The following is a 134,898-nucleotide window of genomic DNA, read 5'->3' as shown; positions in this document are numbered from 1 at the left end:
ATTTTTCAGGAGGGCTGCAATATAAGCCCTACCCCGAAAATAAGCCCTAGTAAATGCTTGTATAATATTATTATACTCTCTATTATAGTAGTATACAGTACAATGTGTTTCTGTAATATAATTGGGGGCAAATACGTTTGGTACAGCACGCTCGGTGCTCAGCTGACCTCCTGCTGCTCTCCTCCTCTTCTCCCAGATGTCAGTGGGGGATCTCGCCCTTCCTGCAGTGCTTAGAGCGGGGAAGAGAGCTCAGACGGGTTACGGAAGCGCTTTAATGAAGGTATTTGGCACAAGTATATTACAGAAACACACACATTGTACAATATATACTAATGTAATTAGTGGATTATAAGATTTTATGAGCATTTTAACTTGGTTCACACTGGGGATTCCTGACAGGCAGGGAGGGAGAGGGGGAGAGAAGACAGCACATTACATGGTAAGAACTACCCTGCCCTACTGTGATTTTGGTTGCCAAAATTAATATAAGACCCAGGCTTATTTTCAGGGGGAAACGTGGTATGCACAGCTTCACCAGTTTCTGTGTACGCCAGTTTTAGTAAATCTCCCCCAATGCTACAAATACAGACCTTGTGTATGAAATCTTGAGGAAAGGGGCTGTGTCCCTGCATCTCTTAATGACCATAAATCTTCCGAATTCTAATTTATACTAGAAATATGACAGACAGATTCCCGTTACTGTGGCAGCAAAACTAGGTTCAGCAATATCAGGTTAGGGAATTTGCTTAAAAGCAATGTAAGGAAAACAAACCAACACATAAAATATGATTTTTTTTTTAATTGATACCCATCTAAAAAGTGTGAAAAAAAAACCACACAATATAGTCCAACAATGGGACCCCACTGCAGTGGAAATATTAAAATCTTGGATGTATTAAACCAATAATAGTCATATACTACATTAGAAATATTGTAGTATATTTTATAGCAGAACAAAGCATATTAACTTATAGCATTTGATGAAGTTTCAATTGATAACAGTCGGAATAAGTGGGGCCTCACTGTAGGTTTATATTGGATATTTTTTTTAAATGTGTATTAACCACTTCAGCCCCGGACCATTTGGGTGGTCAAAGACCAGGCAACTTTTTGCGATTCGGCACGGCGTCGCTTTAACTGACAATTGCGCGGTTGTGCGACGTGGCTCCCAAACAAAATTGGCGTCCTTTTTTCCCCCACAAATAGAGATTTCTTATGGTGGCATTTTATCACCTCTGCGGTTTTAATTTTTTGCGCTATAAACAAAAAGAGCGACAATTTTGAAAAAAATTCAATATCTTTTTGCTATAATAAATATCCCCAAAAAATATATATACATTTTTCCCCTTAGTTTAGGCCGATATTTATTCTTCTACATATTTTTGGTAAAAAATTAAATTGCAATAAGCGTTTATTGATTGGTTTGCGCAAAAGTTATAGCATCTACAAAATAGGGCAGGGATATGCAATTAGTGGACCTCCAGCTGTTGCCAAACTATCATGCCTCTGGGTGTCCTGCTTGTAGCTGTCAGAGTCTTGCTATGCCTCATGGGACTTGTAGTTCTGCAACAGCTGGAGGTCCGCTAATTGCAAATCCCTGAAATAGGGGATAGTTTTATGTCATTTTTATTATTAATTTTATTTTTTACTAGTAATGGCGGCAATCAGCGATTATCGTGACTGCGAAATCATGGCGGACACATCGGACACTTTTGGGACCATTGTCATTTTTACAGCGATCAGTGCTATAAAAATGCACTGGTTACTGTGAAAATGACACTGGCAGTGAAGGGGTTAACCACTAGGTGGCGATGTAGGGGTTAAGTGTTCCCTGTTGAGTGTTTCTTACTGTGGGGGGGGGGGGGGGGATGGGTTGTGTGTAACATGACACTGATCTAAGCTCCGAGTACACAGAGCGGAGATCAGTGTCATTGTTTACACAAGCATCTCCTCGCTCTATACCTCCGTGAGACGATCGCGGGGATCCCCGCGGCGATCGAGTCCATGGTACGACTCACGGGGAAGGCAGGCATTTAAAAGGGCCACGTACAGGTACGTGATTATGCCTGTCCGTGCCATTCTGCCAACGTATATCTACATGAGCCGGACCTTAAAGTGGAGGTTCACCCTAAAAACAATTGTTTTACATTAGAGCCAGCATAGTAAGGACATTTCATTTTGGCAGGTTTTTTTTTTTTCTCTCTGTACTTACCTTTATATCCTGATTTTGTCCAGGGCTTCCGCGTTCTGATGACTCCGGGACTGGGCGTTCCTATCCCAGCCTCAGGGTTCCGATGACTGCGGGACTGGGCGTTCCTATCCTTCCGTTCGATGATTGATGGCTTGTGAAACAGGTGACCTGTCGCACAACGCACATCACCAGATTTCCGGAAATAGCCGAGCTGCGAGTCGGCACTATACGGCGTCTGCGCCCGCCGTGTAGAGCTGACTGCGCAGGTGCCGTATAATGCCGACTCGCAGGTCGGGTATTTCCAGACATCTGGTGACGTGCGTTGTGCGACAGGTCACCTGTTTCACAAGCAGTCAATCATCGAACCGAAGGATAGGAACGCCCAGTCCCGCAGTCATCGGAACCCGGAAGCCCTGGACAACATCAGGATATAAAAGGTATCTACAGAGAAAAAAAAAATGACCTGCCGAAATGTAATGTCCTTAGTATGCTGGCTCTGCTAGATGCAATTTTAAATATTTTTTTTTGGGTGAACCCCCGCTTTAAGAGGTTAACCGGTTAACGCCCGCCCACTGTATATATACGTCCTGTTTTTAAAGATGGATATCTCGGTAACGGCAGCAGCTGCTGCCACAACCGAGGTATCCATCTCTTCAGTGGGCGGGCGTGTAAACAATAACGGCGGTCTCCGCGGTGGATTCGCTGCGAGATCGCCGTTATCGGTGGCGGGAGAGGGCCGCCGCTCTTCCGTGCCCTCCGCCGCTTACCGGAGCAGTCGGTAGCGGCGGGGGAGATCGGGTGCTGCTGCCTAGTGTGTGAGGACTCGAGTGAGGGCAAGATGGCCCCCACCCGTCCTCATAGCATTGCTGGGCGGAAGTGACGTCAAAACGTCAGTCCCGCCCAGCGTCTTAAAGAGACAATTTTTTTGTTGTCATTTTTTTAAATGACAAAATTTCCATTTTTTTTTATTATTTTTTTGCATTGAAGTCTAAATATGAGATCTGAGGTCTTTTTGACCCCAAATCTCATATTTAAGAGGACCTGTCATGCTTTTTTCTATTACAAGGGATGTTTACATTCCTTATAATAGGAATAAAAGTGATACATTTTTTATTTTTTTTATTTCAGTGTACAAAATTATAAAATCAAAAATAAGAAAACAAAAAAAAAATTTTTTTAAAGCGCCCCGTCCCGACGAGCTCGCGCGCAGAAGCGAACGCATACGCGAGTAGCGCCCGCATATGAAAACGGTGTTCAAACCACACAAGCGAGGTATCGCCGCGATCGTTAGAGCGAGAGCAATAATTCTAGCCCTAGAGCTACTCTGTAGCTCAAAAAATGCAACCTATAGATTTTTTTAAACGTCGCCTATCGAGATTTTTAAGGGTAAAAGTTTGACGCCATGCCACGAGCGGGTGCAATTTTAAAACGTGACATGTTGGGTATCATTTTACTTGGCGTAACATTATCTTTCACAATATATAAAAAAATTGGGCCAAATTTATTGTTGTCTTATTTTTTCCAAAAAAAGTGTGCTTGTAAGACCGCTGCGCAAATACGGTATGACAAAAAGTATTGCGATGACCGTCATTTTATTCTCTAGGGTGTTTATTATATATATATATATATATATATATATATATATATATATATATATATATATATAATGTTTGGGGGTTTTAAGCAATTTTCTAGCAAAAAAAAACAAAAAACGATTTTAGTCTTGTAAACACCGAATCTGAAAAACAGGCTTGGGGCTTAAGTGGTTAATAAAAATAAAAAAAAATCATATTTTTATGTGATCATTTTTTCCTTGTATTGTTTATAAACAAATTCACTTCTCTGCTGATATTATAGGTTTTTGCATTGGAAAAAAAACACACTGTTTTGGCATAGTGAGCTGTTCCTTTATCTATATTACTATAGGTAACAAAGTATGTACAGTACTTCCCTTCAGATTATGGGTGTGAACAATGTATAGTGACACATAATGAAAACCAACATATTATAAACACAGAAAAATACATTAAGAAAGTAAACTACTACGAGACATTTACACGATAGCATGCAAGCTTGAAATAAAGAAAAGCTACAAGATTGCGTATTGTAAATTGTTTATTCAAGGAGTCGGCACACAAAGTCCACATAATTGCAAAAAAGGACACAATTTCAGTTTCCTAGAAGGACTGACTCTTTCCAAATAAATAATGAAGACAACGTTAAATAGAACAATATTTGGCCAGTATATCCTTAGTAAAGAAAGTGGGCCCCATTAATCAAAACCGGAGCAGAAGGTAGAGGTGTAATCCACCCCAACCAATCACATTACAGCGGTCACGTTTATAGCAGCTAAGAGGATGGCACAGAATTCCAGGAAGGTAGTTATGGCTTTTCCGTTTGCTTGAATATTACACTTTCTATGAAATATATTAAACTGCATACAGCAAATATATTACCTTTAATAGGATCTTGTCAGGATAAAAATGTGAAGCTGCCACTTCTCACTTGGATTTTAAAAAGGTGCGGCTTCCAGGGCTGTTATTCTTTTCTTTCCTGCTTGGAAAGTCACTGGCAAGTCTGTACATATGAGGCATGCTGAAAAAACATGAAATGCACACGATTGTTCCAGGTTAGTGACTAAAGCTGGCAATACACCAGATTTTTAATTGACCATTCTTACCAAAATGTTGTGTTTGATGACTGGCTAAATGTTGATCAAAAGAACTTCAAATTTTCATTTGATTTCAACAATCGATTTTGGAATGAATGTACTATATATAAGTCTGTTTGTCCGAAAACAATCTTCCATCCTGCGCTTTCGAATATTCTTGTCATTGTGGTTGAAAAAAAAGGCAATTTGACCCCACTAGCCATAAGTGCTGGTTCACACTACCGCGACTTGTGTCGCCCGACATGAGAAAATTACATTAAAGTGAATGAGAGCCGTCTTAACCACTTAAGGACCGCCTCCTGCACATATACGTCGGCAGAATGGCACAAGCACTTACCTGTACGTCCTCTTAAAGTGCCCAGCCATGGGCGGGCGCCCACGACCCGGTCTGAAGCTCCGTGACCGCGGGACCCGATTGCCGCTGGAGTCCCGCGATCGGTCCCCGGAGCTGAAGAACGAGGAGAGCTGTGTGTAAACACAGATTCCCCGTTCTTCACTGTGGCGCTGTCATTGATCGTATGTTCCCTGATATAGGGGAGCACGATCAATGACGTCACACGTCCAGCCCCACCCCCCTACAGTTAGAAACACGTATGAGGTCACACTTAACCCCATCAGCGCCCCCTAGTGGTTACCTCCCAAACTGCAATTGCCATTATCACAGTAAAGTGGTTGTAAACCCCACTTTTTGACTTTTACCTACAGGTAAGCCTATAATAAGGCTTACCTGTAGGTATAAAGAATATCTCCTAAACCTGTACGGTTTAGGAGGTATTCCCCCCGCAATGCGCCACTGATTGCAGCGGCGCATGCAGCCGCCGGACCTTGCCGAATTGAAGTCTCCCGCGCGCATGCCAATCACAGCGCTGGAGCGGCGATACCCGGAAGACACGCCGGAGCAAGATGACATCTCGCTCGGCGTGGACCAGGTAAGTTCTCTTCACCTCGTTTTAAGGTAAGTATTTCATAATGAGCTAGTATGCTGTGCATACTAGCTCATTATGGCTTTTCCTTTACAGGTGTAAAAAAAAAAAAAGAAAAAAATAATTTTTTACAGGGTATACAACCGCTTAAACAATGCATTTTTTGCTGTGAAAATGACAAATTGTCCCAAAAACGTGTCAAAATTGTCCGATGTGTCCGCCATAATATCGCAGTCACGGAAAAAAATCGCTAATCGCCGCCATTAGTAGTAAAAGAAAAAAAATATTAAAAAAATTGCAATAAAACTATCCCCTATTTTGTAAACACTATAAATGTTGCGCAAACCAATCGATAGACGCTTATTGCGATTTTTTTATTACCAAAAATAGGTAGAAGAATACGTATCGGCCTAAACTGAGGAAAAAAAACGTTTTTATATATTTTTGGGGGATATTATAGCAAAAAAGGAAAAAATATTGCATTTTTTTCAAAATTGTCGCTCTATTTAGGTTTAAAGCGCAAAAAATAAAAACCGCATAGGTGATCAAATACCACCAAAAGAAAGCTCTATTTGTGGGAAAAAAAGGACGCCAATTTTGTTTGGGAGCCACGTCGCACGACCGCGCAATTGTCAGTTAAAGCGACGCAGTGCCGAATCGCAAAAACAGGCCGGGTCCTTTACCTGCATTTTGGTCCAGGTCTTAAGTGGTTAATGCACACTACTGAAGTCGCTCTGACTTCAGAAAAGGTTCCTGTACTACTTCAATCCGACTTCTAGGCGACTTGTACCCATTGATTTCAATGGAAGTCGCCTCCAAAGTCAGATCACTGTCTTAACTGAAGCAACTTTACAGGAAGAGAAAATGGTTTTCTCAGGCAAACCCCTCCCTCACACAGAACTGATTATTGTTTGACTGGCCACTGGCAATGTTGCACGTCCTGGGGGCGACTTGAAGTTGCCTCGCAAAGTCATGCCGACTTTCATGTCGCTGTAGTGTGAACCGGCACTTAGAATATCAAATAAACTTTCTTAAAATTAAAAAAACTTTTGAATAAAATTCTACTAGTATATAGACAGCCTTAAAAGTGGTCCTAAAGGCAGGACGAGTACTCAGAATGGTCAGGGGTGGGTAGTGGGGTCCCCCAGGGTTCTGTGCTGGGACCAATCCTATTTAATTTGTTCATAAATGACCTGGAGGATGGGGTAAACAGCTTAATCTCTGTATTTGCAGACAATACTAAGCTAAGCAGGGCAATAACTTCTCTGCAGGATGTGGAAACCTTGCAAAAAGATCTGAACAAATTAATGGGGTGGGCAGCTAAAACTACATGGCAAATGAGGTTGAATGTAGAAAAATGTAAAAAAATAAAAAATGCATTTGGGTGGCTAGATGACAGGCTCAGCAATGGCATGCAATGCCAAGCTGCTGCTAACAAAGCAAACAGAATATTGGCATGCATTAAAAAGGGGATTAACTCCAGAGATAAAGCAATAATTCTCCCGCTCTACAAGACTCTGGTCCGGCCTCATCTGGAGTATGCTGTCCAGTTCTGGGCACCAGTCCTCAGGAAGGATGTACTGGAAATAGAGAGAGTACAAAGAAGGGCAACAACGATAATAAAGGGTCTGGAGGATATTAGTTATGAGGAAAGGTTGTGAGCACTGAACTTATTCTCTCTGGAGAAGAGACACTTGAGATCGGGTTATGATTTCAATTTACAAATACCACACTGGTGACCCCACAATAGGGATAAAACTTTTTTGCGGAAGGGAGTTTAACAAGACGCATGGCAACTCAATACAGTATTTATCGGCATATACCACACACTTTTTTTCCCTGAAAATCAGGGCAAAATCGTGGGTGCGCGATATACGCTGATACCCGCGCTGTGTTTGAACCACTCCGCCGACATATACCGAGCGCAGTACACTCGGGTATAGTCGGGCAGGCTCGGCTCCTCTCGCGGCCACGTCCTGTGCGTCCTTTACGCGAGAGGAGCCGAGCCTGCCCGAGTGTACGGCGCTCGGTATACGTCGGCGGAGTGGTTCAAACACAGCACGGGAAGGACACCACGATGGCCGCAGAAGGACGCCGGACCAGATGAGGCCGCCGATGGACAACGGGCTAAACACAGATGAGGGCCATCCAAACCAAGTATTTTTTTTTCCAGGAATTTTCCTTCAAGTTCGGGGGTTTTGCGCTATACGCCAGGGCGTGTTACGTAGAGGGTTGTTTACTGCAGCAAGGATGTGGAATTCCCTTCCACAGGCAGTGGTCTAAGCGGGGAGCATTGATAGTTTCAAGAAACTATTAGAGAATCACCTGAACGACCACAACATACAGGGATATACAAGGTAATACTGACATAAAATCACACACATAGGATGGACTTTTTTTTCATGACCACACCTACTATGCAACTATGACATTTTTTACCTTAATGCATTCCCTGCATTCAGGTAAAAAATGTCCCAGTAGTTGTATTGCCCCCTCACCTCCCTATATGCTAAGGCCCTTTCACACAGGCTTTCCAATCAGGTCCACCTGTCAGTTTTTTAGGTGGACCCGATTGGAGCCTCCAGTCACACCTATGGGGCAGCAGTGACATGTCCGCTGACTGCTATCCGATCTGATCCTCTCCGTGAAATCCAGAGCAGATGAAGACCCCATTTTCCATCTGTCTGGCAAATTGGATGAAAACAGACCGGCAATCCTTTTTCATCCGATCTCCACATTTAGGAGAGTGGGACCCTGACAGGTCTCTCTCAGCACAGTGAGAGGAGAGCGACCTCTCATTCGTCTGCTCAGCAGATTGATCCCCTGCTGAGCAAAGCAGAGTCCGCATAGCGGACCCTCAAGCTTGCCATACATTATAACATTTTCTTGTTCAATTTCCTTTAGATTTTCCTTCAACTACATAGTACAAGGGCCTGCCTAATTTCATACAAATTGAAAGTGTTTAGGATTGACCTCATATTATATGGTTTTCGTAAATCTAAAAATGTACGGCCTATCTTGGTCCAGCGTAGTGTCCATCTGCAGCAGTGCTGGTCTGTGTTCCTCTCCTCACAGGACACAGAAGAAGCAGCGGGAGCCATCAATCAAATCCTGTGAAGAGGGAGCAGGGCGGAGCCATGCTGTGGGAGTCTATGGTTGCACACAGATCGGCGTGAGAGCGAGCCCGCTGGTGTGCCCCATAGCAAGCGGCTTGATATGGGTGCACACTCAAAGAGTAGGAGCTGAGAGTCCCAGCGGGAAACCCCAGAAGAGGAGGAGTTTTGGGAGCAGGGAAATACAAGATGTTTTTTTTTTTTATTTAAAATTTAAAATAATAAATACCTTTACAGCATCTTTATGTATTAAAGCAATGAACAAGACAGCCTGGAAACATGCACCTTCAAAAACAAGTCAGAAATGATAGCTTCAATATTTCTATCTTGACAGATTCTCTATAAAGAAAAAACACTAAGCGTGGGAAATATGTGATTCCACAATTTAAAGCATCTTCCTTATACCAGCGTCTTATGCTGAATTAAAATACGTGACTTACTTCATAGAAAGGAAGTGATCACATTTCCTAAAACCGTTTTAACAATTAGACTCAAATGCCACCACCCAAAGTTATGTGTTGCAACTTGAGAAAACTTGTGCAATCTTACAAAGTAATTACTTCAATGGTGGCAAAATGGCTAAATACAGGAGGTGCCCAAGTGCATCTGATGACATCCCCATGGGGTACACAGAATATTCAGTATATACAATGCTACAGAAGATTGACACTGCGGATACAAGAGACTGCAGGAGTTCAATGCCATTACAACTCCTTTACAAAGACGTTCACTACTGGCTGCTGGGGACAAAAGGCCTCACAATAATGGATGGCTGCAAGTTGGAAACAAGAACATAAACACACACATACAGAACAAAGCCTGCTCAGTTTATTCTCTCAGTCCACCCTAAATTAAAATTTTGGTGGGCGCTGATGTTCCAAGTTACCCACTTGAGTTATGTTTCTGACTCCCAGATCTCCTTGTAGAATTTTCGCTATACAGTGGAGTCTGCAAATTATTTGTGTGCATTGGTAACAGGTGCTGTTCTTCTCATTTCTTTTTCTGTAAATTTATTCACTGAGCAAACTGACACTTTGTGCTATGAAATCTCAGGCCTCTTGCTGTACATTTTGCAATACAAGAAATACAGTATGGAAACTGTCAGCACCAAAAGGGTGCTGCTGGGAACTCAATGTATTTTGCACATCGCTATAACATTTAACCCACAGTATACCGACAGACAGTAAAAAATGTGTGAGATATACATACAAAATACATTACTGAGCACACGGTGTACAAAGTTCACTAGCATTCTGAATCTGTAAGGTTTCTTATTCATCCAAGTCATGGTATCGCTAGTAGTTAGGATGGGAGGTGTGGAAATTGTGAAACCATCGTGTCCTGGTTACCCAATAACATGTGGGCTGCTGTCAAGTCTGCACATGTGTCAGTCCTTCGATTTACATGGCTGAAGGTGTGACTTTTCAAACTGTTGGGGTAGAGATGTTAAAACAACATTATATGCGAGAGACAGATGGTGTTCAAGGCCCCTCAAAAACTTCTTGGAAAGTCAACATCTGCCTTGACACTTTACACCATGGGTCTTCAAACTACGTCCCTCCAGTTGTTCAGGAACTACAATTCCCATCATGCCTAGTGATGTCTGTGAATGTCAGAGTTTTACAATGCCTCATGGCAGCCCTCAAAATTTCCACTCGCCTGCTTGCATTTTGCGAGTGGATTTTGAGGGCTGGCGAGTGTGGGCTGCCTGGGAGCAGGGGGCGGCGAGGAAGGAGTGATCTTAGGGGAAGAGAGAAGAGTTGCCGCCGCCTGGTTGTTCAGAGCATGGGGAACATTGCAGCTTTCAATTCAATAGCTGTGTTCCCTGCCGCTCGCCATCATATACAGCCCCTCCCCCTTGTCCGGGCACTTTGATAGACAGATCACCCATCCCAGGATTGGACGGGTGATCTATCTATCAAAGTTTCCCGGACAAGGGGGGAGGGGCTGTATATGACGGCTAGCGGCAGGGAACACAGCTATTGAATTGAAAGCTTTTATGTTCACCGCGCTCTGAACAACCAGGCGGCGGCTCCTCCTCTCCTCGCCTCTCCTCTCTTACCCAGCACAGGTAGGCTGCACTGGGGACACAGGGCTGCACATGTAGACATGGGCAGGCTGCATTTTTTGGGCATGGATAAAGTTGTTGTTAATATTTATTCTTATAACTTAATTCTGCATAAAACATTTAAGTGTCATTTCATGAGATAATTTATGAGGGCGTGTCTAGGGGCGGGACATGGTAGGGGTTGGGTGGGGCAACTGGTGGCGGGTAACCCTTGAGGCCTTGCTAGTAGCTCAGGACTTAAAATGTTGAGCCCTGCCTCATGGGATGTGTAGTTGTGCAACAGTTGGAGGGCCGTAGTTTGAGGATCGCTGCTTTACACAGTGATTCAATTACGATGACTGTGCGATGTGTGTGGATATAAATACTGGGGTACGTCGCTGACACTCATTAGAACAGAAAAAATGGCTTGAATAATTTGGGACACATCTTCAGCATTACAGAAGTCATCCAGTTGAAGGTGAATAACCACTACCAGCCATTCGTATACATACACTACAAAATTATAAATAAGTCTTACTTTGTAGAAGAATGCTGAATCCTCGTTACCCAGACTCACTCCTCTAACCAGTCATTGTGACTACACTACTGTAAAATGATCACTACATGATGCTGGATTCAATTTGCAAACATTATATTTCATTTGGATCATTTCTGCCATGCATTGTATCGATCAAATAGACATTGCTTATTGTTTTCAGCCCTTGGCAATAAAGAAACAGAGTAACAGCAAAATAGAAGTACTCTACCACTGAATATAATAGTCCCAGTACCAAAATGGGTCTGCTGGCCTAAAGTGCCCTCAAGTTTTTTAAGCCACACCCATTTTTGTCAATTCCCTTTAAACAAAAAAATGTATACATAAATAACAAAATGTTCACATAAAATATAAAAACATAACAGGTCCGAAGTTAATACATTTTAATATCCATGTTAAAATTGCTGACTTACACACAATGTAAGCACTGCGCAATCGTTTGTAGTTTTAAAGTAAACCTACCAGGAAATGATGTAGGCCGCCATTGCAGACCTTCGCTTTTGAGAATGCTGGAATTGTGATGTCAAAGTTTTAGTGTTTTCTGGGTCATCACTGATCTGGGACAAGTATAGAGCGAAGGAATTCTGCACTAGTTTACTGTATATGTTCTATTGCATGGTTGCTCAACCTATGGCCCTCCAGCTGTTGTGGAACTCCAAGTCCTATCATGCCTCAGCCTTTTGGAGTCATGCGTGTAATGTCGCATACACACGACCGGTTTTCACGACGAGAAAAATGCAATTTTTTAAATTGGTCGTTATAAACGGTCGTGTGTAGGCTACAGAGCATTTTTCTCGATGTGAAAAATGGCCATTAAAAATTTAGAACCTGCTCTATTTTTTCCTTGTTGTTTTTCCCTCGCCCTAAAAAATGGTTGTGTGTAGGCTTTAAAGAGGGGGGAAAAAACGCACTTGCTCAGAAGCAAGTTAGGAGAAGGGAAATTTGCCTAATCAGCCCAAAGAGTGGCACCATTCGAATGGAACTTCCCTTTTAAAGTGCCGTCGTACGTCACCACGATTTGCTCGAGCATTTTTTATCACGATCGTGTGTGTATGCATCGTGTGTATGCAAGGCAGGCTTGGGAGGAATCACGTCAAGATAAACTGTGTTTTTTTTCCATGACATGAAAAACAGTCGTGTGTACGTGGCAGAATAGTCAGCCTTGCAATGGGATTGGCTTGTAACGGTCAGCCTTGCATTGGCCTCATGGGACTTGTAGTTCTGCAACAAGCGGAGGGCTACAGGTTGAGCACCCATGTTCTATTGTATGACTTAAAATGAATAAAGTCAGATACAGTTAGGGTCCTTTCACACGTGTGGACCGTTCGTCTGTTTTTTCATACGTCCGTTTACGGACTGCAATGCTTTCCAATGGGATAGCGTACCTTAGCGGATGAGCATCCGCTAACGTCCGTTAACATCCGTCTCCGTTAAGCTCCGTTTTTTGGAACGAAAGAAAAAACCCTATTTTTCTTCCGTCAAAAAAACGGAACGGACGAAAAACGGATGTTAGCAGACGATCCGTTTAACATCCGATCCGCTAACATCCGTTTTTCATCAAAATATGTAATAAAAATAAAGTTCTAACAAAAAAAACAAAAAAAAAAAACGGATGAAAAAAACGGATGACAACTGGATGAAAAACGGATCAACTGATGATAAAAACTGATCTAAAAAAAACAGTCCGCACGTGTGAAAGGACCCTTAAGCAACCAGCATTTTCAGAAGGAGGTCAGTATTGGCTGCCCCATACATTTTTTTTTTTAACCTCCTTCCCAAAAGACGATAAAGACTGAACAGCTTGCACAACCTGGCTCTTTGAACTTCTGTAGATAGCTCTTGAAAGCCAAGTCGAAGGCAACACTGCTTTTTGTAACGGCAGCGCTTTAAAAAAATAAAAAAAAGTTGACACTTACAAGGATTTCCTCCTACAGTTTCTGCAGAAGAACGTCAAACACTCCAGATAAACATTTAAGCAAAGTGGACGCTGTAGATTTTGGTGTATATATTATATATCTATCTGACAAGAGCAGCTGATGTCTGGCGTTGGAGGACAAACATCTCACAATTATAAACTGCCATACAATTTGTCAAACACAGTTGTACATCACACCAATATTTTGGGGTTGGATCCCCTCCCTTGTTTTTCCAGCAAATCTTCCTGCTTGAGCTTTGGCTTTTCTGTCCTTGTATGCCACACCCAGACCTGCGTGGGAGAGGAGAGGAGAGCCATATGTCAGTAAAATGATAAAAGGAGTAAGACAGGTGCTCGGCACATCACAAGGGGTGTTGTCTGATGCACGCCACTATACCACGCCTACAGGAACAGATGGATTTATTGTTCTATTCAATTCCTATTCATTTCCTTATTGATTGCTGGCATGTTTTCACTTTTTTAACTATGCAGCTCGATTTCACTTTTCAACATGAACAAACTAGTGATGAAGAGGAAACTATTTGAATGCTCTAAAAAATGTACTTGTGGAAAATAAAAAAACACATTCTAGCTAAAGTGGTGTTTAAAGGTGTGCTACCAATATTTATAGAAGCCTTATGTACACACTCTCGTTTTACGGCATTAAAAAAAAAAAAAAACTTTTTTCAGCATGTCCAAAAAAAATTTTTTTTCCAACTTCATCATTAAAAATGATGTTGCCCAAACACCATTGTTTTTGAAAAATGATGAACAAAGCACGGTGATGTACAACACGTACGACGGCACTCTAAAGGTGAAGTTCTATTCGCCTTTGGGCTGCTTTTAGCCGATTACGTGTTAGTAAAAGACGATTCGCGCTTTTTTGTCTGTTACAGCGTGATGAATGTGCTTACTCCATTATGAACGGTAGTTTTACCTGAACGAGCGCTCCCGTCTCATAACTCGCTTCTGGGCATGCGCAGGTTAAAACGTCGTTTTAGCCCACACACGATAATTTTTTACAACCCGAAAAACGACATTTTAAAAAAAACGACATTAAAAAATGCAGCATGTTTCAGAAGTCGAAAAATGACGTTTTTAAAAATGTCATTTTTTTTCATGCTGAAAAACGACCGTGTGTACGCGGCATTACCCATCGGGAATCATCACTGCATTGATAAAATGAGATGTACCAGTGAACTTTTTACCAGTTCATTAAACTGGTCTTCCCAAACTGCTGAATGTGAACCAGGACAATGCATTGTGAATGCCGACTCGTACTTGCTCATCTCTGCCCTCTTCTTTTTTCAAACTGAAGGTTGGAAAAGGTGTTCATATCAAACTCACTTTGGAAATTTGATATTAACCATATAGGGCTGGATTCACAAAGAGTTACGCCGGCGTATCAGTAGATACGCCGACGTAACTCGCAATCTAAGCCCGTCGTAAGTTTAAGTGTATGCTCAAACTGAGATACACTTAAACCTAGCTAAGATACGACGGCCTGCGCCGTCGTATCTTAGGGTGCAATTTTTCCGCTGGCCGCTAGGTGGCGCTTTAGTGAAAAACGTCAATCACATCGGGTCGCCAATCATTTACATAAAACACGCCCCCCTCATCCTCATTTGAATTAGGCGCGCTTACGCCAGCCCCATTTATGCTACGCCGCCATAAATTAGGAGGCAAGTGCTTTGTGAATACAGCACTTGCCTCTCTGACGTAAGGCGGCGTAGCGTAAATACGATACGCTACCGTAAAAATGCACGGATCTACGTGAATCCAGCCCATAGTGTTTACCCAATTCTGACACTTCGCTCCTACATGTAAAAATCATCATTTTTTTTTTTGCAAGAAAAATACATATAACCCCGAAAAACTATTTATATATGTTTTTTTAGCAGAGATCCTAGAGAATACAATGGAGGTCATTGCAACTTTTTATCTTGCACGGTATTTGCGCAGCAATTTTTCAAACGCGTTCTTTGTGAAAACAGTTTCATGCTTTTTAAAAAAAAAAAAAACACAGTAAAGTTAGCCCAATTTTTTTGCTTAATGTGAAAGATAAAATTATGCTGAGTAAATAGATACCCAACATGTCATGCTTTAAAATTGTACACGCTCGTGGAATGGCGCCAAACTTCGGTACTTAAAATGTACTGGGTACATGTTACAGAGGAGGTCTAGGGCTAGAATTATTGCTCTTGCTCTAACGTTTGCAGCGATTCCTCACATGTGTGGTTTGAACACCGTTTTCATATGTGGGCGGGACTTACATATGCGTTCGAGCATACGGGACAGGGGCACTTAATTTTTTTTTATTTTGACACTTAAAAAAACAAAACATCTCTTGTAATAGGAATATGGCATGACAGGACCTCTTTACAGTGATATATGGGGTCAAAAAGACCCCACATCAACCCACTGCTTCACAGCCGAAGCGGCGCCGTTTTTTTTTTGAATGCAGAGGCCGGGCGTGACGTCATAACATCACGTCCGGCCTCTGACGATCATAGACACTCCGGCGACCATCCGGTCCACTATAAATGATCACAACCCGGGGGCCGGTGGATCGTATCTTCGACTCACCGATTGCAGCGGTGAGTCGGGAGAAGCACCAGAGGGGGCGGGGGGAGTCCCTTTTCGGCGCCTGTAAAAAGATCAAGCAGTGGAACAGCCGCTATGATCATTCTTATGGCGAAGGGAATCGCCGGCTGAAAACGGCAATATCTGAATGATGCCTGTAGCTGCACCCATCATTCAGATATACAACCACAAAGCCCAGGACGTCATATGGCGTTCCATATGATGTCCTGGGCTTTGTGGTTGTATATCTGTGTAAAATGACACTGGCAGTGAAGGGGTTAACCAGTAGGTGGTGCTGTAGGGGTTAAGTGTTTCCTAGGGAGTGCTTCTTACAGTAGGGGGGATGGGCTGTGTGCGACACGTCACTGATCTCCGCTCCAGTTACACTGAGTGGAGATCAGAGTCATTGTCACTAGGCAGAGCGGGGAGATGCTCGTTTACATAAGCATCTCCCCGCTCTCTCGGTGAGACGATTGCGGGTATCCCTGCGGCGATCGAGTCGGCGGGACCCGCGTTTGGGCTCACGGAGATCGACCACACGGCGGCACCTTAAGGGGGATGTACCTGTACGCCCTTATGCCTGTCCGTGCCATTCTGTTGACGTAAATAGGCGTGCACTGGTCCTTAAACGGTTAAAAATAAAATATATATATTTCTTGTTCTACTGTGAAAAAGGAACAAAGCTTTCACCATGTGTGACAAGCGATGGCCAAAATTTGGAAAGGACAAGAGGCGTTTATATTAAATAAAGATTAAAAAAAAGACAAATGACATTAAATTCCCTATATTTTCTATCTGTAGCACAATGCCTCGAACATAGTTAGGCATTCTTGTTTTATTTAGGTTATTCATTTTCTTACTTCCTCTAATATTAGCTATGTGGAAGTTTAGAATAATCTTGTGCTCATCTACCACAGGTAGAGTATAATTCAATTTAGAAAGTTCCCGAGAAGTTATTAAAGTGGAACTTCACCCTTTTGCATTTCAGATTTTGTTATACAAGAGCTGGGTTGTCTTAGCATTCATCTGTATCACTAGTAAAGGAAACCCGAGTCGTGATGATCCATTGCTCATGGAACGTGCAAAGCTCTGGTTTCTACAACCGCAGTTAGAATGTGTTCAAAGCTGTAAATTTTCAGAGTTGGAAATCAGGGCTACTATGGCATACGGTCATTTTGAACTTTATTGCAAAGAAACCAAAGAAATAAATACAGCCACTGTCCTCATCACTAAATCGAAGGATTAAGGGCCAGATTCACGTAGAATCGCGGCGGCGTAACGTATCGTAGATACGTTACACCGCCGCAATTTTTCATCGCAAGTGCCTGATTCACCAAGCACTTGCGATGAAAACCTACGCCGGCGGCCTCCGGCGCAAGGCGGGCCAATTCAAATGGGCGTGTGCCATTTAAATTAGGCGCGCTCCCGCGACGGACCTACCGCGCAGGCTCCGTTTCCGAACTCCCGCCGTGCTTTGCGCGAAGTGACGTAATTTTTTTGAACGGCGACGCGCGTAGCGTAATTCCGTATTCCCGGACGGCTTACGCAAACGTTATTTTTTAAATTTCGACGCGGGAACGACGGCCATACTTTACACAGCAATACGATTGCTGTGTAAAGTTAAGGCACCAAAAAAAACTTTGCGACGGGAAACTAGACTAGCGGCGACGTAACGAACGCGAAAAACCGTCGGGGATCGCCGTAACTCCTAATTTGCATACCGGACGCTGGTTTACGACGCGAACTCCCCCCAGCGGCGGCCACGGTACTGCATCTTAAGATCCGACAGTGTAAAACAATTACACCTGTCGGATCTTAGGGATATCTATGCGTAACTGATTCTATGAATCAGTCGCATAGATAGAAACAGAGATACGACGACGTATCAGGAGATACGCCGTCGTATCTCATTTGTGAATCTGGCCCTAAATGTCCGAAACGCGTAGGAAGTTTCTACAGCAAGTTACATGTCTTTTCAATAAAAGGAATACTTTTTTTTGGATGACATCCCTTTCCTTACCCAAAATAAATTGACCCGTTTCACTTTCATGTAGGGGTGCAACGGATCAAAAAACTCACGGATCGGATCGATCCTCGGATCAGGAGTCACGGATCGGATCATTTTCGGAGTAGCAAAAAAAAAAGACAAATCTTGTTACACCCACCAGAGTTTTAGATTTCACAGTTCTTCTCAACACAAAACGGAGCTTATGTGCTTAAATACAGTGTTTGGAAATCCGACGGACTGTTTATTGCTAATGTGACAGAACACCTCTGATTTTCACATTTAAACAGTCCGTCAGATTTACAAATACTGTATTTAAGCGTATAAGCTCTGTTTTGTGTTGAAATAACTGCATCTCGCAATACTTATATGTGCAGCCAAGTGGAAGTCGCAGCCCCATGTACGAAAGTGGTGTCATCAGTTCCCTACTGTGACCTGAACTATGCCAATCATCAGATCCCTTTAGTGTCATTGATCGGCGGGCTGAGTGTCTAGTGAAAATCCCCCCTACGTGCTCAGTCCATACAGATCCCCCCGATCGCCTCCTCTCTCTTCTCTGGCAAGCAGCAGGACGCCCGGTGCGGCGGCGGCAGCGGCTCCCCGTGTGGATTCCTCAAGGTGCAGCATGGAGCTCATCGCTGGGCTGTTAGGAGTCAATGACATATTGAGCTCAAGTGCCCACAAACTTCCGAGGAGCAGCCTGCATCCCCCGCGCCGGGTGGACCTCGATGGCTTCGATAGCTAGGCCGAAGCCGCGGCCTTTCCTATGGACCGGGAGGCCCGTGGATCGCCGTGTGTCCCGACCTGAAGGTGCTGATCTGTACGGATCAGTTGCACCCCTAGTGACAATACTTGATGTGTTCCCACTGTCATATGGCATTCTTGTGCCACAGTGCCTACACACCGTCACGGTTTTATCCACTAACCTCTTTCCTTCATCATTATATTTGACAGGGAAGCCAAAATGCTCCCATACAGGGGATTTAAATGACGCGGGGCATTCAAGCTCCTCCGTTCGCCATGACCACGCTGTGTGTGGACTGAACATGTGCAAATTATTATTATTATTTTTTTTAGAAAACAATCCTCGGATCACGTGTGTGCGGTTCGGATCAATCTTTTTCGGTTCGGATCACGGATCAATGACGATCCGTTGCACCCCTACTTTCATGTTTAGAGGCATGTAAAAGCCAGCTGCAGCAGCACCCACATTGATAAGGGCAAGGACTGATTTTTTTTTTTTTTAAAAGGTTTTATCTTCATAATAGTTTCCCTGGTCTTTGCCATAGTAGGTGAGGCAGGAGGTATATTTAGTGCTAAATAATTTTTATATATTCGCAGGTAATAGATGGCCCCTTGCCCCTTTGATCTGGTAAGCAGAGAGTTGTGCATTTGCAACCTCCTCTATTAGATGTATATTAGGGAAGTCCCGATACCACTTTTTTAAGTACCGATCCTTTTTTTCAAGTGCTCACCGATACTTTTTATAAATTTCTCAAAGCACAATACAGATTAGGTAGCACTGATCTGCAGCTCAGAAAGATGGCTGGCTGGCACTGGCAGTTGGCACCGACGGCTGGCACTGGCAGGTGGCATTTATGGGCACTGATGGGCAGGCACTAAAATGCCATTAGGGAAGGCTGCCTGCAACTCCTTGCACTCGGCCGCATAACAGCAGCAGCGGCCATCTTCTTACACCCAGCCCAAACTATATGGGGTGGGTGTAACAAGATGTCCACTGCTGGCATACTGTGGCTGAGTGCAGGGTGTACCAAGATGGGCGTCTCTGATGGCAACACGGAGCGTCACTTCCGCAACCGAATATGATGGCTCCGGTCGCCCTGAACTCTTCACTCCCTGCTAGCTCGACGCACCGCCCGCTACTCCGCCAGGAATCGGAAGCATTTGTGCGAGTACAAGTACTTGCGCAAATGTTCGAATTGGTCCCGATACTAGTATAGGTATCGGGACAACCCTAATGTAAATATACAGGTAATTACACTTAGATGATTTAATTATTAAATAATAATAAAAAAAAATAAAAAAAAAAAATCGCAAGAGGTGTGAGTTGCAAACTGCTACACTCAAGCGGCCAGTGCTAGCTGGAGACACTATAAGTTGCCTTGCACTGCACTTGGTACCTTGTACTGTGTACTGAATATAATCAATAATCTCACCAGGAACATTCTATTGTTTTTATCTCTGCTCTCCCAACCTGCATTCAAACCTAAAGCGGTGTGTGTTTATAAGACTTCCTGCAGGATTTCTTTTCACAGGCACCCTTACAGAGAGTCCACCTGGGAGAGGAATGACAGTCATAATATACAAGCTTACAGATTATACTGCTTAGTGGGATGATGGGGTCCTAATGTGCAGCATTACAAACTCACACCTTAATGGGGTGATAAAGCCTATATATGCTGCCACGTTTTTCTTTTTTGCTCTTATCACCTTCAGAACTGCAATCTCAAACTAGATGCTTACAAAATTCAGCTCAACTCAGGCTGGGTTCACACGCGTCTGGCTGTGGTTTGCAGTCCGGTGCGGTTTTGTTCGCCGGCTCCGGCGCAAATTTCTACTTGATTTTGCACGAAACCGGACCCATTTTCCTTTTGCTAAAAGTAATGTACAAGGCTGACAAACCATTTATGCAGGCTTTGCAGCTACACATGGGCCATAGAGGATCTGTTTTATCAGAGATGCGAGTCACATGAGTACTGGGATTCCCTCCTGGTGTTATGTACGCCTAGATGTGGGGGGGGGGGGGTTGGGATCTAATAAAACTGGAGAGCGCAAAATCTGGTGCAGCTCTGTAAAGAAATCAATCAGCATCCAGGTTTTATTGTCAAAGCTTAAAGCGGGGGTTCACCCGTACATAAAAAACTTTTTCCCCTTAGATTAATGCTCGTTTTGTCTAGGGGAATCGGCTAGTTGTTTTAAAATATGAGCATTACTTACCGTTTACGAGATGCATCTTCTCCGTCGCTTCCGGGTATGGGCTGCGGGACTGGGCGTTCCTATTTTGATTGACAGTCTTCCGAGATGCTTCCGACGGTCGCATCCATCGCGTCACGATTTTCCGAAAGAAGCCGAACGTCGGTGTGCAGGCGCAGTATAGAGCCGCACCGACGTTCCGCTTCTTTCGGCTAATAGTGACGCGATGGATGCGACCGTCGGAAGCCTCTCGGAAGACTGTCAATCAAGAAGGAACGCCGCTCCCGAAGACCTATACCCGGAAGCGACGGAGAAGATGCATCTCGAAAACGGTAAGTACTGCTCATATTTTAAAACAAATAGCCGATTCCCCTAGACAAAACGAGCAGGAATCTAAGGGGGTTTTTTGAAAATGTTTTCTTATGGGTGAACTCACGCTTTAAAAAGGTAGAACTATAGGCAAAGCTTTTTTTTTACATTTTGGATAGAGCAAGGGAGGGTTATAACCCCGGTCAGATTTTTTTTGCCATCTTTGTTGTATTAGGAAGATTTCCCTTCAGCTCCTGTCCCATAGCCAAACAGGAAGTGAGAGGAAATCCCTACAAATTAGGGAATTCCTTGGGGACCCCCAGGTCTAGTGTCCCCATTGGAAGAATTTCCCTCCACTACTTTTCTGGGGACAACCCAAAATTTGGGGTTTTCTTTTACTTTCGACGATAATAGCAAACAGGACAAATATAGAGGGGGACACAGACACCAATAAAAACCTGACAGATGTTCTAATCCCTCTTCACTAAAAACAAAAAAGTTTTGCCTTTGGTTATACTTTAACCTCCCTGGCGGTATGATTCTTTCAGAAAAAAGGTGCTGAAAGCGGTACCATTATTTGCAAGGAAATTTGGCGTTTTATACTGTAGGCCTGTAATTCTTAGGAATAACTCACTTAAATCTGACCAAACAAGAGTCTAATAGGCATCCCGGGTATGAAATTTTTTTAAAAACAAAAATTATAAATTATAATATAATAAATAATTATAACAAATAATAATATAATTCAAATAAAAATTATTCAATAATGTAATCAACTCAAAATCACTGAAATTTGCTCAGTTGCAGAATTGTCGCTATTTTTTTATGACGAATTTCCCCACAAATCGCTATCGCACAATTCTGCAAGTGATTATAATTTATTATCGCTGTTTTCTAGCTGATCTAAAACCATTTTTGACATAAAGGGACACTTTTGGTTGCTATGGACAATCTACAGTTTCCAGGCAGAAAGAACAGTTTTTATTATATAAAAGTACATGTAGGGCACTGGGCAGACCACTAGGGACAAGGGGGGGGTGTATTTTTTACATACAGTACTGTAATCTATAAGATTACAGTATACTGTATGTAATGTGTTCGTTTACGTTTTTGAATTTGGCGCCGTTCTCCGCTCCCGTGCGTCGTAACGTCGCAGGGAACGGAGATCGGCGGCACAGGAGGACGCTGTGTGAATCGAGCGAGGTCCCGCTCGCTCACACAGTGCGGTGGCATCGCTGGATCCAGGAGAAGGTAAGTAACTTTGTCTGCTGCTGCAACGAGGCAAGCCCGAGTCTGACTCGGGGTTACCCAGGGGCGGACTGACAACTCATGGGGCCCCTGGGCAATAGAAGATTATGGGGCCCCTGGGCTTACAGATGGCCACCACGCCAGTAGGCAGTGCAGAGGCGGGGCAGCTAAAATCTTGGGATTTTCACATCAAAAGCATATCGATTTCGGACATATTAGGGACAGATGTAAAAAAAACATAGATTTTTACATACTGTCCCTGGTTTTACTGAGCCTGGCAACCCTGATGGGGCCCCCTAGTGGCATGGGGCCCTCGGGCAGTGCCCGAGTGACTCAATGGTCAGTCCGCCCCTGGGGTTACCGCTTTTGGTATGAAAATCTCACCCCGAGTCAGACTCGGAATACCGCTAGGAGGGTTAAAGAATAGGTCAACCTCAAATTTCATATTCCTGATATGTGCCTGCTGTACCATATGCTTGTATGAAAAAGTATCATGTTCTCTTTGTATTGCTTCCTTTCTGTTAAATCCCTTTTGTTCCTACCAGTCACTCTGATTTCCTATTATAAATGGACCACACTAGGCAGGAGAGCACAACATAGTCAGTTTTCTAGTGATGCTGAGAACTCAGCCTGCTCTCCTCCAACGATCACACTTGTGCTGACACAAAACCCTCCCCTAAACAGCCATTCAGTAGGAAAACCAGTGTGCTGCCGTTTCTCCTCTCCCAGCTCTCTAAGATACTTATGCAGCGAAGGTGTGATCACTTATTAAGAAAGGGGGGAAGGTGGTACACAAATATTTTGCATTTCATTTCTATTTGTAACTGTATGCATTGTTTTACAAGGTGAGGGCTTACATATACTTTAATTGAATATGCTATAGTTAGAAGCTGGATTGGCTACCATGCACAAATGCAGATTCTGAGTGCTCCAGGTTTAGTAAATGGCCCCCCACTGTTTACTTCTAGAGTAGATGAGAAGCAGTACGTATTTTCATGAAGCCCAAACCATGCTCCCAATTTGGTATTTTACTCCCGATTGACCAATACAGGCATGCAAAATGCTTCTACCATTTCCTTTTGACATCTATATTAGAAGGAGAGAAGGTTCACTGTCTGACCCCAGTTGGCAATACATATCCATCTAGCAAATAAGCATTTGTTCTTGGGCAGTATACAAATAGGGGAGGGGGCAATTTATTTTTTTCTTGCACAAGGGGTTCTTGGCGACTATCCGCCCTTGATATTGTAAATGGGATAATAAGTGGTAGCAAGGGTAAAGCTTTAGCTCTAGTTACAAAATTACCGTATTTATCGGCGTAGAAGACGCACCCCATCTTTAAGAGGGAAGTTTCAGGAAAAAAAAAAAAAACTTTCCACAGCCCCCTGCGTATAACACGCGAGCACAGTTTACCCTCTATTTTCAGGGTAAAAAAGTGAGTGTTATACGCCAATAAATACAGTAAGTGTAGACAGTAGGGGAAAACCACAGAAGAGGCACCACAGCTAGGCTGCCTCCTGGCTGCAAGTGGGAGCAGTAACTAGGGTTGTCTCGATACCGATACTAGTATCGGGACCGATACCAAGCATTTGCGCGAGTACTGGTACTTGCGCAAATGCTGTCGATGCTTCACCTGATACCTGGGATTGGAGAGAGAGGCGGGAACAACAGGAAGTCAGCGGGCGCGCAGGGGAAATCCCTCACTGTTTAGAGATGGCTGTGGTGTGCACTCCTCTTGCACCCGGCATATTCTCTTCCCCGCCCGACAAATGCATTCTAGTACCGGCCCCATCGTGACATTATTCAGCGGTTCGGGAGGAGAGGAAGAAAGTGCTGCCAGTGAATAGTGTGAATGTGAGTAATAATGTGTCTCTGTGAACAGATCGGCAGGGTAACTGTCTGCATAGCCCAAGAGCGGCTCTGCCCCCCCCCCTTCTCAACTCTCACACTCCCCCCCCCCCCCCCCCTTGCAGTGGCCCCTGGGTCACGCTGGTAAGACATGAATGATGTCTTAAAGAGGGCAGGGCCCTTTGTTATAATGGGGGCCTCTCTGATCTCTGGAAGTCTCTAAGGAAGGGGGGCTTTGAGCTAATGGGGGTCTCTAAGAGGGGGTACTGACTGCTGACTGCCATTAGATCAGCAGCATCCCCCTTGGAGACCCCCCCATTTGCTCACAGCCCACCTTATATCAATGCCCCCCCTTATCAGTGCCACACATCAGTGCAGCCCTATAAGTGCCACTTCATCTGTGCCCATCATTGCCGCCTATCTGTGCCCATCATTTTCGCCCATCAGTGTAGCCTTATAAGTGGCACTTCATCTGTGCTCACCATGACCACCTGTGCCCATCATTGCCACATATCTGTGCCACCTATCAGTGCGTGCCACCTATCAGTCCCAGCCATCAGTGCCACCTATCAGTGCCATCTTTCAGTGCCAGCTATCAGCGCGTGCCACCTATCAGTGCTAATCAGTGCTACCTATCGGTGCCCATCCATCAGTCAGTGCCATATTTTAGTGCCCATCAGCCAATGCCATCTATCAGTGCGTCACATGACATTAAAAAAAGTACCGGTATTGGCGAGTACTTGAAAAAAAAAAAAAAAAGTATCGGTACTTGTACTCGGTCTTAAAAAAGTGGTATCGGGACAACCCTAATAACAATTGGTAGGAATTGGGAGTGTAAATCATCATCTTTGAACATAAAAACACAGAATTTGACAAAGGGTAAGGGAAGTGCCCAGATTTTCAAAAGGTATCGGGCTGAACCAACACATGATAGCAGCGTTTCCATTTGGATCCATCTGGCTGCTGTAGGATATGAAGGATAATAGCAAGTAGGCATAACCTTACTGTTAATGCACCAATATTCATAATTGTAAAACATCTGGTTCACACTGGTGCAATGTAAGACATTGCACGCGATTCGCACCGCACTGTTGTGCAGATCACATGTGATGTCTGTGCGATCCGAATTCAGCCATACAGATTATGTGGCTGAATTTGCATCGCATTCGCACCAAAATGGTGCAGGAACCTTTTTTTGGTCCGCACTGGAATCGGATCGCATGAGTGCTCACACCTATGAGATCTGATTCCTGCACCATTTGGCAGTTAGCACTGCGATCTTATCTGGGGGTGTCATTAGGAGTGCAATGGATTAAAAAAACTCACGGATTGGATGGATCCTCAGATCAGAGTCATGGATCGGATAATTTTTCAGATCAGCAAAAAAAAAAAAAAGACAAATCTTGTTACACCCACCGGAGTTTTAGATTTCACAGATTTTCAACACAACGGAGCTTATGTGCTTAAATACAGTATATGAAAATCTGACGGACTGTTAAATTTTAAAAGCCGAAGCAAACCTGCTGACCTTGCATGCTTGCTAATGGGACAGAAAACCTCTGATTTTCACATTTAACTGAAAAGGTGTTCTGTCACATTAGCAAGCATGCAAGGTTTGCTGCTGCTTTTAAAAATTAACATGTAAACAGTCCGCTGGATTTCCAAATACCGTATTTAAGCATATAAGCTCCGTTTTGAGTTGAAAAAAACGGTGACATCTAAAACTCTGTTGGGTGTAACAAGATGTCCGCTTGCCCCCTTTGCACTATCATTACTGTGTAGGAGTGTGGGGTGGAGCAAGATGGCGGCGACAAAACATCACTACAGCTGGCGCCGCCGGGTGTACCAAGATGGCCGCCGCTACGGAGCCAGGCCAAAGCCGCGGCCTTTCTTATGGCCGAGGCTACGGAGTTCTTCCGCGGATCGCATGGTGTGCTGATCCGAACAGGGTGACCCGTTTGGATCAAGGATCGGTGACGATCCGCTGCACCACTAGGCGTCATTAACTTTGTATTGACACCCGCAGCAGTTGGCATAGGGCAGTGTGAACCCCTGGCAGGTGACATGCGATGCATGAACCGGCACTGGAATTGTGCTGGTCCCTGCATCGCATATATGTGAACTGGGACTTAGCAAGATGAACAATCCACACTACCTGCTATTTAATACTGTTAATTATTGTAGCTTGTATTATGTGTTTATGCTGGGGGCGTGCACACAAACCTTAGTGCAATTTTCCGCTCGTGGCTCCAGTTCGCTCACGGTCACAAGTTGTCCCAGTAAACTGCTCTCCAGAAAACCTCTCTCGGCATCAGGGTCAAATTTTGCTTTCGGATAGGTTAGGAGTAACGACAGGGACACTGAAAATCCTGCCATGTCCATAGGGAAAGGCCTGTGTGTCTTCCAGGCGGTGTGGAAGCCAACAACTTTACCATGATCAACAAGTGGTGCTTCATATTTCAGACCTCCAACCAGCCCAACAGGCCAGACAGACACTTTCTGGGTATGACGCATCTAAAATAAAATAGTATAGAATTTATCATCATGAGTTAACCATATATAGCAAGTTTTGAAATAACCAAATCTAGGTATGTATGTATGTATGTATGTATGTATGTATGTATGTATGTATGTATGTATGTATGTATGTATGTATGTATGTATGTATGTATGTATGTATGTATGTATATATATATATATATATATATATATATATATATATATATATATATATATATATATATATATATATATATATATATATATACACACACACACACACACACACACACACACACACACACACACACACACACACACACACACACCCCTAATCAATTAAGCCTTTTTCTCACAATGGCAGAGAAGCTGTCACGCAATACTGTAACTGTCACATTTTTTTTATCTCCACTAAATTCAGGAATACCTCTCACCTTGTGGAGATTTCCTCTCACACCCTGTTATATCCTAAAGACAGAAATTGAAATTTACCCAATGGACACAGGTTAAAAAAAAAAAAAAAAAAAGAAGGTTCTAAGCCTTCCACAATGCAAAACTATAATTGTTTTGGCTTAGTTCTAAATTAAAGATACTCTCCAGTCTGCCAGCCACCCCACAACCACTCTCCTAATTGCTGGCATAGACTACATAAATGCCCTTTTCAAGCACCTAAACCCGTGGTCACATGTTCTGGTCTCTAACCCTTCCCTCTTCTGCGTAAAGGAGGCAGTGTCCTTCTGCAGGTGTCAATGCCAATTCCTCAGTGACATGGACACTTCAGATTGGCTGTTCAGTGGTGGGGTTCTCTGAGACTCCAGAAGAGGAGTCTCAGCAGTGAGTCGGCAAGAAAGGACCGACCGATGCAGGCACATTAGCTTTGCTGGATTACCGGTCCGAAAGGGTACCATCGAAGGACACTGACTTAGTTTAGTAAAAATTACTTTCATCAGTTACTCTTAAGCGATTCTAAAAGTTTGTTTTTTTTTTCTTATAATAAACGTGTCATACTTACCTGCTCTTTGCAGTGGTTTTGCACAGAGCAGCACCAATCCTCTTCTCATGCCCCCCCCCCCCCCCCGTCTCCTCCCTCTTCACCAGTGCCCCCAATAGCAAGCTGCTTGCCATGGGGGCAATGGTGCATGCTCACTCCCGAGCCCCGCTCTATGCATCCATAAGACACAGCCGTGGCTCAGCCCCACCCCCCATTGGCTCACTAGCTGTGATTGACAGCAGTGGGAGCCAATGGCTCCAGCTGCTGTGACTCAGCCAATGAGGAAGGAGGGAGGGGGAGAGACCCTGCATTTGTTTTTTTCTTGCATATCTTGGAGACTGCTTCTGCTTCCCTGAATCAATAGACTATTTATAGCCTGCATAGCAGCCCACTGGCCACTTGGACTTTAGTACTATAGGATCTGTTTCAGTACCAGCACCATATGTATATTTATTTTAATGAGAAAGAGAGACCCGGGAACAGCCGAGGCTCCCTTGTGCATAGCTGGATCGAGAGGGGGCTCAGGTGAGTATAAGGGAGGGGCTGTGGGGGAGCAGCACAAAGAAGGTTGGGAAAAAAAAAAAACACACACACACACACACACACACACACACTTTTAGCCTTTACAACCACTAACAAAAAAATTTAAAATAAATTGTAACCAACATCAAAGATAAAGGAAGCATGTAGTGTTTGTTTACTAGAGGAAATACAATACCATTTGGCTCTCCTTATGGTCCACTGCTGATTTGAGAACTAGTTACCCACAGCTAACCTATTCCTGGCTGTCATGACGATCCTATGGCTTCACAACAAACTAGGGAACTACAAACGTATACAACACCCCCTTTCACACTAAGGTGTTTATCCAAAAAAACAGCCCACCAGTGCCAGAAAACTGGTGCTAAAACGCCGCTAAGGCACGGCAAAAACGACCAGCGCTTTAGCGGCACGCCAGTGTGAAACGTGTCTAAATATTTAGTATACTACTATATTTCAGTCATGACCGGTTAACTTCAAAAATCAGTTTTTGCCGACCTCCAGGATCAGTAAAACATGGTTACACTTCTCACCTCCTGAAAGATTTTCACACTGTATGTGTTGTCATCATCTGCAAAGTATACAACTCCGCGGTCTCCAGGGGACCGATGTTGATGAAGCCAGCGTAACGCTTCATTTCGCTGCTCCACCCCACGTGGTTTGAGCCAGTTTGGATCGGAGTCTTTCAGTTTCATTGCTGGTGGAGTCTGAACATTCAAGTGTGTGTGAGGCAAGTCACTCTGTGCCAGGAGCTCAGCCACTGCCGCCGTACGTTCCACAGAGTCCTCCACTAGAATCCAGTGCAGGGCAGGTACTAGAAGTAATGTCTGAGATAGACGGATAAGCTCAGCTCGCTGATGGGACCTGAGAACAAGGCAAGACAGAAGATGCAACATTTTTCTATGTGAGCATGTACATAAAATTATGAGAAACAGAGAAAAAAAAAAAAAGAAAAGCACAAAAAGCCAGGACATTACCAGTACATCTCTTTATATGGTTATGTATAGGGTTGTCCTGATACCACTTTTTTAGGACTGAGTACAAGTACCGATACTTTTTTTCAAGTACTCGCCGATACCGAATACCGATACTTTTTTTTAAATGTGTCCCCAAATGCAGCCATGTCCCCCCACAAATGCAGCCATGTCCCCCCCATATCCAGCCATGTCCCCCCCCCATATGCATCCATGTCCCCCCCCCCATATCCAGCCATGTCCCCCCCCCCATATGCAGCCATGTCCCCCCCCCCCCCATATGCAGCCATGTCCCCCCCCCCATATCCAGCCATGTCCCCCCCCCATATCCAGCCATGTCTCCCCCCCCCCCCCCATCCAGCCATGTCTCCCCCCCCCCATCCAGCCATGTCTCCCCCCCTCCCATCCAGCCATGTCTCCCCCCCTCCCATCCAGCCATGTCTCCCCCCCTCCCATCCAGCCATGTCTTCCCCCCCCTCCCATCCAGCCATGTCTCCCCCCCCCCCCATCCAGCCATGTCTCTCCCCCCCCCATCCAGCCATGTCTCTCCCCCCCGCCATGTCTCCCCCCCCCCCATCCAGCCATGTCTCCCCCCCCCCCCCATGTCTTCTCCCCCCCCCATCCAGCCATGTCTCCCCCCCCCCATCCAGCCATGTCTGTACTCCCGCAAATACTCGGAATCGGTCCCGATACCGATACTAGTATCGGTACTGGGACAACCCTAGTTATGTAGATTGCAGCGATTTTCAATACTCATTTTTGCCCTAAAATGTGTCAGGGTAGAAAGAGATGCTATAGAGCAGTGGTTCTTAACCTTTCTAGTGCCGTGACACCTTGATACCATTTCCCAAGTTGTGGGGACCCCCAACAGTAAAATTATTTTTGTAGTGCGAGTTGTCAGCACTCAAGGCAAGACTTGTCATTTGTAAATGTAGAAGTAGTGCTGCGCTGTGCATAAATAGGTGATAAAGTGCAAATGTGCTCACGTGACAGGTACACTTGAAAGGCAATAAGTGAATGGTCGAAATAGCAACAATAAAATATAAATATTTAGCTGCGACAGTATAAAATGATGGACTAATAAAAATGTCCAAATACTGTGAGTAAGTGTACCACAAAAATAGATGTGAGAATAAAACTCATAAAATCCTTAAAATGGCATCATCATGTGACATATGCTACCATGCCCTGCGCACATTTATACAGTAATCAGTGCAGTTTTATAGCACTAATCGCTGTATAATTGTGAATGGTCCCAAAAAAGTGTCAAGAGTGTCTGCCGCAATGTCACAATAATAATAATAATAAAAAAAATAAAAAAAAATCGCAGCCATTACTAATAAAAAAAATCTAAATGCCATAAAACTATCCTCTATTTTGTAAACACTATAACTTTTGCGCAAACCAATCAAATACACTTATTGCGATTTTTTTTACCAAAAACATGTAGAAGAATACGTATCGGCCTAAACTGAGGAACAAAAATGTTTTTTCTAAAAATAAATAAATTGCGATATGCATTAAAGCGGGGGTTCACATTCAGCCGAGTTGTCAGAATGTTTTTTTATTTTTTTTATTTCATTGCCGTACAGATCGTACTTTCACCGCGGCTTCCGGGTATGGAATCTGTGGGACTGGGCGTTCCTAATTGATTGACATCCTTCCGACCGGTGCATACAGCGCGTCACGAGTTGCCGAAAGAAACCAGCGTCGGTGCGCAGGCGCCATATAGAGCCGGCTCGCGGTCTGGCTTCTTGCAGCAACTTGTGACAAGCTGTATGCGCCGGTCGGAAGGATGTCAATCAATTAGGAACGCCCAGTCCTGCAGATTACATACCCGGAAGCGGCGGTGAAAATACGGTATGTACGGCAAAGACATAAAAAAAAATAAAAAAAAACAGCCGATTGTCATTCTGACAACTCGGCTGAATGTAATGTTAAAAAAATTGTTTTGGGTGAACCTCCGCTTTAAATCAAAAAGTAAAAGCTAGTGTTTTTTTTTTCAAAATTGTCGCTCTTCTTTTGTTTATAGCGCAAAAAATAAAAGCCGCAGAGGTGATCAAATACCAAAACGAAAGCTTCATTTGTGGGGGGAAAAAAAAACAAAGATTTCATTTGGGTACAGTGTTGCATGACCGCGCAATTGTCATTCAAAGAACGACAGCGCTGAAAACTAAATTGGTCTGGGCAGGAAGGGGGTTAAAATGCCCGGTATTGAAGTGGTTAAATAACAAAACGAGCCTTTACAACCCCTTTAACTCATGCATTGTGTTGGCCCCGTCCCACTGTGTGGCAAAATACATATATTTTTCAGAGTTCTTTTTTTCTTTTAAGTGTTGTATCCAAACAAAAGAAGAAGGTGGGCCCTCAGGAATTAAGGATTTGATATGATTTACTACTTACCTTGCATAAGTTGGAGTTACTACATATATAATAGGCAAGTTCTCTTTGCCACGGTGGTGTGACCGTTCCTTTCTTAAGACATCATTAGCAGGGTGTGTACAATCACATTGCTGGCCTGCAGACAATGATAGAGAACATACAAGGTCATTCCAGACCACCACATTCTAAACTGAAACAACCAGTTCACTATATGCAACATACTGACAACTTAGCCACTTGTTGTTTATACCCATAGTAGAGTCCAGAAACCAAAGTGCACATTTTGCTGGCTTTACTCTAAAACACACTGGCCCGTATTCTCGTACGAGTTACTCCGGCGTATCTCCAGATACGCCGTCGTAACTCTGAGTCGGAGCCGTCGTATATTGGCGCCTGATTCAAAGAATCAGATACGCCAAAATTTCACTAAGATACGACCAGCGTAAGTCTCTTACGCCATCGTATCTTAACTGCATATTTACGCTGGCCGCTAGGGGCGTGTACGCTGATTTACGCCTATAAATATGTAAATCAGCTAGATACGCCAATTCACGAACGTACGCCCGGCCGATGCAGTACAGATACGCCGTTTACGTTAGGCTTTTCCCGGCGTAAAGTTACCCCTGCTATATGAGGCGTAGATGAGGCGTACCAATGTTAAGTATGGACGTCGGAACATTTTTCACGTTTTACGTCGTTTGCGTAAGTCGTTAGCGAATAGGGCTGGGCGTCATTTACGTTCACGTCGAAAGCATTGGCTTCTTGCGGGTTAATTTGGAAAATGCGCACTGGGATATGCGCCGTTCGTAAAAAGCGTCATTTACGTGGGGTCACATAAAATTAACATAACACACGCCCACATCTTCAACATTTGAATTAGGCGGGCTTACGCCGGCCTATTTACGCTACGCCGCAACTTTGGTTTGAAAACACGGCACTTGCCTGTCAAAGTTGCGGAGGCGTAACGTAAATGGGATACGTTGCGCCCGCACAAAGATGTGCGCTTCTACGTGAAGCCGAGCCACTGACACCAACAAAAGAAATATTGTTTAATTCCACCAAACAAACACACCCGGATCTTACATACGCATAGCCATGTCAATTACAAAAAAAAAAAACACAACAACACAACACACCACATCCGAGGATTAATAAACTTTCAATATTCAGCAACTGAATGAGATATTTATTGTCTAAGCTGTCCCTACAAAGTCATGAAATCATAAAGAATATTAACATGAAATTACATGGGTGTTGCTACACTTAGGTACGGTACTATGTAAATAAGTATTACAGTGTTGGTCATGTTTATAAGCAAGAAGTGCCTTGTACACTATTTTTTATTTATATGCTTTTGGATTTTAGATTCAATTTAAGGCCACTTTCACACTGAGGCGCTTATAAACTGCCAGAAAACACTGAGCGCTTTTGAAGAGCTTTCCATTCATTTCAATGGAGAGGGGAGTTTTTCACAGCCTCAGTGTGAAAGCATTAATTGATTTTAATGGAAATAGGTTTTCGTGAGCTTTTTAGGCGCGGTTTTGAAAAGCGTCTAAGTGTGAAAGTGGTTTAATATATGAGAAAAGAAAGCATCCCCACAGGGACTGGTACTGTGGATGCCAATATAATAAAAAGGGTGCCACATCCCTAAATTATAGACAAAATTGAACCAATAGACTTTATAGGCACCACAGCATACAAAGTCAACTAAAACGTATGTATTTTTGTTTATACAAAAAAGTAGGATTAAACAGGACAAAAAGAGTGAAGTTAAAAATTCCTAGCATCGAAGGCTAGTACAACTACCACATAGACATCCCCATTCATAAGCTGAACTGCGACTTTACAAAAGGTTTATACCGATGGTCATCAATATTGGGATAGGCCTGGTATAGGTTGAGGTGAAGGGTAGAATAACTTGGAGCTCTACATGTTTCGCACTGGCCTGCTTCATCAGGAGCTTGTGTTAAATACTGTAGTCAATAGTAATCAACTATCAAGAGATATCCGGGTATTTAAAAAAAAAAAAACATAGAATACACTGTGTACCAGTAGGAGTTCAATAGTGAAGAAATACACAAATGTGAGCAAAACACTAGTGAAACAGCACAATGGTAACCAATATGAAAATGTGTAGGGAGGAGTAGCTAGGTGAGTCTCAGAGGATGAACTGGGGCCCCCAAATACAAATGCATAATAACCTCCGCCCTCATAGATCACATGTGGGCTGCCATATAATAGGGCCCATAGACACCAGGTCGGCAATACACATGGCAAGCTCTCCAGTGTCTGTGCATCGGTACAGCCAGGCTTTACTACAAGCTCCTGAAGAAGTGCGCCAGCGTGAAACATGTAGAGTTTCAAATTATTTTACCCTTCACATCAACCTATACCAGGCCTATCTCAATATTGATGACCACATCAGTAAAAACTCATGAAACAAGAAAAGCTGCTCCAGGTGAGTAAGTCTCTGGTTAATACACACACACACACACACACACACACACAGTCGGATGCTATCCCAGCTCGCATGCTGTGTAACGTGAAGAAATAATTACAGACGGCTGCACTTCCAAAAATCCTTTTACTGAAGCCTCATGGTTGACAGATGGAGCAGGGGACAAAGAGGTAGACACGTTTTGCGCAAATGTCTCATTACCATCAGTACAAACTTTTTGTCCAGTCACAGTTCCGCCTATGAATGGTTATGGTGATGTCCATGTGGTAGTTGTACTAGCCCTCGATGCTAGGAATTTTTAACTTCACTTTGTTTGTCCTTTTGATCCTTACTTTTTTGTATAAAACAATAAAAATAATACATACTTTTAGATGAGTTTGTGTGCTGTGGTGCCTATAAAAAGTAAATTTTGAGTCTATTGGTTAAATTTTGTCAATTTAATATATGGTAGAATCCAGTGAGGCGGTCTATTTGGGAACAATGTTTTTATAAATAGGCATAAGACCACTCTGTCCAAAGACACAGAATAACTTACTTCTACAACCTACTGCATTGTAACTCACCGAGTTGTAGCAGAGCATACATAAGACCAGCACTGGACACCACAAAATACACAAGAAAAATATTCCTGAGTTTCAGTCTCATGTTGACGAGAGAACAGCTGGGGCACCTAGCAATGAGAAAGAACATGACAATACAGCTAGCAAAACCTTCAATTAGCTATATATTTACTTGGATATAAATTATAATCAAATTAGCTGTACAGGAGCAATATATTAAACATTAAATTATATTGATCTAACATATACTTACTTGCACTTGCCTCCAGATCAGACCAGCACACATCCAGCCATGCCGCAGGGTGCTAGGTAATCACCCTAGCCACTGAAGGACCAGTGCTGCTTATCACTGAGCGTTAAAGGATAAGTTCACCTTTCAGAACATGTTACATTCGTATTTAGGGTGTAACATGTTCAGCAACCTCCCCCCTTCCCTGTGATAGTGGGCAGGGGATCCTCTCCCTGCACCCACCGTTGTAGGCAGAAACCAACAGCAATATGTAAATGAGAAAACTATGAATCGACTCCAGTAGATGAACTTGAAGATTGAATGGGTAGCATTCAAACTCCCCCCAACTTGCAAGTTGATAGCTTGTAAAGAGGAATGGACTGAAAGCTGGAGAGAAAGATTGCAGGAGCCTGAAATGGCACACCCTTGTTTAAAACAAAGAATAAATAAAAAAATAATCTAAAAAATAAATCTACATTTATTATTTTTTGCAAAAGATGTACTTAAAGGGGTTGTAAAGGTACAATTTTTTCCCTAAATAGCTTCCTTTTCCTTGGTGCAGTCCTCCTTCACTTACCTCATCCTTCCATTTTGCTTTTAAATGTCCTTATTTCTTCTGAGAAATCCTCACTTCCTGTTCTTCTGTCTGTAACTCCACACAGTAATGTGAGGCTTTCTCCCTGGTGTGGAGTGTCGTGCTCGCCCCCTCCCTCGGACTACAGGAGAGTCAGGACGCCCATTAACACAGCTCCTTTATCTGAAACGTAGAGAGAGTCCTGACTCTCCTGTAGTCCAAGGGAGGGGGCGAGCGCGACACTCCACACCAGGGAGAAAGCCGTGCATTACTGTGTGGAGTTACAGACAGAAGAACAGGAAGTGAGGATTTCTCAGAAGAAATAAGGACATTTAAAAGCAAAATGGAAGGATGAGGTAAGTGAAGGAGGACTGCACTAAGGAAAAGGAAGCTATTTAAAGCGGGGGTTCACCCGTACATAACACTTTTTCCCCTAAGATGGATGCTCGTTTTGTCTAGGGGAATCGGCTAGTTGTTTAAAAATATGAGCTGTACTTACCGTTTACGAGATGCATCTTCTGCGCCGCTTCCGGGTATGGGCTGCGGGACTGGGCGTTCCTATTTTGATTGACAGTCTTCCGAGAGGCTTCCGACGGTCGCATCCATCGCGTCACGATTTTCCGAAAGAAGCCGAACGTCGGTGCGCAGGCGCAGTATAGAGCCGCACCGACATTCGGCTTCTTTCGGCTACTAGTGACGCGATGGATGCGACCGTCGGAAGCCTCTCGGAAGACTGTCAATCAAGAAGGAACGCCCGCTCCCGAAGACCCATACCCGGAAGCGACGGAGAAGATGCATCTCGAAAACGGTAAGTACAGCTCATATTTTAAAACAACTAGCCGATTCCCCTAGACAAAACGAGCATCCATCTAGCATCCATCTAAGGGGAAAAATTGTTTTATGGGTGAACTCCCGCTTTAAGAGAAAAAAAAAAAAAAAGTGTACCTTTACAACCCCTTTAAAGCAGAAGTTCAACCAGACTGGCGGCCCTCCAGGTGTTGCAAAACTACAAGTCCCATGAGGCATTGCAAGGCTAACAGTTACGAGCATGACTCCCACAGGCAGAGGCATGATGGGACTTGTACTTTCGGAACAGCTGGAGGGCCGCCAGTTTGACACCCCTGATGTAGACAAACAACGTTCTGAGCTGTGCACCAGACCTGCGCAAATGCACACGCCCCGGGACACGCATGGAGATCCACGCAGCTGGTGCTTGTAACCGAATTCAACAGGCTGCCTGCACAGGACACCTGGGTAAAAAAATAATAAAGTGTATCTCAAGGACGTCTTTTATAGAATATTGAAAGGTTAGACCCTCTGTCAAGTTTTATTGTGGCCTGTGCCCCTATTGGGATGGGTCACTGCTCTATTTGTACTGTTGAGCACTGTTACCAAGAAAGAAATCCAAAATTTTACAATGGCGACACCGGTTCCAAGGACAACCATCTAGGAGGAGGGATGACCCTGACGTGAAGGGAAATGTTCCCAATCCAACTCAATAGAGTTTTAACCCTTTTTTTATCCAAGAACAAAACACATTTTTTGCTACATACACACTTTAAAGTGGAACTCCAGGAATGTTAGGTCAAATCTGGTAGCGTAGGTCCAGATTGCTGCTGATTACTGTACAAATTCTAGTGTCTTTCATGCCAGACACTATACACAACCAGCACTCTTCCTCCAGCACCGTAGCTGATAGTTCCAGCTCTCTTACAGTGATAGTCTCCATCGGTCTACTCGTTCACCTTTCCTCTCCCTTTATCAATTCACAGAACACCTTGTATTCTGCAAACAGAAGACAATATACAGAATCTCCTATTTAAAGTGGAGTTCCACCCATAAATATAACATTACATTTTTTTTTTTAGATGCCTTCAAAGTGTTGTTGCTAGGCAGAATAGTTAATCTTCCCACTTCCTGCACCTAGGTGCTTAATGCACCGCACAGACTCCTGGGAATGTAGTGGGTGTAACTTTCCAGGAGTCTGTGCACTCCCCAGTCTCAAAGAATCATGTGACTTGGACAGTACAGGTGCTGAAACCTGATCTGACACTGCTTGTGCAGCACTGAGCATGTGCGAGATCTGCAAGGCTGAAATCCAGGAAGTCATACAGTCTGGCTTCATGATGCCCACACTTAAGATGGCCCCAGTCGATTTCTATTTTATAAAGTGTCTAAATGCTGTAACAACCTAACAAAACGGACCTTGGTTTACAGACTAACTTTACTAGAATACATTAAGCTTGTGTATTACAGGGGTATTTATATTTAAAAAGTGAAATTGTGGCCGGAACTCCGCTTTAACAAACTTCTTGTATTTTGTGAACAGAATAGAAGACATTCTGTAAATAGGCAAGGAGGGTAAGTGGCAGGATCCCTTCACTGTATAAGAACTAGACCGCTCAGCTGCAGTAGTATCTCCCATCAATGAAGCCTAGGATTTGTACAGTAAATCAGCAGTGATCAAAACCTAGGATAGTCATCATTAGAGGCAACACGTCTGACTTGTGCTGTGTAAGGATGAGCTCCAGCGTGTTCGCATAGTACACGTGCAGAGCCCGCCAGGAAGTCTGTACGGCGCTGCGCTAATCACAGCCAGGGAGAAATTTCCTGATCTCTGCAGCCGAGCATCAGGACAATGTCTCCCTGGCTGTGATTAGCGCAGCGCCGTGCAGACTCCTTGGCGGGCTCTGCACGTGTACCATGCAAACACACGGACTCATCCTTAGTGCTGTGGATCAATAAGCGGCTGACATATTGATCCACAGCACTAAGGATGAGCCAGTGTGTTTGCATGGTACACGTGCAGAGCCCGCCAGGAAGTCTGCACGGCGCTGCGCTAATCACAGCAACTTGCATTTTCAGAGGGACAGGTAAGTCATGGCAGATAGCAAAAATCTTGTATTTTTCTTATACAAGATTTCCTTTAAGGGGGGAAAGCACTGACCCTCCTGGCTGGTGTTTTTGACATACAGAGGGAGAATGGAGCGCCCACCCCTGCCTATTGGGTAGGAGACCCCCAATCATCAGGGATCCCCCCATTTCAGGAGATCGGTGAGCAATCAAGCTAATGTCAATGGTGAATCCATAACAGCAAGCACTAGATATCTGAGGGACTGTATTACATCTTTAGTGGAAATGAAAAGTAACAGACTTTATATCACACCTAATATTCAAATACTTACTGGAATCTGCTTTATTACACTCTTGGTCACTCCTTTTCAAATGATAAGCTTTTCTGAGCCTTGCACCGACCTCTGGACTGTCTGTCTGGCTGCATTCATCCCCCCCCCCTGTGCTGTCCCTCTCACTATACAGACCTATATGTACATTCTACTGCTAACATGCAATGGCAGATACAGCGAGCAGGACATGCCCGGCACACCATTGAGGACTGTCCCGTCTGTCATCAATTCATTCACAATTATCTTTGAAAACGAGCGCTGTTCTCCTCATCCCCTGATTGTTGTCACGTCCCCATTACTCTGCACCAGACCCGGAAGCAATGAGTGAAAATAGAGGCCTTTCAAGTGACCCCGCGCAGGTTAATGACGTCATCGCGCCTCTAGCGCTCTGCCTGCAACGTGGTACATAAAGTCTGTACAATGCAGGAATAGAATAGATGGAGGAGAGGGTTGTGTTGTCCCTAATAATAAAGCAGAACGTTACACTCCACACGGCAGGAATTGATACGGTTAACAGAAACGTATTGAGTATAATGTAATGCATAGATAGACGTTTGCGTTGCGTGCAGTTGCAGCTGGTGCTCACAATCCATCAAGCGCTCCCATTGAATGCTGTCACTGTGCCCCATCAAATGTTCCCATCAAATGCTGTCAGTGTGCACCAAGATTCCCACTGTGCCCATCGAATGCTGTCACTGTGCCCATCAAATGCTCCCACTGTTCCCATCAAATGCTGTCAGTGTGCACCAATGTTCCCATCGAATGCTGTCACTGTGCCCATCGAATGCTCCCACTGTGCCCATCAAATGCTCCCACTGTGCCCATCGAATGCTGTCACTGTGACCCATCGAATGCTGTCACTGTGCCCCATCAAATGCTCCCACTGTGCCCATCGAATGCTGTCACTGTGCCTATTGAATGCTGTGACCGTGCCCATCAAATGCTCCCATTGTGCCCATCAAATGCTGTCACTGTGCCCCATCAGATGCTCCCACTGTGCCCATAAAATGCTCCCACTTTGCCCATCAAATGCTGTCACTGTGCCCCATCAAATGCCCCCACTGTGCCCATCAAATGCTGTCACTGTGCCCCAATGTTCCCACTGTGCCCCATCAAATGCTCCCATTGTGCCCATTGAATGCTGTCACTGTGCCCCAATGTTCCCATCGAATGCTGTGACTGTGCCCATCAAATGCTCCCACAGTGCCCATCAAATGCTGTCACTAAGCCCATCAAATGCTCCCACTGTGCCCATCAAATGCTGTCACTGTGCCCCATCAAATGCTGTCACTGTGCCCCTGTCCGCCCGCCATTTTCACTTGTGAGCGGTGTCCATAGCTCCTAACTGTCCCTGATTTGGAGGGACTGTCCCTGATTTGGAACCGCCGTCCCTCTTTCCTTCTCATTTGTCCCTCAGTTCAGTCTGATCTATATAGCACATATATAAAATGCACTTTTTATCTTTCAAAAAGTGTTTCCCGGTGCTAAACCCTTCATTCAAATTCTAAATTGCTGCATTTGTAATTTTTTAAAGCCAATATAAAGGATAAAGTATTGGTAAAAAAAAAAAAAATCACTTGTGGATTTAACTAACCTTTTTTTGTTAATTCTGCTTTAAGGGGGTGTGGCAGGGGGCGTGTCCTATGCCTACATACATTTGCTAGTAGGCGTCCCTCATTCCCATCTCAAATGTTGAGAGGTATGGCAGTGTCCTCCATGTCTTTTCCTATGATTGGACGCCTTATAGGCATCCAATCACAGCGCCTGTCGTTTCAGCCAATCAGGTGACGGGTGACAGACCCGAGCACCTGATTGGCGGAGAGGCAGTTCAGTGTTAGGAAAGCGAAAATTCATTCGCTTTTCTAACACAGCTGGGTGAACTGTGAGCGCCAAGCAAAAAAGGCTGGGTGCCTGAATAGGGGATGTCAGCGGCGGCCATAAATAGATTCATGCTATGCATGAATCTATCTATTGGTGAGAGAGGGGGCGGCACCCGTGCGCCCTTATGGACGCACCGCCACTGGTTGCGTGTGTGAATAAAAGTCACCCAATCACCAGGGTTTCATATGAGCCTTGATGTAATTCCAAAATTCATTTTCAGGGTTTATAATACAGTAATACAACTTTTATTAACCACTTGACTTTAGGAAGGTTTTACTCCTTTTATAATCAGGACATTGTATTGCTATTTAGCACTGCGCTACTTCAACTGGTAATTGCGCGGTTATGCAACGCTGTTAGCCCCCTTTCACACTTATACGACTTGTCCTATGATTTTGGACTGCAAAATTGATGACAAGTCATTCTCCATGATTTTGAATGACTACCATTCATATTGGCACGACTTTAAAGGATCACTAAAGGAATTTTTTTTTTTTAGCTAAATAGCTTCCTTTACCTTACTGCAGTCCTGGTTTCATGTCCTCATTGTTCGTTTTTGCTTTGAAGTTGCTGTAATTCTGCTCTGATCTCCACACTTCCTGCTTGTCTGGCTCCTTATGAAAAATCTCATGGCAGCTTTTCACTGTGGTCCAAGCTGTGTGTCTAAAACTCCTCAGAACCAATCAGATTCATTTTAAAAACAAAACACTGCCCTGGATTTGTTTGTTTTTGTTCTGTGGGTCTCTTTACTTCACAGAAACATGAAACCAGTTTAAAAACGAAAGTGAAACTGCAGGTACATTATATGATTGATTTTTATCTATTTTTAATCATTTTTAAAAGGAATTAGGTAACTTTTATGTCTCTATACCCTGTAAACAGTCATTTCAGCAAAACATTTTTTTACTTTAGTGACCCTTTAAATCGTGCTGACTTCAAAGTAGTTACTGCACTACTTTTTTTCTGAAGTCGCTTTGGCATGAAGGGGAACTCCACGCCAAATAAAACGGCATGGGTTCCCCCTTCATGAGCATACCAGGCCCATCGGTCTGGTAAGGATTTTAAGGGGAACACCCACGCCAAAAAAACGGCGTGGGGGTTGTCCCCCCCAAACCCTTATCCGAGCACCAGCGCAGCCAGTAAAGTGGGTGGGGACAAACGAGCACCTCCCCCTTCTGAGCTGTACCAGGCCATATGCCCTCAACATTGGGGGGGGTGGCACCTTGCCCCCATGTTGATAAAGGACAAGGGCCCCTTCCCGACAACCCTGGCTGTTGGTTGTCAGGGTCTGCGGGTGGAGGGCTTATTGGAATCTGGGAGCCCCAGAGCCCAGCCCCCCACCCTATGTTAATGATTATGGGGTACATCATACCCCTACCCATTCACCTGGGGGGGGGAAATAGTGTAAAAAAAAAAAAAACACACTAGACAGGTTTTTAAAGTCATTTAAAAGGCAGCTCCGGGGTGTCTTCTTCAGATGTATCTTCCGACTCTCCAGCCTCTTCACCACACTCTCCGGTGCTTTCTGCCAGGCTCCTCCGCTATCTTCTTCCAACTCTTTTACTAGTGTTGGCCCGGTCTTCTCCTTCGGCTGTTGACACAATGCTCTCTCCCACTGTAATGCCGTGTGCGTAGTGCACAACGATTTATATAGGCATGGCACCGGGTAATGTCAGAGTCACATATTTTGAGCACTGATCACTGTATTAGTGTCACTGGTCCCCATAACTTTTTGAAAACTGACACTTTTAATGGTTTTCAACATTTTCCAACAGAAAAAATAAACAAAAATACACATATTATTCTAGAAAGCACATATCTGGCAGGACATCTACATACAGTATTGCCTGCTATAAAACTCGGGTGAGATATGCAGAACAAATAGCCAAAGACAGTGTAGAGCAACATCCGATCAGTTGAGTGATTCAGAGCTGCTGTATCACGACAGAGTCTAGACTGCTTGTTGATGAAAAAGAAATAGTAAGAAGGTTCAGAAGCGTAAAGAAATAGGAGTAGTGAGGGAGAAAAGAGGCAAGTACCACCCACCCCAGAGCCTCCTCAATGCCCGGGGACCCAAACCACGTGTCACCTCCCGAGAACAGGAGGTTATTGGGGCTTCTAGCACATCCCACAGCTCCCATACCTGGTTGTGGGTATTAAGAGAATTATTTAGGGAAGATGTCAGATGTTCCATCCGTTTGATATCTCTGATTCTGGAGCACAGTTCAAATGGAAAGAGGGGGGGGGGGTCCCTCCTTTTTCATTTCAGGGCTACCAAACATTGTACGGCCATTCGCCACTGAGCCAAGTTTTTTTTGTGAGTTTAGAAAAAAAAAAAAAAAAAGACAGGTGGGAGGCCCAGGAGAAAAATTGTAAGGCTGAATGGCACCCAGGAACCACAGATGGAATGGAGTAGAGAGTGCACTGTCTGCCAGTAGAGAACAATCAGAGGGCAGGTCCAATAGGTAGGATATAGCAGGGCTCAAAATTTCAAGTCCTGAGCTACTAGCCAGGCCTCAAGGAATACTCGCCACCAGTTGCCCCGCCCAACCCCTACCATGTCCTGCCCCCTAATCCCGCCCTCATGAAACTACACTTAAATGTTTTATGTAGAATTAAGTTATAAAAATAAATATTAACAACAACTTTATCCGTGCCCAAAAATGCAGCCTGCCCATGTCTACCAATGCAGCAAAATGTCCCCATTTTCCAGCCAGAGCCCCCCCCCACAATTGTAGCCAGAGACACACGCACATAGCCAGAGCCCCCCCCACACACACACACACAATTGTAGCCAGCCCCGCCCCCCTCTGCTGTATATCTTTGAGGGCGTTGATAATGCTAGCTGCTTACACCTGAAAGAGGCAGCCAGCCGAAGAGGACAAAGATAGCAGCTGGGACCCGCTGTGTGGCAGCTAAACAGCAGATTGTATTGCGACAATGGTGGATTTGCTGTGGGGATAGGTATGTTGTTTGAAGTATTACTTTTAGGGCCAGTTCACACTGCTGCGATGCGGGAACCCTGTGAATTCACTGCGGGTTCCTGCATTGCATGTTTCCTGGCGGCAGTTCAGCTTTATGCGAACTGCTGGGAGTGTCGGTTAATGACACCCCCTAATCAGTTGGCATATCACAGTGCGATCTGCAAACTCGGACAGGAATCGGATCGCATGGGTGTGACTACCCATGCAATCCGATTAGGCTGTAAAAAAAAAAAAAAAAAAAAAAGAGGGGTCCTGTTCAAGTTTAATGCATATTCAGCCATACGATTTGTATGGCTGAAATCACATCTCAGGCCGGGTTCACACCTATGCAAATTGGTTGCGGCTTAAACCGCATCCAATTTGCATAATATTATAAAATACATTGATTTCAATGAGGCTGGTTCACATATGTGCGATCCATTCGCACTGCCGAAAAAACATGTGCGTTTTCTAGGCATTCAGGATTTCTCTCATTCAGCTCAATACACTCCCCCTCCCCCTCTCCCTCTCAGGTCTCCAAATTCACATCTAAAACAGAGCTGATCTGCTTAAATTCGCACCGCACTAGTGTGAATCCGGCCTCAGAGATCGCATGCAATTTGCACTGCAGTTCGGTACGAATCACATCCACATCCATTGCAGCAGTGTGAACCGGCCCTAAAAGTGACATTTTATAAGTGAAAAAGGCTGGGGGGTCCTCCTGTCTTTAGTACTGGATTCCTGAGTGGCGGGGGAGTGAAGGGAAGAATACATGCAGCTGAAATGGTAGAAGTAAAGTGCATATATAGCATTTATTTTTTTGTAGCAACAAACATTTAACAGTGGCTCCAATTCTTCCCTACTTTATCCAAAACTTTGGCTATCAATAAATATTGGAGTGGATTTACTAAGACTGGAGTGTGCAAAATCTGGTGCAGCTGTACATGGTAGCCACTCAGCTTCTAACTTCAGATTGTTCAATTACACTAACAAAATGGCCTGGAAGCCGATTGATTTCTATGCAGAGCTGCACCAGATTTTGCACTCTCCAATTTTATTAAATCAACCCTTTTATTTTCCTGCATCTAGGTAAAACAGGTTCGCTATAAAAACTGACGTGTGTGTTACGATAATGCATTTATGTAAAAGAAACGATACAACCTGTTTGATCCACGGGGTTCAATTTGAACACTTGAAGGAACTTCTGCACTATTAGTAGTATTTTAGGCCAAGCTGGATCAAAACTGGAATTTAACTGAACTGTTCTTGAATATGATGTACACACAAACAAAATAATTTTATAGTTTTATTTATTTTATCAAAACATTTCCAATTAAATGAGCCATGGCTCCATTGCCCCCCCTCCACAAACGAAGAGTTTCATAGAAAATCTTTACCACATGATACTTTCCTCCAAACTTGCACTCATTATCAGACTGAAAGGGGGGGGGAGGGAGGCAGACAAAGTCTCCCCAGTCAGACCTAGGTTTGAAGGATCACAATATTGGGCTGTATCTTGTCAGATACAAGTCGATCAAAGAGGAATCATGATTTGGGGGTTGCTGTCCAGATTAATGCCAAGGTCTAGTGAATCAATTTTCAGCTTAAAATCATTCGCACATAAATGGCTGCAGCCCTGAGTTTGTCATCTACAGGTTTGTTAGACCTCTCTTGGAAGTTTGGTCATCCATTTCTCTGCTATGTTATTGAGAGATGTGAAGCTGGATGACCGACAGGGGAGGGGGGGAGGGTATGGTGGACAGGAATGATTGAAAGGGGCCAACAAAAGATTGCATTTATTTTTCTGAGAAGAGGTAATCCCGTGTCTTATAGATACTTGGGACAGGTACAGTGCATTAAACAATCTATGTACACTCAAGTGCAGTTGGGCAATACCCAAAAAAAAGAAAAAACGCACAAACGCACTCACACAGACACACACACTCGGCACATTCTGGTCTCTAGTCTAACATTTGGTCCATGAACGATGTCCACCCCCGCCCCGCCCCCCCCTTACACCTGGGGAGAAAATGTCTTTGCTTCCCCCTCCCCTTCACCACTCTGTGTATTAGTGATGTTATCGTAGGGACATTGTGAAGTCTGATGAAATATTCACTCCAGGTTTTCTTACAGTAAGTACAGAGGTTTGAGAATCATATTCAAACTCCAGCTGTGTTTCTGTTCCATCTGCAGAAAATAAGTCAGAATGTTAATGCAAGCTCAACCCAGATCATTTTTTAAAGTCAGCTGCAAGGCATTTATGTAAATTTAAATAAATAACCATAGGTGTGCGCAGCCTATTGCATTAGGGTGTGCACCCCAAAGCTCAAACACACGCTACTGATCACTCACTGTGTTTATTCAGAAAGGGAAGGGGTCAGTCATAGGTGTGTGCAGCCTATTGCATTAGGGTGTGCACCCCAAAGCTCAAACACATACACGTTTCTCTGCAGCCTCAGCTGCACTGGATAGTGAATGAATGGGCAGTGCTCTGTGGTTTCCCGTTCATTTACAAACTGAAACATATTAAACACAGTTTACCATTTTTCAGTTATGAATGGACACAGTGAGCGAGTGTATTGACCGTTCATTTAGAAAAGGAAGGGGCCAGAAAATTACATATTTACCAGCCCCTTCCCCAATTATCCATTCTGAAACATCCCCCACAGCAGCCAGGGGGAGAAGAGGGAAGCCAGCAGCACTGCAGAGCCGTGAAGCCCACAAAGTAGGGGGAATGGGCACCGCACATGATCAGGGTGTGCCTAGGCACACCCCCTGTGCACGCATGTTGTACTTCATAAGTAGTAAACTAAAAAACGGGGTATTAATTCAGTTATGGTTTTATTGAAAGAATGGTTACATGTACTGTATTAATCACATAGATTTTCCTCCTTAACATATCACTACCTTCTGGCTGCCAATTTTTGGGCCGATTTACTAAAACAGGAGTGCGCAAAATCTGCCGCAGCTCTGCATGGAAACCAATCAGCTTTAATGGTATGTCATAGAATACCCGTTTTTTTTTTATATGTAATTGATGCCTTCTATTCCTCTTTTCACTTTTGAACTGCCGGAAAACTCAATAAAATTTCCGGACATTGCATAGATTTGCTAAACGAAGAAAGAAAAAGTTTCTTTGTTTCGGTTATAAAATAGTTTCCTCCTTCTGATGGCCACTGATGAGGCTGCACTAATGAATGGGCACTGATGAGGCAGCACTGATAGGTGGCACACAATAGGCAGCACTGATGAGGAGCTACTGACAGGCAATTATTGATTGGCACCTGAAGGGCACTGAAAGGCATTACTGATGGGCACTTTGATAAGAACTGACAGGCGTTACTGATGCAGCACAGACTGGTGGCTGATGGGCACCTCTCATGAGGGCTGCGTGGATAATCAATGTGCTGATAATCAGCGCAGACCCCCCTCTGACAGGGAGAGCCGCTGATCGAAAGACCTGTGCATTCTTGTGCAGCTGCTGTTTCCCAACTGACATAAGTGGGACTGCCTAAATGGGAATGGATAGAACGCCTGTGCAGCTAAACTAAACATAGCCCTCTTGTAGTTTTACTTTATAGCAAAAAGGAGGAATGTTTAGAATGATAGGCCCCCATACAGCATACAGACCTGACCAGCTGGGGGCAGGGCTTTATGCCATAGGGACCTGGCACTGCACATGTTCTTGCTTGAAGCTCACTTGGGCGCTCCCAACAGAGATCGGGCTGTTGGCGACAGCCTCGAGTCTCTAATGATTAGGACCCAGGGGGAACAGATCCCGATCACACGATTGCTTTGATTATTTAATCTGTAGTTTGTGTTTTTTCCCTCTAGAGAACCACACTTCCCTCTAGCAGAGATACATTGTACATTTACCTAGCTTTACCATGAGAAAGTACTTTCATGCAGGGTGTGGGTGCTGCTTACCTGACAGACGAAGACTGATGGTGTTGGGCTTTGATGCTCCAATGATTACAACTCTCTCTAGCCAGGCAGGAGTCTCAAACTTTCCATGAAGATCCAATGAGCTGATAAAAACATGATTTTTTTTGTGGTCAATATTAAAAGAAACTTAGGAAATCATTTTCTGTTTTGCACTCACTTTTCTCCCCGTTGTAATCATTTTGTGCCTCATTCAATAGAATGGCTAAAATAAAGTGTACTGCCACCTATCATTTCTCCCAGAAATGCTGCACTTAGATAATTTCACAATCATGTAATAATCAGCAGATATTCTAGATTTTTCATGGTAGATAGAGAAACTGGACAGTTGCTGTGTTAAATATGAAGTATTTAGCGCTGAAAAAATTATATGAAACCAAAACAAAAAATGCAAGCCAGCATTCAGGATGAATTCTTAATAAAATCCCTAAAAAGAATGTATAATAATACAGTGCAGCGCAAAAATAATGAAAAAAAAAAAAAAAAAACAAGTCCATGTACAGAAAGAAGTCCGTATGTGCATGTGAAAAAAAGCTCAAATAATTCACAGCATGCAGTGCAGGTAAATAAAGGTAACCAGATATCCTCCACCGCACACAAGAAGGCCTCTCACCTCACAAATTCGACCTAAAAAAAGGTCACAGGGCATAAAAATCACACTAGAAAGATCCTAATCCCACACGTCAGAAGAATGGCTGATAGGTCAGCAAGCATCAAAATGAAAATCGGATCCTGCAGTTTCGATCCACCATATAAACAAACAAAAAAGGCAACCTAGTTCTCTCGGGTTTGGCAGTTTAATGGGGTTAAAAACATACAAAAACTACTCACATGTTAAAGCACTCAAACCGCGAGTGCCAACAGATACAGCATGTAAACACAGACAGCGGTGATCGCGGGTGACGTCCTACGTGGCTCCTCCTCCCATACGCGTTACGTCCGTGGGCAGGACTTCATCAGCGTGGGGCAGGAAGACACGCAGACGTCCCGCTGATAACTTATGTAGTGTCATGGCAACCGCTCAGCTACCAATCAGACCCTTATAGATGGATAGGGCCAATCATGACTTGTGTATCACATGAGCTAAGCATCTCTAGTGTCAAAAAGGGAGCCCGATCACGGATTACGGAGGCCAAAAATAGAATAAAAAGGTGCACATATTAACAAATGCCTACAGACTGGTCAATTACTGCATAGAGAAGTATAAAAATTAAAATATAAAAAAAACGGGAAGAAAAATTTCCACTGATATATAATATTTATACTCAATTTCTAGAAGCAAAAAAATATAAAATACACTTCTGTTAAACGAAGAAAAAATAAAAAAGGGAAACAAGTTAACCATTTCATTGTAAAATTAGAACGTTATCCGCGATCACCATTAATACAATACAAAATGATAAAGAATATATACCTATTAATTCATATATACAAATATATAAAAATAAAAATCCATAAAATTAAAAAACAAGAAAATATAACACATCAGTAACATTAAAAGGGGAGTGAAAACACTATAGCGTCTCCCGACATTTCAGAAAATGTCACCGAGACCCCAAAGGTCTAAAGTTTTGGGGGATCGAAAAGACCGGAGTTAGGCTTACCGGTAACTCTGTTTCTAGGAGTCTTCCAGGACAGCCTCTTGAGACCTTGGGCTCCTCCCTCCGGGACAGGAAACACGTACACCCTTTTCTTTAAAGGGCGGTCCTCTAGATCTCCTCCTCAGTTTGCCCGAGAAATACCAGAAGATCCTGAAAGACATAGTCTACTAACACATCGTTAGATCATTTTATATCTTCACCACAATTACAGTTCCTTAACAGACACCGGGTGGGAAAAACTCCGGCTGTCCTGGAAGACTCCTAGAAACAGAGTTACCGGTAAGCCTAACTCCGGTCTTTCTCTAGTCGTCTTCCAGGACAGCCTCTTGAGATGACAAGCAAGAACTTACTGGTTTTTAGGGTGGGACTACTGTCTGGAGGACCCTTCGTCCGAAGGCCTGATCCTTGTCTGACAGCAGGTCCAACCGGTAGTGTCTTGCAAAGGTTGAGTAAGATGTCCAGGCTGCCGCCTTACAGATCTCTTCCGGGGACGCTCCTGCTCTTTCTGCCCAGGAAACCGCCACTGCCCGAGTAGAATGTGCTTTAACTGTAGGTGGTTCCCTACCCCCTAACGTATATGCTTCTACAATCAACATCCTGAGCCATCTGGCAATAGAGGATTTTGATGTTCTGTGACCCTTGCGGGCACCTGAGAAGTTAACAAAAAGTGAGTCACATAGTCTAAATTCCTTTGTGACTTCTAAGTAAAATAAAAGACTTCTTTTAACATCCAATAAGGACAAAAATTCCCCTTCATCATTTTCTGAAGAGGAAAGCAAGGTTGGTAGGACAATGTCCTGAGTCCTATGAAAGGTAGAGGCTACCTTGGGTAGGAAGCTAGGATCCGTCCTAAGAATTATCCTATCATCAAATACAGATAGGAAGGGTTCCCTAATAGAGAGGGCCTGAAGATCGCTGACTCTCCTGGCTGAGGCTATGGCCACTAGAAAGACTGTCTTAAGGGTAACATGTTTCAGAGAAGACTCTTCCAGCGGTTCAAATGGTTTGTTAGTAAGAGCCTTTAGTACCAAGGACAGATCCCAAGAGGGACAGGCTCTAATCCTAGTTGGATTAGATCTTGTCAGACTTTTGAAAAAGTTTTTGACGAAGCGATCCTGTTGAAGAGGTACATCCAAAAAAATACTTAAGGCAGCCGCCTGTACTTTGAGAGTGCTGACTGATAAGCCTAAGTCCGCACCTGCCTGCAAAAATTCTAGCACTACTGGGATGCCAGAATGATTCATTCCTTGTTGTATCTTCCAGGAATTGAATTTTTTCCACACCTTAGAGTATATTGCTCTAGTTACCGGTTTGCGACACCCTAAGAGAGTCGTGACCACTTTATCTGAAAAACCCCGTGCTTTCAATAGTTGCTCTTCAGAAACCAGGCAGTTAGTTTCAGGTTCTTTATTTGAGGATGAAGGACTGGACCTATAGACAGTAGATCTACTTTCTCTGGAAGTGTCCAAGGTGGATACAGGGCCAGCCTCCACAGGCTGGCGAACCATGGCCTCTTGGGCCAGAAAGGCGTGATCAGAATCAGATCCGCAGGTTCCCTGAGAAATTTTTGGATTACCCTGGGAATCAACCTCACTGGAGGGAATGCGTATGCCAGGCTGAAATGCCAAGGATGTGAAAAGGCATCTATCCCCTTCGCTTCGTCTTGTGGGTGAATGGAAAAAAATGTTGTAACCTTCCTGTTCTCCTTTGCTGCGAACAGGTCCACCTCTGGTAGTCCCCAGAGTGAGACTATCTGGTAGAAAGTCTCCTGGTCTAGAGACCACTCGTCCTGACATACTACCTGTCTGCTGAGGAAATCTGCCAGGGTATTCAGTGAGCCCTTTAGGTGGACAGCTGAAAGGTGTACCAGATTTTTCTCTGCCCAGATCAAGATCTGTGTAGCTGTTGCCTGTAGGGCTGGGCTCCTTGTGCCTCCTTGCTTGTTTATATAAGCTACTGTGGCAGCGTTGTCTGTCCTGATTTGTAGATGCTGACCCACTAGATAGCCGTTCTAAAAGCCATTCAGGGCTTCAAGTGCTAACAGTTCTTTTTGGTTCGATGACCGAAGAACCTCCGAGGACGACCACTGACCCTGGGTCCAAACTTCTCCCAGGTGGGCGCCCCAACCCCCCCTGCTGGCATCGGTGGTCATTACCAGAGCCACTGGCGGATCCCAGAGAAGACCCTTGTCCAGGTTTTCTCTGGCTCTCCACCACCATAGGTTTCTTTGAATGCTCTTTGGGATAGGTATTGTGAGGTCCAAATCCTCCTTCCTGCCACTCCAAAGTTTGAGCATATGTGCCTGGAGAGGACGCGAATGAAATCTGGCCCAGGGTACCGCCGGAAAACAGGCCGACATCAGACCCAGAACTCGCATAACTTGCCTTATGCTGATCTCCTGATTCGTCTGGAGAAAAGCAACCGCCTGATCTAGTTTGAGAATTTTTTCCTGGGGAAGGAAAATCTTCTTTTCTACTGAGGATATTCTGTATCCCAGGTACATCACCTCCTGTGATGGTATCATCTGCGATTTTTCTTCGTTGACCAGCCAACCCAGGGAACGCAGGAAAGACAGGGCTACCTTCAGGTCGCTCTCTAACTGATGACCAGACGGGGCTATGAACAACAGATCGTCTAGGTAAGGCACTATTGTTACTCCTTGGAGTCTCAGTGGTGCCAGGGCTTCTGCTAGGACTTTGGTAAAAATCCTTGGCGAGGAAGACAGGCCAAAGGGAAGGGCCCTGAATTGCAGATGTTTGGTAGCAGAACCCAGTCTTACCGCTAGACGCAGGAATTTTTGGCATTCCTGACGGATCGGAATGTGTAAATATGCGTCCCGTAAGTCCACGGTGGCCATATAACACTTTGGGAAGATCAGACTGGTGACTGAAAATATCGATTCCATTCTGAACCGTTTGTACCGGACCCACTTGTTGAGGGGACGAAGGTTTAAAATCAGTCTGTACTTTCCTGAGGGCTTTTTCACCACGAAGACATGTGAATACACCCCCTGACCTTCCTCCTCCTGGGGAACTTCCAACAGAACCCTCTGATCCAACAGGTCCCCTAAAAGGAGACCCAGGGCCTCTGCCTTCTCCCGGTCTCTGGGAGGTTGAGTGACCAAAAATATTGGGGGAGGGGGAACTGAGAATTCCAGCCTGTAGCCGTTTTCTATGAGGTCGTGTACAAACGGACTGACTGTTAATTCTGTCCATTGTGAGAGGAACTCCCCCAATCTTCCTCCCACAGGGACCTGAGTGTCACTGGGTTTTGGGGGGAACCTGAGGAGGGTTAAACAAGATTCCTCCTCTTCCACGTCCCTTTTGGCCCACCCAATGTTTTTTAGGATGTGAATCCCGGTCTTTCTGGCTTTGCCTAAACCCTCGAAAAAAGCGTTTATTTTCTTTCTTTTTTCTTTCCGGGAAGGCTTTCTTTTTATCTTGTGTCCTTTCTAGTGCCTCCTGGAGACCCGGACCAAATAAGTGATCGCCAGAAAAAGGTAAGCCGCAGAGTTTTAATTTTGATGCGGCGTCACCCGTCCATGTCTTTAACCAGACCGACCTTCTGGCTGCGTTGACCAACGCTGCAGATCTGGCTGCAAGCTTCACCGATTCTGAGGAAGCATCGGCTAGGAAGCCAGCCGCCTTCAAGAGTAACGGGAAAGATTTTAAAATCTGCTGCCTGGATGTACCAGCAGTGATATGCGCTTGGAGTTGATTAAGCCAACACTCCAAGTTCCTGGCTACGCAGGTAGCCGCCAACGCTGGCTTAAGTGCAATAGTGGAAGCGTCCCAAGCCCTTTTTAAAATGATGTCACCCCTTTTATCCATTGGATCTTTAAGTGTTCCAAGGTCATCGAAGGCCAGGTCAGTTCTTTTTGACACCCTGGCCAGAGGTGCATCTAGCTTTGGAACTTTGTTCCATGGGAGCGTAGTATCTTCCTCAAAAGGATATCTACGCTTTAGGTTCCCTGCAAAAAAAGGTCTTTTTTCTGGTTGCTCCCACTCCAACAAGATCGTTTCCACCAACGACTTATGAACAGGAAAACACCTGGTTTTTACAGCACTACCTTGATAAAGTTGGTCGTGCTTAGATAGCTGGACCTGTTCCTCTCGGATCTCTAGGGTTTCATATATTGCTTTAAGCAAGTCTCCCACATCTTCTAGAGACAGTCTATATCTAGTCCCCCTGGAAGAGTCTTCTTCTTCTAGCTCAGAGCCAGAAGCTGAATCTACCTGAGAGGAAGCCTGGGACCGAGTGGACCCTCCTGCTTCCTCCTCCTCATGCTCATCCCCTTCGACCGGAGTTGCCAAGGACGGGGCACTAGGGGTCCTATATACCGGGGACGGCATCTGCATCCTATCCATCATTCCCCGGAAAGATTTGAAAGTGGATGCTAGCTCATCTTTTACAGATGATAAGACTTTTTGGCATTCTGCCACAGAGTCATGAGATTTGACCTAAAATCAAACACAAACACCATGCTTTAGTATAAAAGACAATGCCCCCTGACAGCCACCCGTGTGTCAGAAAAGGTAAGTGCTGGGGAGCCCTCCACCACAGGCCCTGCCCAGGGAGGGAGAAAAGGTCCTGAGATAATTCAGACCATGTCCCCCCAAGGTAAGTGAAGAGTCAGCCTAGCCCCCCTTACCTGGGAGACGCCGGAGCCGGTGGACCCGGAGTCTGTAGCCTGCCTCGCTTCCTCCATCGGTCCTGTGTCCTTAAACAGCCCGGCTGCGTATGGAACACACCGCTCCGTGTGCCTTCCTTCCACTGCCGCGCTTAAGTCGAATGGGACTAGGTTTCGACAGCGCCCCTTGATGACGCCGTTCCGGTGACGCACTTCCGCCTTGTGGAACGCATCCGTCCCGCCCCTCAGCGCCGCTCCGGAAGAGGATCTGCAGTGCAGAGCGGCATGGCCAGCCAGCGTCTCTCGCCGCCGCCATAGCTGATGTACCGCGCTGTGCCCTCAGAAGGAGACCAACGCAACAGGTACTGGGTACTGCGGGGGGGGATGCCGACATCAAGGGTTCCCACTCTCTCTGAGCTTTAGACAGCAGTGAAAAAACGGTGACCTTTCTCTTCCTAGCAGGAGCAGAGGGGTACCAGGCAGAGAGGGAATCCAGCATTTTAAAAGTCCCTTAAAAAACGTGCTCCTTCCCTTCTGGCAGGAAACACAATAACTGAGGAGGAGATCTAGAGGACCGCCCTTTAAAGAAAAGGGTGTACGTGTTTCCTGTCCCGGAGGGAGGAGCCCAAGGTCTCAAGAGGCTGTCCTGGAAGACGACTAGAGAAAAGTATCTAAACATTGGAGGGGTGGACATTTCATTTGCCAACTTAGCCGTCGTGAATCATTCTGGATATTCGAAACTAAGGTTATGTCACCTGCAGGCTTAAATGTGGATTTTGATTTAAAATTGTTTTATTTCTAATAGATAAAATATATTTTTATTATATTTTCTCTCTTGTTTTAATTTTATGGATTTTTATAGAAGAATAGGTATATATATTATTTATCATTTTGTATTGCATTTATATTGTACCAACTGCTTGCCAACCAGCCGCCGCAGTTGTACTGTGGCAGGTCGGCTCTGCTGTGCGAGATCAGGTAGCTATACATCATCTCGCCGAGCATCCAATTGGGGCGCGCGCACGCGTGCCTCCCTGACTGCGACGGGCGCGATCATCGCCCGGCACCCACGATCGCTCGTTACAGAGCGAGAACCGGGAACTGTGTGTGTAAACACAGCCCCAAGTCCTGTCAGGGGAGAAATGCCTGACCGTCCGTTTATACAATGTATGAACAGCGATCAGTCATTTCCCCTAGTGAGTCACCCCCCCCCTACAGTTAGAACACACCCAGGGAACATACTTAACCCCCTTCCCTGCCAGTGGCATTTTTATAGTAATCAATGCATTTTTATAGCACCGGTCGCTATAAAAATGCCAATGGTCCCAAAAATTTGTCAAGTGTCCGCCATAATGTCGCAGTACCAAAAAAAATTTTTTTTATATATATATATATATATATATATATATATATATATATATATATATATATATATATATATATATATATATATATATATATATATATATATATATATATATATATATATATATATATATATATATATATATATATATATATATATATATATATATATATATATATATATAAAAAAAAAAGCTGATCGCCGCCATTACTAGTTAAAAATAAAAATGCCATAAAACTACCCTCCATTTTCTAAACGCTATAACTTTTGCGCAAACCAAACGTTTATTGCGATTTTTTTGTACGAAACATATGTAGAAGAATACGTATCGGCCTAAACTGAGGGAAAAAATTGTTTTTTTTATATATTTTTGGGGGATATTTATTAATTATGGTAAAAAAGTAAAATATATTCATTTTTTTCAAAATTGTCGCTCTATTTTTGTTTATAGCGCAAAGACTAAAAACCGCAGAGGTGATCAAATACCACCAAAAGAAAGCTCTATTTGTGGAAAAAAAAAAAAAAGAACGCCAATTTTGTTTGAGAGCCACATCGCATGACCGCGCAATTGTCAGTTAAAGTGACGCAGTCCCGAATCGCAAAAAGTGCTGTGGTCTTTGACCAGCAATATGGTCCGGGGCTGAAGTGGTTAATGGTGATCGTGGATGACGTTCTAATTCTAAAATGAAAGGGTTAACTTGTTGTTTCCCTTTTTTAATAGAGGTGTAGTATTTATATTTTTTGCTTCTAGAAATATTGAGTATAAATATGGTATATCAGTGGAAGTTTTTCTTCCCGTTTTTATATTTTTATACTTATCTATGCAGTAATTGACCAGTCTGTAGGCATTTGTTAATATGTGCACCTTTTAATCTATTTTTGGCCTCCGTAATCAGTGATCGGGCTGCCTTTCTGATACTAGAGATGTTTATCTTGTGTGATCGAGTCATGATTGGCTGTATCCATCTATGAGGGTCAGATTGGTAGCCGAGCGGTTGCCATGACACTACATAAGTTAACAGCGGGACGTCTGCTTGTCTTCCTGCCCCACGTTGATGAAGTCCCGCCCACGGATGTAACGCGTACGGGGGGGAGGAGCCACGTAGGACATCACTCGCGATCACTGCCGTCTGTGTGCGTTTACATAATGTATCTGTTGGCACTCGCGGTTTGAATGCTTTAACATGCGAGTTGTTTTTGTATATGTTTTTAACCCCATTAAACTGCCAAACCAGAGAGAACTAGGTTGCCTTTTCTGTTTATTCATATGGTGTGGCGAAACTGCAGGATCCGATTTAATTTTGATGCTTGCTGACCTATCAGCCATTCTTCTGACGTGTGGGATTAGGATCTTTCTAGTGTGATTTTATGCCCTGTGACCTTTTTAGGTTGAATTTGTGAGGTGAGAGGCCATCTTGTGTGCGGTGGAGGATATCTGGTTACCTTTATTTACCTGCACTGCATGCTGTGAATTATTTGAGCTTTTTTTCACATGCACATACAGACTTTTCTGTACATGGACTTGTTTTTTCATTATTATTTTTTGTTTATTATACCGTTGCTCCGTGTTATCAGGAGGTTCCAGGGAGATTATATATATATATATATATATATATATATATATATATATATATATATATATATATATATATATATATATATATATATATATATATATATATATATATATATATATATATATATATATATATACACATATATACACATATATACACATATACATATACATATACATATACACACACACACACACACACACACACACACACACCCTTCCAATGGCAAAGGAGCATAAAAGGCCCATAAGTGGGCCCATAATGTGTTTGTCAGAATTTATTAGTTGTCCTTTAAAATGTCCAAGAAAAAAACAAAAAAAAAAAAAAAAAAGCCTCAAAAATCACTACTACTTTAGTTCATACTAGTTCCAGATATCAATGAGAATTCATATATTTTTGTAATCTTACCTTGAAGTTAGCTGTCCATGGCTGTAATTGAATTGTCTATATAAAAACTCATTTTGCTGGTAATTAAAGCTGTGGCCATCATCCAAATACAATTCACCTTGTGCTTCTCCCTAAAACAAACATAAATAAAGTAGACAGACCTAATCAAAAAGAGCAATATAAAAAAGTTAAATAAGGGCTTGTTCACACCATGCATCCCTTAGGCCTCATGTACACTGCTGCTCCTAAACATGAATTTGGGAGCTTTTGCCTTTTTCTTGCCAAACCTCTTAAAAACACAACTCAATAAAAGCCTGTGTCCCCATGTGCACACAAGTTTTTACCAGAGTTTAGGGTCAGTTAAACATCCCTCAACTGAACGCAGAAGAATCGCGTTCAGGAAAGGAACATTATGGCCATAAAATGTGACGTGCGGCAAACACGCATGCAAGTTTAGCACTTGGACATTTATTATTTTTAAACGACAAGTATTCTGGTCAAATTACAAATGGCCAACTGTGCTATAGCCGAATGCCGGCTACAACGCAAATGGATAGTCCTTATACGACGGCCTCCCGTGATCGCATGGGAAGCACGCACTGTAATCAGTGTCCAGAGGACACTGCTGATCACAGATTGAGGTAAAAAGCCAATCAGTGGCTCTTTACCATATGCTCAGCTATGTCAAATCACAGCGGATCAAGAATGTAAATATAAGCTGGTTATTGGTACAGTCCCTACAGTGCCCACCAGTGCAGCCTCATCAGGGAAGGAGAAAAAAAATTACCCGTTTGCAAAATGATATAACAAACTATGAAAACATTTTTTTTTGATGTTCAATCTTCTTTCGTTTTTTTTTAGCAAAAAATAAAAAAACAAGTGGGGATTAAATACCACCAAAAGAAAGTTCTATTTGTGTGGAAATAAAATAATTTTGTTTGGGTAGTGTTGCATGACCGCACAATTGTCAAAGTGTGACAGCACTAAAAGCTGAAAATTGGCTTGATCAGGAAGGGGAGAATAGTGCCCAGTAGGCCAATAAGTGGCTAATAAACTCCAAACGCTAAACGAGGCAAAAACGTGGTACCGCTTTTATGTTGCATTTAGGGTTTTTCTGCTGCCAGGAGAGTTACGTTTAGGGGTAGATCGTGTACATGTAGCCTAGGGCCTCATGCACAATGGTTTATTGTAAAATGCAGTTTCTCCCGACAGGAAAAAATTAGCACCAAGAACTCCCCTAAGCTGCATTTTTTCAAACAAGTTTAGCAGCGTTTGGATGTTTATTTCATTGGCCAGAACTTTAATTTATTCTGGCCATTGAAATTAATAAAAGCTGAAGTGCTAAAAAGGTGCCTAGCAATGAAGCACGTTTAGTAAATGGCAGAAGATTTTTTTCTACCAAAAAAGAGTGGCTTTCTTTTTCCTGCCTCTAAACGCTGCAAAAAGCCTGTGTGTTCATGGAAACACAGGCTTACATGCAGGGGAGTTTAGAGGCAGGAAAAAACATCCAGTGTGCACGAGGCCTTCATGTGTATGTAGTTTTGGATGAAGTAGGGAAGGATTAGAACTTCTGTTACGATTTTGCTGTCTGTCTCTCCTAGATACCCCCATTTGTCCTGGTTGCTATGGTTACCAAAACAGAAATTAAAGAAGAATGTAGATATGCAATTTTCCAATAACCTGAAAAAGGTCTTTACAGCCCAATAGCTTCCTTTTTTAAATAGGGGAAATGTGCTGTGTCCATCCATGAATTGGACAGGGAAAAAACAGTATTAGTGTCAGATGTCTTCCCATCCTGGTAGACCCATGTCCATCTATGGTCACCCTAGGCTAAACCAAAGAAATAGGAGGAGTTCTACTGGTACTAACCTGGAGGTCCAGTGCTACATATAAAGTAAAGGGATCAGTCTGCATACATTCTGAGGATCTTCTGGGACGGTCCTTCCGTGGAATTATAGATCCGCCCCGCTGATAAACTGGTATCTGGAAATAAAAGTGCGACATTAAACAAGAGAACATTGGTTGCACAGAACAGATGGGGAGAAAAAATAAATAAATATATATTAAATTGAAGATCACAGACATTACAAAACAAAAACGATAAACATGGTATAACATTATGTATTTGCTCATACTCACTGAGCTGATGGTAACTGGCAAGTAAAACTTCTGTGGTGCCTTATAGCTCTGATAGCTACGTACATCATACCAGACCTACACACAAAAAAAAAAAAAAAAATGGGGCTGTTAGAAATCATTAATGGCTGAAGTGTCAGTGTCAGGAAATGATGACAGCGTTGTTACCTCTCCGGCCCCTGGCAGATAAATTTCAACTTCACGAGCATTGGCTTCCGTTACAGGGTGGACCAAGAGTGCGGAGCCTATATAACGACATGAAGGGAAATAACCAATAAATTAACCCAAATACTATCATAGTGATCCAACGTTCCACGCGTCAATTCTAGTGTACTCTGACAATGCAAACACATAATATATTGCAAAAAAAAAAAAAAAAAAAGAAAAAGTACACACATTACTTACCAAGCATGTACTGATCATCCATTGCAAAGATAGACACATCAGTAGGAAATTCAACCCAGAGAGGTCTGAAATAGACAACATATAGTACTGTAGGATACCATATGAATAGCACTTTCCATTACATTTTGCACAGGGACCCAGCTCACCTCATGACAGGCTCTGCATCACGATGGGCATTGTAGAACAATGTATACCAGTAGGGAAGAAGAGTATATCTTTCACGAAGAACTGTACGTATCAGGTCTGTATTGGTCTCTCCATGTAACCAGGGCTCCCGACGAGGTGTATCCAAATGAGCGTGAGCACGGAAAAAAGGCTGATAAGCACCAGCTTGATACCAGCGAAGCAGTAGTTCAGGCTCTGGGTTTTTAAAGAAGCCACCAACATCAGCTGTGAAGGGAAAGAATATAGCAGCAGGTTAGAAAGCTGCGTGAACAATCAAAGCAAGACAAAATAGCAAAGTACCTTTAGTTATTAACACCAACCTCCACAGAATGAAATGCCAACAAGACCCAAACTTAGACACATGGGGATGGAGATCTTCAAGTGCCCCCACTCAGCAGCATTATCACCTGTCCATACGGCACCTGATAAACAAAACATAACAAAGCATTTGTTACCCAAACACTTCACATTACTGATGTGTGCCTGCTGTGCCATGTACTTGCATGAGAAAGTATCATGTTTCTCTTTGTATTGCTTCCTTTATGGGAAATCCCTGGTGTTCCTGCCAGTTGCTCTGCTTTCCTATTAAAAACTGACCACACTAAGCAGGAGAGCACACTGTGGTCTGTTCTCTAGCTAGGCTGGGAACTTTGTGTACAGTGGCACCTTGGATTGTGAGTAACGCGGTTAACGAGCGTTTTCGCAATATGAGCACTATATTTTTAAAAATCTTAACTTGGTTTGCGAGCTTTGACTTGCAAAACGAGCAAGATTCAGGCCAAAGTGGTGTGCAGTACCGCGTTTGGCCTGAGGTGTGTGTGGGGGAGCGCCAGAGCCGATCGGAAAGATACGGAAATTCTCCGTTAGAGGTCAGCCGAACTGTCCTTGGGCCTTTGCGGCTGTTTACGAGGCTCTCACCTCTGACTACATGCGGTATTGCATGCCATTGAAGTCAATGTGGAACAAATTATTTTCGTTTCCATCGACTTTAATGGGCAAACTCGCTTTGATATGCGAGTACTTTGGATTACGAGCATTGTCCTGGAACAGATTATGCTCGTAAATCCAAGGGTCTCCTCCAATAATCAGACTTGTCCTGAGATGCCCCTGCTGCACAGACATTCACTGGGAAGCTCAGCGTACTTCTGCCTCTCCTCCCACCAGCTCTTATGCAGCTGAGAACAGAGGGAATGTTATCACTTAAGGATGGGGGGGGGGGGGGGGATATAAAAAACAAAACAAAAAAAAAAAAAACATAATTTTTTTTCTCTATCTATACAAAAATGTTTTGCCTTTCATTTATATTTGAAACTGATCAGTTGTTTTACAAGGCGATTGTTTACAATCACTTTAAGACCTGTACGTTCATCCAGATCTTTACTTTCTGTATAGTCTTACCATAACGTTGTGAACCTGCAAAGAACGCTCGAGTCAAGACAAAGGGCCTTTCCTTTCCTCCAGAACGATGGATCAAACCCTCAGCAGTGGCTTGGTGCTGAAATGCAAGAAGTGAATTTTAAATCAACCTGTGATAAAACATTAACAACTGTACCATTTATACCACATCAAGAGTAGCAGATAAAAATTGTATAGTAACCAGAGTACCTCGCATGAGGTGGTCAGTAGTGCCACAGCTGTAACTTAAATTTTATATGATAATCCTGAGCTATGTCAAGATTCTTTTAATTGTAAATAGAAATTGCAACTAATTCTGCCATGAGAAAAACATGGGGGCTACCAGTAAAGTCTTTCTTATGAAAATGCTTGACTGTTATAATGGGCCAATGGTTCCAGTTTGCGTCACTGACTTTGAGCAAGTAACCAAATCAGGAAAGTCCAAGAAAAGTCAGAAGTCCTGTAGATTATGTCAGGTCAAAAACTTAAAACAAAACAAGTGGGTCAAGTATGATAGTCTAGGAGCATTTTCAGGAGAAGTCATACAGTATACAATTCGTTTCTCAAGACAGATTCCTTTAACAGAAGCACATCCTATCACAGCAATTCAAATAATCAGGTATTTTCACAGCCAAAATGGCAATCTCACTTGTTAACATTCGCCCTAGCAAAGTGCACAGACATTTATTGTAAACGGCATCCCAACACACAGTAATGGGAAAAAGGCTCATGTGCATTTTCTGGCCCTTTGTATTGTGTTTATATTAAAGGTAACCAACTCATTAAACACTTCCCATCTGGGCCAATTCTGGCACATGTAAAAGTTTAATTTTTTTTTGAAAATTACTTAGAACCCCCAAACATACCCCACTAATAGATAGATAGATAGAGATATATATATATATATATATATATCTATATCTATATCTATCTCTCTATCACACACATTTTTTTTTTTTGTGGAGAGCACAGGGAATAAATTGGTGGTCGTTGCAACTTTTTATGTCTGCATGATGCCTGTAGCTGCAGGCATCATTCAGATAACCCCACTCAAAGTCCAGGACATCATAAGACAGCCTATGGGCGGGAAGTGATTAAGAATAAGCTGCCTTAACACAACGCATGTCAATGCTCCACAACAGACTAAAACGTTTGAATCTACCCTAAAAGCAACAGAAATTTTAATTTAACAAATGCGCAGACTTCACCATGTAGACTAGCTACTGCACTATTTTTGCATTGCACACTCCAATGTCTAGTCTGTCACTAAATTTTCCCCTCAGAAGCCTCTTTTGTCGTTTCACAATGTTTTTCTCCTAAGAATCTTCCACAAAGCTGGAATTTAGCATCTGGACAAAAATGATCAGTTTTCAAGTTTTATACTCACCACATAGAGTCCATATATATTATGTACATCGCGATGCTCCCATTCACCCCAATGTACAGCATCTTTGTGCATTGTCACTTCTGGACCGTTAAACACAGACGGCTCATTCATATCATTCCAAACAAACAAATTTTCCGTGGACCCCTGGTGGCAAAAGGCAAGAAGAGAAGTAAATGTATAAATAAAATAAAAATAAATAAAAAAAAAAAGAAAAAAAAAAAAGAGAAAAAAAAAAAAAAAAAAAGCTGCAGAATCAGAATAGACTAAAGTGCAGGTAGTTTACCTCATAATGGTCATACGAGAACATGCTGGACCACCAGGCCCTCATATCTGGATTAGTGAAGTCTGGATAGGCTGCAGACCCTGAAAAAAATAAAATAAAAATAAGGGACAACCAAATAGTCTTACATTAGGCTGTTCGCTTTTAGAACCTCAGCAGATGCAATTTCACCTACACACCTATGCTTTGCAGAAATGTTTTCATTCTGAATTTTTTATATTCTTGCAGAAAAAAGGATTTTACAGGTAAGTATGACGAAAAAAATCCTATTTTCTTTTTCATACATCATGGGACACAGAGTCAGGCTAAAAATTACCTACTGGGATGTCCCAGAGCAATAGTCCTGAACGTATACACTGAAGACCAGGTAGCAGCCTTACAAATCTGAGCCATAGATCCCTGATGGCGAAAATCCCAGGTGGTTCCTACACCCCTGGTAGACTGAGCTTTACGTTTCAGACCTGAACGACCAATTCACGGACCCAATTGGCAATAAAAGCTGCCTGCCCTTTCTTGGGTACTTCTGGTAAAACAACAAAAGGAGTCTGATCCTCAGATGTCCGCAGATCTAGACAAATAAACCTTGACTGCTCGTACAACGTCCAAAGAATGCCTTTCTTCCGCCGAACGAGGCCGAGAGAATGAAAGGCAAAATAATGTCCTGATTGAAATGAAGGGCCGACACTACCTTTGGCAAAAAGGATGGAACAGGTGGCAATACAACCCCCGTCGTGGTGAAGGATTAAAGGGCTTGTAAAAGGTTTGTTTTTTAATTTCCTAAATAGGTTACTTTAAGCTAGTGCATTTTTGGTTCACTCACCTTTTCCTTCGATTTCCCTTCTAAATGTTTTTTTTTTCTTTGTTTTCTTTGTCTGAATTTCTCACTTCCTGTTCCTCCTCAGTAAGGTGTTCAGTAAGCTGTTCTAAATGACTTTCCACCGCTCGGATGATGGTGGAAAGCTTACTGAGGAAAAACAGGAAGTGAGAAATTCATACAAAGAAAAAAAACATTTAGAAGGGAAATCGAAGGAAAAAGTAAGTGAACCAACAATACACTGGCTTAAAGGAACCTATTTAGAAAATAAAAGACAAACCTTTACAACTCCTTTAAGTACGGTTTCCCTGCATGAAAGGGCCGCCAACTCCCACACCCTTCTAGCCTAGGTGATGGCCATCTGGAAGGCTAGCTTGCATGACAGCAAGTCTAATGGAATTTCGTTAATAGGTTCAAACGGTTGCCTCTAACAGACAGCACCAAATTCAAGTGCCAAGGACACATAGGGGAAACTCTCTTGCTTAAATCACCTAACATAAAAGGTTTGGATCAGTGAATGGGAGGCTAAAGGCCGTTGGAAGAACACAGATAGAGCCAAAAGTTGACCTCCGATTGTACTTAAAGCCAAAATTGGTTTTCCACAGCCGACTGTAAGAAAAGAGAATTCTCCCAATCGCGTATTTCGCGATGCCATTTTCTGGCTTCACACCAAGCAATATAAGGCTTCCAGACCTTATGATACATTTTTCTAGCGACAGCTTTTTTAGCATTCTTTAGGGTAGACACTACTGATCCCGAGATGCCACGGTCCTTTAACACCCTAGCCTCAAATAGCCGTCAAATTTAGAGACTGTAAATTGGGGTGGAAAATAGGACCTTGAGACAGTAGATCGGGGCGACGTGGAAGCGTCCATGGCCCGTGTATTGTCAGTCTCACAATCTCCGGGACGTCTGGGCCAGGCTGGTGCCACCAGAATGACTGAAATCCCCTCTGAATCCTGTGCAACAAATGTGGAAGTAGAGGGATCGGAGGGAAAGCATAAACCAGGAAGTACCGTCTCTATGGAACTATCAGATTTGTTTAGGACACAAATTGTTGTAGCTTGTTGTTGAATCAGGATGCCAATAGGTCGACCTCTGGCCATTCCCAACGTTGGCAAATTTCCTGGAAAACCCCTGTAGACCATTCCCCCTGGCAGATCTGCTGGCGGCTGAGATAATTTGCCTTCTAGTTAGACTCCCGGGATATGGACTGCCTATATTAAAATCGGCACATGTCCCTCTGCCCAGGCTAGTATGTGGTTCCACTCCTTTAGAGCGGAACAAATCCTGGTACCGCCTTGGTGGTTTATATAGGCCACAGCCGGGTCGAACTGAACCCTGATAGGGCAGTCCTGAAGCTCCACCGCCCAGGGCGTTAATGGGCAGGGATCTGTTCTGTCCCTGACCATTTTCCCAGAGCTGCGAGGCCGTCTAGGGTCGCTCCCCAGCCTGAGACTGGCATCTGTAGTTCATACTCTACAAGTTACCAGGAGAAAGGATTTTCCCTTTTGCAGGTTCTGATCCTGCAACCACCAGTTCAGGCTTAAGCATGCCCGAAGAGATAAGCACATTGCTCTTTTGTTCCAAGCCAACAAGATTTCTTGTTGTAAAGGCCTGGAATGAAACTGGGCATTGTCTCGTTCCCCTTATCTGATGCACCTGAACCTTCAGGGCACAGGTCTGGAAGCCTTATATTGCTTGATGTGAAGCCATAAAATGGCATCCTCGGAAATATGTGATTAAGAGAATTCTCTCTTTTCTACAGTCAGCTGTACAGGTGGCAAAAATACCTTGAACCGTATCTAGGGTCAGAAATAAATACTTTAGACTTTGAGCTGGATTCAAGGTTGACTTTTCGGTATTCATGATCCAGCCTAAGCTTTTCAAATACCGCACTGTGCATATTATGCTCAGTCCTCGAGCCCGAAATGAGCGATCTCCGAGTAGGTCAGGATCCCTTGGGCCCTTAAAAGACCCAGTACTGGTGCTAGAACCTTTGTGAACACCCATGGAGCTGTAGCCAGGTCAAAGGGTACAGCTTTAAACTGAAAATGACGTTCCTCTACTGCAAACCGTAGGAACCTCTGATGAGGCTGGAAAATAGGTATGTGTGAATACAAATTTGTTATATTGATGGAGGCTAGAAAGTTTTCCCTCTGGAGTGAGGCTACTGCTGAAATGATCATCTGGGCTCATTCGGCTGGGCTTCCACTATGGGTCACAGGAGTGCAATTTGTTTTCCACTACTGTGACCCGTTTTTAGCAGAGAGGTCTGAAGTCCGCTCTCTGCTGACGTCACCAGGATCAGTCCAGGCACCGCGTCATCCAGACTTCGGAAGTCTGAATCCGCCAGATACCTAGACTGATGGCCGTTTCAGCCTCTCATCGAGCCACTGAGACTTTCCCCACCCCTCCACAGCTTAGCACTCCAATGAGTGTGGAAAATCGGTTCTCGGTGAAGAGGCAGCGGGGGACAGATGCAGCATGTAAACAATTGGAAAATTACCTAGAACCCTTATACAATATAGATTTTCTGAAAGTAAAGTCCCTGGAGAATAAACTGGTACGCTTTATCATTTTCTATAGAAGATATGTGTACATTGGTTTTTCAAATAGCAAATTTTCAGGAAAATAAAATAAAATACAGTTTAATGAATTTTAGAGCATGCAAACACAATACCCAATTTTTGGGTAAAATCTAAAGGAAGAACTTATGCTGAGTAAATAGATACCCAACATGTCATGCTTTAAAACGGTACCTAAAAAATCTTAAGTCAATGCTTTAAAAGCTTTTACAGGTTACTGGTTTTAGAGTTACACAGGAATTCTGGCACTAGAATTATTGCTCTAACTCAGTTGTAATGATACAATACCTCATTCGTGTGGTGCCATCACTATTCACATATGGGCACAGGATCTACATGCGCGCACAAGATAGTGCATGAGTTAGGGAGGTGCTTTAAAATCTTTATTTTATTTGAATTGATTGTTTTAACACAGTCCAATTAATTTTTATTTTTTTTAAACTTTATTGCCATCACATGGCATGAACATCCCCTGAAGTAGCATGGGCGGTGACAGGTTCTCTTTACTGAGAGATTTGAGGTCTATTAGGCCTTTAATCTCTCCGCTGCCATCCAAAGCAGCTGATCAAACAAAGATTACCTTGACTGGTTTGCTTTACTAGCCACTAACAACTAGTAAACAAAAAAACGAAACCAGAAGTGTCAAAATCCTTTTCGCTTCCAGTTTCATACACCATAGGACACGATTAGGGAACAGAAGTAACTTTTGTCACTATGGTCAGCTGGCATAACTGCCCACAGCAGCCCCAGCTGTGGGGCCTTTGCTGCTTGTAAAAGTGATCAAGTAGCTGCAGCTATGGTTCTGATATCACCATCACTTCCCAAAGATGTATATATATATATACACACACACACACACACACACACACACACACACACACACACACACACACACACACACACACACGTTGGTCAAGAAGTGGTTAAACACAAATGATTCCTGAAATAGTAATTATACCTTGTCTACAGTCATTCCAAAATAACACTAAAGCCTACCTGGCCAGCACCAGCCCTCATAGTCACTTCCATCTTTGGTTTTAACATAGTAGTTGCGGGATCGAATTTCGCTATGAATCCGGTAACCGCCATCAATCTTGATATGAGGGTCCACAATAGCTACCATCTGTAGTACCACGAGACATAAGAAAATACATGAACAAAGTCGGCATTTACCCACAAAATCAGAAATACGTTTTTAAACTGAACAGTTAATCCACATTGAAGTATAAAGATAAGAGGCAGCATGACATGGAAATTAACTTGCCTTCCGCCTCTTCTCCTTCAAGCCATCAAGCATATTTCTTGGTGTGGGAAACTTATTAGCGTCCCAAGTGAAGTATCTCTTTCCATCAGCATGCTCAATATCCAACCAGATAAAGTCATAGGGAATATCATGTTCATCAAACCCAGCATCTACACTGCGCACATCCTCCTCATCATTGTAGTTCCATCGGCATTGGTGGTATCCAAGTGAAAAATATGGTGGTAGAGCTTGGGTCCCTGCATGTAAACAAAGCAAGACAGTATTAAGTGTCTACGCAGATGGATATTGTGGCCTTTCATCCAGAACAGAGTAGAACGTAAAGCAATTTAAAATATCCCCCTCCTCCACCTTTTATTTTTATTTATTTTTTATAATATAAAAAAAAAAAAAAAAAAAGGGACAGATGATTTTTTTACTTGCATAGAGTGGACCTGATTTTCCTGTTATTAGGTCCCCCACCAGCGCTCCTGGCTTCTCTCTGGCAAGTACCCCCATAGAAAGCTATAGACACAGGCAGTGGGACTCGATGCCGCCTCCTGGTCACTGGCTCCGATTGACAACAACGGGAGCCTAGGCTCCTGCTCCATCAGCAAAGCCAGTCAGACTAGAAAGGGGAGAGAAGAGCTGCAGATGGGCAAATCGCCGGATCAAATGAGGGCTCAGAGAAGGTGGGGTGAAGGGGCGATACAAATGCCTATGCATTTTTTACCTTAAAATTAAAGGAAGGGGGGGGGGGGGGGCGTGACCGGAAGCCAGCCTGGAAGGACTGCAGCTCTAAGGCACTTTAGCCGGGGAATCTGCATCCATCTATGGGCGGCTCACAGACCACACGCTCCAGCACAGCTAGAGGAACATTCCAGCCCCCACCAGGCTCCTCCACGTCCCTCAGGGACTACTTTAAACCATCCGGAATGCCGCCAGGCGGGGGAGACAAGATGGCGCCAGACGCCGCAACATCGCGCTCCAGGACCTCCTCACTTCCATCCCCACAGCAGCCTTCCCCATCGCTGGAGCGCCAGATGACACAGCCACCCGGACCCCAGCCTGACGGGATCCTAAGCGGTGAGTCGCTCCCAGCGAGCCCCCCTCCCTTCCCCGCCACACCGCACGCAGCCGATATCGCCGTCCCGTTCTCCGGTCTGTTCCACTTCCTGCGGGTCGGTGACTCACAGTGCGCTCAGCCTGTCAGCGGCCGCAGCAATGTCCCGTCGCGGCCGCTGATAGGCTAAGCGCACTGTGAGTCACCGACCCGCAGAAAGTGGAACAGACCGGGACGGCAATATCGGAACAACAGGGGATCGTAGGCAGGTAAGTGAAAGTTTATTTTGTATAGTTTTACAGCCCGGGCACAGCGGGGGTTAAAAGTTTTAGCTTGGAGAACTCCTTTAAGGTAAAAGATGTTAAAGCGGAGTTCCGGCCACAATTTCACTTTTTAAATATAAATACCCATGTAATACACAAGCTTAATGTATTCTAGTAAAGTTAGTCTGTAAACTAAGGTCCGTTTTGTTAGGTTGTTACAGCATTTAGACACTTTATAAAATAGAAATTGACTGGGGCCATCTTAAGTGTGGGCATCATGAAGCCAGACTGTATGACTTCCTGGATTTCAGCCTTGCAGATCTCGCACATGCTCAGTGCTGCACTGTAAGCAGTGTAATAGGTTTCAGATCAGGTTTCAGCACCTGTACTGTCCAAGTCACATTATTCTTCGAGACTGGGGAGTGCACAGACTCCTGGAAAGTTACACCCACTACATTCCCAGGAGTCTGTGCGGTGTAGGTTAGGAAGCTTAAGCACCTAGGTGCAGGAAGTGGGAAGATTAACTATTCTGCCTAGCAACAACACTTTGAAGGCATCTAAAAAAAAAATGACTAATGACATTTTTTTTTTAAAACTACTGATGTAATGTTATATTTATGGGTGGAACTCCACTTTAATGCTTTATAACCACCTTTTCAGCTGTAATTTTTCATTGAAAAGATTCAATTTTTTCCCTATTAAAAAGGCATAATGGTCTGAATATTTGGTTGGTTATAATTACTATGTGCAGTACTCCCATGGTAAAACAGCATAGCAGAACTCTTTAGAGCTTTCCAACAAACAAACAAAAAAATATATATATTTTTTTTTTAAATAGGATCAGTATAGGTTTACTTTAAAAGGGTCTTCTTCAAGGACATACTGTACTTCTTTGCAAGTAAACAGGACAATAGGTAAAGTTATACATGTTATATTTTTGAATACCTGTGAGACTGGCATATTGCTTAAACACGTCACTTGGAGAAGGTCCTAGCAAGAGGAATACATCAATGATGCCACTCTCGGACATCCAGTGCACGTCTGTCTGAGGGGTCTCTCCACCTCCCTGCATATACTGCAGCATCGTCCCAAAGAGAGTCTGTGATGACAGAATGGTAAAATGGCAGAGTGCTTGAGATTTCAGTATTTTCTCTTTTCATTTAGTATGCCATTTGCTTACCTTTCCAGCAGTGTTGGAGCTAATATCTACCCAGGTTTCAGCAGCATTGAGCCAGAAGATACCTAAAGTGCGGTGAATGTTGTGAGCTAGCAGCAGTGGCACAGCCCCATATAAAGCCATGGTGTTATACAGTTCATACTGAAAGACATCCAAGTTATACAAGCGGTAGGGATCTGTGCTCCTGAAAAACCAAGATTTTTATTTTTTTTAAATCACACTGGAAACAAATTTCTACTAAAAGTGAACAAGCCAGTTGAATTGCATAAGAAGCTACCTGTCTGTACTGTATGAATATAAGAGGGGACAAAAAAGGTAAAGAATTTTGCACTTCTTACTCTGTTGTGCGCAGTCTTAAATTGTCTGCATGTTCTGGAATTCCATAAACGTGTTCAAATCCCGGTAAGGAGAAGTCTAGACCCAGTGAAGAAGGACCTGTAGAGGGTTTACATAAAGATGCAAGACTATTACCTACAGAAAAAAAAATCTAACATATCTGACAGTTCTGAATAAAAGCGTTCAATAAACAGTCCAATACTGTCCCAATATAAACCCTTGCTGGGCATCAGAGGTGTACCTTTATCAAACACAGATTTTAAAATGTGTGCAATCCTAATGCCTCCTGGCTGAGGTTTCTCTTGTAAGGTGTTAAAGGACATTGCTGGGTTGAGAGGGGGCATAGAATGCATGAAGATAAAAATCCTTGTGCCTTTACAGCCATTCTGCCTGTAGCTTAAAGTGGAACTTTAGTCAGAAAATTAAGTCCCGCTATATGGCCCCTTTGCAGGTATAGCTATGTAAATAAAAATAAGGATAAAATCCAGTAAATAACCATCTCGCCCCCTGCTCTGCACATGCTCAGTTGACCTACACTTTTTAGGCACCGACAAATTTGTAGAGGCCGATCTGCTGACAGCCTCAAAGCAGAATTAAACCCTCCTATCCTTTACAGCCAAAGAAGCTGCTTCCGTTTGATCTTCAACTGCCAGGGTACTGCAATTTTGATTAGTTAGGACACCAGTCTTTTGATGGTTTACCAGTGTGGCTGAGAGATAGTTGGAAATCCCAGCATTGTAACCTTTTTTGAAACCGTTAAATTAATGGGTTTAATTCCGCATTATAAAACTTGCAGCCCCAGAAAAAAAAAAAAAAACAGGCGCAATGCTGGAGGTAATTTGCAGAACACAATACCTTTTGGAAGCATTATTATTAATGTGGAATGTCCCTTGCTAAAGAACATTTATCAAGTTGTTATGGGTAAAGGTCTGCTTTAAAGCTGATCGACGGGGACAGACTTGTCCCAATCAGAATACAACAGCTCAGCAGTTAGTACAGCGGCTCTGACCGGAACCAACTATTTTTTTTAGTTCAATCAAATCTCAGTGTTTACCAGGCATTAGTGATACAAGATTTGAAAGCTGTGCCCGAGGACCTGCACTGCAAGGATCTCCCTACTTCATTCATTCAGTAGATCTGTGCTTTTTCCACTTCCCTGCTGCTTCTCCATAATCAGTCATCAGATCACCAGTCATCAGGTGGAGCTCTGACATGAGGAAGTAGAACCCTCTCTACCAAGATGTTTATCGCCACACATACAGTGTGTGGAATGAGGCATGGTAAGTTAGTAAAGGGGACTGAATTTTGATCTGTCTGAAAAGTCACACACAGTGCTTCTGAACTCTTCACATAATTCCAGGTGTGTCAAATAAATACTTCCCCGCTGTTCAGTATTATTCCTCTCACTGGGCACTACATATTTAGCTTCCTTTACAGAATATGCTTATTTCAGTTTTCTTTGCTTACATAGTTATTTTTATATTTGTCAGTATCTGTATACAGAAGCCCACAATAGCCTTAATTTAGTACAATTTTTGAAACAAAGCCTTCAAAACAAATTCAATTATAATAATCATCATATGAGATGCCACCAGGCCTCATGTAAGGGGCTCAGTGCGGAGGGACAGCAGGACAATTGCATTGCGTCTGTCTCTCCCTCCAGCAGCTGAAATCTAGTTTCTACCCCCTCGGTGGCTGCTGCTGGAGGGAGACACACAACGCATCCTTCTGTAATGGTCCACCCATCCTGCTGCACCAATCCCCCTCCCTGTGCTGCCCACATAGGATTCCCCCAGATGTGCACAGGCCCCCCTCCTCTTGCCCGCAGTACCCCCAGCTTCCCTCTCATGGTGGGTGCTGTGGGCACACAGGCAGATGGAGAGCAAGGGACGGGGCTGGTGTCCGTTATGCCGAATTGGACAATGTTTTTAAATTAGACAAAGAGGGCAACTGTTACGGATCGCTCCTGTGTTCATTCATAACTAAGCATTGTAAATGGTTTACTATGCTAACGTTTATGAACAGGAGCCTCGGTCTTCAGTGCAGCCGAGGCTACAGAGAAAGGAATTGAAGAATCTGTCCTCAATTCCTTTCTCTGTCTGAAAGGTGAGATGTAGCATTTGACAATGCTGTTTTTTGTGGAGCAGTGTGGCCCTCGTGAGGCTATACATGGACCCTTTATTATTTACTTTTTAATCGCTACATGTATGTGTGTGCATGATGATTTGCTTTGATCAGTTTTTCAAGCTTAGTTTACCCCCCCCCCCCCTTTTTTTTTTATGATTTAATGTGATGCTCATTTGAATGATTAGATTTCCCCTTAATATACATGGAGTATATCACACTGTACATCAATCACACTGCGCTCCTGCAATGCAATCATCCTTCCTTTTATGAAAATCATCTTCACCATAAACCTTCTTACCATTAGGCTTGCTGTCTGTGTGAGTTTTAAATGTTTCTTCCCACATTCCGGGTTCATCTTCTTCTTCCTGCCAGAAGATATTACATTTGGCAAAACCTTACATGAATGAAATGCAGTCAATCTCAAACTATGCATATCTTTAAATTTTACCATTTTAATCTCTCAGACGATTTCCATAGCCACTTATCAACTTAGGACATGTCTTGTACAGCCAGAAAATCATTCCTTTGTTGGCCACATCACACATTAAGAACCTGTTGTCAAACTTCTTTAGTGAGAAAAAGATATTTCGTCTCAGAGGAGAATATTACAGGGATGGGTACTAACAGTGATCTCGGACCGGCTGTGCACAGACGAAATAGCTGCTGGAATCACCCTGTCTCCTTAGCAATTATGAACTTATCCTTAAAAACAGACTTAATGTGTTTTTTGTAATGGGAGTTCTTAAGTGCAATATTAACCCCCATAAGCAAATTTTAATGCCGAAACCCAGGTTTGCAGTGTTGACATGTGCTTGTCGCAGCTAAAAAACATTTCATAATAATCATATCAATATCCCATGAGTAAATTATTCGTACCCTTAGTAGGGCCAAACAATAGTGCACATAAATTAAAAAAAAAACTTGGTAAAGTTACTCTGCAGGGTATTTAGGACTGAACGCATATGGCCAATCCTATAAAACTATAGGGCAGGGGTGCTAAACCTTTTGAAGCGTGAGGGCCACTTAAGCGACTTGGTAACTGGTCGCGGGCCACAATCAGCGGAGTGGGCAGATGGCAGGTCTGTGTCTGCTTTGCATATGCAGAGCAGACACAGCCTGATCAGTTTGGAGATTGGACACATGTTGGTTTACATCTGCCACTCCTTAGGGGTAAATGGAGGGTCCAATTGGGTTGGAATGGCCGTGTGAAAGGGGCCAATGGTTGCTTTTACACTGATGCGATTAACCCGCACCGCGGTTGCAATGCAGTGTACCTTTGGCTTTTCTGCAATATGCAATAGATAGGTGCACTGTTCTGGATTTGCGGATTAGATTAAAAGCAGCCCAGTAACCACTGCAGAACAAATTTGCCCATATACACTGATTTAGTAATAAAGACCTTTAATAACAGTGCTCTATTCCATCCCAGAGCAGGAGGTCGCGGGCCACATCAGAAGGCTCCACGGGCCACTGGTTGGGCACCCCTGCTATAGGGGCACCAGGTTTCAGACTGCAGGTACCAAAGAGAATACTGAGTAAATGTCCCAAAACCACAAAGGGCAAAATTGGACACCCATAAGAGCAGAACTGCCCCCTCCGTCTAGGTAAAATAAAGCAGAGGTGGGGTGCTACTACCCAAGAAGATGAGAACATTTTCAGAGCTACCTGGGTGCCGAAAGGCTGTCGCACAGCTGCAATGGCAATTATGAAAAGAGATAGTCCCCCAACTTCTTGCTTGCGCTTTAAAATCTTCAGAATTTATTGGTTAGCCATAAAAGACACAGTATAGGACAGCAAATGTAAATGCATTTCAGCCTTTTTCACTACCAGATGAACAAGCCATAAGGCTGAAACACATTTACATTTGCGGTCCTATACCATGTCTTTTATGGCCAACAAATAAATTCTGAAGATTTTAAAGAGTAAGCAAGGAGTTACGGACTATCTCTTTTCACGTCTATGTGCAGATATGTTGTATCAGTTTAATGGCAACAAAACTAAGCACACAGTGTGAGGCAGATACTCAAAAACACAGGTGGTTGTGCAGATGAGGGTCAGGATGCCAGAGATGACCAGGTCACTGTAGATGGGAAGTGGTAACAAACAGCAGCAGTATGAGGATTCCTTAAAGAAGTCTTGGGAAAGTGTGTGGAGCCTGTGCAACATGCCACCCAGCAAAACATTGCACCGTCCCTCAGCGTTCATGATTTTAACTAGCCCTGCTTGTTCAGTCCACTGGGGTCTGGGTACGGCATTGCAAAGACATTATTCAGAACGGCTAAACTGGATAGCTGCTATGTAGAGACCATCTGAAGCAGCAATGTGGTGATGAATAGTGGTTAAAGTCAATGAACGAAATCCACACAGTCAAAGTAAAAAAAGCTAGCAAAAATGTGGTTGGACTTTTCTCAGTAGAGCCAAGATGTCCATCTTCGGACACTAGCAGAAAACTGAGGTATGCTGGGTAGAGAAGGGGTTATACGAGGATTGATTTACAGTTTTGTTTGCCAGTGCCAATCCTCCTGCAGTCAGCAGGGCTATTTGAATTCCTGTGTCCCTCAATAAAACAAGAACATTTGTTCTTCTGGTAGTCTCCTAGTTTATATTCTAAACGTAACTACCATACTTATACAGATCGTTTTTGCCATTGCATAGCCTACCATAGTTGTACATTTTATTTGCCAGAGTTCTGTTGCCCAAAAATCTAAGGGGGGGGGGGGGGGACAGGGAAAGCCACTCCCACCAGGAGAAGGCAACGATTATGGCTAGTGGCTATAGCAGCAGCTAGAAAAAAAATCGCAAGAGAATCGGGCAGGCTGGTTGTACCCAAGGTGATCGACCGATCAACTTGGTACATTCAGCCTGCCCATTAATGAGTTCACAAAATGTCACCTCCAATCCTTTTATATTGTTGTTCACATCCCTATCTCACCTTCTTGTTTTCTTCCTCTTTCACAACTTCCTCTTCTCCAGGAATTTCGCTATCACTTTCTGAGGCAGCATCAGTCTTTTCTGAGTCACTACAAGCCGAACAGAGACGAGGGGTGAGGAGTGACGCTTCCAGGGAGGATGGGATAGATGGGAGCAGAGGCGAGGGAGAAAGAGGAGGGAAAGGATTAGAAGAGGATAGGGGGTATAAGATGTAGGGGGGTATAAGTTCTACAACTACTCAATAGCTGTAGTGATAGTTACATTATCCCTAGCTACTGTCGCTACATAGTATAGAAATCAAAAGATTTGTATAAAGTCACACACACACACACACACACACACACACACACACACAGTAGCTGTTGGAAGGTCACCCTCTAAATTTTATAGGTAATCCAAAAAGGAAGTTGGGCCCAACACCAATCCACTTAAATAATGATCAGAATTGCTAGAGATGTTAGATTTGGCTGAACATCCAAAACCTTGCTGTATATATGCAGTTTTTAGAATTTATAATTAGGTATAACTGATTTTTGTCCCCAATTGGTCAGGTCAATTTCACTTTCCAAACAAGCCAATTAAAGCCTTATAAAATGAAAGTGTCTGCAAGAACTCCCCATGCTCATAAAAACCAAGTCCCTTCTCCTTTTTCCCCCTAAAGAAAATAAAAAAAGGAGAAGGAGAAGCTTTGTGGTTGGTATGGGGCAACACGGAAAGCTCTTTCAGATGTTTTTATGAAGCTCTCAATTTCATCAGCGTTTTGAAATTTTACTACCCAAGTCCCCATGTTATCTGGCTATAATATCTCACAGTTTGAAAGATTAAGAAAGTTTAGCCAAGTATGCAACTACTATGCTATTATTTAGGTGTTTTAATCTATGTAGGTTGGAAGTGTCAGTGTATGTAAATGGGATTACCTAGAGAAAAGATTCTTCACCTTATGCCACATGTTACCGACAGCGCTACTAACTTTGGCCGAGAGACTGGGAGGTGATGGGGCAGGAAAAGAAGAGGGCAGAAAGGGATGGGGCATAGAGCAAAAAGCAAAAAAGAAAGAAAAACACATTTCAGTTTCAATCCCTGGGAAAAAGCCCATCCCTCACCCCTCCAATCTTCAAATATTTGAATTTTCTAGCTACACCTAAAGGCCAAGTTCACCTTTTTTTTTTCTACACACGCTTACCTCACGGTCTTTATAGCGGTTTAAAAACACTACTTGATTACTTATGCCTTACTTCCTGGACAAACTTTAGGTCATGACACAGGAAGGAGTTGACCAGCTGAGGGTAGATGATGCAGGGTGTGTGCCAATGAGAGCAGCTGGTCAACTCCTTCCTGTGTCATGACCTATGGTCTGTCCAGAAAGTAAGTCAGAAGGAAAATCGATCATTTAAAAAAAATCCCTATGAAAAAAAAAAAAAGCGAACTAAGCCTTTAAGGAATGCAACCCGCTTAACTATTGCCCCTCCCCCAATGAACACTCCAAATATCACATAACACCAAGTGTTACTTACGTGTCCTTTCTTGCTCGTAGGTGTTCAAAATAAAGAAGTCCTCGAGAATTTACACTCAGTACCAAGTCTTGGCCTGAGAGGATATCCAGACGAAAAGGTGACCCTGTCACCAGGAGCTTGTTAACGCCACCTCCCAAGGACAACTCTAGAGTGTTGTCATCTTGCCCAGAGACCTGTAGGCTGTGACAAAAGTAATATAAAGCACACTGAAAAATCTCACAGGTATACTGTATAGAACTAAAGCAATATGCAACTTAAATGTACTGGTAAAGTCAGTTGGTGGCATGGGAGGGAAACAGAGGCCATAAAAGCCATCTACTTACTTCTCAGGAGTGGGCGTCCCAACCAACACATCAGGAACCTCATATCTCGGTTTTAGAGGCTTAAGCTCATTAATCTTAATGCGTGTCATATTTCCGTGTAATCCGAACACTTCCAACAGAAGAGAGACCTGGGACAAAATAAAGAGGCACTTGTTGAAAATTCTAATGACGAGTGAATTCTCCCACACCCTTCAAAATGAGTAAAATATAAGTTTCCAGCACTCCACAAAAAAAACCTAGAATAATTTTTCCAAAAAAATAAAATGATAAAAATGCCTTTTTGTGCTAAAAAGAATGAACTCAATGTTTGCTTAAAAGGAGAAGTACGGACAAAGCTCGTTTGGCTGTACTTCTCCTGTGGATCTTGGGAGGGCAATTCGTTCTGCACTTCTGTGACCCGGTTTCAGCAGTCAACGGAGCACTGAGAACTGAACAATTAGAGATGTTTGAGCACTCGGGTTCTCAGTCTTAGAGCCAGCGAGGGACAGATGCAGCATCGGACAGATCCTGCATCCACCTAGGCAAGTATGATTCTTAAAAAAATAATCCCAAACTTCTTTCAAAAGGGAAGGGGGTGCTAACAGGACCAGTGCAGTGTTGGAGACCAGATGGTTATGTATCCCCTTAACTGGGAAAGGTAGAGTATAGGCCTATGGTAACCATCTAATTCAATTGGGAAAAGAACACAAAGTGGTGGCATTTGCCAATATATTCTACTCAAGATCCATGTGGAACGGTAGATCAAGATTTAACATTGAAAGGCATACTTTTGGGACACATTTAAAAAAAAAAAAAAAATGAAAAGTAGGACTTATGATCATTTTATAATTTTTATGTCACTGACACATTTTCACCAAGGTGATTTGAGTATATTTTTAGGTCTTCAACACTAGTGAGCGCTGCACTTATTTTTTTTTGGTTATTTAAAGGTGATTGTAAAAAGTACATTTTAATTTTTCCCTTTTTAAATGACAAACATGTTATACTTACCTCTGTGAAAGGGTTTTGCACAGAGCAGCCCCCTATCCTCCTTTTCTGGGGTTCCCCAGTGGCGCTCTTGGCTCCTCCTGCGTGAACGCTCCCAAGTCCTGTTGCTGCGTCCATTGACAGACAGCAGGACTTGGGACCCCCCCAGTGTCACTGGATTTGATTGACAGCAGGAGCCAATGGGGACCCGGGACAGCAGCTGGAGCAATATGGTTCAGGTGAGAAAAACGGGGGCTGCTGCAGCACAGAAGGTGTTTTACCTTAATGCACAAAATGTATTAAGGTGTAAAACCTTGAGACTTTACATTACAACTCCTTTAAAATGTGTACATAATGCTTAGATATCCACATGAAAGCTCAGATTAAAAAGCAACCCTGTTTGGTGCAAGTTTTATTTTTATTTTTTAAGATGCTTTTATAAATTGTTTTCTAGCCCATCTGAAAAAAATAAATAAAGCTTTGTTTTGCAAAAATAAATAACAAAAGGGTATAGCCATGAAACACAATTAAAGACTTAAAAGTGTTTGTTACCCCAAAAAAAAAAAAAAAAGCCTGTTCTATTAAACCACGTTATATAGCACCATACTTGTGCCATTTGGGCCCCTGTATCACCTGAAATACCTGGCTGATCCTGCCTGGTTCTTCCCTCCCTCCCTGTAAACTGACTAGGGGTGCAACGGATCGTCATTGATCCGTGATCCGAACCGAAAAAGATTGATCCGAACCGCACACACGTGATCCGAGGATTGTTTTCTAAAAAAAAAAAATAATTTGCGCATGTTCAGTCCACACACAGCGTGGTAATGGCGAACGGAGGAGCTTGAATGCCCCGCGTCATTTAAATCCCCTGTATGGGAGCATTTTGGCTTCCCTGTCTAATATTATGATGAAGGAAAGAGGTTAGTGGATAAAACCGTGACGGTGTGTAGGCACTGTGGCACAAGAATGCCATATGACAGTGGGAACACATCAAGTATTGTCACTAGGGGTGCAACTGATCCGTACAGATCAGCACCTTCGGGTCGGGACACACAGCGATCCACGGGCCTCCCGGTCCATAGGAAAGGCAGCGGCTTCGGCCTAGCTATCGAAGCGGCGGCCATCGAGGTCCACCCGGCGCGGGGGATGCAGGCTGCTCCTCGGAAGTTTGTGGGCACTTGAGCTCAATATGTCATTGACTCCTAACAGCCCAGCGATGAGCTCCATGCTGCACCTTGAGGAATCCACACAGGGAGCCGCTGCCGCACCGGGCGTCCTGCTGCTTGCCAGAGAAGAGAGAGGAGGCGATCGGGGGGATCTGTATGGACTGAGCACGTAGGGGGGATTTTCACTAGACACTCAGCCTGCCGATCAATGACACTAAAGGGATCTGATGATTGGGATAGTTCAGGTCACAGTAGGGAACTGGTGACACCACTTTCGTACATGTCGGATTTCCAAACACTGTATTTAAGCACATAAGCTCCGTTTTGTGTTGAGAAGAACTGTGAAATCAAAAACTCTGGTGGGTGTAACAAGATTTGTCTTTTTTTTTTGCTGATCCGAAAATGATCCGATCCGTGACTCCTGATCCGAGGATCGATCCGATCCGTGAGTTTTTTGATCCGTTGCACCCCTAAAACTGACCACAGTTTATCATGGCTGCTTAGCCCGACACTATGGTCAGCTTACGTGCCTTCGTCATTCGCAGCTCTCCTCTGCAAATAGGCCTTTTTCAAAAATCAGACAAGGGATGCCTGAAAGACAAACATACTAAAAGGCAAATAGACTGTTTCAGTGCATTTGCACACATTTTTCCCCAAAGCTTAGTGAAGGTGGCGAATTTCCACTTAGCGCAAAAAAAAAAAAAAAAAAGCTTGCTAATGTAACGACAGATTTAGAAAAAGGCAGATAATAGAGCAAATAGAAAGACGACTCAGTGTGCTGCTACAGTTTCACTGTCCAATAAAAAAAGACAGATTGTATTTTAAACAATCAATGCGGGAGTGGAGTTCCAGGACCTGGCTTTGCCAGGCACAGGTTCCTGGTTCTCATATGCATTTCAACTGTTTATTCAGTTAACAGTTAAGTTATTCATTACCAACATCCACCTACCTTGGTCTTGTCATTGATGAGCTGAATCTCTAGCTTGTCAGCAGTCAGTTTTGCACTTCCAAGCAAAGCCCGATACTGAGAGGGTCCCGTCTCAAGCTTGCGCTGACGTCTTAAAAACAAAATAAAATGGTTATGTATCTGTTCTACCTAAACCAGCTACATAGAAGAAAAGCAGGAGCTCATGGCTATGTGGCTAACGTTTCATTATACAAGCCATGGACAGCAATTTTTATTATAGCTCTTTACTAAGGATGAGCTCCAGCGTGTTCGCATAGTACACATGCAGAGCCCGCCAGGAAGTCTGCGGGGCGCTGCGCTAATCACAGGCAGGGAAACATTCACCCGATGCTCGGCTGCAGAGATCGGGAAATTTCTCCCTGGTTGTGCTTAGCGCAGCGCCGTGCAGACTTCCTGGCGGGCTCTGCATGTGTACTATGCAAACACGCTGGAGCTCATCCCTATTCTTCATCATTCCCCCATTTCAAACTTTGAAATGTAAGTTGCAGAGTGCTGAGTTTTTACATCATTAAACGTAAAGCCTGCAATTTAAAAGGCCAAATTTCACCTTTGGAATAGATTATACCTGTATTTAGAGAGGAAGTAAACCCTGATGGGTTTTACTTCCTCTTTGTTCTCTGCAAAGTAAAAGCATAACGCGTTAGTATGCATCGCATACTAGCCCATTACGTGCCACTTATCTGCAGAAGACTCCCGCGATGTCCCCACTGTGTAACGGCGTCCCTCTTCAACCCCTCCTCCTCCCGGCTGTGTTACTGGCTGGAGTCACACGTGGGAGCTGACAGTCACAGCACGTGCCCTTTCTACGACGTCGGCGCAAGTGGATAAGGCGAATATTTCCAGTACCTACAGGTTAGCCTCATTATAGGCTTACCTGTAGGGAAAAGGGTTGTAGAGAGTTTACAACCACTTTAAGGTGTATCATGTTCCAGCTCGTCCCCTGCCTCCAACAGGATCCTATCCTTGCACATTTAGAAAAATCAGGATGGCTATGCAAGACATTGCCTGCACAGCCACATCATCCATTCACTGCAATCTGTAAATGAGGAAACTACAGTCCTGACTGCCACCATGGCAGATGGCTTGGAGGGACCCTTGCAGTTCACCGACACTTCCTCCAGCTTTCTAACAGAGCCTGCACAGAGGTACGGCATGAAAGCTGGAGTAGGTGTCTGCAAGAGCTGGACATTGCACTCCTGATCGCAGGTTCCTGCAAAAAAAATAAATGCACATTTTGTCCTGCAAAAACATGTGCATTTACTATTTTCTTTTTAAAAAGGTGAATGTAGCCTTTAAATCTATAAACCGTGCATGCAACAGCCAAATAACCATGCAGAGCAACTGCATCACTGAGGAGCCTCACTACCTGAGGAATACACCACCTCATAACTAAAGATCAGTAGATACAAACCTATTTCCTTCTTAGAGTTTGCACCCCCCCCCCCCCCTTCCACATTGGCTTTATACAAAAAATGTTTCAGGTGGTTAATGATGCAAGCACTTATTCATGACACACCTCTGCATTATGAATACCGTTACATACTAATCAGATGCAGTGAATGGATTTGAAATACCAGCTAGGCTAATACAGAGGTCAAGATCTGGAATACATTTAGACCCATTTTTTTCTGCTCAAAAGCTCCTCTCAGAACAAAACCTTCGATTTTTTTTTCCTCTGCCTGTAAATGATCCACTTCAAAAACTCCTGTAAATGCCTGTGTGTGCATGGGCACAAAGGCTAGCAGAGGTGCCTTCATAGAACCCCACCCCCCAATTTTAGATTTAATAACACGGTTCCCTCCAATACAAGCTGTACACACTGGTGCTGGTCTCTAAAGCACAATCAAATGTGAGTAGATATCGTTTACAAATGGCAGCTATTACATTTTGAATAAATATTGCACTTTGTTCTAATGCTTTGGCATTTTTTTTTGGTGAATGATGAGATCATGAACCAGCTGACAAACGGTATACAGCGGATTTGGGAGTGACCCCGATATCCAGCGATACACCAGGATATCATTGTGGGAGTGTGAATTCTTTATTCATGCGGTAGCACATGCATGCAAATCTATGAAGAGGAAGGAAGAATCCTAAGCACATTCATTTTTACCCTTTGTTTTTTGGTTTAACACATAGGATCACATTGTGGACTTTTATTTAGTTGGACTTCGGCTAACACACTGAATCACATTGTGGTGTATATTTGATGATTGTTATGTGTTGATATAAGTTAAAAGCCTGCACTTTAAATTATTAATTTGATCAATAAAATGAGTACCAAATTGATACAAGGCCAACAAGCACTTGAACAGGAAATGATCTCTGCTGTCTTAGGGACCCTGTATGACCCAATGCTAAAAATCAGCACTTGTAGACGCAACAGGCTGGTCCTCTGGTTTCAAAGTGGTGCACAATGCAGCAAAAAGAGCAAAAATGGTCTACTACAGAGATATGCAATTAGCGGACCTCCAGCTGTTGCAGAACTACAATTCCCATGAGGCATAGCAAGACTGACAGCTACAAGCATGACACCCAGAGGAAAAGGCATGATGGGACTTGTAGTTTTGCAAGTCCCATCCTTTGCCTCTGGGTGTCATGCTTGTAGCTGCCAGTCTTGCTATGCCTCATGAGAATTGTAGTTCTGCAACAGCTGGAGGTCCACTAATTGCATACCCCTGGTCTACTATAATTAGACAGTAATATCAGTAGACAGAAATGTAAGCAACTCAGAAACAGTCTGTGGCCGATAACTCAAATCGACAGGCAAAATAAAACACAGATTGTGCAGGAGAGTGCATGAGAGCATGATTATGGCATCTGATCTTGAAAGCACTATGTCCCGTAGCTGTCTCCTGCTCCATTCTTCTGTTATCAGCCTGAGAACTCCTGACAAGTGCTCAAATCACATATGATAAAAAGCAGCAGGAGTTGTGTTGGTGGAAGATGCTATAAATGGATTAGCCGAGCCCTGAATGATTCAACAAACAGAGCTGAAAGTCTACCAATGAGGAGAGGGGGGGGGTGCCTTTCCTCCAATCCGCTGTTTGGCTGTATGCCCAGCCTTTACTACAGTGCTAACCAGAAAAAGAAAATCTAATATGATGTGCACTTTCTAAACAGTATATATAAATGAAGAGGGCTAAAAAGGATAAAAACATGCTACAATGTGTATGTATTACATGAATGCTTATGTTCTGTCATTTTATTTTGCTCTAACATACTTTCACCAATAGGTTTCTTGCTGTGATCCACTCACTGACCTGCAAAATGAGCTCTGGTCACATGTCTTGAAGTTGCTCCTATCAACACTCAGAGCAGGAGTAAGGCAGACTGACAACACGAGAGCAAGCTCCAGGAGCCTTTATCAAAAAGAAAAAATATATATTAGTGCATTTCACTAAAAGAGAAACACAGCAAAGCAAATATAAAATAAATGCAGGAGAAATTTAAAATCATTCTACATGCTTTTTCCGATTGCTCAGTGACATGCAATTATAATCACCTAGTGACAAAAGCAACAAACATATTGGTTTCCATGAGGTACTCTATGCTCACAATTCTCTACTACCTTGCTAAGCAACAGTCTCCAGAGATTGGGCATCATCTCAAATATATTATCATGTCACATAGACGCTGTGACTTCTGCTTCCCATGCACTGGCTTAAAAGAGAATTCTCTTAGGGATTTAACATTAGCAGGTTTTCTACTAAAAATAATTATATAACAGCTGTACTAATGGTAAAATGGAGCAGGAAAAAAAAAATTAATAATAATTAATAATAATAACTGTCATTCAAACCGTGTACTTTAGATTTACCTGCAGTGAAAGGCAGATTCCTGGCTTTGTGCATACAGCATGCCCTTGTAAGCGGCGATTGGGACAAACACACTTTAAGAATTCATTATTAGTAAAATAATGGATCTGGCCAGTCACAGAGCTGGAGTCCGCAGCCCCGGAGGGAAGATGGGTGAACATAGATGCGGCCACCAGTGGGGACAGCGTGGGCTTCGTTTGCAGGCAAGGGTCACATAATGTGCTAGTATGCGATTCATACCAGCACATCATGCTTTTATGTTGCAGAGGTAAATGAAGGAAGTAAAGCCCATCAGGGTTTACTTCCTCTTTAAATGTGCAAAAACCATTACCCAAGATATACTGACCCTGATACAATCACTTATTTTCCCAGACTTTTGTTTACATTATTCTTTTCGGAGTATGAAAAATAAATAAATATACAAAGTATCTTTTTCTCCATTTGGAAGTAGAGAGTACAGAGACAGATTTTACATTCTCCATTTGGAAGTAGAGGAGTACAGAGACAGATTTTACAATCACAAACTATCAAAGCCTTCATGTGACCAGAGGACAAGTCTCCCAGTTCCTGACCGTTCGTATGAGACCAGGAGCTGTCCATGACAATTTGCTCTCTGTGCTGACACATGCTATGGAGTGCACCTCAATCACAAAAGTCGATGCACATATATGTGGCATCTAGGAAGACGACCCACTCCTGTGATGCTGCATATATGCCTTACATTGTCATCAACAGGTTAAAGTGATTGTAAAGGTTAATTTTTTTTCTAAATAACAAACATGTGATACTTGCCTCCTCTGTAAAAGGATTTTGCACAGAGCGGCCCTGATCCTCCTTTTCTGGGGTCCCCTGGCAGCGCTCCTGGCCCCTCTTCGAGTGCCCCCACAGAGAGGTGCATTCCATGGGGGCACTCGTGCGGGCACGCTTCAGAGTCCAGCTGCTTCGTCCATTGACACAGACAGCAGAGCTTGGCCCTGCTGATATCAATCTATCCAATGAGGACCTGAGTGGCTGGAGCTGCTGGGCTCGGTTGTCGCTGGAACAAATCGGGTAAGAAAAAAAAAAAAAAAAAGGGGGGGAAGCTACTTCACAGTAGGTTTTTCAATTTAGTGCATAGAATGCATTGAGCCGGTGAACAACCCAGAGACACAGTGTGTGTGTTTTATTAAAATTATAATGCCAAATACCTTCTTTGCAGAACCCTACAGTGCTGTCATGTGACCTCCCTCTGCTTCCCTTCCTGAGTGGGAGGAGCCATGACCCTCTAATTCATGCAAGCTAGCATAGGCAGGTCACGTGTCTGCTCTGCAAAGAAGGTATTAACATTATGATTTTAGGAAAACACACACACTGTACTGTAACAGGGTCCAAAAACAGAGGATAAAAGTAATGAATATGCGTTTCTAGACAAATACTGGGAGCAGCTGCAGGGAATAGAATTACACAGGTAGAAGATTGGCTCTCACACAGACTACAGAAGAGAAAGGGGGAGAGGCAGAGATTCAGAGACACTAAGGAGAGAGCTGGATAACAGAGGCACGTAAACTGACCATGCTATTGGATCAGCAGCCATGATAAACTAGGTCAGTTTACAGGAGGGGAAGACTGGATCAGTCAGGTATTGTACAACATAGAAAGGGACAATTGACAAAGTACTGCGCTAGGACTTGTCCCTTAAAGGGACAGGAGCATTTTTTTAGGGTTACAACCACTTTAGGCTTTACCTTATTTACTAACCACAATGAACATTCACTTTTACAGGCAGACAGTCTCGCTCTTTTCCTTAATTAACCCCAGTATGTTGGTCTGATAAGGATTTGTTTGTAATGATTTTCCTTATGATTACACAAGCAATTTCATGAGCAAGAACTTTATGAACATCATCAGTTAATAATAAACCTTTGAAGTACAAGGTGTTGGGCAACCTCTGCTCAGCTTATACTTTTATAACACAGGGTTCTGCCAGTGATAACAACCAAGTGATTGCTCTGCCTTCTGTAGTTGATAATGTAGAAAAATGGAATGGTTTCATGGCTGGTGGCAATATCCATGGATCTTTGTATGTAGGATATAATCCCACTGCCTAAGAGATTTCCTACATACTACACCTTTATAATCCTATCTTCCCTTCCAGATAAACAGGATATCAAATGGCTTCTAAAGACACCAGTTTCCAAACCACAAATAAAAATGTAATATTAGACAAATGTACGCCATCACCGGCACCACATTAGCTTGGACTCGTGCTTGTTTTTTTGCCATCCCGATGCATGCAAAGCCAAACTCTGGGATAGTTGAAAATCCCTCTCCATTCCTTTCTATATTTTGCCACAGTAAAAACTGATATGTCATTTATTCCACACTTAGAGTTTTAGTAAAAAAGTAATGGGATGTCATTGTTTAATCCAGGAAAAAGCAGCCGTCGAGGCAGCATGAGGAGAGATGAAGGAAGTGCCTATGTCACTTCCTTATGGAGGGCTGCACTGCATCATTGAACTACAACCCCCATCATGCAACAGACAGGAGTCTCCTCCTGGCCCATCAATCATTGGTCACATTAGTGGAGGGAGTAGACCAGGATTCTGAAAGGAGGTCCTCTCACTACAGCCTCCTGCAATGCAATTACATTGCTGCCAGTAAAAATAACTACAGTGAGGATGTTACAGAACCAGTGGCCCAGGAAAGGAGCAGACACGGTGGCCACTGGTCACGTCATACAAAAAAGGGTCACAATGTCCTCATACAGGATCCAAGGAGCCGTTTGCAGTTCCTGTAGCATTAAGGCCCGTACACATGTTCAGACATTCCGACGGGAAAAGTGCGATGGCAGCCTGTTGTCGTAAAATCTGACCATTTCTACGCTCCATTGGACAATTGTTGTTGGAATTTCCACGAACAAAATATGGGATAGCATGCTTTAAAATTTTCCGACAACAAATTTGTATTGTCGGATTATCCGATTGTGTGTACAGAAGTCCTTCGGAAAAAAATCAAAAGTACAAACACGCATGCTCGGCAGCAATGCTAACCATAACACAACAACATTAGCAGAAGTTGGCCAAAGGGTGATGCTAAAGAGCTGAAAAAACACGAAGTTTCGTGTTTGTTGGCCGACAATTCTTTGCCATTTGTATGCAAGACAAGTTCACAGCCAACACCCTTTGGACAAAAGTCCTACACTTTTGTCTGAGGAAAATCTGATCGCTTGTACCAGGCTTTACATTCACAGTGTTTGCAATAAAAAAAAAAATACAAATTAAGTTATAAGCACATAAAAGCTCCTTACCAGAGCTCAGCTTTAACATATTACAAAACATGTAAAATCATGGGAGATTTTCTGCTTGCTTCAGGCAGAGATGCCGATCACACTAGTGCAAGACTGCTGCATCATTCTGGAACGCATTTCACAACAGCAGGATTGCCATATTAACTGAAGTTAGCATTGCCTTTCATTTTTTCCACACAAATAGAGCTTTATATTGGTGGTAAACAGCACTATTTAAAAAAAAAAAAAAAAAGACCTAAAATATTGACAGGATGGTTGGTGGCTAACAAAAGAGAGAAAAAAAACAAAAAAAAAAAAACAAGTTGTTCTGAGTTTGTTAGAAAACTTGGTAAATAAGTAATTTTTCTCCTTCAGCGCTGAGGTGGCACGAATACGTAGCACTAATCAGCCGCACTGATGGGCACGGATAGGCAGCACTGATAAGCACTTAGTGATTGTAAGCCCTTACACACCACTTTTACCTACAGCCAAGCCTATAATCAGGCTTACCTTTAGGTACTGGAAATATCTCCTAAACCTGCACAGTTTAGGAGATATTTACCATATACACTTGCGCCGACATCATCGGGACATGCACACTGAAGAAAAAACACAATCACAGACATTTTTTCAGCAGCGTGCCGTGACCGTCGGCTACCGCGCACATGTGCAATGTCACATGACTCCAGTCAGTCAAAGAGCCGGAGTCCACAGCCCTGGATGGTAGAAGGGTGAAGATGGACGCGCCCACCACCAGGGAACTCAGAACACATCGCTGACTTTGTTTGTAAAACCCAGCAGCACAGACTGGCATCACTGATGGGCACTGTTGGAGATGTACAGAGGATCAGTGCCCTGATTATCTGTACAGGTCTCCCCTGTGAGGAAATGCCACTGATCAGCTCTCTTCAACTCACACGCTGTCAGTGGGAGGAGAGACAATAACTAGCATTTCCTTGTTTACAAGTGATCAGCTGTGATTGGACACAGCTGATCGCATGGGTAAAGAGCATTGCCATTGACTCTTTACCAAGATGGGGGTTGTGCCTTTTCCCAGGGACACAGCATGCCTCTGATCGCCGCAGGTGCACAAGCATGGCGACGTCATAACATTGTCCCAGAACGAGAGAGCCATCCTGCACTGTCATTGGTCTATACGGTGGATGGGAGGTGGTTAATCACATGATCTCTGCAGACTTTTGGCATTGCTCCATGAAAGGCAAGCACTTCAGTTATTCTTTATCCATTCCAGCAGAATTCACCACAGCTTTAGGTTTGAGGCCTCATTCACAATTAGAGTTATGTTGTAATTTCCATCAGCAAGAATTAGAGAATTTCTGTGGACAGAATGACGGACGTTTGCAAATAACTGACCCAAGACAGGCTGAGTGATCTGTCACTGTGATAAATGAACAGACAGCGATGCTTGTTCATTCATAACAGCAAAACATCATTCAGAGCTGCGACTCTGTGTAATGCATCTATAGCTGCTTTTACTTCACACAGAGCACAGGCAGACACTTTAGACAGAGCACAGGCAGACACTTTACACAGAGCACAGGCAGACACTTTACACAGAGCCGCAGCTCCGAATGATCTTTCATGGTTATGAATGAACAAGCAGCACTGAGCGTTCATTTATCACAGCGACACCAGCCCGTCATTGCTTTGTATAGGTGGAGCGGCCGCATTAGTCCTCAAACACCATCCATGCCGTTCTGTCTGCAGGAATCCTCCAATTCTTGCCACCAGAAATCACACTGTAGCCAAGTATGAATGGGGCCTTCAACCTAAAGCTGTAATGATTACCAGAAGTGCCAGTACTTGCCTTTCATGAAGCAATGCCCAAAAATCTGCAGAAATCATGCGATTAAAAAATGCATTAGGCATAGATAGGGGGTGGGCTCTGTGCTGGCTCCTCCTCCTCCCACAGGAACACCCATAATCTGGGCTTCAAAAGGGGAGTGCAGTTATAGCCAACATGCAGAGCTGCGTTTTGGGGACAAAGGGGCCCCCAATAAAAATGGGACCAACTTCTATATGCACTTGGTCCTCTGGGGAGTTTAACCGTTACTAAACCCACAACAGTAAAATCAGTCGGTATATGCCGCAAAGCATGCTTGTTATCTTCACTGTGGAACCCAAGACCCCTTTTATACCGAAGGCACTTTTCAGGCGTTTTAGCTGTAAAAATAGCACCTCATGCCTCCCCAGTGTAAAAGCCTGAGTACTTTCACACTGAGGCGGTTCGCTTGCAGGACCAAAACAAAAAGGCCTGCAAGCAGTGTCTTTGGGGCAGCACACAAGCGGTGTATACACTGCTCCTAAACCACCCTTGCCATTGAAATGAATAGGCAGTGCTGCCGAATCGTCTGCAAAGCGATTGGACAGCCGGGTTTTGCGGTCGGTTTTTTTTAAGCTATTCCTCGGCCACTAGCGGGGGTTAAAAGCACCCCGCTAGCAGCCGAAAAGTGCTGCTAAAGTTAACGGTGCTTTACAGCCAACACAGCCCACAACCCAGTGTGAAAAAAGGGGTTAATCCGACACATCGTGTAAAAAGGCTGTCTGATCTTGTCTTCTCTGATCCTCCCTTTCTTCCACTGCCCCCCCCCCCCATATCTTAATAGCACAGAGCCTTGGGGGCACGCTGCACATTCTCAGTATGGTGTGTATTGCTAGAGAATTCTCTTCTTGGGAGTGTGCATGTGATCTACACAGGGCCAATCAGCACTTCCCAGACAGAGGGTCAGGGGTCATACAGCCTCATAGGACAGAGTAGAATGAAAATTCATCCTACAAGCTTTAACCAGTCACAAGACTGTTATATACTGCTGATGAGATAAAGTATTTATCAGTTTAGAGTTACTAAAATATTTGCATTTCCATGTTCTGTGTACTGGGGAGAGCAGATATAGTGAATGCAGGGTCATGGGATTAGTAACACTTTAAAGTGGTTGTTCACCCCGGGAACAATAAAAAAAAAATTAAAAGTCAGCAGCTACAAATACTGTAGCTGCTGACTTTTAATGAAAAAAGGACAGGTGTCCAAGGATCTCCAGCAACGTCCTCACCTGAGCCAGTTCTTCATTGGTCTTCGGGTTTCCTGGCATCTTTAGTGTGTAGCCTCATAGCCGGCTTGCGACTGTGCATGCGCGAGCCGCACTGTGCTTTATGAGCAGTCCTCTGGGGCTTGTGCAGTGTCCCAGAAGGCTGTGGGAAAGGGGGGGGGTGTAGAACTTCTGTTTAGATCACCTAGGCCAGGGGTCCTCAAACTACGGCCCTCCAGTTCAGGAACTACAATTCCCATCATGCTCAGTCATGTCTGTGAATGTCAGAGTTTTACAATGCCTCGTGGGATTTGTAGTTCCACAACAGCTGGAGGGCCGTAGTTTGAAGATCCCTGACCTAGGCAATCTGAGTGAAAGTGGGGGTACCTGCCAAACCACGTTGTACCCACTCCACCCCCACCAAAAATAAAGAAAAACTATCCAAAAAAAGGTAGCAGAGGGAAGAAGCAAAAAACAGAAGTTCCCCTTTTGGGTGAAGTTCTGCTTTAAATAAAATGTGAAACATTAAAACAATATTTGTATTTCTTCTTTATTGATTTAGCCTCATTCTCACAGGTGTATTGCAGCGTGGAGCCAGGTGCGGGCTGTGTTTACCTGTGTGGGGGGTTCCGGAAATCCCAGTCACGTCAGTAGTGACCGCTCCCAATCTGATATCCACGTAGGTGTGGGCGCCAGACGCACACGGAGTGTATTGAGTGCAATATTAGATTGGAAGCAGTGGATGTGTAACCTCTGCATCCCCCCCACTCACATGAATGGGACTTCCTGTATGGGATTCATAGAACACGGAAGTCTCTCCACACAGGGGGACACAACCCTTATCTTGGTGTATGCTCTGCTGTATACCCCCCCATGTGACTGAACTCTCATTACCCCGTGTATTCCCATACACACCCACTGACACCTTCCCCAGGGAATGTACTAGCACTGGAAACCCCCAACTACAGGGGGAGGAGGAGTCCTGTGTCTCCTCAATCATATCCCTGTGAGGGGCTCACAGTACAGAACCCCCCCCATATCAGTGTACAGAGGAGACGTCTGCAGGTATCTGTATACAATGACTAACCCACCGAAACAATGGCGGCTCCCCCTCCTCCTACACACACACACTGCAAGCCCGGACAGCAGCTCCTCTCATTCCCGCCATACTAGACAGAGGAGGCCAGCTCCCCTCACACACCGCCCGCTCTCACCTCCACACCACCGCCATCTTGGATCCGCTCTCACCCGCCGCCCCGCCCACAGCTAGCCGGCTCGCTGACAGAGGCCACGCCCAATCTGTGGACGTCAAAGTCTCTTCACTGGCGCTTTCAGTTGACACGTCACCTCGTCTGGTTGGTCAAGTTCTAGTTTAATCCCAATAAGACACGCCCCGCATGGAGAGCTGGAGGTGACGAGGGCGCTCAGAGATGATTGGGGGGGGGGAGCAGTGCAGACAAAGGGAGGGACTGATAACGTGTGAGATGATAGGCTGGAGCGGAGGGGTCAGGTGTAATATTGTCATCACTCATCACTGCTGACTGTTCTGTACAGAAGCCTCAGTCACAGCGTGGCTGGGAGATAAAGGAGAGCATGTGGTTAGCATGTCTCCTTAGATCCCATGCAGGGCCGCCATCAGGGGGGTACAGGCAGTACACCTGTAAGGGCCCCAGATGGCAACTCCCCTTTTTTTATTTTATTTATTTTTTATAATAAAAAAAAATTAATATATTTTTATTAAAGGGCCAATTTTTTTTTTTTTTTTAGGGGTCCGGAGGTCCCCAGGGGCCCGGAGGCCCACAGGGCTCCAGATGACAACCCCCTTTTTTTATAAAAAATAAATCTTTTTTTTTTATATATTTTTTTATTTCTTTTATTTTTTTATATATATATATATATTTTATTATTATTATTATTATTATTATTAAAGGGCCCAGAGGTTCCCAGGGTCCCCCGGATGGCAACCCCCCTTTTAAAAAAAAAAAATATATATTTTTTATATATATTTCTTTTTTTTTTTCTTTTTATTAAAGGGCCCAGAGGTCCCCAAGACCCCGGATGGCTACCCCCCTTTTTTTATATATATTTTTCTTTATTTCCTCTTTTATTTGTAAAGGGCCCCCCCGCTTCTTCTCCATTCGCGGCAGCCCCCCCGCTTCTCAATTTCAGGCGGCAGCACCCCCCCCCGGTTCTCTGCTCCAGGGGGCCCATGTCTGAAGCTGTGTAAGGGGCCCCATAATCCCTGATCCCATGTCTGGGATCTGATGATTTGCCAGGGGTCACCAAATCCTTTTTGCGTCTGTCCCTGAAGCCTGTGGCTGCCCAGCTGAACTGTTCCTGGAGCCCGTGGCTGACCACTCAGCCTCTTTGCAGCCACCCATTCAATTCACGGAATGACTGGGGGGCAGACTGCAGAAGAGACTAGAGCTCAGCTGACCGGTGAGGAATGTGAAAGTGGGAGGGTCTGGAGGAGACCCAATCTACTGATTTTGGCATAGGTGTCACTGCTATGACACCACAAAGTAGGAGACATAGTGAGTAACATTACCTGTGATTATAGTTGCCAATAAAAGTCCCCACTACAGTTCTCAGATCAGCAGATGACCTTCATCAAGAGCACCGAAGTTGGCTGATCAGAACTCCCCCCAGCACTGCCACTGATCCTATCCCCCCCACCAAAGAGTAAGGCCCCTTGCACACTGGGGCGTTTTTCATGCGGTACAGCGCTAAAAATTGAGCTGCTATACCGCATGAAAATTCATGCCCTGTAGTGTTCAATGTGAAAGCCCGAAGGCTTTCACATTGAAGCGGTGCGCTAGCAGGAGCGCACCAAAAGTCCTGCTAGCCGCATCTTTACCGCGGTATAGGAGTGGTGTGTTCACCGCTCCTATACCGCGCCTTCCCATTGAAATCAATGGGAAAGCGCGGTATTAACCCTTTTTCGGCCGCTAGCGGGGGTTAAAACCTCACCGCTAGCGCCCGAATATCGCGGTAAATACGACGGTATAGCCGCGCTACAAATAGCGCGGCTATACCGTCACCGCGGCTGCATGCCTCAGTGTGAAACCAGCCTTAGAGAAGGAATAAAAATAGAGAATACATGGAAAAGAGGGGGACGAACAAAGAAAAAGGGAGAGAAAGGCCCCATACTCACGAGCAAACATGTCTGCTGAAACTGGCCCGCAGGCCAGTTTCAGCAGACATGTTTGGTCGTGTGTGGGCGCGAGCGGGCCGAATTCCAGCAAACATTTGCCCGCCGGGCCTTTTCCCAGCAGACAAATATTCCTGGACTTGTTTTAAAACAGTCCGCTGGAATTCAGCCCGCTCGGACATGTACGGTCGTCAGTACAGACCTACCGTACATGTCCAGGCGCCCGCCGTCCCTCGCATGCGTCGAATGACTTCGACGCATGCGTGGAAGCATTTTAAAGGCGGGCCGCCCACGTCGCCGCGTCATTGTCGCGGCGACACCGCGTCATCGACGCGGCGACACCGCGGACACGCCCCGCGTATTGTTTACGCGCGGACTTCTGTACGATGGTGTGTACAACCATCGTACAGAAGCCCTCTGGCAGACATGTATGGTGGAAACGGTCCGACGGACCGCTTTCACCATACATGTTTGTCCGTGTGTACCCGGCCAAAGAAAAAAGAAAGACGGCTAGAGAGAGGGATGGGGGCAAGAAATTAGGATAGAGAGAGATAAAACAAAAAGAAAGGAGAAAAAAAGAGAGCGCGTGGTACATCCTAAAATGTACTATAAGGGGTTGTAATACTGTACGAGTAAAAGGGACTTGGGGAGCGCTAAATGTCCATGGGTTAGGGGCGCAAATTACTTCTCTTGCTTGGAACCTACGCTACGAAAATAGTTTTACTGTTAGGGGTCCCCACAACTTGGGAAATTTTATCAAGGGGTCACCGCACTAGAAAGGTTAAAGCGGAGTTCCACCTAAAAATGGAACTTCCTCTTAACCCACTCCTCGCCCCCTTACATGCCACATTTGGCATGTAATTTTTTTGGGGGGGGAGTGGGGGCTTCAGGAGAAGGAGACTTCCTGTCCCACTTCCTCCTTCCGCCGAGGGGCTGGAAAGGCGATTAGCTTAATCGCCTTTTCACAGCCCCTCCCTGTAGGCGAGCGCCTGTCCAATCGGATGGCGCCGCGCCGCTCGCGCATGTGCACTGCCGCTCGCGCAGTGGGTGCCCGGCCGTGAAGCCGAAAGCTGTCACTGCCGGGTGCCCACACTGAGAATGAAGATGAGGGGGGGCGAGGAGCAGAGCCCCGGCCGGCGCGTCGCTGGAGCCGTGGAGCAGGTAAGTGTATGTTTATTAAAAGCCAGCAGCTACACTTTTTGTAGCTGCTGACTTTTAATAAATGTAAAAAAAAGGTGGAACACCCCTTTAAGAACCACTGATCTCCATGTACCCACTGTGCTTGTGTGGGCTTCCTGCTGCTGGTAGTGTACCTGGATCCTCTCTAAGGCCGCTTGGTGCACAATATTTCTGTTTGAGCATCTACTATTTTAGACTTTTTTTTATGTTTTTTTGCTCATATACTTACCTGTAGGTGCTCAAAATATCTCCCAAATCTCCACGGTTTAGGAGATATTTACCAAAGAGATGGGCGCTGATGTCTACGGTGCATACGCCGTAGACAACGGCACAGGTGCACTTTAGAAACGACAAGCGTGCTGCTTCTAAAGGAGATCGTGCCGTGACATCATCGCAGCTCCAGCCAATCACAGTGCCGGAGCCACGATACCAGAAGGAAGATGGACGCTTTGTGGAAGAGGGGACAGCGGCGACATCGCAGGCTTCGGTTTCAGGTTAGTGATACATAATGGGCTACTATGCGATGCATAGTAGCCCATTATACTTTACGATGAAAGAAAAGATAACCGCTCAAGAGAACCAGAGAGCCAATCTCCTAGGATCCGAACCAACGGTGCAGGCGATGCAATCAGAATGCAAACTCGAAGAAAAAAAGGCTGGGACAGCCGCACTCCAAAAAAATTCCTTTTTAAGAAAAATTGGTCACAAAATTACATGCCACGGCCAAAAGAATCAGAACAAAACTGACGCGTTTCGCACTGTATCTCAGTGCTTATTCATAGTGCTATGAATAAGCACTGAGATACAGTGCGAAACAAAAGTAAGCTATCACCTGTGACCCGCAAGAGAAGTATGACCAAAAACCACTCGTGGAGCTCCACCCAAAAAGGGAAGTTACACTTGTTTGTACCCTCCGCTGCCACATTTGGCACTTTTTGGTGGGTAGCTGGTCCCTAGTTTTGACAGGTACCCGTTCCACTTTTGACTCAGATCACCGCGGCAAAGTTAGCCCCCCTCCTTCCCCCACAGTCTTCTGGGACACTTTACAGGACCCAGAAGACTACCGGACCATTTACAAGGTGCAGCGCAACTCGCACATGCACAGTAGGAAATTTATTTTCTAAAGTCTGATTGTTACGGACACTTTGGCCCCTTGCACACTGGGGCGTTTTTCATGCGGTACAGCGCTAAAAATAGCGCTGCTATACCGCATGAAAAATCATGCCCTGTAGTGTTCAATGTGAAAGCCCGAAGGCTTTCACATTGAAGCGGTGCGCTAGCAGGAGCGCACCAAAAGTCCTGCTAGCCGCATCTTTACCGCGGTATAGGAGCGGTGTGTTCACCGCTCCTATACCGCGCCTTCCCATTGAAATCAATGGGAGAGCGTGGTAATACCGCCCGCAAAGCGGGCGGTATTAACCCTTTTTCGGCCACTAGCGGGGGTTAAAACCTCACCGCTAGCGCCCGAATATCGCGGTAAATACGACGGTATAGCCACGCTACAAATAGCGTGGCTATACCGTCACCGCGGCTGCACGCCTCAGTGTGAAAGCAGCCTTTAGCTCTCATCTGCTCTAATTTTCATACCGAGATTCCTAAAAGCTGATTACACCTAGTGCACCCATACTGATTAATAATATATTTGCATTTATTATTTGTATTCACTGTAGCTTGCAGAGCACTGCAAGGGTGATCAGTGAATCTCAGGTGCAATGCTATGGCTCCTGCAGACTACTCCTTTCTACCTTCCAACTTTTTGAGATGGGAATGAGGGATACCTATTAGCAAAAGTTCGTAGGTATAGGTAATTATACAAAAAATAAATAAAAAATAGTTGAACTCACAAGTGCTTTTTCTTTATACTGGCTTGTAACAAAATTTTGAGTTCAGCCTCAATTAAAACTGATCAAACTTAAAATAAACAAGTGCCATCATCCATGATAAATGATAAGGAGTTGAACCGGATGAGCATAGGGTGAGGGCTGCTAGTGTCGCCTAACCCATAAATGATCACCAAGAATAGGGATGTTAATTCGGACTTTTCTAGACACTGATAACACAACAAGCAAAATAGAATAAAAAATATTTATTAAACTTAAAAACGTATACAAGATTAAAAACATTTAAACCCCACGAAAGAAAACAGCATTGTTGATAACGGAAGACCGTCACGTGTCTGTTGTAGTGGAGAAAGGCCAAAACCTCAACCGGTTTCGCGGTTAGCACCACTTCTTCAGGAGGTTCTGTATAATATACAATACAGTATTCATAAACTAGCAAGAATATAAACATAGTACATATAAAGATACAACATTTTTACATGAATACAGTCAATTGTCAAAAATTCATGTATATCTGCTCACCGAGTAAGACTCATGGACTGGGCGACGGCTCAAGTAAGTACCCCCCACGGCGAACGAGGGGGAATTTTGTGATACTCTCTAGTAAGATAAATAGATTTTGTTAAACTACAGACATGGATAGTATTGTTAAGGGCCACCAGGTGGAGGTGTGGAAAATAGGAGAGGGAAAAAGGGTGGGAAGGGAGGGGGGGAATGAGGTCTTGGGGGGGGGGGGAGAGGGGGGGGGATATACTGGCTTTTGAAATTTAGAAATGCAGCAATTTAAAAATTAGATGAAATGTTTAGCACTGTGAAATACTTTTTGAAATATAAATAGTGCATTTTATATACAACTATACAGATAAAACCAAAATGAGGGACAAATGGGGATGAAAGAGGGACAGAGGGGCTTTGTTCCAAATCAGGGGCAGTCCCTTAAAATCAGGGACAGCTGGAAGCTATGCTCCTCCAATCGCAGGTCCATACCTCTGTACTGACAGGTAAGGTGATGTCACCACACTTGTGCTCAAATGAGATCTTTGTCGTCATGACAGACGGGCATAGGCATGCACAAGGGGTGTGCCAGGTGTGCTTGGGCACGCCCTAATACTGGGGTTGGCAACCTGTCAATGGTAGTCAGGTGATAGGTAAACCACAATCCTTCCTCGCCGACACTCAGAACCTGGACAGGAGAGGTGGTGGGGGTGGAATTTAGTGGAACTGATATTTTCCTCCTGCAGCAGCTGAAAGTAGGCTTCTCCTCTCCCTTTTGTCAACATTCAGATCCACAGGAGGAAAGTAGGGGATTGGTACTATATATACCCTCCTTTCCCTGTTCCATTTCCTTCTGTTACCCGGGACCCCCATGTGCTCCCTTGCTCCCCCCTTACCCTCATTGTTTCAGAATGGAGAGCGGGGAAGAGGCCGGTAAATATGTCAAACGCATATGTGTTGGAAGTTTGGGGTGCACACCCTAACGCAATGCACACCTATGCAGATGGGATTTATGTTTTTTTAATTTACAGTTCGCTGTAGATAATTGACAGGGTTGTAGAGGTTGATCCACACCAAATTCAAATAATGACACGAGTCAGCTAGAAGAGCCCCCAGATCCTGTAAGGGGTGGTGGGCTGCAAACTCTGACCATGTTTTGCCCTAAATATGGGTGTAACATGCACTGTGGTCAGAAAGATGAACTTCTCTTTAAAACAGGGGTGCCCAACCTTTTGAGGAGAGGGCCACTTAATCAACTTGGTAACCAGTCGCAGGCCACAATGAGCAGAGCGGGTGGATGGCAGCCCCCTCCATAGAGCCCACAACTCTTTTTTTTTTTTTTTTGTGGATCGTATTGGAGGTAGGCATTTGTAACCAGACACAATTCTATTTACATCTGCCACTCCTTAGAGATGAATGGAGGGTCTGATTGAGTTGGACTGACCATGGGAAAGGGGCCTAAGGCTACTTTCACACTGACGCACTGTTTACCAGGGTTCACCTGTGGCTTTCCTGCAGGTTAGTTGCACTTTGCCATAGACTTCTATTATATCCTGTAGGTGTGGTGCACTTTCAGAAAGCACACCAAACTCGCAGGTAATAGAAGTCTATGGCTCAGTGCAGGTAACCCGCAGGTGCACTTCTCTGCACCTGCGGATCAGTTGAATACAGGCCAGTAACCACTGCAGAACACATATATCCATATATACACTGTGGGGCAGATTCACAAACAATTGCATGGGCGCAGCGTATATGAGATACGCTAGGCCGCTGTAACTTACTTTTCCCAGCTTCCAATCCACAAAGAATTTGCGCCGTAAGTTACGGTGGCGTAGTGTATCTCTCACGGTGTAACGGCGCGTAATTCAAATCGGCGAGTAGGGGGCGTGTTTCATTTAAATGAAGCGCGTCCCCGTGCCGAATGAACTGCGCATGCGCCATACCTAAATTTTCCCGCCGTGCATTGCGCTAAATGACGTCGCAAGGACGTCATTGTTTTGACGTGGACGTAAATTACGTCCAGCCGCATTCACGGACGACTTACACAAACAAAATAAAATATTTTCAAATTCGACGCGGGAACGACGGCCATACTTAACATTGAGTACGCCACCAAATAGCAGCTTTAACTATACGCCGAAAAAAGCCGAACGGAAGTGACATAAAAGAATGCGACGGCCGCTCGTACGTTCGTGGATCGTTGGAAATAGCTAATTTGCATACTCAACGTGAAATACGACGGGAACGCCACCCAGCGGACGCCGAAGAATTGCATCTGAGATCCGAAGGCGTACGAAGACGCACGCCTGTCGGATCTAACCCAGATGCCGTCGTATCTTGTTTTGAGGATTCAAAACAAAGATACGACGCGGGAAATTTGAAAGTACGCCGGCGTATCACTAGATACGCCGGCGTACTCTCTTTGTGGATCTGCCCCTGTGATTTTAGTAATAAACTTACATTTAATAACAGTATTCTATTCTATTCCATCCCAGAGCAGGAGGTCGCGGGCCACATCAGAGGGCTCTGTGGGCCACATGGCTCCCAAACAAAATTGGTGTCCTTTTTTCTCTTATCGTCCATGGACGGACACAGCTCCTTAAGTCTTGACAAGTGGGTTATGTTCCCTGTTTACAAGAGAGGACTAGGCAGAAACATGTTAGATCATTAAATACATGTTACATTAAAGCGGTTGTAAACCGCATAAACTTTTTTTTTTTCCCCCCAAACCTGCAATGCAAAAGGCATAATAGGCTAGTATGCACCGCATACTAGCCTATTATGAAGTACTTACCTCGGAACGAGGTGTGTACCACTTACCTGGTCCACGCCGAGCAGGATGTCATCTTGCTCCGGCGTGTCTTCCGGGTATCGCCGCTCCAGCGCTGTGATTGGCTGGAGCGGCGATGACGTCACTCCCGCGCGTGCGCGCGGGAGATTTAAAATCGGCAGGGTCCGGCGATGCCGGTCCTTCAGCCGTGGATTCCCCCCTGCGCATGTGCCGCCCGCATTGCGGGGGTAATATCTCCTAAACCGTGCAGGTTTAGGAGATATTCCCCTTACCTACAGGTAAGCCTTGTTGTAGGCTTACCTGTAGGTAAAAGTCCAAATAGTGGGTTTACAACCACTTTAACAGAGTTGAACAGCCCCGCCCAGGGGGCGGTCCCTCCAGACATAACCCTCCTCACTGCAGCTGCAGCCTCAGTTTTGTTCTGCCTAGCAAAGGAGAAGGACGTATGGCTCCCTTTGGGCCCAGCGCCTGAGGAGAAATTTTCTTTTATTTTAGTTTTTTCTTGAAGAATCTTCTTTCATCTGTCAGCTGAGAGACAGGCTGAATAATATAGATCCTTGTAGTCTACTCAGTCCGACCATCAAGCGTCGGCACACCTTTGCAAAGAGGCTTGGTCTGCCACGCCATACCCCATGGCTCCTGGGGTGGCCAGTGAGCTTTGCTCTGAGGTCCACATATGACTGGGCTGTGGTGTCGTCTCACTCACAGTGGGCCGGGCCGACAGCTACCTCCATTGCAGTTGTAGGTCTGTCAGGAATGCGTCAGCGAGTCCTCGCTTGGACGGGTAAGTACAGTCCCTCCTGCTTAGGTGGGTTGGTACGGCTGGGCATTACTGGGGTTCGGGGGTCCTCTTCTCCCCCTTCCCTGCTCCCTTCCCTCTGCTGCATTGCTAACACTTGCCGCTGTCGGGGGGGGGGGGCCTCCCATAGAGGACTGTGTCTGGCCTGAGTTTTTTTGTGGGTTTTTCTGTGTGATATTTTTTCTTTTTATTACACTTTTAAAAGCCTTAGAGGCTTTTGCTGTTTAAATGCAGCGTTTTGCCGCCATGCGGTCGGCTCTGGCGCTATTTTTGGGGTGGTTTTCAATTGCATTGGCGGCCATTTTGCCGTAGGCGCGCTCCGAGGACATACGGTGACCATCTTGGCTGACCCCTAGTGCTGAATTTACAGCGCACACAGGTCCCTCCGAATGCCGCGGCGGTGACAAGTTACCTCACAGTGTTTTTTCCTCCCCACACGCCGTGTGCTGTGGCGGATGGCGGCGCTGGACAGTCCCCCTCCTCGGTGAGTCTCCTGACACCCCCGACCAGCGCAGCAAAGGGTGAGTTGCCCTGAATAGGGCATGGGAGCTTCCAATTTCTGGGGACACAATGGCATGTTGTACATACACACTAGTGTATCTGTTGCTCTATTTGGTGTCAGTATCTGGTCCTTCCCCTACATGTTTGTGATGGCAGCGGGTGTCTAATACCTGGGATCCCCACAGATGTTTTTTTACTGTTTGTCCTGGACACTTTGGTGCCAGGGTGGGGCTGGACTGCGGACGGGCGGGGGTTAAAGGAGTGCCCCCCCTGTTATCCCCTGGGGAATGCTCTGTCACAATGGAGCCATGGACCAGATACCTGGGGGTGCAGGATAAGGCACTTAGGGGTGCGCTTCTCACTGCCATATGGGACTTTCTGTAGCTGGATAGTGCAGCTGGTTTTCCGCTGAGGGCTCGGACCTTTTTGGGATCACAAATCAGACCGTTCTGTGTAGGTTTTTCCTTCTGTGCCCTTTCTTTGCTAATCTCTAAGATGCGGAATGAGAAAAGCCACTGAGTGCTTTTGTAGTCCCTCACCCCCTGGCGGCTCAGTGCCCCTTGAGGAGAGCCTTTAAGACAGTGGGCTTCTTCTCCGGTGGTGGACCCTCCGGGGGTCATGTATAGGTGACCATCCCCCCTATTGCGGGACACCCCCGCTTGTATGGATTTGACTGAGATGATCCGAAGTTCTGACCCGTTCCATGTCTATCATGCTGGGGTCTGCCTTGCGGCCTATTGTGGCCACTACTCTGGAATCCCAGTCGCTCACATGTGAGCACGTTGCACCATACAGTGGAGGAGCGCCAGCTCTCTCCTGAAGTTATTAGGCTAACGGACCAGCAAAAGGGTCCAGGGCCTTGTATATGTCTGTGATGTTTCACTGGATGCAGCGTCCTTGATATCCAGGGGTTTGGTTTCAGAGATGGCGCCTTCTCTGGTTGGGATACTGGTCTGCTGGCCAGGCCTCTAACATACGCCCTGACGGATTTACCCTTTATGGGTGGGAGATCTTTTGGGTCCTCGCTGGATGACATTATCAAGCATGTCACTGGAGGGAAGAGCGCTCTCCTCCCTCAGGCTTCCAGGGGGAAGGGGCCCCGCCGTTGGCAGAGTCCTTCTCTTTCCACACCAAAGCGGTATTTTTTCGTCAGTCAGGGTCCGCGGACGAACCTCCTGGGCCGACGAGGGCTCAGCTGGGGGACTGATCTGTCCCTGGGTGCGTAAGCCGATCGCGCCGGCACCCATACCCGCCAATGTATGTAGCTTCCCCTGCCCGTCTCTGAGGTGGGGGGTCGCCTTTGCTGTTAACAGCTCGGTGAACCTCCCTGCTCCCCGACCAGTGGATCCGCTAGGTGGTATCTTCGGAGCACTAGATAGGGTCCCTTCCGATCCACCGAACAGATTTATTCCCTCGTGTCTCCCTCTCCTGGCTCGTCGGTCTGCCTTGGGGCAGGGTGGGACTTGGTTTTATCTTTCCTGCAGGACTAGAGGTTTGAGGGATTCTATCCAAACCTGTTCTTGGTCCCAAGGATGACATGGTCCGCCCGATTTTGGGCTTCAAGGGCCTAAAGGGCTTTTGTGAATGATGGGTAGTTCCGCTCGGAATCCATTCGTTCGGTGGTAGCTGCGCTCCATCCGGGGGACTTTCTGGCATCCTTAGACATTAAGGACGCATACATGCATGTCCCACCTTGCGCAGGTCACAGAGGTTTTTCTCTGCCTCGCGATGGGGATGCCCACTGTCAGTTGTGGTCCTCCCTTTTGATCTGACGCCAGCACCAATGGTTTTCACCAAGGCTTATCCTAACCTTGTTGGGACAGCAAGGTTTTGCCATCGTGGCTACTTAGATGACCTTCTGACACTCAGTTTGGAGTGCCTACGGCTTCCGGACTCCTCGGTGGCGAAGGTCTTTTTTCCCCTGGAGAACTTGCAGATTCTTCAGTCGGCGGTGAAGTTATTGGCATCACGCAATCGGTCTCTGTCCGTTTGCATGCAAATCCTAGGTCTGTGGGTAGCCTCCTCCGAGACGGTACCGTAGGCCCAGTTTCACGCTTATATTTTTTTCCAGAGGGAAATGCTGTCCGAGTGGATACGTATCATCAGATTCAGGTGCGTCACCTAGTCAGTGTGTCTCTGAATTGGTGGCTGAAATCCCTGACTCGTCGTTCCGGAAAGTGGTTTCTTCCTTTCTGTGGACGGTGATTACAACGGACGCCAACCTCTAGGGTTGTGGGGGCGCCTGGGGGGTCCGGTCGGCCCAGAGTCGCTGGACTTGAGTGGACCTACGGTCACACCGCCCTGTATGTGCCCGGTCTCGTCGGATCTCTGTAACTACCCAGGCTCGGGCCTGGTTAGTACCTGGGTGGGAGTCCGCCTGGAAATTCCAGGTGCCGTAGACCCTGTCTACCGTTACTTGTCCTAGTACTGTAGGCGGTCAGGCTATGCCTCTCCTCGTGGTTGAGGGGGCTGCAAGGTCGTAGATTCAACCTGACAACGCTACGCCGGTGGCTTCGGGCTTCCATCAGGTATACCGACAGGCAGGCTACTGGAGTCGCCTGATGTTGGACCAGGACAACTGGTCTTGGCACATGGAGTCAACTCTCTTGCAGGAGGTGAGCCTCGCAGGGCAGGGATCTCCTAGCCACTCGTTTTAGCCACAGGGGTATCAAGGTTCGTGGCCAGATCTAGTGATCTGGTACAGACGCGCAAGTCGCGCTGGTGGCCCTGTGGGGGTCTGTCTCTGCGATTTTATGCCTTTCCCCCATTGTAGTGGCTTCCCCGGCTGCTCCACACAGTGGAGGCTGAGGAATCCTGACGATTTTAAGAGCTCCAGATTGGCCTTGGCGTCCTTGGGGCACAGATATTGGGCGCCTGGTAGCGGAGGTACCCTGGCGGTTGCCAGGGCAGGAGGTCCTTCTGTCTCGAGGTTCCATACTTCCTCCTGTTGTACAGTCGCTGACTTGCTCAACAGGGCTATTGGAAGCCAGACTTTAAGGGACCGGCGTCTGTCCGACTCGGTCATCTCAACAATACTGAGGGCACGGTAGTCGTCTTCCGGAGGACCTACCGTCGTGACTGGCTGACCTACATCTCTTGGTGCGAAGAGATGGAGTGACGTCCACGGACGTACTCGGTGTCCATGGGCCTGCTGTTTTTTACAGCTTGGAGTGGATCAAAATTAGTTTAGAGCACCGTTTGGGGGCAGATTTCAGTCTTAGCTGTGTTCCTTCAGTGGCCTTTTGCGGCCGTTCCCTGGTGGGTACCTTTTTGTGGAGGGGGCTTGTCCTATACTTTCCCCTCTTGGCCCATCTCTTCCCCCATGAGTTTTGACTCTGGCGCTCTCGGTTCTCAGGAACCTTCCTTTTGGAAACATCAGAGAGATTTTCTCTTGACACTTTCTCAGAAGTGGCCCCTTTAAGTGGCCTTTACCTCTGTTAGAGGAGTTTCTAAGTTGGCGCTCTTGTCTTGCAGCCGCCATGCTTGATCCCTCATAGGCTTAGGTGGTGGTGCGTCCGCGACCTTTCCTTCTTCCGAAGGTGGTTTCGACCTGTCGCCAGAGTAAGGACATTGTTTCTTCCATCCTTCTGTCCTCAGCCGGCACATCCTACGGAGGTTGTCTTTCATACTTTAGGCGTGGTACGCGCATTGCGGGTGTACCAGCCGGCTCGGCTCCGTTTCGGAGATCTGACTCTCTTTTGTGTCAGTGTCGGGTCCACAAAAGGGCCTGGCAATCTCGTTGCCCACCTTTTCTCGGTGGATCAGGTAGGGGCTATGCTCTTAGGGGGCGGGCCCCCCTTTTCCGGTCCGACAGCATGCCTATGCTCTTAGGGGGCGGGCCCCCCTTTTCCGGTCCGACAGCATGCGTCGGTCTCAGGTGTGCTAGGCGGCGTCTTGATCGTCCGTTCACACACTTTCCAGAATTTACATGGTTGCTGTGAGTGCATCTTCTGATGCTTCTTTCGGCCGCTAGATTTCTGCAGGCGGCTGTTTAAAGTTGCACCTCCTCTTTTGAGGAGCTCTGCTTGTTTTGGGGTGAAGTTAAAATTGGTTTTACTGATATATTTCCCAACCCTCGTTTTGACACTGCTTGGGGACGTCCCACTTGTCAAGACTTAAGGAGCTGTGTCCGTCCATGGACGATAAGAGAAAATAGGATTTTTTGTACTCACCGTAAAATCCTTTTCTCTGACGTCCATGGACGGACACAGCTCCCACCCCTCCTTTTTAGGTTTGTATTGCTTGTTACGAACTGAGGCTGCAGCTGCAGTGAGGAGGGTTATGTCTGCAGGGACCGCCCCCTAGGCGGGGCTGTTCAACTCTGTTAATGTAACATGTATTTAATGATCTAACTTGTTTCTGCCTAGTCCTCTCCTGTAAACAGGGAACATAACCCACTTGTCAAGACTTAAGAAGCTGTGTCCGTCCATGGACGTCAGAAAAAAGGATTTTACGGTGAGTACAAAAAATCCTATTTTTTCCCCACAAATAGAGCTTTCTTTTGGTGGTATTTGATCACCTCTGCAGATTTATTTTTTGCGCTATAAACAAAAATAGAGCGACAATTTTGAAAAAAATGCAATATTTTTTAATTTTTGCTATAATAAATATCCCCAAAAAAGATATATATAAAAAATTTTTTTTTTCCTCAGTTTAGGCCGATACGTATTCTTCTACATATTTTTGGTAAAAAAAATCGCAATAAGCGGGATTGTTTTATGGCATTTTTAATAATATATATTTTTTACTACTAATGGCGGCGATCATCGATTTTTTTCATGACTGCGACATTATGGCGGACACATCGGACAATTTTGACACATTTTTGGGACCATTGTCATTTTCACAACGAAAAGTGCTATAAAAATGCACTGATTACTGTGAAAATGACAATGCAGTGAAGGAGTTAACCACTAGGGGCGCCTTAGGGGTTAAGTGTGACCTCATGTGTGTTTCTAACTGTAGGGGGGCGGGGCTGGATGAGTGACATCAGTGATCGTCGTTCCCTATATCAGGGAACAGACGATCACTGACATTGCCACAGTGAAGAACGGGGAAAGTGTGTTTACACACACCTCTCCCCGTTCTTCAGCTCCTGTGACCGATCGAGGGACACCGGCGGCGATCGGGTCCCGCGGGTGTGGTCACAAAGCTTTGGACAGGGTCGCGTATGCGCGCCGGCAACATATGGCTGGGCTCTTAAAGGGGACGTATATATACCCCCTTGTGCCCAGCCATGCCATTTTGCCGACGTATATCGGCGTGCGGCGGTCCTTAAGTGGTTAAACCCTAGAGTCTAAAAATGGAGACATTTGGTACATCTTCCCAATGAACACTTAAAGTGATTGTAAACCCATACAACACACTTTTTTCTACAGGTAAGCCTATAATAAGGCTTACCTGTAGCTACCCAGGATATCTCCTAAACCTGCACGGTTTAGGAGATATCCCCTATTCCCTGCATGTGACAAAGTCATTGGCACATGCGCACTGAAGCAATGGCACGTATGTGCCGTTGCTTCAGTGAGTGTGCCCTTACCGGCAGGCTCCTGCGTGCAATGCGCAGGTGTGAAGTCATCGCGGCTCCGGCCAATCACATCGACTGAGCCTGCGATACCTGGAAGTAACTCCAGGAGAGATGTCACCATCCAGAGGGGGGTACGAGGTCCACTGCTGGGGCTTCGATGTAAGAAAGGTAATTTATACTAGCTCATTATGCCTTTGTCTTGCAGGTTTTTTTTTTTTTTGCTAGGGTTTACAACCACTTAAAAGCCCAATTCCTGACAGATAAAAAAAAACGAAGCGGGGCTGTGCCCACACTGAAAAGGTTAATTGCAAATATTTCTAGGGTGGAGGAGAACGTTTTACTTACCTGATCCTTCACTACCCCGGTGGGTGGTGTTTCCCCATGATCCGGCAGTGGACTGTCCCTTTGCATCCTTACATCCAGAGCAGGGCTCTACACTTGCCTTATTTCAGTTGGGCTTAAATATGAAGTTGGCCTTGAGTACTATCAAGGGCCAAATCTTGGCCTTGTCGGTATTCTTTCAAAGACCGCTTGCCTCTCATTCCCTAGTCCGAGCCTTTGTTCAGGGAGCACTGCACTTGAATCCGCCGGTTAAGTCTCCCGTGTGCCCATGGGATTTGAATTTGATAGTGTCTGTTTTACAGAAACCATTACACCATGCTTCTTTAAGTCTTTTGACAAAGAAAGTTTTTTCTCGTAGCAATATCCTCAGCAAGGATGGTATCGTGTAAAGAACCGTATATGATTATTCATGATGACAGGGTGATGCTGCGTCCTCACCCGACTTTTTTACCTAAGGTGGTTTCAGGATTTCATCTGAATCAAGATATAGTCCTACCGTCTTTTCTTCCAGATCCGCAGTCTGCACTCTAGATGTTGTAAGAGCGGTAAAAGTTTATCTGCAAGCTACAGCTCAGATACGAAAGACTGATTGTCTGTTTATTCTGCCACAAGGTACAAGGAAGGGCCAGGCAGCGTCGAAATCCACTATTACATGTTGGATTCGACAAGTCATTATTCAGGCCTATGGCTTAGAAAAGAATATTCCTCCTTTTCAGGTGAAAGCGCACTCGACTAGAGCAGTTGGTGCTTCATGGGCAGTGCATCACAAGGCCTCCATGGCTCAGATCTGTAAGGCTGCTACTTGGTCTTCGGTCCATACATTTACTAAGTTCTACCAGGTAGATGTGAGAGGGTACTAGGATGCCGCCTTTGGGCGTAGTGTACTACAGGCAGCAGTATAGATCCTCTGGCCCAATGGCAGTCTTATTTCTGATCTGTGTCTCCCTTCCCTCAATTTAAGAATTGCTATGGGGACATCCCATTTAGTAATTAAGGCTCTGTGTCCTGTGATGTATGAGCAAGAAAATAGGATTTTTTAATACAGCTTACCTGTAAAATCCTTTTCTTGGGAATACATCACGGGACACAGAGCTCCCGCTCCTTTTCGGAGTTAACCGTGGGACACTTATTTCTTTGCTACAAAACTGAGGTACTCTCCATTTGGGAAGGGTTATATAGGGAAGGAACTCAATTCAAATTGGGTTTGCCAGTGACCAATCACCTGTGGTGACTACATAACCCATTAAGTAATTAAGGCTCTATGTCCCGTGGTGTATTCCCAAGAAAAGGATTTTACAGGTAAGCTGTATTAAAAAATAAAAATAAAAATGTTGCACACTGGTACCGACTAGTGCAGTGCATCCGGAAAGTATTAATAGTGCTTCACTTTTTCCATATTTTGTTATGTTACCTCCTTATTCCAAAATGGATTAAATTAATTATTTTACTCAAAATTCTACAAACAACACTCATTAATGACAACGTGAAATAAGTTTGTTTTTATTAATTAAAAATCACATGTACATAAGTATTTATTTACAGCCTTTGCTCAGTACTTTGTTGAAGCACCTTTAGCATCAATTACGGCCTCAAGTTTTTTTTAACCACTTCCCATCCCGCCTATAGTAATATGACGGCCAGAAGGTAGCTCTGCCCTCCTGGGTGGCCATCATATGATGTCCATGTCCTCGGGCCTCCCGGCCAATAGGGGGCATGCACGCCCACCACGTCACTCGGGTGCCGATGCGCGCGCCTGGCGGATGCGATGTCTGCCAGGTGCCCGCGAACATCAGTTACAGAGATCCACGTCCTGTCAGGGAGAGAAGACCGAAGGTGTGTCCCTTGTACATAGGGACACCGATCGGTCACCTCCAGTGGCGGCTGGTGCTCAACATTTTTTGGGGGGGGCGCAGACAAACGAAAAAAAAAAAACATCAATTGCCGCCACTGTGCCATCAAACGCAGCCAATGTACCCATCAAACGCAGCCACTGTGCCATGCCATTGTCACCACTGTGCCATGCCATTGTCGCCACTGTGCTATGCCATTGTCGCCACTGTGCTATGCCATTGTCACCACTTTGCCCATCAATTGCCACAAGTTTGCCCCTAAAATGCTGCCAGATTGCCCCCCCCCCCCCCGCCTGGCACTTACCTTTTTCGGTGAACCTGACTGGCTGAGTTAACCAGGGAACACACACCCCCTGGTTAACTATTTGGAAGCCGATTAAAGCCCTCAGGCTGTTATCAGAAAGACTATCAGAGCCGCTGGCTCTGATAGACACTTCTAAAGCCAACCAGCTGACGTTATTCAAATGGCCGGCGCTCACCAGGGGGCCGGTCATCTGAATAGTGGGCAGCTGCGACAATGCATAGATTCATGCAATGCATGAATCTATGTATCGTTTTTCAGTGGCGGTGCAGGAGCGAGAGGGGGCGGCGCTCCTGCGCCCTCTATGGACGCACCACCACTGGTCACCTCCACCAGTCAGTCCCCTCCCCCCACAGTTAGAATCACTCCATAGGGAACACGTTTAACTCAGTGATCGCCCCCTAGTGTTAACCCCTTCCCTGCCAGTCACATTTATACAGTAATCAGTGCATATTTATAGCGTATGAATGTGAATGGTCCCAAAATAGTGTCAAAAGTGTCCGATCTATCCGCCGCAATATCGTAGTCCTGACAAAAATCGCAGATAACCGTCATTACTAGTGAAAAAATAAAAAAAATTCATAAATCTGTCCTCTATTGCGTAGGCGCTATAACTTTTGCGCAAACCAATCAATATATGCTTATTGCAATTTTTTTTACCAACAATATGTAGAAGAATACATATGAGAAATGTATTATTATTATTTTTTAAATTGGGATATTTATTATAGCAAAAAGTAAAACATTTTTTTTTTTTTCAAAATTGGCAGTCTTCTTTTGTTTATAGCACAAAAAAAACAAAAAAACGCAGAGATGATCAAATACCACCAAAAGAAATCTCTATTTGTGGGAAAAAAAAGGACGTCAATTTTGTTTGGGAGCCACGTCGCACAATTGTCATTCAAAGCGTGACAGTGCTGAAAGCTGTAAATTGGCCTGGGCAGGATGGGGGTGAAAATGCCCAGTATTAAAGTGGTTAAGTATGATGCTAACAGCCTGGCACACCTATTTTTGGGCAGTTTCTCCCTTTTTTCTTTGCAGGATCAAGCTCCATCAGGTTGGATGGGGAGTGTCGGTACACAGACATTTTCAGATCCCTCCAGAGGTGTTCAAGTCTGGGCTCTGGCTGGATCACTCAATGACAATCACAGAGTGTTCCCATAGCCACTCCTTTATCATGGCTGTGTGCTTAGGGTCATCGTCCTGTTGAAAGATGAACCTTCGCCTCAGTCAGAGGTCCAGAGCAGGTTTTCATCAAGGATATCTGTACATTGCTGCATTCATCTTTCCCTTGATCCTGACTAGTCTCCCAGTTCCTGCCGCTGAAAAACATCCCCACAGCCTGATGCTGCCACCACCATGCTTCACTGTAGGGATGATATTGGCCAGGAGATGAGTGGTGCCTGGTTTCCTCCAGACCAGAGAGTTCGATCCTTGTTTCATCAGACCAGAGAATTTTTATTCTCATGGTCAGAGTCCTTCAGTTGGGCTGTCATGTGCCTTTTACTGAGGAGTGGTTTCCTTCTGGCCACTCTACCATACAGGCCTGATTGGTGGAGTGCTGCAGAGATGGTTGTTCTTCTGTAAAGTTCTTCTCTCTCCACAGAGAAACACTTAAGCTCTGCGAGAGTGACCATCGGATTCTTGGTCACCTCCCTACGGCCCTTCTCCCCCAATCGCACAGTTTGGCTGGGTGGCCCACTCTAAGAAGAGTCCTGGTGGTTCCAAACTTATTCCATTTACGGATGATGGAGGCCACTGTGCTTATTGGGAGCTTCAATGCTGCAGAAATATTTCTGTACCCTTCTCCAGATATGTGCATCAATACATTCCTGTCTCAGAGGTCTACAGACAATACCTTGGACTTCATGGCTTGGCTTGTGCTCTGACATGCGCTGTTAACTGTAGAAGATTATATAGACAGGTGTGTGCCTTTTTTTACCACAGGTGGACTCCAATCAAGTTGCAAAAACATCTCAGGCTGGGTTCACACTACTACTTTCATCCTACTTTGCTCTGCTACATTGGTCCTACATCCATCCTACTTTCATGAACAGGATACTACTTTGGTCCGACTTCAATGATATTCAATGGGCTGAAGTAGGATCAATGTAGGACCAAAAGTAGTACAGGGAGCATTTTCAAAGTCGGACCGACTTGTGTAGGACCAGTTAAGACAGCTCTCATAGGGAAACATTGATTTTCACACATCATGCTACATGAGGCTCCCAATGTAGGACCGTCTGTCGGACAAGTGTGAACTCAGCCTCAGGCTGACAGTCAGCATCACTCTGCTCGGAGAGGAGTGAGAACCGAGCCATCGGCGGTGTGCAGTGTCTCGGTTCTCAGTGCAGAGACACCGGGGGACAGATGCAGCATCAGTCTGATGCTGCATCCACCAAGGCAAGTATAATTAGGAAAAAATAAATAAAAAATCCTTGTGATTCTACTGGTTTTAACCTAGGTTCAAACAGATGTGGTGCGAGTTGATATTTGTCTCATTAGCACATGGTCCAGGGATTGGAGGCGAGGGGGAAAAAAGGCAAAGACTTGTGGAAAATCTACTGGAATCTTTCTACTTTAGAACAAATAAGTGATCTGCATGTGGTTTCAATTCAAATCTCTGGAGCTTATAAAAAAAAAAATATATATATCACTGCGCTAAACTCATGCAGGACCCTTTTTTAAAATCGCATGGGATTTGCACTGCATATATGTGAACAGCCTACACAGAAACTCATGTTATTTCACTTGTCATGCGATTCCATGCATTCTGGAACACATCAAAAATCACATTAGTGTGAACCGGGACTTATTATTAAGCTTAGTATTGATTGAAGGGACACCTAGCGTAAGGTGACCAGATTTTTAAACTGAAATCCGGGGGAAATATTGCTTTTTATTGGCAAATGGTAAACTATTTTATACGCATATTTTCCTTAAATTATATATGTAGTCAGTGGTGTAGTGTGGGTTGTCAGCACCCAGGACAAGGCAAGAAATTTGCACCCCAGCCAGACTTTTAGCACTTCCTGAGTCCCTTCCACTAGTACTGACCAACTGGATTCCTACACTGACCTACCTTATCCCTACAATGACCTACCTAATTCCTACACTGACTTACCTTATCCCTACACTGACCTACCTGATTCCTATACTGACCACTACACTGACCTACCTGATTAGTACACTGATATTCCTGATCCCTATACTGACCTACCTGATTCCTATACTGACCTACCTGATTCCTATACTGATCTTCCTGATTCATATACTGACCACTGCACTAATCTACCCGATCCTTATACTGACCACTACACTGACCTACCTAATTCCTACACTGATCTTCTTGATTCATACACTGACCTACCTTATCCCTACACTCACCTACCTAATTCCTAAACTGATCTTCCTGATTCCTATACTGACCACTACACTGACCTACCTAATTCCTACACTGACCTACCTGATTCCTATACTGACCTACCTGATTCCTACACTGACCTACCCGATTCCTATACTGACCTACCTGATTCTTATACTGACCACTACACTGACCTACCTTATCCCTACACCCACCTACCCGATTCCTACACTGATCTTCCTGATTCCTATACTGACAACTACACTGACCTACCTGATTTCTACACTGACCTACCTGAGTCCTATACTGACCACTACACTTACCTGCCTGATTCCTATACTGACCACTACACTGACCTACTTCCTACACTGATCTTCTTGATTCCTACACTGACCTACCTGATTCTTATACTGACCACTACACTGACCTACCTTATCCCTACACTCACCTACCTGATTCCTACACTGATCTTCCTGATTCCTACACTGATATTCCTGATCCCTACCTGACTTCTATACTGACCACTACATTGACCTACCTGAGTCCTATACTGACCACTGCACTGACCTACCTGATTCATATACTGACCACTACACTGACTTACCTGATTCCTACACCGATCTTCCTGATCCCTACACTCACCTACCTGATTCCTACACTGACCTACCTGATTCCTATACTGACCACTACACTGACCTACCTGATTTCTACACTGACCTACCTGAGTCCTATACTGACCACTACACTTACCTGCCTGATTCCTATACTGACCACTGCACTGACCTACCTGAGTCCTATACTGACCATTACACTGACCTACCTGATTCCTATACTGACCTACCTGATTCCTACACTGACCTACCTGATCCCTACACTGACCTACCTGATTCCTATACTGACCTACCTGATTTCTATACTGACTACTACACTGAGTTACCTGAGTCCTATACTGACCACTACACGGACCTACCTGATTTCTATCATGACCACTACATTGACCTACCTGAGTCCTATACTGACCACTACACTTACCTACCTGATTCCTATACTGACCTACCTGAGTCCTATACTGACCACTACACTCACCTACCTGATTCCTATACTGACCTACCTGAGTCCTATACTGACCACTACACTCACCTACCTGATTCCTATACTGACCATTGACCTACCTGATTTCTACACTGATATTCCTAATCCCTACACTCACCTACCTGATTCCTACACTGACCTACCTGATTCCTATACTGACCACTACACTGACCTACCTGATTTCTACACTGATATCCCTGATCCCTACACTGACCTACCTGAGTCCTATACTGACCACTACACTGACCTACCTGATTTCTACACTGACCTACCTGATTCCTACACTGACCTACCCGATTCCTATACTGACATACCCGATTCCTATACTGACCACTACACTGACCTACCTGATTCCTATACTGACCACTGCACTGACCTACCTGATTCCTATACTGACCTACCTGATTCCTACACTGATCTTCCTGATTCCTATACTGACCACTACACTGACCTACCTGAGTCCTATACTGACCACTACACTTACCTGCCTGATTCCTATACTGACCACTACACTGACCTACCTGATTCCTATACTGACCACTGCATTGACCTACCGGATTCATATACTGATCTTCCTGATTCCTATACCGACCTACCTGATTCCTATACTGACCACTACACTGACCTACCTGATCTCTACACTGACCTACCTGATTCCTATACTGACCGCTACACTGACCTACCTGATTTCTATACTGACCTACCTGATATTCCCGATCCCTATACTGACCTACCTGATTCCTATACTGACCTACCTGATTTCTATACTGACCACTACACTGAGTTACCTGATTCCTATACTGGCCTACCTGAGTCCTATACTGACCACTACACTTACCTGCCTGATTCCTACACTGACCTACCTGATTCCTATAATGACCACTACACTGACCTACCTGATATTCCTTATCCCTACACTGACCTACCTGATTCCTATACTGACCTACCTGAGTCCTATACTGACCACTACACTGACCTACCCGATTCCTACACTGACCTACCCGATTCCTACACTGACCTACCCGATTCCTATACTGACCTATCTGATTCTTATACTGGACCTATCTGATTCTTATACTGACCACTACACTGACCTACCTGATTCCTATACTGACCACTACACTGACCTACCTGATTTCTACACTGATATTCCTGATCCCTACACTCACCTACCCGATTCCTACACTGATCTTCCTGATTCCTATACTGACCACTACACTGACCTACCTGATTTCTACACTGACCTACCTGAGTCCTATACTGACCTACCTGAGTCCTATACTGACCTACCTGATTCCTACACTGATCTACCTGATTCCTACACTGACCTACCTGATTTCTATACTGACTACTACACTGAGTTACCTGAGTCCTATACTGACCACTACACTGACCTACCTGATTTCTATACTGACCACTACATTGACCTACCTGAGTCCTATACTGACCACTACACTAACCTACCTGATTCCTATACTGACCTACCCGAGTCCTATACTGACCACTACACTCACCTACCTGAGTCGTATACTGACCTACCTGAGTCGTATACTGACCACTACACTCACCTACCTGATTCCTATACCGACCTACCTGATTCCTATACTGACCACTGACCTACCTGATTTCTACACTGATATTCCTGATCCCTACACTGACCTACCTGATTTCTATACTGACCACTACATTGACCTACCTGAGTCCTATACTGACCACTACACTTACCTACCTGATTCCTATACTGACCACTACACTGACCTACCTGATTCCTATACTGACCTACCTGATTCCTACACTCACCTACCTGATTCCTACACTGATATTCCTGATTTCTATACTGACCACTACATTGACCTACCTGAGTCCAATACTGACCACTACACTTACCTACCCAAGTCCTATACTGACCACTACACTGATCTACCTGATTCCTATACTGACCTACCTGATTCCTACACTGATCTTCCTGATTCATATACTGACCACTGCACTAACCTACCTGATTCTTATACTGACCTACCTGATTCCTACACTGACCTACCTTATCCCTACACTCACCTACCTAATTCCTACACTGATCTTCTTGATTCCTACACTGACCTACCTGAATCCTATACTGACCTACCTTATCCCTACACTCACCTACCTGAGTCCTATACTGACCACTACACTTACCTACCTGATTCCTATACTGACCTGAGTCCTATACTGACCACTACACTGATTCCTATACTGACTACTGCACTGACCTACCCGATTCCTATACTGACCACTACACTGACCTACCTGATTCCTATACTGACCACTACACTGACCTACCTGATTCCTACACTGATCTTCTCGATTCCTATACTGACCACTACACTAACCTACCCGATTCCTATACTGACCTACCCGAGTCCTATACTGACCACTGCACTGACCTACCCGATTCCTATCCTGACCACTGCACTGACCTACCTTTTTCCTATACTGACCACTACACTGACCTACCTGAGTCCTATACTGATCACTACACTGACCTACCCGATTCCTGCACTACTCCCCCCCCCCCCCCCCTACATGAATAGTGTAGATCGTTTAATTTTGCTCACCTCTCCATGGCCTCCATGATAATTCATCAGAGCAGGGCTTTCCCCACTATCAGGTACTGGTCCTGACACCCAGCCCCTCCTCAGTATTCCCTGCCAAGAGCTTCTCCAATAGCTGCCATACGCTCTGCACCTAGGGTGACCACATTTCCAAACTACCATTCAGGGATAATCAGCTTGTGCTGTAAAGAATCACAGTGATTGGACACAAGAGGCGGGGTTTATGATTTCTCCAATCACAAGCAGGGGGCGGGGATTGTGCTCCTCCAGACATTCCTGGCCAGGACAAGTACTGTCAGTGAGTAAAGCGGTGATGTGGCGGCCTTTTTTGGGGCCATCAGATCGGCCCGGGGGGTTGGCTGTGTCAGTTTCATTCCGGGACACTGTATTGTCCCGGAATAAAGGACCCAGGACAGATCTGCAAAATGCGGGACTGTCCCAGGCAACCCGGGACACGTGGTCACCCTATCTGCACCGCCCCTCCCCTCACACACGTGCCACCCACACCAGAGGGATCATGGGGGACAGGCTGGACTACAGGAGTCCCTGGGCGGGGGTCAACACAGCACACTTGGGGGGAACACAGTAACAATTTTGCTCCCCCCCAAATGTGGTGAGAGTACCAGATGCCCCCCCCCCCATGCCACTGCAATCTAGGGACAAACAGGCTCCGGGGACATTGTCCTCAATCTGGGGACTGTCCCTGGAAACTGGGGATGTCTGGTCACCCTAACCTAGCGGCCAATGCTATAATCGATTCCATTTAACGTAGTAGTAAACTCTGTACTACCACTTCTGTAGGTACTGTAAATATATTCCAAACTTGCAGTTTAAGAGACAGAGTGCATGCAGCGGATGACATCACCAATGCATGAGCTCTGAAAGTCCGGCTTACAGTGCCGTACCTTCAGAGCGCGTGACGAAAATACGGGGAGTGACACCATCACGCCCCCAGTCGCTCATTATAGCTGGAAAATGCGGACCTGGAAAGAAGACCGGGGGGAAGATGTCAGCCGATTTAGCGGTGACATCGCCTCACAAGAGGGCTTTTTTCCTCTTAGGAAAGTCTATCATAATGTCGTAGTACACATTTTTTTTCTTTTAAATCACCTGCGGTTTACAACTGCTTTAATTGCCTTTTACCAACTCTAATATAATAAACGTTATATAACATGTATATTTTATATCACATATACTTTTTTTATTTATTCCCCTTTATGTATTTGATATCCTGTTTTTATAGCCTTTAGGGGGGTACAGTCTTCCATATATTACAGAGAGTCATTTAATATTTGTATTACTAACTTTATTTAGGTCTCCATAGAATTGTGATCTAGTATATGGTAGTTATTTTTGCATCCTCTACTGACTGCCTCCAAACTTTTAACAGCTTGTTTCATTAGCGGCTCTGCCATCGTGTATTTCTGCTGCGCCAGCCTGTCATGCTCCTGCCTGAGGCTCCCTCTGCTTGGGTCTTCAGACACATGGAACTTCTGTGGGATCACACAGTCTTGCCTCACCTAATAATGGGTATTTTTTTTCAGAGTGGAGGGGGAAAGATACAGAGTCATCCCACCCCACCCAAAAGAAAAAAGAGTGGTCAGTGTTTAGGGGAGGTACAGCCTTCATCAAATATACAACTTTGGTCTCAATTTTACACAAGCTTGAGATGTCTTTGTATCGTTCGCCTTTATGGCTTTCCCAGTGTCCACAACAGTGAAACTTTGTTCCCTGAGACCTGGTTTACACCTATGCAGGGTACAGTTTGCATATTCCAGGTTAATTTTTGCATTTTCAATGCACGTTTTTGATCCTGAAGTCTATGGAACCAAAGACCAGAAAAAAAGTCCCTGGCCCTTTCCATAAAATGAACAGATGTGAACGTGACCCACAGGAAACCATGCTAATGGACTGCATTGAGTTTCTGCAAAACTGAAACCGCCCAAAAAAAATAAAAAATAAATGCATAGGTGTGAACCAGGCCTAAATTCCTCTTCCATTGCTGGCTTTACATTGAGAGATTTTTCAGCAACTGGTAGCAAGACCGGTTGTTCCCATGGATATTATACTTTGGTGGTCTGCACCCATCAAGTCACTTCATTTTAAGCAACTTATTTTTTTATTAACGTGGTTTAATGTAAACTATTCAGTGTGCTCAATTTCCATTTTTAGCTTTCTTCTTATATACTGTATACACAGCACTTGCAAGGAAGCATCTCTAGATCCAGTTGGCACATGTGTAATTCAATGAGTAAACCATTAAAATCTATCAAGTTTCTTAAGTGGTCTTGTACTACCCATGTCTATTCTTTCCAGTATAAATAAATGTGGTAGAACTAAATAATTTACAGGGGCTGATTCATAAAAACAAAATAAAAGAAAATCAAATTAAAAACTACATTGTTTGTGTCCCCCCCCCCCCCCCCCCCCAAATTTTCCAAGACTTATAAAACACAAATCTATGGATGGTTGTAATGTCAGCAGCCATACCAAAATTAAAAAGAGAAAGAGAAAAATCACTTTATTTAATGTAGAAATTTCCAGTGGTTGAGTGACTTGTATGTTATAGTAAAGCTGGAGTTGACCTATATTACACCTGAAACCGCCCTGAAAGGAGTCCAAGGCGATCAATGTTTCGATGTAAAACACTATGTACAATACCCATATACTTGGCTGGGTCACCTTCTCGAGTGAAGTCTCTGTTAAATACTGCTCGCTCTGCCTGAAATACAAATCGCTGTGGAAAAGGCCCATTTTCTCGTACAAAGTCCCAAACACTGAGCAGTAGCAAGCGGACCTCATATGGTGCTAGGAGGGAGAACATCTCATGCATGTTTGTGAGAGCTGGAGGAAGGATCTGTCCCTCTCCCATACAGGATACTAACTCACAAGAAGCCATTAGATGCCATGGATAGTCGACAGAAGATGACTCACGTGATGCTTCCCAATGTGCCAAAAGTGTAGCAAGAAGACCCCTAAGCAAAACTGAACAATAACAAAGAGCAGGACGACCCTGTGCCACGACATGGAGAAGCTGAAAAAGTAAAGGATTTTTACAGAAGCATCCATATATAAGCAAGTCTCTTTGTACTGTGGTTCGTGCATGTTCCTCCGGTGGCCAAGCCAACTCACCGTTTGTCACATCAGGGCAAGCACACTCAGTGATTGTCACTGCCAAAGTCTTGGCTGCCTCAGGGTCTAAAGTAGTCAGCTGCCCATCTTCTTCTCCTTTATTGGCACAGCAGCAGCATAATAGGGAGATCAGACTCTGTGTATTTTCGGCACACTCCTCTTGTCCACTTTGTCGACTTTTTTCCTCTGGCTTTAACCCTGCTCCGATTACTCCTGCATGAAACACAGACCACACACTTCCTGAAAAATCTACTGTTGAGCCGAGGTGACTGTTACTCTCTAAAAGAGAACCAGTTGCTCCGTCTGATTTCTGAGACACTGGGACAGTGCTTTGTCCTCCAAAAAGTCCTGCATTGCCCTGATGCAGTGCTCCTTCAACAAGTTGATGTAGCACTGCTTTTCTGCCAGCTTGAGACACTTTACTGAGGCACAAAAGAAGCCGAGAGGCACTGCTTACTCCAGAGCTGCTGCGTATGTGCATGGAATGGAAAAAAAGGTATGATGATGAGCGAATAAGAAGGTGGAGCTGAGCAGGGGGAAGAGATGAAGGGAAAGGACAACAACACAGTAGTAGACAAGCAGCCTCACACACTCCAGGGTTGCTATGTAGAAGCAACTGGCCAAAATCAGACAAATGCTCAGAAAGTGCTGCTCCTATCTCTCTACCCATTCCCCCTTCTTCATTTTGGACAACAAGAGCCAAGTTCTGCAACAACTGAAGAGCTCTCTTATCTGTCAGGGCACCTGCATGTACCTGAGACACACTTCGTGCTACTACTGCTAGAGCTAAACCTTGCACAGAGGATGAAAGTACTGCATGAAGCTGAACTGCTAGGCCCAGCTCCTCTGGACTCTGAGCTAGGGTAAGCAATAGGCAAAGGGCTTCCGGGGCACATGGTGGATTACTATAGATGCAGAGCAATCCCAGAAGCTGATGAATCCACAAGTGACGCTTCCTCTCTAAACGAAGCATTTCAGCACACAATTCTGAAAGATGGCCCCTCATAGCATCTAAAAATGGAACTGCTCTTGGCTGGGCTTCACTTGCTCCCCTTCCCGATGTTCTTCCATAAACTTGCTTTTGTAAACTGAGAAGCAGCAATCTTACAATGCGATCACAAGCCTCCCTGACAGAATCATGCACGGCTAACCCAGGCGTAGTTATAACAGAAGCAGGCATTGCTGTGTCCAGAAGAAAACGCAGAAGGCGTGGAGCACCAGCAGATGTCTGGCATGCCAGGTGTACACTCAGATTAAGCATGTTGTCCAGTTCTTCACGAGGAAGGGTTGAGCAGTGCTGTTGTAGCTGGGCTAATGTGGAGGGCTTTAAAGAATCTACCAAATCTTGACATACAGTTCCCAACAAAGATGATGAAAGAGCTGCCAGCTGCAACAAGTATGGAAGAGTTGCTCTCTGTTGCTTGCTTCCGGGCCTCAGACTTTCATGAAACATTCTCAGGATCTCCTGGCGAATACTGTTTCCATGGCGTGAGCTTAAATGGCCTAAAATACCCACCACAGAGCCCAACTTTGGCACACGTTTTTCGGGGGTCTCCGCAGGAGAGCTGTGTGCACAAAAATCCTTAAGTCCACATGATAGCACTCGGCTGATTATGGTACTTGGAAAGGAGTTCCCAATGTGTGCTACCACCCAATCAAAATGTGGAGAGTGTTGAACTGAAGTATCTAGCAAAGCGTCCACACAGGCATCTGGGCAGCTATCTATCATAGTGGAAAGACATAGAGTGTAAATGTCCATAAGAACTCGTGTGGCTCTACATGACATCCACAGTTGTAACAATTCATTGAGACTTGCAGAGTGTGGCATTCCTTGTCTGTTTGCATGTTTACTGCTCAACTGTCCCATAAGTTCAATAGACCATGCAGAGATGAGAGGTGCCCAAGCTCTTGGATTAAGCTTAATAAACTCTTCTAGCACCCTTTGCACCTCCTGTGTCACTTCATCCAAACCTGGAGTGGATAGTGGAGGAGGCGCTCGACGCTGAGAGGATGAGGATTGTGGAAGGCATTCTTGAGAGTCTCTTTCACTTAGGAACCAAGAAACGCTGTCATGAAAAACGGAACGCAGGTGTTCCAGTACAGCATGGCGGGCAGAAGGCAAGCAACGCATTAGTAACAGGGCACAGCGGGCATGGTCACGAGGGCTCAACTTCTGGCCATGCTGAGGATCAGAACCACTTAGGAATGACTTGATCTGAAGGGAGAGATCCTGCGGGCTGTGAAGGAGAAATTAGTTGCCAAAATGTTATTACAAGACTTACATGGTCAGAAAATTGTTTTTACATCCAATTTATTATCACATATATATCAACATGCATCAAATGTTGGCAATTAAAAACTTCAGTTTCAGAAGCCCATGGTGGCTTTTAAAGGATATACAAGGAAATTCTTGGTACATTGCTGACCTTTGCTTGTGAAAATGATAGTTTTGTGGCTGTAATGCTGATGCTTTTAACAGCATCACTTTTCTCGAGAGGGGACATGCAGCTTCTTGCCATAGATTATAGTGGAAGCCTGTGCCATAGCAGGTTTTGAAGTGCCAGTCTTTCCATTTTACTGTATGGCAGAATAGAAGCAGCTTCCAAGAAAGAAATTTTTATGACACAATGCATTGACTGATTTAAAGCAGTTCCAAAGGCAAACGGCTTTTTAGCTTCATGAATTCTCTGCATTAAATGAAGACTTTCAATAGGAGCTCCTCCAGCCACCCCCACCCCCTTAAATACTTACCCAAGTCTTCTCTCAATCACACGCTGTCCTGTCTCCATCAGATCTTCTTGTATTGACGGGAGGCTCTGACAACAGCTGGAGATATTGGCTCCTGCTGCAGCCAATCAAATCCTGTGGTGAGGAAGCAGGGGGCTGGGCAGAGCTGTGCTATGTATTTATGGATGCAGACAGACATGCTTGGGTTCGAGCCAGCATTAGTGCCCCCATAGCAAGTAGCTTGCAATGGGGGCATTAGAAAAAGAGACGCGGAGAGTGCTGTTGGGGGGGGGGATCCTAGTAGAAGAGGCAAGGGGCCACTCTATGCAAAACCATTGCATCTAGCACGTTAATTATAACATCTATTTTAGAAAAAAAAAAAAAAAAAGTTTACTAACGTTAGCCTTAAAGCTAAACTTTACCCATAACGACTTGATAAAAAAGAATGTTCTTTAGCAAGGAATATACATCCCACAATAATAATTATACTACCAAAATGAGTGTGTGCTGTAAACTTCCTCCAGCATTGCTCCTGTTTCTTCTTACCGTTTGGCTGAAGCCCAGAGCCCGTCATCAGCAAGTATTTATAAAGAGGAACTAAACCCATCGATTTAATAGTTTCAAAACAGTTACATTCCTGGAATGTCAGGATTGCCAACTAACATTTGCTTGTGTCCTCAACCAAACCATCAAATGACTGGTGTCATAACTGATCACGTGCCACACCATGGCAGTTGCAGATCACACAGAAGCAGCTTTCTTGGCTGTAAAGGATAGGAGGGTATCTACAAACTAGGCAGTGCCTAAAATGGAGAGCAACTGGGCATGTACAGAGCAGGGTAAAACAGCGTGTTACTGGATTTTAAACAGTATAGACACTTATTTTTTTATGTTTTACATTAAAAAAAATACCTGCAAACGGGGCCAGCTTGAGGTGTTCTAGTAGGACTCAATTTCCTGACTAAAGTTACCCTTTAAAGCAGAGCTCCACCCAAAAAGGAATCTCCGCTTGTTTGGCAAATCCACCCCCTCCACCACATTTGGCACTTTTTGAGGGGAGGGTGCAACTTATATCGACAGGTACCAACTCCCAGCTCATATCACCATAGCAATCTGTGCCAGAAGTTCGAAACCCCCCCCCCCCCCCCAATCTTCTGGGACACATCACAGGTTCCAAAGGACCATCTGCAACTCACACATGCACAGTAGGAATCTGGCTGTGAAGCCGCAAGGCTTCACTTATTGTGTCCCTTCCCTTACTTGCTATGCTGGACAGGCAAGTGCGCTTATATTAAAAGTCAGCAGCTATCTGTACCTGCTGACGTTTAATTTTTTGCTGGGAGCCAGGAGCTGGAATCCATCCATCTTAATCTAAAAATAGTTAAGATCTTTTAAAAATCGACAAGATCTTTTGCGTCATACCACAGGGTCTCCATAATTGTTTTTTTGGAAAGTGTTGTAAAAAATTATTTAACCAGCTTATATCTACAAATGAAAAAAACATATACATAAATAGGAAACATAAAAGTTAATGGCTCCCAGTTGGCTCAAAGTACAAACTCTAAAAATTAGAAATGGTTGACAAGTAGAAGTAGATTTGTATAGAGAAAAAAAAAAAATTATAGCAGCGCCACTTTACCTGAGCTGGGGAGGGACCCCTTGTGGCTGGGAAGAAATCATCATGAGTTTTTCCAAAAGTATCTTCCCACACACAGAAACATCACCTGAGAAAATGAATCAGAAATTACAGCTTTCAACAACTGCAGTACGTACTACAAATTCTATGCATTTAGGTCATACTGTCCACACAACACGTTCTTTTCTGCACATTTTTTGCCCATTTTCTTGATCACCAAACTGTCCCAAATGCAGTCAATAATCATGATGTATTTTCATCAATCAGTCATTATCCTCGATAAGCCGACATGCTGGTATCAGAAGTATCATTTCTGAGCAAATGTAAAAGGTGCGGCCATCATTGAAAACTTAAATCATTGCCCGAATCACACCTATACATGTTAGTGCTATTTGCACTGCAGAACGTGTTCCAAAGGAAACCATGTTAAATGGACTGTAGTGCAAATCTGCAAAAAGCACTTAAAATGCATAGGTGTGAATCAGAACTTAAAGAATAAGTTCACCTCATGTAACAAGTTACGCCCTTATTCAGGGTGTAACATGCAACTCCCTGAATATGGGTGTAACATGTTACATATGCATTGGTCCTTGGTCCCCCTTGATCCCATTTTGACAGCTAGAGGGGGATCTTCTCTCCCCACTAGCTGCCACAAGCTAAATTAATAATAATTAAAAAAAAAGGAGACGTGACCGTGCAGGGCTCTGCCTACATCATCCATTCACAGTATTCTGGGAATGAGAAACTACAAAAGAAGAGGGAAGGGGGGTTCCTTTACACTATTATTGCTTATAACAGTGATGATCACTGTTATAAGCATTCGTTTTACCCAGGGCTGTGGAGTCGGAGTCGGGGGAAATTTTGGGCACCTGGAGTCGGAGTCGGCAAACAATGCACCGACTCCTACTAAATTTTAGATTGGAATAAAAAAAAAAAGCAAGTTTAAATGTCCCAATTCACAAAAAGTTATAATTAATGACTTCTCTACTGTAAGAATAAAGACCAATGCATGCAGTGCCTCACGTAACCGCAAAACGAACACGTTAAGTGACCGTGAAGAAGCATGCTTTTCATGTGCTTCACTATATGGCACGCAACGCACAATTAGGAGCGGCAATACTTATACTTTCCATAGTGTTGTGTTCTGCTTTTACAGGGAACGCATGTTAGAGAACCAGTAAGTGTCCAAATAAAAAAATTCCAACAGGAGTTTTATAAAGCACTAAAAGAAGTTGAAAAGTATGATCGCTCATCAAAACTTACTGATGAAGAAGCCATCCTTGTTTATCCAGAGATCGTTAGTGATGTGGCCAGAATAGTTACTGCAATGCCACCCACCCAAGTCTGTGTCGAAAGATTATTTTCAGCCCTAAAAATAATAAAGTCTGACTTAAGAGCCTCTATGAAAGAGGATCTGGCAGAGGCAATTCTCTTCCTTAGAACTCTACATTGAATTGATTTGCATTTGCTAAGCCTAGAACTACATTTCAAGATTAATATAAACCATTTCTAGGTTTTGCAGATTTTGTTTTTGGTTCATTATAGATCAGCTTTGTTTTTGTTCTAAAACAACCAAATAATGTGGTTTGTATTTTTGAACTGGTAAAGATCCTGTTCCTGATGTTTATGCCTGCTGCTACTATCCAGTCACTTGATTGTTTTCATTGTGTTTGTCTTTTGCTTAAACTGTGCAATACAGTAGACTGTTGGCTTCCTAGCCAGTAGTCCTGTGGTAGGTTGCGTTTCTTTCCCTCAAGGAATGTATAAAATACATTTGTATATTAATACAGAGGAGTCGGAGAGTCGGAAGTACATAAAACTGAGGAGTCGGAACATTTATCTACCGACTCCACAGCCCTGGTTTTACCTGTCATTAATGCCTTTCATTCTTCAGTACCATTGTGATCTGTGAATGGCAACAGCTAATCACACAGTACAAAGGTGCTGGGATTGTCCCAGGTACCACGTGATAGCTGTGGGCCAATCACAGCATCACAATACTAAGTAAAACAGTCATGATTGGAAGCCATTTATGACTGTTTTGTTGACATTCTAATCACGACATCCCTGGCTGCTCACGGCAGCCGGTTACCAATCAATGCGATCCACCAGACACAGCAATCATGGGTTTGCGCATGTTTTCAGAGATGTACGTCACTGTGCCTGCAGCCGACGTCCGCCTGCAGTAGAATTACGGTGATCGGGTCAGAAGGTGGTTAAATGGACATCGAATGTGCAGTTAGGCTTCAACCACAACTAATATGACATCCGCAGGAGGGATCTCCCATCCTGGGCGGGCATCATATGACGTCCTGGGCTTCCCGGCTGTCTAGGGGGCGCGCGCGCTGGCAGCATAGCTTGGGACGCGATGCACGTGCCTGGCGGCCTCGATGTCCGCCGGGCACCCGCGATCACAGTAGGACCGTGGATCTGTGCGTGTAAAGAGGTGAGGAGACTGATGTGTGTTCCCATCACAGAGGAACACAGATCGGTCTCCTCCCCTTGTGAGTCCCCTCCCCCTACAGTTAGAAGCACTCCTTAGGGAACATATTAACCCCTTGATCACCCCCCTAGTGTTAACCCCTTCCCTGCCAGTCACATTATACGGTAATCAATGCATTTTTATAGCACTGATCGCTGTATAAATGCGAATGGTCCCAAAAATGTGTCAAGTGTCCGCCGCAGTCACACAAAAAGAAAAACGCAGATCGCCGCCATTACTAGTAAAAAATGTCATAATTCTGTATCCCTATTTTGTAGACGCTAAAACTTTTGCGCAAACCAATCACTATACGCTTATTGCGATTTTTTTTTACCAAAAATATGTAGAAGAATACATAGCTGCCTAAGCTGAGGAAAAAAATATGTTTTTTAATATTTATTATTTAATATTTATTATAGAAAAAAGTAAAAAAAAAATGTTTTTTAAATTGACGCTGTTCTTTTGTTTATATAACAAAAACTAAAAACTGCAGAGGTGATCAAATACCACCAAAAAAAAGCTCTATTTGTGGGGGGAAAAACAGATTTCATTTGGGTACAGTGTTGCACGACCGCGCAATTGTCATTCAAAGTGCGACAGCGCTGAAAACTATAAATTGGTCTGGGAAGGAAGGGGGTGAGATGCCTGGTATTGAAGTGGTTAAAGTGTATATGGAGCCAAAATGGAAAAAGTAGGGAAGCGATAAAACCCGTTTGTCCCACTGAGATTTCCTCACTTTGTGTGTTGGGCGGCACAACAGGAAATGAGAGAAAATCTCCCCGATGTGAGGAATGGTCACAGGAAATGAGAGAAAATCTCCCTGATGTGAGGAATGGTCACAGGAAATGAGAGAAAATCTCCCTGGTGTGAGGGATGGTCACAGGAAATGAGAGAAAATCTCCCTGATGTGAGGGATGGTCACAGGAAATGAGAGAAAATCTCCCTGATGTGAGGGATGGTCACAGGAAATGAGAGAAAGTCTCCCTGGTGTGAGGAATGGTCACAGGAAATGAGAGAAAATCTCCCTGATGTGAGGGATGGTCACAGGAACATTTGCCCTCACTTCCTGTGGTCAGCAGGACATACAGTATAGAGAACAGGAAAGGATATGGTGATTACTATAGATCTGCAGGGGGAGATTCGAGGAAGAGGTAGCTGGAGTTCCACTTTAAGAAGAAGAGCCATCATATTTCTTCACTGACCTACTGAGGGGCAACTCCACACCCAGGACCCCTCCTGAGAACATCTGTCTGAAGTCCTTATAGGGGGCTGAGAGTCCCTACAAGACTTGTACTCCGCATGCTGGGGGCTCACAGTACAGAACCCCCTCATGTCAGTGTACAGGAGACGTCTGCAGGTATCTGTATACAATGACTAACCCACCGAAACAATGGCGGCTCCCCCTCCTCCTACACACACTATCAGCACGGACAGCTCTTCTCATTCCCGCCATACAAAGGAGCCCAGCTCTCCTCATACACTGCCTGCTCTCACCTCCACATCCCCGCCATCTTGGATCCGCTCTCCACCTTCTCCCCGCCCCCCCCCAGCGAACGCTGACAGAAGCCACGCCCAATCTGCGGCCGTGAACGCTTCTTCAGTGGCGCTTCCCATTGAACCGTCACCCAGTCTGATTGGCCAGTTCTAATCTAACACAACAAGCTACGCCCCGAATGTAGAGCTAGACATGACGTCGCCGTTCGCTGAAGCTGATTGGGGGAGCAGTGCAGACAAAGGGCGGGGCTGACATTGTGGGACATGATAGGCTGGAGTCTGATTGTGCTGTACAGTAACTCTTTTATAACCAGGGTTCCTTCAGGGTGCTTCAGGGGTGTTTAGCAGAATGCCTAACAATTGGCCAAATATTGTATACCCGCTTGCCGACTGCCTCACGCACTTATACGTCAGCAGAATGGCACGGGCAGGCAAAGCATCGTATATATACGTTGCTTCGAATCTGCCGCCTTAAATCATTTAGCAAGTGTGGGAAAATTCAGGATTTAACTTCTTTTTTGATATTGCAGTAATTGGCTATTCACTGTGAATTTTGACATATTGCACCAGTTGCACGTATGCACTTTTTTCCTTTAACCACTTCCATACCAGGCACTTACGCACCTTCCCGCCCAAGCCAATTTTCAGCGCTGTCGCACTTTGAATGACAATTGCGCGGTCATGCTACACTGTACCCAAACAAAATAGGCGTCCTTTTTTCCCCACAAATAGAGCTTTCTTTTGGTGGTATTTAATCACCTCTGCGATTTTTTTTTTTTTGCGCAACAACTAAAAAAAGACTGAAAATTTTGAAAAAAATTACGTTTTCATTTTTTTCTGTAATTGTTTTTGTAAATAAGTACGTTTTCTCTTTCAATTACGGGCACTGATATGGCGGCACTGATGGACACCGATGAGGTAGTACTGATGGGCACCGATGAGGTGGCACTGATGGGCACTGATAGGCAGCGCTGGTATGCGGCACTGATGGCACTCATAGGCGGCACTGATGGGTACTCATAGGCGGCACTGATGGGCACTCATAGGCGGCACTGATGGGAAATTAATAGGCGGCACTGATGGGTACCAGTGTTACCAACCTACCAGATTGAAATTTACTGGTACAACACCCGAAATTTACTGGCGCAGCCACGTTTTTACTGTCTTTTCACAAAAGTTACTGAATTACATTTTTAGGTGCAAATTTCAGTATTTAGGCTACAAACAAGTACGCTAGGCAAATAGCAATGTCATTTAACGTAGATTTTAAGGTAAAAAAACATATTTTTTGTTATTTTCGATATAATAAGGGCAAATTATTTAGTCACATCACCCCCTGCCTTCACCCCCCTCTGCGGTGCCACACTCTCTCCCTGCCTCCAATCTCCCTCTTCCTCCAATCTCCCCCAGGACCCCTGCCTCCGATCACCCCCTGCCTTCTATCGTCCCCTGCCTCCATCCCCCTCTGCCATCAACAACCCCTGTCTCCATCCCCCACCCTCTGCGGTGCCACCATCCCCCTCTGCGGTGCCACCAACACCCCCTGCCACTAACACCCCCTGCCTCCATTGCCCCCTGCCTCCATCCCCCTCTGCGGTGCCACTGCAGCCACCATCACCCCCTGCCTCCAATCTCCATGCGCAGTTCCAAGCCGAACCGATCTCGGCTATTTTTACTGGCACATTCCCGCAACCACGGACATTTACGAACGGGGGAAAAAAGTGCCCGTTTTTACGAACTGTCCGTAAAAATACGGACGGTTGGCACTGATGGGCACTCATAGGCGGCACTGGGCACTCATAGGCGGCACAGATGGGCACTCATGGACGGCACAGATGGGTGGCACTGATGGGTACTTATGGGTGGCACAGATGGGCACTGATAGGTGGGCACTGGGCATGGATGGGCACTGAGGGGTGGCACTGATGAACACTGTGGGGTGGCACTGATGGACACTGAGGGGTGGCACTGTTGGAACCATGTTGCCAGTCAGTGCCCATTTGTGGGCACTGATTGGCATCTCTTTTTTTTTACTGCCCTTTTTTTACTGACTTTTTTTTTTTATTGCCCCTTATTTTTTTTGCCCTTCCCTGGTGGTCCAGTGTGGGCTTCCCTTGTGGTCCAGTGTGGGCATCCGAGGGGGGGGCTGCGCTGATAAACAATCAGCGCTAACCCCCCCTGTCAGGAGAGCCGCCAATCGGCTCTCCTGTACTCGAGTCTGTCAGACACGAGTGAGGAAGAGCCATCAACGGCTCTTCCTGTTTTCATCGTGAACAGCCGTGATTGGACACGGCTGATCACGTGGTAAAGAGCCTCCGCCGGAGGCTCTTTACCGAGATTGGAGATGCAGGGTGTCAGACTGACACCCCGCATCACCGATCGCCACGCTGCAGGACGTCAATAGACATCCAGTCAGGATTTCAGAACCACTTCCCGGATGTCAATCTGCTATTGACCGGGCGGGAAGTGGTTAATATATTTATTATATTTTTTATACACCTATATTTATTAGGCATTTATTTTATGGGAATTTAATAGAATAGCGCCACACCTACTAATTATTTTCCTTTTACATCCAAACCCAGGTCGTAAACGCGGTGGCAGTGCGATTGATGTGTGTTTTAAAAATGGCTAAAATCGCACTGCACAGAACTGCATGTGAATTGTACAGGGACCACACAGTGTTCTGGTGCGATTTGCATGCAGTTCCTAGTATGAATGGGCTCTGAGTAAGGATAAGCCGAACACCCCCCTGTTCGGTTCGCACCAGAACCTGCGAACACACCAAAAGTTTGTGTGAACTTTAGAACCCCATTAAAGTCTATGGGACTCGAACGTTTGAAATCTAAAGTGATAATTTTAAAGGCTAATATGCAAGTTATTGTCCTAAAAAGTGTTTGGGGACCTGGGTCCTGCCCCAGGGGACATGTATCAATGCAAAAAAGTTTTAAAAAGGCAGTTTTTTCGGGAGCAGTGATTTTAAATGACTTTTTATCCTTCAGAAATTACACTTTGTGCAGGGACAGTTCTAAGCACGGGAAACAAGCGCTGCTTTACAGGCATACTATACACCCCCCTAGGTACGAAATTTAAAGGAATATTTCACTTATTGTTTCACTTTAAGCATTATTAAAATCACTGCTCCTGAAAAAACGACCGTTTTTTTTTTAACTTTTTTTGCATTGATACATGTTCCCTGGGGCAGGACCCAGGTCCCCAAACACTTTTTATGACAATAACTTGCATATAAGCCTTTAAAATTATCACTTTAGAATTCTCCCATAGACTTTTCCAGGGTGTTCTGCGGCTTTTCGAATTTGCCGCGAAAACACCCCAAATTGTTCGCTGTTCGGTGAACAGGCAATGTTTGAGTCGAACATGAGTTTGAGTCGAACTCGAAGCTCATCCCTAGCTCTGAGTAACCAATGATTTCATTATCTGTACAACCGAGGTCTGATTGGTCCTACAGATAGGTATGGCAACTTTTACATAGTTACCTTGATCCAGCTTGGACCAATGTAGCTATGTATGTGCCATACATAGTTTAGATTGCTCTAAAAGTTGAAAATCACTGTAGAAGGTACTATTGCTGCAGTGACCTCTGCGAGCATCCAATTTAACGAGGTGAGAACGCTTTGCTTTCATTGAGAAAATGTAAAGTGTTCTCTGAATGGCGCCTGTCCTGAGTGAGCGACTTCCTATGTTCGATAATCAGCAGGGAAGCCACTTGGCATGGGATCTGGAAGCTAGCAGTGAGCACTGTAGTGATTTCGAGCTTTCACAGGGATCTCCCAGGTATGGCACATACATACTTACATTGGTTCCAGCTAGACCAATGAATCCATACCTAAATATCACCATTAACCACTTAGCGCCGGCGCCTCCCGGCCCTTTAAAAGGCCAGGGCGCGGCTTAAGATCACGTGACCACCGCGATTGGCTGTCACAGCAGTCATGTGGCCTGAAAACTCCCAATCTCAAGGAGCGATTGTAGCTTTCGGTTAGGCGAAGGTTACTGTACCGGAATCTCGCAGGTATTATGATATGGCCAGTGCCAAGGGGTTAATTTCAATAAACAAGTTCTATATAAACCAATCCTTAGAGAATCATGGCCACACTGGCCTCCTGCTGGAAATGTGATATCCGGCTGTTATGCTGATCTGCAGGTTTCAATGCTTTCTAAGCCACAGATCCAGAATGATTAATGCGACTGTAAAGGTTATTAAAAATAAAATAACAAACATGTAATACTTACCTGTTCTGTGTAGTGGTTTTGGCCCCAAACCTTCTCTTCTGGGATCCCCCACTGACAATCTTGGCTCCTCTTCTCTGAGTGCCCCCATAACAAGTTTATTTTCCATGCTTGACTGTAGGGATGGTGTTCTTATGCCGCATACAGAAAAGTCCGATATGAGCTTTTGATTGGAAATTCCGACCGTGTATGCTCCATCAGACTTTTGCTGTCGGAATTTCCGCCAACAAAAGATTGAGAGCAGGTTCTCTATTTTTCAGACGGAAAAAGTTCTTATCGGAAAATCTGCTCGTCTGTATGCAATTCTGACGCGCAAAAAAACACGCATGCTCAGAATCAAGCAGAAGAGCCAGTTTTATTGAACTTCATTGATCTCGGCTCGTCTTACGTCTTCGCGTTCTTGACGGTCTGAATTTCCGACAAGATTTGTGTGACTGTGTGTATGCAACACAAGTTTAAGCCTACATTCTGTCAGAAAAAAATCCACGGTTTTCTTGTCGGAATTTCGAATTGTGTGTGCGTGGCATTAGGGTCATAGTCAGCATTTTTCTTCCTCCAAACACGGCGAATCCCCCCCTTCAAGAAGGCACATGTACAGTCATGCCAATGGACATCTAAATGATTCAGAGAAGGATTGGGAGAAAGTGCTGTGGTCAGATGAGACCAAAATTAGGCTTGTTGGCATTAACTTGACTCGCCGCGTTTCGAGGAAGAAAAATGCTGACTATGACCCTAAGAACACCATCAATACTGCCAAGCACAGAGGTGGAAACATCATGCTTTGGGGCTGTTTCTCTGTTAAAGGTACATGCCAACTTTGCCTCTTTGAGGGGCCAACAGACGGGCCATGCATTGAAAAATATTGGGTGATAACTTTCTTCCCTCAGCCAAAACACAGAAGATGGGTCGTAGATGGGTCTTCCAGCATGACAATGACCCAGAACATACCACCAAGGGAACAAAGTAGTGGCACAGGGAAACTAAAAATGTTTTTTTACCTTAAAGCGGAGGTTCACCCTAAAAAACATCTATGAACCATCCCATACAGCATACTAGCGTCAGCTACAGTATGTTTTTTTTTTTTTTTTTTTCGCTGTATTTACGTTTAATCCTTTAGTTTTGTTTCAGACTCCCGCGGGGAGTAGGCGTTCCTATGAAGAGGGGAACATGAGTGACGTCCGGCTATGGCGCGTCACACGTTCCGAAAATAGCCGGAGTAGGACTCGGCTCTTCACGGCGCTATACGGCGCCTGCGCACAGACTAGGAGCTGACTGCACAGGCGCTGTATATATCCGAGTCCTATTTTGGCTATTTTCGGAAGGAACGCGTGACGCGCCATAGCCGGACGTCAATCATGTTCCCCTCTTCATAGGAACGCCTATTTCCCCGCCGGAGTCTGAAACGAAACTAAAGGATTAAACGGTAAATACAGCGAAAAAAAAAAAAACATACTATAGCTGACGCTACTATGCTGTATGGGATGGTAGATAAAGAAAATAATTTTTTTAGGGTAAACCCCCACTTTAAAGGGGTGTTGCAGGCTTTTTTTTATGTTTATTAAAAGTCAGCAGCTACAAAAAGTGTAGCTACTGGCTTTTAATAAACATACACTTACCTGTTCCCCGGTCCAGCGACGTGCCGCTGGGAGCTTCGTTCCGGTCCCCCCTTCACCGCCGGTGCCTCCACTGCAACTGTGGGCACCCGGGCGTGACAGCTTTCGGCTTCACGGCCGGGCATCCACTGCGCATGCGCGAGCAGCACTGCACCATTTGATTGGACAGGCGATCGACTGGGACATGCCACGTGTCCCAGGCGATCGCCTAGAGGGAGGGGCTGCCAAAAAGCGATTAGAGTATTGACCTTTACAGCCCCTCGGCGGAAGGAGGAAGTGGGACAGGAAGTCTCACTCCTCCTGAAGCCCCCACTCCCCCCCCAAAAAAATGACATGCCAAATGTGGCATGTAAGGGGGCAAGGAGTGGATTAGGCGGAAGTTCCACTTTTGGGTGGAACTCCGCTTTAATGCAAGCAATGCATTAGGCTCCATTCACACCATGGCATTCCGTTTTGCGGGCAGAATCACTTGCAATTTGGAAATGTCGCAAATGGCAGTACGCCTTTGTGATCCCTGCTATTTTGAATGGCAGCAAATCGCAACACGATTTCGACATGATTGTTGCCAGACTAATCGCGGTAAAGTCGCGCAAACAGGATCAAAAAATTATTTTCCCCACTGTATAAAAAAAAAATCTATAGGGGTTCTTATTTCAGATGATTGCAACATGAGCAAACAGTGTGACCAGGAAGTGGGAAATGCAAATAGAATTCTAATATAATGCATCACCAGCTGGAGGAAGGAGCCTTGGATGCATATAACATCTGAACAAATTAAAGCCACTGTAATAATCTTTGATTCCATCTACACCATATGAATGCACAAATGCACTAATCCAGGGAATATTGGATTGCCTCTTGGTGAATCAGGAAGGAATCTTTTCCCCGTCTGGAGAAAATTGGATCATGCTTTATTGGGTCTTTTGCCGCGTACACGCGATTATTTTTCAGCATGAAAAAAAACGTTGTTTTTCAGCATGTCCAAAAAACGAAGTTTTCCCAACTTCATCATTAAAACAACGTTGCCTACACACCATCGTTTTTAAAAAATTATCTAGCAAAGCGCGGTTACGTACAACGGCACTATAAAGGGGAAGTTCCATTCGTCTTGGGGCTGTTTTAGCAGATTTTGTGTTAGTAAAATACGATTCGCGCTTTTCTGTCTGTTAAAGCGTGATGAATGTGCTTACTCCATTATGAACGGTAGTTTTACCAGAACGAGCGCTCCCGTCTCATAACTTGCTTCTGAGCATGCGCAGGTTTTTTACGTCGTTTTAGCCCACA

The 134,898-nt window shown here is 44.6% G+C and overlaps 3 protein-coding genes and 1 pseudogene across 6 annotated transcripts; 1 reads left to right on the top strand and 3 right to left on the bottom strand.

Moving 5' to 3' along the window:
• Positions 1-13,486: 13,486 nt before the first annotated feature.
• Positions 13,487-39,070, bottom strand: B3GAT3 (beta-1,3-glucuronyltransferase 3). The gene is made up of 6 exons (XM_040328944.1): positions 38,736-39,070; positions 34,751-34,857; positions 31,751-31,865; positions 28,907-29,237; positions 26,567-26,857; positions 13,487-13,707 (listed from the first exon to the last, which is right to left on the bottom strand). The coding sequence occupies exons 2-6, from the start codon at positions 34,830-34,832 to the stop codon at positions 13,609-13,611; spliced, it is 918 nt and encodes a 305-aa protein (XP_040184878.1). The 5' UTR covers positions 34,833-34,857; positions 38,736-39,070; the 3' UTR covers positions 13,487-13,608.
• Positions 39,071-44,872: 5,802 nt separating this feature from the next.
• Positions 44,873-91,776, bottom strand: GANAB (glucosidase II alpha subunit). Of its 2 annotated transcripts, XM_040328943.1 has the most exons (25): positions 91,670-91,776; positions 83,589-83,687; positions 80,308-80,416; positions 77,227-77,354; positions 76,904-77,083; positions 76,307-76,372; positions 75,391-75,478; positions 72,757-72,823; positions 70,334-70,430; positions 69,999-70,179; positions 69,764-69,917; positions 67,517-67,752; positions 67,249-67,375; positions 62,854-62,933; positions 62,571-62,714; positions 61,187-61,283; positions 60,109-60,210; positions 59,770-60,013; positions 59,624-59,688; positions 59,387-59,463; positions 59,222-59,296; positions 58,952-59,065; positions 57,104-57,213; positions 47,507-47,607; positions 44,873-45,766 (listed from the first exon to the last, which is right to left on the bottom strand). In XM_040328943.1, exons 1-25 carry the CDS (start codon positions 91,684-91,686, stop codon positions 45,657-45,659), a joined length of 2,868 nt encoding a protein of 955 aa, XP_040184877.1. In that variant the 5' UTR covers positions 91,687-91,776; the 3' UTR covers positions 44,873-45,656. The 2 variants fall into 2 exon arrangements, with proteins under 2 accessions (XP_040184877.1, XP_040184875.1); XM_040328941.1 differs by lacking the exon at positions 76,307-76,372 and having other exon boundaries at positions 91,670-91,775.
• Positions 91,777-103,495: 11,719 nt separating this feature from the next.
• Positions 103,496-103,614, top strand: LOC120918144 (annotated as a pseudogene).
• A 15,160-nt stretch (positions 103,615-118,774) lies between these two features.
• Positions 118,775-127,850, bottom strand: INTS5 (integrator complex subunit 5). Of its 3 annotated transcripts, none has more exons than XM_040328939.1 (3): positions 127,751-127,850; positions 123,778-123,862; positions 118,775-121,648 (listed from the first exon to the last, which is right to left on the bottom strand). In XM_040328939.1, the coding sequence occupies exons 2-3, from the start codon at positions 123,819-123,821 to the stop codon at positions 118,870-118,872; spliced, it is 2,823 nt and encodes a 940-aa protein (XP_040184873.1). In that variant the 5' UTR covers positions 123,822-123,862; positions 127,751-127,850; the 3' UTR covers positions 118,775-118,869. The 3 variants fall into 3 exon arrangements, with proteins under 3 accessions (XP_040184873.1, XP_040184872.1, XP_040184874.1); XM_040328938.1 differs by lacking the exon at positions 127,751-127,850 and adding an exon at positions 127,640-127,722; XM_040328940.1 differs by lacking the exon at positions 127,751-127,850 and adding an exon at positions 125,038-125,056.
• Positions 127,851-134,898: the final 7,048 nt, after the last annotated feature.

Source organism: Rana temporaria, chromosome 11 (genome assembly GCF_905171775.1).
Source record: "Rana temporaria chromosome 11, aRanTem1.1, whole genome shotgun sequence".
NCBI classification, from domain to species: Eukaryota; Metazoa; Chordata; class Amphibia; order Anura; family Ranidae; genus Rana; species Rana temporaria.
Note: the sequence above shows the minus strand (reverse complement) of the source record. Positions and strands in the feature narration are given on the sequence as shown.

What these genes read in the sequence shown, in the direction of transcription:
- INTS5 (XM_040328938.1), bottom strand. Translation starts at nt 127,709, where the DNA reads ATGGCGGGAATGAGAAGAGCTGTCCGTGCTGATAGTGTGTGTAGGAGG. An exon ending in GGGGAGCCGCCATTGTTTCG is followed by an intron (nt 123,863 to 127,639) that starts GTGGGTTAGTCA and finishes TCATTTTCTCAG; the next exon opens with GTGATGTTTCTGTGTGTGGG. An exon ending in GGGGTCCCTCCCCAGCTCAG is followed by an intron (nt 121,649 to 123,777) that starts GTAAAGTGGCGC and finishes TCTCCTTCACAG; the next exon opens with CCCGCAGGATCTCTCCCTTC.
- GANAB (XM_040328943.1), bottom strand. An exon ending in GGGACGCCCACTCCTGAGAA is followed by an intron (nt 77,084 to 77,226) that starts GTAAGTAGATGG and finishes CTTTTGTCACAG; the next exon opens with CCTACAGGTCTCTGGGCAAG. An exon ending in TGCAGGTTCACAACGTTATG is followed by an intron (nt 60,211 to 61,186) that starts GTAAGACTATAC and finishes TTTGTTTATCAG; the next exon opens with GTGCCGTATGGACAGGTGAT.
- B3GAT3 (XM_040328944.1), bottom strand. Translation starts at nt 34,832, where the DNA reads ATGAGACTGAAACTCAGGAATATTTTTCTTGTGTATTTTGTGGTGTCC. An exon ending in GTAACTCCAACTTATGCAAG is followed by an intron (nt 29,238 to 31,750) that starts GTAAGTAGTAAA and finishes CCTTGTTCTCAG; the next exon opens with GTCCCATCAGCGAGCTGAGC. An exon ending in GAGCGGAAAATTGCACTAAG is followed by an intron (nt 13,708 to 26,566) that starts GTTTGTGTGCAC and finishes TCTCCCACGCAG; the next exon opens with GTCTGGGTGTGGCATACAAG.